The 112,714-nt window shown below is 45.0% G+C and overlaps 5 protein-coding genes across 8 annotated transcripts; 3 read left to right on the top strand and 2 right to left on the bottom strand.

Moving 5' to 3' along the window:
* The first annotated feature begins 16,622 nt into the window (after positions 1–16,622).
* On the top strand, positions 16,623–18,889 carry LOC117345754 (zinc finger SWIM domain-containing protein 1-like). The gene is made up of 2 exons (XM_033914857.1): positions 16,623–16,901; positions 17,688–18,889. The coding sequence occupies exon 2, from the start codon at positions 17,920–17,922 to the stop codon at positions 18,748–18,750; it is 831 nt and encodes a 276-aa protein (XP_033770748.1). The 5' UTR covers positions 16,623–16,901; positions 17,688–17,919; the 3' UTR covers positions 18,751–18,889.
* Positions 18,751–19,546, top strand: LOC117368872 (zinc finger SWIM domain-containing protein 1-like; the record flags this gene model as incomplete). The annotated part of the gene is made up of 1 exon (XM_033962617.1): positions 18,751–19,546. A coding segment is annotated over one exon (666 nt), but the record flags the coding sequence as incomplete, so codon positions are not given.
* Positions 19,547–19,977: 431 nt separating this feature from the next.
* LOC117345721 (neuralized-like protein 2) lies at positions 19,978–50,646 on the bottom strand. Of its 3 annotated transcripts, XM_033914794.1 has the most exons (3): positions 49,649–49,783; positions 32,894–33,614; positions 30,678–31,024 (listed from the first exon to the last, which is right to left on the bottom strand). In XM_033914794.1, exons 2-3 carry the CDS (start codon positions 33,582–33,584, stop codon positions 30,909–30,911), a joined length of 807 nt encoding a protein of 268 aa, XP_033770685.1. In that variant the 5' UTR covers positions 33,585–33,614; positions 49,649–49,783; the 3' UTR covers positions 30,678–30,908. The 3 variants fall into 3 exon arrangements, with proteins under 3 accessions (XP_033770686.1, XP_033770685.1, XP_033770684.1); XM_033914795.1 differs by lacking the exons at positions 30,678–31,024; positions 32,894–33,614 and adding an exon at positions 19,978–24,150 and having other exon boundaries at positions 49,649–49,816; XM_033914793.1 differs by lacking the exons at positions 30,678–31,024; positions 32,894–33,614 and adding an exon at positions 43,820–46,933 and having other exon boundaries at positions 49,649–50,646.
* Positions 50,647–50,779: 133 nt separating this feature from the next.
* ACOT8 (acyl-CoA thioesterase 8) lies at positions 50,780–73,313 on the top strand. Its single transcript, XM_033914796.1, has 6 exons — positions 50,780–50,947; positions 56,395–56,531; positions 60,124–60,349; positions 60,535–60,692; positions 68,582–68,773; positions 72,737–73,313. The coding sequence occupies exons 1-6, from the start codon at positions 50,811–50,813 to the stop codon at positions 72,853–72,855; spliced, it is 969 nt and encodes a 322-aa protein (XP_033770687.1). The 5' UTR covers positions 50,780–50,810; the 3' UTR covers positions 72,856–73,313.
* Positions 73,314–80,018: 6,705 nt separating this feature from the next.
* SNX21 (sorting nexin family member 21) lies at positions 80,019–92,276 on the bottom strand. Of its 2 annotated transcripts, none has more exons than XM_033914602.1 (4): positions 92,179–92,276; positions 86,023–86,285; positions 83,410–83,561; positions 80,019–81,538 (listed from the first exon to the last, which is right to left on the bottom strand). In XM_033914602.1, the coding sequence occupies exons 2-4, from the start codon at positions 86,273–86,275 to the stop codon at positions 80,864–80,866; spliced, it is 1,080 nt and encodes a 359-aa protein (XP_033770493.1). In that variant the 5' UTR covers positions 86,276–86,285; positions 92,179–92,276; the 3' UTR covers positions 80,019–80,863. The 2 variants fall into 2 exon arrangements, with proteins under 2 accessions (XP_033770493.1, XP_033770492.1); XM_033914601.1 differs by having other exon boundaries at positions 92,137–92,261.
* Between the last annotated feature and the right edge of the window lie 20,438 nt (positions 92,277–112,714).

Below are 112,714 nucleotides of genomic sequence, written 5' to 3'. Positions count from 1 at the left end.
CTATTTCTCCCTGGACAGGGATCTTACAGCCACACAAGAAGGTGCCTCCCGAGCTGAAGGTAACAGAAAAACCATATGCTATTATAATAATAATAAAGATCTGTTACCTGAGACGTAGAGGAGGAGGGATGTTGATGCCTCGCAATGCCGCTTGCAGGACCGTAGAACCCAGTGATGCATCTGCGCCGGATTCCACATCAAGGCAGTAGTGTTTGGCAAAGGTATGAATCCTGGACCAGGTGGCCGCTCGACAGATCTCTTGGAGAGGAGCGAGGCGAAGGTTAGCCCAGGTGGTAGCCATAGCTCGGAGGTCATGAGCCGTGACATGCGGAGGGATCTCCTGAAGAGCAGGACTAGAGGCGGAGGCGTAACAGTACGCAAAGAGCTGGGTAATCCAAGAGGACAATGTCAACTTCGAAACTGGTCTAGGAGAGGAAGATGGACGGATGGAGAGGAACAACTGAGACGGGCGCTGAGGAGTCTCAGTTCTGTCCAAATAGATGCGGAGAGCTCTGGCACAGTCCAGTGTGTGGAGTCGTTCGGCCTCCGGCGAAGGGTGAGGGGGTGGATGAAAAGTAGGCAGCACAATGGATTGGTTCAAATGGAAGGCCGAGACCACCTTGGGCAGGAATTTAGGATGAGTGCGTAACAGCACTTTGTCATGAAGAAATTGGGTATAGGGACTATAGGATACCAAGGCATGGAGTACTCCAATGCGGCGAGCCGAGGGAATAGCTACCAGGAATAGAGTCTTCCAGGTAAGAAATTTGAGTGGTATAACAGAGAGAGGTTCAAATGGGGGAGCCATGAGAGCCTGCAGCACGAGGTTGAGATCCCAGACCGGCACAGGAGGTCGGAGGGGAGGATGCAGACGAAGAAGTCCTTTGAAGAAGCGCTTGACCACAGGATGGCGTACCAGAGAGACCGCGTCCACGGGGTCATGGTACACTGAGATGGCCACCAGATGAAGGCGAATGGAGTTGTAGGGTAATCCACAGACCTGCAAAGAGGTAAGGTAGCGGAGGACCTGAGCCAAGGGCGAGGTGCTGGGGTGAACACGACGGGTGGAGCACCAGCGCTGGAAATGGGTCCACTTGGCGGAGTAGGAGCGTTGAGTCAGTAGGCTGAGGAGGATGAAATGGAAGCCCGTGAGAGAGGGGATCCACGTGAAACCACCATTGCAAGTCCTGAAGCACTTGGGGCGTTAATTGTAGATGCGTGGAAAGAGGCTGAAGGAACTGGTTCCAATGGGTTTTGAGAAACCATTGGATAGGTCTCATCTTTAGGCGAGCAAACTGCAGCACTTGCACTGTGGCCGCCATGTGTCCTAGCAAGGTGAGAACGTCCCTGGCTGTGACCCAGAGCCCTGGGTACCAGGGGGACATCAGCTGTTGGATGACTTGTGCTCGCAGTGACGGGAGGAAAACCATAGCCTGCTGAGTCTGAAAAGTTGCCCCGATGAATTGCAGCGATTGAGATGGGAGGAGATGGGACTTTGGAAATTTGAGGAGAAATCCCAACTGTAGAAGGAGGTTTATGGTTTGGCTCAAAGCGTGGCGGGTGAGGCAGGGCGTCATAGCCGAAATGAGCCAGTCGTCCAGGTAGGGGAAGATGGACAGGCCCTGTTTGCGCAGATGCGCTACTATGGGGATGACACATTTGGAAAAGACCCTTGGTGCTGACGAGAGGCCAAAAGGGAGAACCGTGTATTGGTAGTGAAGGTTCTGAAACACAAAACGGAGATACTGTCTGTGAGAGGGATGTATGGGAATATGCAGATAGGCATCCTGAAGGTCGATGGACATGAGCCAAGCGTCGACTTGGAGCAGAGGAGCAATGGCGGAGATCGAGAGCATGCGAAACCTTTTCTTTAATATGAATTTGTTCAGATTCCGTAGGTCCAAAATCGGGTGAACGCCCCCCGTCTTCTTCGGAATGAGGAAGTATCGGGAATAAAACCCCTGGCCCCACTGTTGTTCGGGAACCGGCTCTACGGCCCGAATGTCCAGCAACCGAGATAACTCCTGTTGCAAAGGAAGCAGGTGAGATGGTTGAAGTGGCAGGTGGGAAGGGGGGCACCAAGGAGGAGGAGCCAGGAAGCGAAGGCGGTAACCATGTTGAATGATGCGCAAGACCCAGGTGTCTGTGGTTATATCTTGCCAGGTCTGGAGAAAAAACCTCAACCGACCTCCCACCGGAACAGCGGGAAGGGGAGGGTTGTCAAAAAGAGGGTTGGGGCTTCTGGCCCGCAGGTTGAGCGGGTTAGGAGAGCGACGGTCTCGTGGGGCTCTGTTGGAGGATTGCTGTCGATAGGGCCGAAACTGCTTTTGCGGATATGGAGCAAACTGTCTGGCAGAAGAAAACGACTTCCTGGGATTGAAGGTAGCTGCTTCTTAAAGGGTTGTTTGGAGTGATGCGCGGTATCCTTCTCCAGAGCATCCAGTGTGGTGCAATCCTCTTTAAGCCCCTCAATAAGATCCTTAACCTTGTCGCCAAACAAGCTGTCTCCGAGACAAGGAGCATCCGCCACCTTTGCATGGATGTCCACCCCCAGTTTAGAGCATTGCAACCATGCCAGCCTGCGGGTGGAAATGCCTGTAGCCGCTCCCCTCATGGTGGTATCAAAGGCATCGTCAGCTGCCCGGATAAGGTTCTTGGAGCATTCTTTGAAGTTGGAGAAGATGGCATTAAAAGCCTCCTGCGTGGGCACTGGTAAGGTCTCGACCAGTTTTCTCATATCCTCCATATTAGAATAGAGGTATTGGGTGTAGAAGAACTGATAGATGGCAATTCGCCCAGACAGCATGGAGTTTTGGAATGCTCGTTTACCCATGGAGTCCATGATGCGCATCTCGCGGACTGGTGGAGTAGATGCAAAGTCTTTGGAGGATTTGGATTTCCGCAAGGCAGAGCGGACAACCAGGGATTGGTGAGGGAGTTGGGTTTTGCCAAACCCCGCCACATCCTGAACCTTGTATTTATGTTCCAAACTGCGTTTTGTGACCCGGGACGAGTAGGGAGGTGTTCCAGATTGCTTTCTGAGAATCAGCCAGAGTAGCATGAAGGGGCAAAGAGACCACTTCTTTAGGGATATGAAGATACTTAAGGACCTGAAGTCTGTGTTCCCGGGGGTCCGGCTGGGCCGTGGTGGACAATTGTAAAGAAGACGCCATCTTGGATAGGAAGCGTGGGTAGGAGGTGTTTTCCGGGGGTGATGCCCTATCCCGCTCAGATGGAGTGTCTTCATGAGCCAGAGAAGAGAGCAGGGGGTCCGTCTGCGGATCAGGCGAGGGAGAGCGCGAGGAGGAAGCATAGTAGGATTCCAGCTCTGCCGCCATAGAAGAGGTAGTTGTTGAAAGAGCTGGAACTGCTGGAAAAGTTGAAAGAGTGAGAGAGCTGGGGAGGAAGCACATCCTGGGCTGGAGCAGTAGCAGCAGACAAGGCAGGAGGAGAGCCCGAGGAGGAGGAACTGGAGGAAATAAGGTGCTTATATTTCCTCTTCAGTTTCCTGGGTGGGCTGGCTGAAGCAGAGTGCCTATGCCAGTCTGGGGAGGCAGAACGCTGTGCTGCAGGCTCTTTGCGAGAAGGAGCTCGGTGCCAAGTGCGGGACCAAGAGTGAGCGATCCGGCCGGGATTGGTCAGTGGGAGCAGCCACTGAGCCAATAGGCAGCGGGGGAGCAAGAGAGCCAATAGGCAGCGTCCCTGCGTGTGACGTCATCGGGCTCGACGTGACACACGCAGGAGACGTCGGTGCCTGAGCTGGTTTGCGAAGTACCAGCTTCGGCACCGTGGGAGGCGGTCCCTGCGGCTCCGATGCCCCTTGCTGGCAGGCGGAGGGGAGAGCGGAGGCCGTGTTAGGGAGTTCAAATTCCTTTGGTTTAAGCGCTCGAATTTTGAGCGAGCGCTTGTTTAACTTCGCGCAGTGAGCGCAGGAAGACGTCTGGTGGAGGGGACCCAGGCAACGGATACAGGAGGCGTGCGGGTCAGTCGCCGACATCTTCAAGGCGCACGTGGAGCAGCGTTTGAAACCAGGTTTGGTTTTTTCAGACATGCTAAACTAGAGCGCTGCTAGATCAAAATCGTGAAGAGAAATGTTGGAAAATTAAAAGTTGAAGCGATAAGAAAAACGGCTGACACCGTTAAGACTACCGAGTCGGATAGATCGCGGAAACTTTTAAAACTGTTTGTCGGTTAGGGGCGTGCTTATATAGGGGCCAGGTGGGATACTTTCGGGCGGGAGGGCTGGCACATGCGCAAAGCTCTTTAGCTTTGCAGCTTTTAGACTGCCGGGTCGGCTCCGTCACGGGGACGTCACCTTCTTGTGTGGCTGTAAGATCCCTGTCCAGGGAGAACTTTATTTTCTCCTGTTGAGGTTTCTCTTCAGTGAGACTGCCATTCTGTTTCTCCTGTTGAGATTTTCTCTTCAGTGAGCTGGCAGTGCTATTTCTCCTGTGAGATTTTTCTCTTCAGTGAGACAGGGGTGTCCGGCTGAACGGTGCCGGCTTTAGAGGTTACACTTGGGCCCCCCCTTGTCCCTGCCTCACCCTCCCTCCATTGCTAGAGGGTCTGACTGGGTCTCAATTTTTTTCTTCTTTCCCTTCTCTGTAAAAAAAAAAAAAAAAAAAGAGACCACAGTAGTTACATTCTGCCATGCTTTTGCTGCAAACTGGCTTCAACTGGCCCTAACAACTAGCTTGTGAGTATGTCTGCCTTTTACGGTTGTTTGAACTTCAGGTTCTGTTTGGGAGTCTTAGTACTGTGGGTTCGGTCATCATACATTTAAGGTATGGATATTTTATTGAGGCTAAGTTTTATGACTAGAAATCTGTGGAGGGAGCCGGGACTTCCCGCCCTTTGCATGCACGTGCTTTGTTTCCTTGTTGGTTACAGCGCAGCAGTAGCGATGCGATTTCATGCTCGTACTTGTTCTCATTGTTGGGTTTCAGTGCAGCAGTAGTCCTGTTTATTCTGAGGCTCTCTTTCATCAGTGTTTGTCATGGCCATGTGCAGCTGATTGTGCAGGTGCCGGTTTCTAGCAGCGCGCATGAGATGGGATATGTTTTTTCCGGCGCTGTGGGCCGTTCTTCTGGTTATTCCCCGAGTCTGATTTTCTTTCTATGCAAGCCGCGGCAGGGTAAATTTTGCGGGGCTCGAGTCCGACTGTTTCTAGGAGCGTTGATGCAGCGGCCACGTGTCAGCGAGAATCAGGCGTGCGCATGGGTCTCCGGCGATGGCGGGAGAGCTGCAGCGTTCCGGTAGTTTGTTTCCAGCTGACTTTGGTCAGGGTATGCCGGGGCTTCTCTCCTTTCCGGTTCAGACAAGTTGTATGTGTGTTAACCAGCTTTGGGACAAGCTTGGGCAGCTTTATATGTCTATGTCTGTGTTCCTGCTGTACTCCCTTGAAGGCAGCTGCTTGTTTAATCGGACTCGGGTTAGCACTCAAGGGGTTTACCAGAGAGACTCTGACCTGTGCTAGGTCACCCAGTCTCGGTTTGTCTCCAGACTGGGGCGACATACCGCAACTCACGGCACAGTGAGATCAGCCGTAAAATAGTGCCCTGTATTTCTTACGCTACAGCAGTCGCTTTTGTTCCGGTGGTTTCCGGTATCTCAGGGTACCAATTATTTGGTATGCTCCTCCTGCATCATTCTGTATGATTTGGTGGCTCAGCGTGATTTCTCTTTTCAAGGCATGCCTCGGTCTTTGCTGGACTATCTCATGACCACCGACCATCCCGGGCTGTCGGGTTGGGGGGCTCCGTGGCTTCCATCCTCAGCTCCTGGAGTCTGGTCTTCAGAGGCGACTCAGTACTTGTTCATTCTTCTGCTCTTGAGCAGGGTCAGTCTACCTTTCTGGAGCTTCAGATCATTCTTCCGGATTGCCGCTGAGGGTCCTTTTGGTCAGTTTTAGGATGGGGTATTTCTCTACTGCTTGGGCAGTAAGTGTTGTACTCATTGGCAGGTGAAGTTGTTCTGCTTCAATGGGTGGACTCTCATCTTCGTCTTCTGTTGGCAGATCCTTTTATGGATCAGGATAAGAGTTTGGATAGACTTTCTCTCCGCGGAATCTGAGCATGGCCCATTACTTGTATGTTACAGTGTACAGCGCTGTGTACGCTCTGGAAAGTGTGCATGTTAGTAATAGTGTAATCTTCTGCATCCTGGATATTGAGATTTGTGGCTCAAGCGTTCTAGCTCTTTTTATGGAAGTGAGATCTGCTTGACCTAGACCTCATGGCCTCGTCTCTCAATTCTAAGCTTCCTAGCTTCTTCGGCGGGCCCAGGGAGTGGGAGTTAGAGGGGGTAGCTGCATGGTTCCTTTCTCGCTTCTGCCTTCTCTTTTTCAGTGTTTTCCCCTGGCTGATGATGGCTTGGATTTGCCACCTCGAGCTTGCTTTCCGGGCACAGTATTTGTAGAATCTCTGGATTGGCGGCGCCATCCTTACTTTGCGGATTTGATGAGTCTTTCGACAGCCGGACTAAGAAGTTTCCTGGTATCTCCGGCTTTGCTCGCCTAGGGTCCGTTCAACATGGATATTTGTACTACTTTAGTATTACGACCTAGTTTTTTGAAAAATCTTGGCTGACGTGTAAGGATTATGCGAAGCAGGTTGTTTTTTCTCTTATCCAGGTGCTCCGGACGTCTTCTCCTGTGGCTTCTGCTTCCTTTTGGAGGTTTTTCCTTTCTTGGGTGCTTCTTAACGTTTGAACCACTCCAGAGTTCCTTTTTGGCACAGGTATATTGCCGAGGGCTTAGCGTTCAATTCCCTTCAGCTTCTAGTGCCATTCTTAGCTTGTTACAAGGGCTAGGTATATTGCTCTTCGCTTACTTCTCAGCTTCATGTAGTTCAGGTCCTAAACAGAGTGCGGTATATTCATGCGCCTCTTAGAAAGCCCGGTTTGGAGTACAATCTTCACGTACTTTTTCTCAGTATACCGAAGGCTTCATTTCATCCTTGTCTTTTGGGACTCTAAAGGGCTGTGCCGTTGAACATGGGGTTTCTTGTGGCCATGGTTTCAGCTCTGCAGTTTTCTATGTTGCAGGCCTTGTTCAACGGGGATTCCTATTTCTGATTTCCGAAATATGGGGTATCAGTTCGGATGGTACCATTATTTCTTTCTAGGGGGGGTGTCATCCTTTCTTTTATGTCATGCTAGCTTTTCCTTCCTTCTTCCTGGGAGGAGAAATTGGGAGCAGTGCTTTTATTCACTGCATTTTTTGATATGTACGTAGCGTTCTCTGTGAGCTCGGTTTCTAATGATTTTTAGTTGTTTATATCTCCTTTTTGCATTCTTCAAGGGAAGCCTCTAATGTTTGGTGGCGTCCGAAGCCTCCATCACTCAATGGGTCCAGGAGGACATTCTTTATGCTTGCTTGCTGGCAGGGAAGTGGTTGGCGAAAGAACTTCATGACCATTCCGCTGGAGCGATGGCTACTTCTTGGACTCGGCCCAGAGGTTTTTTCCTTGGAGGAGATTTGTCTCGCGGCTAATTGTCTTCCAAGCGTGCTTTCTCTCCCCATTTCTGCTTGGATGTGGGGGCGCATGCGGTAGGGGCGTTTTGTGCTTCGGTTGTTGTGGGGACGGCGTTTGCTTCCCACCCAGATTGAGGATTGCTTTGCTACATCCCATTGGTCTCTGGATTCATCTGCTGCTGTTGCTAGGGAAGGAAAAATTATGTTCTTACCTGTTAATTTTCTTTCCCTTAGACGCAGCAGATGAATCCAGAGCCCCACCCTTTCTGGATATTGTCTCTCGGTTTTTTCTTTTGCAACTTTCGCAGTTTGTTATTATGGCAGGTTGTTTTCAGTATTATTGCATTTTGAAATTTGTTATGGGGAAGAAGTTTTTTACATGCTATGCCTATTGCTGGTTATGTGTGCTTGGGCAAGGAGCTATACTGATGAGACAGGAGGAGTACCAGCCAATAGGACCACCTGTTAATCAGTTTCTCTATCTCCGCCTGCTGGTAGATGTGAGCTATCCCCATTGGTCTCTGGATTCATCTGCTGTGTCTAAGGGAAAGAAAATTAACAGGTAAGAACATAATTTTTCCTTAAGAGCGCCACTGGAAAGGGGTGGAATTACTGTTTTCACTCCTTCTCTTAGGGCACACAATGCCCTGTCCCATTCCCTGAAGCAACCACTTCTGCTGGAGTAGAAGTTCTCAAAATGTATTACCTTTGACAGTACCTATAAATATATACAATACTTTCACTGTTTGGTGCAGTGTAGCCTTTGGTCTGTTCAGGCTGTTTCACCAGTGACTACCAAGGCACACTATGGACTAGATTCAGTAAGTGGCGCCCAAAGTTGGGTTCTTTCCCCTAAAATATGAGCTGTGAGCACTTTCTAGTGGTGCTTCAAGTTGGGTGCCATTTATAGAATAGCATGAAACACCAGGATCTGCACCCAAGGATTTATACCAATGAAACCTGGTGTAAATCTTGTGCAAGATAGGCACAAATCCCCCAATTCTATTTTAAAGCACACATTTTTATTGAATACCCTTGACCCACACCCCTTTGGAGTTACTAGCTATAAGATTTGCAGACAGATCCTTAAAGAACAGAAGTTAGCAATATGTGCAGGCAAATCCAAATTGTTAAAGCCCGATTAGTACCAATTGCCTTGCTAGCCAATTTAGTTATAAAATTGGTATTCTGAAATTATGCGTATTTATAGAATTCCCCTGTAAATGGTTTATAACAAAATTTATGCAGCTGCTTGCAAAAGAGAGGTGAGTGGGTCAAGAGTCAGGATGTAAGCAGCTTGAAAAGGAGGAAATGATACAAAAATGGGTATAAGTATATGGCAGCAGTGAGTGGGAATTAAGAATTTAAAGCAGTTTCAAAAAAGTGGGCTTTTGAATACTGCTAGAGACGGAGCATGACATATTGATTCAGGCAGCCTGTGCCAGGCATATGGCAAGAAAGAAGGGACGGATTCTGGAGTTGGCAGTGGAGGAGAAAGGTACAGATAAGAGGGACTTACTTGAACGGAGTTCACAGGGAGGAGGAGAGATATGGGGGGAGGGCTACAGAGTGAATGCACTTGTAATTCAGTAAGAGGAGTTTGAACTGTATTGGATGGGGAGCCAATGAAGTGACTTGAGGAGAGGGGTAATGAGGGAATAGCAGCTCTCATGGGATACAAGTCGTGCAGTAGCATTTTGAACGGATTGAAGGAGTGAGAGACAGATGCGCAGAAGGCCAGAGAAGTATGTGGCAGTAATCTTCAGCATGAGGTGATGAGACCATGGATAAGGTTTTCATAGTGTGTTCAAAGAGGAGAGGTTGGATTTTGGTAATGTTATAGAGGAGGAAGTGACAGGTTTTAGCAGTTTGTTTGATCTGAGCAGAGAAAAAGAGAGAGGAGTCACCCTGAGGTTACGAGCTGATGAGACAGGGAGGAGGAGAGTGTTCACAGAAATAGAGAACGGTGAGAGGGGGGAGGGCAAGTTTAGATGGAAAGATAAGTTCAGTTTTAGCCATATTCAGTTTTAGATGGAAAGATAAGTTCAGTTTTAGCCATATTCAGTTTGAGATGGCAGTGAGACATCTAAGCGGCAATGTCAGATAGACAGGCTAAGATTTGAGTATGAATTCCTGTATAGATATCTTTTGTGGAGAAGTAGATCTGGGAGTCATTGGCATGGAGGTGATATTGAAAACCATGGGAGGAGGAGGAGGAAGTGTCTTCACACCACTGAATGGCTGCTTGAGTTAAGAGCTCCGTTGGGGCCGAGAAGTTAATCGTGCTAATTAGCCTTTCCAGTTGAACATTTGCTGAGCTGTGGTGCATTTTTATCCCTCCAATAATGGCAGCGAAAAAGAAACTTGATAAATATCACTTTCCTGCAGGGGAGATGGATCGGACAGACGGAGCAGGAGGTGGGATGTCGACGAGTAAGGATAAAATGGTGTCAGTGCTTTCGGAATCCAAGGACATTGAGACCTATGCCAAATCCCTGGGAGACAAAACTACACAGGAGGAAAATAACTTCAAAAGTCAAACAGCGTGAAAAAATTCAAGAAAATAAACAAAAACCACGCTAGTATAATTGCTGTAACTTCTTAAAAGTCCTCTTGGAGCTCCATATTCCTTATACTTTAATCAGTGAATAGATTGTGCTCAGAGACATGGAGGAAAAAGGGGACGGAAAGTCCCCAAAAAACCTCACCACCCAATCATTGCAAAACTTCCACCTTAACACGCTTTTATATGTGCATGACTTGAAAGATTGTATTATTAAAAAAGCACTTATCTTTTGTGTATAGTTCTTTGGCCTCGATGTGCCACGTTTCAAAATTTCTTTAGGAAGCCAAATGGTAACAGTGAAAGACTCTTAAGTCTTCCAGAATGGGTGTCAGTCTCTGGTCTAGCTTGCAATTCATCTTTCAGTAAACTTGGGTGGTGAAGTTTTTTGGGGACTTTCATCCCCTTTTTCCTCCATGTCTCTGAGCACAATCTATTCACTGATTAAAGTATAAGGAATATGGAGCTCCAAGAGGACTTTTAAGAAATTCCTGGGAGAGGCAGAAATTACCCTGCAGATCATGCGGCTTTTGTTTCGAGATCTTAAAGTGGAGATGGTCGGGGTCCGCAAAGATTAGAAAGCGACCATGGCCGAAATTCGCTCAGAGGTGGTCGAGCTGGGCGGTGGCCAAGGAGGAACATGTGTCGGGGCTCACCCAGGATTTAACAGCAATTCATGCGGCTATGGACTTGACTGATTCTACGGTGCAAGCGTTACAAAATCAGGTGGAAGATTTGGAGAATCGTTCATGCCACTGTATTCTACATTTTAAAGGAGTGCCTGAAGGAGAGGAATATTAAGACTGTGTCACTGGTGCGGGACATGTGTAGCTTTATTATTGGAGTCGGGGAGTTCCCCACTGGAACGGATTGTAATAGTTCGGGCTTACCAAAGCCTGGGGCCAGCACGGAGCGCCGGGCCCAAGGATATTATAGCCTGTTTTGCGGATTTTACTTTCAAAGAAACAGTGTTGCAAGCTGCACAACGCAAACAGGACTTCAAGGGAATATTCCAAGACTTGGCTTGGGCCACCTTGCAGAAGCGCCGTAATTTCAAAGAGGTGACACACTTGCTCCGTGCGGAGGGCCAAAGATACAGATGGCTCTTCCCTTTTGGAGTTTGGATAACGATCAATGGTAAAGCTAGTAAGGTCCAAGAAGTTGAGGAGGTCTGGGCAGCACTGAAGGAACTGGGTTGCAAGAATGTACCTGAAACGACAGTACCAGCGTCCAAGATGGTGGAGAAGAGATCCACAGGACTCTGGACCACAGTGACCCATTCAGTACCAAACAGATGTGATCTAATACCTGATCTGCTCTGCTTGAGGGTCCTTGGTTCCTCTATCTTGCTGGTGGTGCTGGATGTGGCCACTTTGGACTAGTGCCTGGCGACAAGCCTGGTGGAGAGTTTTCTCATAACCAGTTGTTCACTGTGTTTTATGTTTTCTACCCTGTTTTAGCAATGCTGTCTGTTGGGGGGACTGGGTTATATGGTTGGTAAAAGATTGAGGTTGGTTGTGTTGGGAGGGGGAGGGTTGGGAGGGGACGGGAAGGCAGACAGTTGGGGCTTTGGTTACCTTTTGGGGGGGATTTCACTTCATTCTGGCTGACTGGAGGGTGGGCCAGTCAGGGACTGCTTGGAGAGGTATGGGGGGGTAGTCAGGATCTGGAGGGTTGGTGGAGGATTCAGCGGGGGAGGGGGGTATGACAGGGAGAAGACAACTTTGGATAGGATCATGGAATGTCAATGGCTTAAATAATTTGGGGAAGAGGAGTATTTTATAGAGAATTGTGGAGGATGCGCTGGAATATTTTTCTCCTACAAGAGACCCATTTGAGGCCGAGAGATGAGTCTGTTGCGCTCATCTCATTTTGATAGTGTTTGGGCTCACCAGGCTACAGGGCCTCAGAGAGTTGGGGGGGGGTTGGCTATTTTGCTAAGTAAAGGTTTTGGTTGGGGTGGGGTAGACCAGGTCTATAAGGATGCTGAGGGGAGATGTTTGGCCATTCAAAGTCACCTTAAAGGGACCCTATTCACATTTATCAATGTGCATGGCCCTAATTTTTCACAAGCAGCCTTTTACTCTTAAGCTTTCTGATGGTTTAGGTAGTTTTATTAAAGGGGCTATTTTTCCAGGAGGGATTTTAATGTGTGTCCTGATTTGGTGTTGGATCATTCTAGAGGGGGGCAACATGCAGTGGGGGGGGGGGGGGGCGGGGGAGAGACACAGTAAAGCTTTTTTGCAGCTGATGCATATGCTGGGGTTGGTGGATTGTTGGAGACTTCTCCATGGTACACTGAAAAAATTATAAGCATTATTCCCATGCTACACAATCATACACTAGAATCAATGGTATATGGGCCCAAAGGAATTTATGGGGTGGGATTCAGAGGGCGGATATAGGAGTGAAGCAAATCTCTGATCATGCTCCGGTATGGATACATTGTTCTGGGTTCCGGGTATATACAGGTAACTGATTTTGGTGCCTTAATGAATCCCTCTTGGGGGACACAAAAATTCTAAAAGAGGTGTAGGATACTATCACTTTGTACCTTCAAGACAATGATACCGGAGAATTTGGGGATGGGGTTCTCTGGGATGCATTAAATGCAGTACTACGGGGAGTTTTTGTTAAATGGGGAGCCTGCAAGAAACGGGATAGGGCACAACGCTTCCTTGGGTTAAGGGAATGCATTTTGACCCTGGAGTGCCAACATAAACTAGCTCTGACCCCATCATTGTATGAGCTTTTGAAGCAAGCACGGCTTGACCTTCACCAGTTGCATTTGGAAGACATGGAATTTTGTAAGGCTCAATTAAAACAAGCTTTGTTTGAGAGCGGCAACAGGTCCAGTGCTATGCTAGCCCGTTGCTTGAGGGCTAGGAGGGTACATAATATGGTGCGGGGAGTGCAGAATGGAGCAGGATAAAGGGATTAGGGGAGCCTTTGTGGACTTCTTTTCACAATTGTATCAGGGGGATCCCCAGGGTTCTTTGGGGGAAGTGGAGGCCTTTCTAGATAAATTGGCTTTTACCCAAACTTTCACAGCCCAAGAGTGAGGATTTGGTAAGCCCTGTTATAGTGGGGGAGGTAGAGAGTGTGGTTAAGGAATTGAAGCGGGGCAAGTCCCCTGGGTTGGATGGACTCTTAATGTTTTTTTATAAACGGTTTGGTGAACAAATATGCCCGCTGTTAGTGCATGTTTGCAATGGGGTACAGGAGGGGAGGCCCTTAACTCAATCTATGGGGGAGGCTGCTATATAGTTATTAAAATCAGGTAAGGATCCTGAACAGTGTGGTGCCTACCGACCCATCTCGTTGCTAAATTTGGATGTAAAGATTCTTGCGAAGGTATTGGCTTTGAGATTGGGTCAGGTGCTTCCAGAGCTTTTCAACATCGATCAGTCCGTTTTTATTCACCGATGTCAAGTGGGAGATAGCATACGGCATACGCTTCATTTGATGTGGGGTGCTCAGAACTTTCAAAGCACAATGGTGTTATCCATTGATGCGGAGATAGCTTTTGCCAAAGTTCGGTGGGAGTTTTTATGGTCAGTGCTGGACTTGATGGGGCTAGGTGGAGGGGTTTAGGCAGTGGATTAGTTGTTTTTATATGGGGCCGCGTGCATGTCTTCAAATTAATGGGTACTATACAGATTTTTTTTCTCTTATCAATTACGGTACCCGACAGGTGTCCTTTGTCGCTGCTTCTTTTTGCTCTTTATCTGGAACCCTTAGCATGCTGTATTAGGTACCATAAGGATATTAGGGGACTGCATATGGGTGGACAGGAGCACAAGCTTTCTCTGTTTGCAGATGACATTCTTTTATATGTCCAAGATCATAGAAACATAGAATATGACGGCAGAAAAGAGCCATCGGCCCAACAACTCTGTCCACTCTAAGAACCCTCCCCCTAAGCACTTCCTCGAAGTGAACCCACATGCTTATCCCATTTTTTCTTAAAATCGAGCACGTTGCTGGCCTCAATTACCTGAAGTGGAAGATTATTCCAACGATCAACCACCCTTTCGGTGAAGAAATACTTCCTAGTGTCACCATGAAATCTTCCACCCTTGATTTTTAACGGATGCCCTCTTGTTGATGTAGGTCCTGTAAGGAAAAAGATATCTTCTTCCACCTCAATACGGCCAGTAACATATTTGAACGTCTCTATCAGTTCTTTCCCAGTGCTTATGGAGGTGTTTCAGGCGTTTCATCAGTTCTTGGGGTTTACCATCAATATGGCTAAGTATGAATTCTTGGGGGTCTATATAGAGGATAAAGATGAGCAGAAGTTGGTAGATGCCTTTCCATTTTGGAGAGCACGGGACTGTATTCGGTACTTGGGAATACAATTTTCGAGAGATTTGTCTCCGGTTATATGAGCATAATTATGCATGGATTGTGTGACTAGAGCAGACTTATAGCAATGGCGAAGATTATGGCTCTCTTGGTGGGGACGCATTGCTGTGATTAAAATGAATATCTTACCACGGTTGTTATTTTTATTCCAAACTCTTCCTGTAGCGGTTCTCCGGGGGGTGCTGAAGGTTTTATATTAGAGAATGACACGGGGAAAAAATTTGTTCCCGTCCCCGCGACCACTGTCTCTGCAGCATCCATACAAGCCTCAGTACTGCAATATTCCTTCCTTATAAATCAAAGTTCTGGCTGCTGAACTAGAGAAAGAGATGTTCAGCTGGCAGGGCTTTGTTTATAAATTTTGATCAACACAACTAATATACTACTTTATCCTAAAGCAAAAAAAAAAAAAAAAAGGAAATAGAATTTTTTTACCTTTGTTGTCTGGTTTCTGCTTTCCTCATCTTCATTTAATTCCTTCCATCCACTGTCTGTCTTTTCTCAGTGTCTTCCATTTGCTCTGTTACTGTGCCTCTCCTTTCACCCCCCCCCCCAAATTAGTCTGGCACCCATCTTTTTCCCTCCCCTCATAGTCTGGCATCTGGCTTCTTACCTTCCAGTGTCTTCTTCCCACTCTCTGTTCCCCATTTCCCTTCAGTTTCTTCTCCCCACTTTGTCATCCCCATTTCCCTCCAGCGTCTTCTGCCCACTCTGCCTTCCCCATGTTTTCCCTTCAGCGTCTTCTCCCCACCACCACCCTTCCCTCTCGCCACCTCACTGCCCTTCAGCACCCCTTGCGCGGCCCAAGAATCTCCCTCCCTCCCCCTTACCTTCGTGGCGCATTGCAGCGTTAGTAAAGTAACTTGCTGAAAGCTGGCCAAGCCTTCCTGCAGTCGTGTGTGTGGGCGGAAGCTTTTCTGACGCAACCAAGCTGTCCCTAACCTACATTGGTACTATCTGGCTGCACAGCTTCCCTTGGTATTAGACTAGGTAATAGTGGAGTTTAAGCCGGGAGTCCAAATTGAACTGTTTTGTTTGTTGAAGCATTGGATGTGAGCCTCCTATTTGGAGGTAGAACGGTTACGGGAGTGTCTAATCCTTTTTTTTGGACATTTAGTGCACACTTGGGGGAAAATGCGTAATAGTGATCAGCGCTGCCGGGGGATGTCTACTTTAGTACCTATTCGGGGGGGAGCCGCAGTACTTGGTAGGGCAGGCACGGGGAGCTTTTCGTAAGTGGGAGAAGATGGGATATTTTACTTTTCGGGATGTGCTTAGAGGCGTGGCAATTCCTACTTTGAATTGGTGACTAGAGATGTGGGGTTTAAGGATGACTTTTTTGTGTATATGCAGCTACGCCATTTTATGATTTCAGTTGGGTGTGGAAGGGAGCAATTTCAGGAAGTGGAACACTTGGAAAATCTCTGGGGATTGCCTCGTCCTATTTCGGTCCTCTTATCAGTATTTGCAGGGGCAGACTGTAGTTCACTTTCCCTTTAGGCAACACTGGGAATCTGACTTGCAGGTGAGGTTTATACCTACTGAATGGCTCAGGATTTGTGCAGAGGTACAGAAGGCATCCCATTGCGTAGTCCAGGAAAATGCTTATAAAATTTTAACAAGATGGTATTTGACACCAGAGCGGGTGCATCTCATGTATCCTCAGTTTCCTAATGTATGCTGGAGGTGTGGGGGGAGTTCAGGATTGTTTTGTCATATATGGTGGGATTGCCCGATAATTAAGGTCTTTTGGCTTGCAGTGACGACAGTTCTGATTCAGTGGGTTCAGGACCCAGTTCAGATCTTGCCCCAAGCCTGTTTGTTAGGTACCCATAATCCTAGGAGTTGACCCTGATAGACTAAACTGGTGCATATGGGACTTGCGGATGCTAGTGTCTTATTTCACAGTATTGGAAACGCTCCATTGCTCCTACTGTGGAGGAATGGCTACTTAAGTGCAGCAAGTTGGCCCAGATGTAATGTATGGCAGCTAAACATTTGGGTTTTTATGAACAACAAGAGCATACTGGGCATAAAATATTTCAGTGCCTTTGAAAATTCTGTGGGTGGGGGGGAGGGGATATCTGGTGGGCCCTCTGAAGAAACCACAGAGGGTTCATCCTAAGGGGTCTTTGTATGTGGTGGGTTGGGGGGCAGGTTTGGTTGGAAGTTATGTGGGTCTGTAAAGGGTGTAGGGGTGGGCGGTTGCCTTGGAGGTTTTGTTATGGTTTAACTGGGGATGTCAGGAGGAGCTTTTATGTATATGTTTTGCATTCTATGTTTTTCTGTACACTCTGAGGTGCTTGTGGGGAGAGACTGCACTTGTTCTTCTTATTGTAGGGTGTTCCAGTTGAATTGTATCTATGATTGTTATTATCAAAACAAAAATTTCTAAAACATTTATTTAGAAAAAAAGAGAAAACCATGGGAGGAGATCAGTGTATCGAGAACAGGTATATATGGAGAAGAGGAGAGAGCCCAGGACGGAGGATTGAGGTATGCTGATAGGCAGTGGGATGGAAGTGGAGGAGGATCCACCATAACATGCACTGAAAATATGATGGGAGAGAGTAGAAGAAAACCTGGAAAGAACAGAACCCTGAAATCCCAGTGAGGACAGCGTGTTGAGAACAAGGTGGTGGTCAACAGTGTTGAAGGAAGCAACAGATCGAGAAGGATGAGGATGAGTAGAGACCATTGGACTTGTCCAGGAACAGGTCGTTAGACACTTTAGCAGGGTTAAAGCCTGATTTAAAGCAGGTCAAGAATATTATGAGAAGACAGTAACTCCAGGCAACAGTGGTGAACAGCTCTTTCAAGTAGTTTGGATAGGAAGGGGAGGCACAACGGTGCCTGTCAAAAACAGACCCTTAACTCAAAAAGTCACCCATGATCTGTCCCTAACCATGTCCACTTTTAACTATCTGCTTTGGATTAGGTACCTACTTTTATAGAATTGCGTTTTTCAAATTAGGTGCCTTTCAGTTAAGTCCAATTAATGGCAATTATGAGATTTAATTGTCAATTATTGATGACAATTAAACCTGTGAATTAGGCGCTGAAGGTACCTAAGCAAACTTTATAGAAATTTGGGGTTGAGTGTGTGTCGGGATAATGCTGTTACCCTCAGTTATAGTGGGAATGTTGAAGTTCATTCTGAATGTGTGCTAGTCCACTAAGCCATCTGTTTTCTTGGCTACTTATTAACATCAAGGCTATTTTATATGATGAAGAACTTGTCTAAGTGATCTGTGAATACAAATATTTCTTTTTGTCCAACAGGTTGAGCACCTTACCTGGGCTGTGTCAAATTAATGGAAATAAGTGACTGAGCATTTTCCCTACTGGGGAGATTTGGAGCCAGCATTCATCAAAGGATACAAATCCAACAGAAATTTTCCCTGTTGAGGTTCTCAGTTAAGAAATGTGCATTATGCTAAAATACCACTAGCAAGTTCTAATTGAAAACATTTTGGAGGAAATCTGAAATCCAATATCCAAATTCCAATTAACCATGGCTGGGGTGTCCATGCTGAATTTGTTAGGCTTTGACAGTGGGACGCTGGTTGCTTACCAGTTGGACAACACTTCTAAACTGGATTCCCTGAGTTTTGAAACCAAATTCATGCAAACAGTTTTTCTTAATTTTTCACGTGTTATACTAGTTCATAGAACACGCATCGCGAAAGGGAGAACCCTGTATGCTTTTCTAGCAGACAACCCTGGTTTAAGAGCAAATGGGGAAATAGAAAAAGTGGTTCATTTTGCTATTCCCAAAGATGAATCCAAAGAGAGCTTGGCTCGGATGTATAAGACGTTCAAAGATTTCAACCCAAACTGGGCCAATATCAAGACTTTTTTGGTTGAGCCATACTTCCCTGGTAGTCCAACCCTTTCCGAAGCATTTCCTTCTGCTGAGATTGTTCTGTCTGTCTTTCACATATGTAAGTTTTTTCAGCAAAAAATCTATCAGTTGTCTCTGAACAACCAAACAGAGAGGTTATTACTTAATGCCTTAAAAAACACGATGTGCTCAGCAACGGAAAGCAATCTAAATAAGATGCATGTGATCCTGAAAGAGTTTGTAAAACCAGATTTGCTCCCACAGCTGAATTCTCATTGGCTATTAGCTGATCACATCTGGGCTTTGCACAGATGGAGGAGTTGGGCAGAATGTATCCAGTATTTTCATGGCCTAGAAGTAATTTCTCGGGACTTCAGCCAGTTGTTCACTACAGGCGTGTCTTTGGAAACTAGCATCAGCTCTTTGGCAAAGCATGTTCATCAATGCACATATGGTAAAAAGCCCCCGGAGACCAAAGAGGTCATTGGCTTCACTAGTTAATTGGAAAATTGTCATATTGATAACGGTGATGGGTTGGCACATAAAGGTGTGAATCCTGTGAGCGATTCCTATCCTTCATCTTCCGCAGGCCTTGTTCATTCCCAAGGAAATGAGCCACACCATACTCAAGAAAACACCAATGAAACTGAAGACCAAGTCCAACTCTCCATAGTTCGTATCTGCACACCAGCAGCAGCCAAACTCTGTCTGCAGGAATTTGCAGTTGCTCAGAAGTCTGTACAGCTAGCGGGTACCAACAATGACAAGATCAACATTCAGCTTCTAGAAGACTGTCAAGTAGTAGATAGGAAAAATCTAAAAAGGTGCACTTGCCACTTCAATCAGGCATTTCAGCTCCCCTGCCGGCACATTCTTGCTGTTCTTAACTCTGACAGGAAGGTGGTGCAGAGTGAAATGATTCATGAGCAGTGGTATAAGAGGAATAATAGTTCAGATGACAACAAACCTCTCACTGATGGTCTACTAGAAATCTTGAAAAGCTCATATTCTGCCTCCCAAGACAAATCCCTGACCATCATGTCTCTAAAACAAGAGATCACACGGTTACTTGTAGAGTGTAACAGTGAAGAGTTTGAACGAAGGTACAACACACTTCGGGAACTAGCTGACAACTGGATTGGACCTTATGTTCAAGTAAAATTATAACCAAGACAATTCAGTTCATGTTTTGCAAACCTCAGCAAGATAATGTAGGATGCTAAATGTATAGGAAAAAACATTTTAAGTCAATTTCCTGACTTGTAGGCTTATTTAATAAAAGTAATTGCTATCCTCACTGAATTTGCCTAGACAAGTAATAGCTAAGTACTCCATTTTTTTCTATGTTTAGGGTGAAAATCATGATTTGTTATGTGAAAATATACCGTATATACTCAAATATAAGTTGAGGTATCCTTTTTCCCTTAGAAAAAGAGGAAAAAAGGTTGACTCAATTATAAGCCGGGGGGGGGGGGAGGTGGTGCTAATATTCATGTGCCTTGCCAGGATCTGCACCCCTGCACCCAGTCCCCCTCATTACCTGGCCTGCCAGGCTCTCCACCTTGTCCCTCCTCCCTCTCTGCTGGGCTCTGCACCCTGTCCCACCTTTCTCCCGATGTCCTGCAGGCCTCCACTAAGTCTGCCGTATGACCTGGTGGTCCAGTGGTAGAACGGGACAGGAGAGATCCCTCCTGTCCCGGCCAACTGACAATTTTTTTTACCTGCCTCCTCACATGTACCTTTTTGAAGCCCTGGTGGTCTAGCAGTATACCGGGCAGAGCGAGCTTTCTGCATTCCTCCCTGAATGGCTGGCTCGAGTTCTCACGGCCCAGCTTTGTACCCGACATGAGTTGAGCTTTTTGCGCTCCTGCCCGGCCTGAGCCTTTCCCTGAATGACTGCTGCCAGTTCTCACGAGTCCCGTGAGAACTGGTGGCAGCCCTTAAGCGAGCGGCTCAGCGCCCATTTTTTAGATGGTAAGGGCTCACACACTAATCCTTCTCTAATCTGCATGGTAATGTAGCTGCTCTGATTATCACAGAAATTAGTGCATGCAGATTTGGCACTTACTGTAGAATACATGAGTGCATTCCACAGTACACTATTTTAAGCAGCATTAGAGCCTAATGCAGCTTAGTCAAAGGGCCCTATAGATAGCTTGGTACCTCAGCCCTTGTAGTGACAGATTCAGTGCTGTTCATCTTAGTCTCACTGAGAGCTTTAGCATGTTTTAAGTGGGGAAAAAAAGACAGCAGATAAGATTTTGATGTTAAAGTGGAAAGTTTCTCTTTGTCTGCGCGCTTCACATATTTTAAGGACTAATCCCTCATATACATTCTTTTGCAGAAAAGATGTTTTCAAGTATTCAAAACTTTTTCATTATTGTGGATAGAACGGTGTGAACTGGTTCCTTACCCCTAAATCTGAAAATACTGGAAGTGGTTCTTAAACCTGTCTTGGGGAACCCCCAACCAGTCGGGTTTACAAGATATCTAAAGAATATGCATAAGGCAGATTTGCATGCCTGTCACCTCTGTTATATGCACATCTGCCTCATGTATATTCATTAGGGATATCTTGAAAATCCGACTGGCTAGGGGTCCCCCAGGATAGGTTTAAGAAACACTGTTCTAATTAATTGAATTTCTATGGTACATAATTACCGAGTGATTGTCATTTTCTTTCACTGCTTATCTGCCATGCTGTCCTGAATTTGTAGGATGCACTAGCTTTAACTGGTGCTTTTGTGTATGTTAATTTGCAGTATTAAATGTTCACTGGCAATTAGAAGTTTACAAAGTAGTGCTTTTTTTGTGCTGTGTATGGAATGGAATTCTGGACAGTGTATTTACATTAGGAGTGTATTAATCTGACCTAGCTACAACCCCTTGAAACCTTAGCCGAATATGTTTCTGGTAGTGAGTTCAGAAACTACTTTTCATTTTTAGACCCTCCTTTTCAAGTTGCTGACGTCCTGTCTTTTGGCCCACCCACATCTGTTTTGCCAGCAGCTGCATTAAATTTTGCAAGATTCACGTGTTATTTTAAGTGGTACACAAAATTGCTTGCTGTCTTGAAATGTATACGTAACTAAATTGGCTAGCAAGCCACTTAGTGCTAATTGGGCTTTAACAATCAATTTGCAACATCTTGCTAAGTGCTGTTCTTTAGGGATCTGTCTGCAAATCTTATAGCTCATAACTCAAAAAGGGTGTTGCCATGGGAGGGACATGGGTAGGTCAAGGGCATTCAATAAAGATGTGTGCAGTAAAATAAAATTGGGGGAATTGTGCTTAACTTGCAAAACAAGATTTACACCAGGTGTAAATCCTTGTGACTAAAGTTAGGCACAGATCCTGGTGCTTCGTGCTATTCTATAAATGGCGCCCAACTCGAAGCACCCCTAGAAAGAGCTCATGGGGGGGAACCCAACTTTGGGTACCATTTACTGAATCTAGTCCATAGTGTGCCTTGGTAGTCACTGGTGAAACAGCCTGAGCAGACCAAAGGCTACACTGCACCAAAAAGTGAAAGTACATATTTATAGATTATGTCAAAGGTAATACAGCAGTGGTTGCTTCAGTGCATGGGACGGCATTGTGTGCCCTGTCTAACAGAAGGAGTGAAAACGGTTATTTTACCCCTTTCCAGTGGCACTCTTTAGTTAATGGTTATTCCAGTGCAATAGATGACATTCTAGACAGATGGGTTGTGTCTCCATGGCCGCATGGCATCTGCAGAGGGAATCCAGAACCTGAAAATAATCCCATGCCGAAGAAGCCTGCTGTTCCAGAAGGGAAGAAATCTAGGCACACAGTTTCTGTCTGCGTGCTTCTGGAAGATAGACGCAGCCATGCCGAAGAGAATGCCCAGATATTACAGCGACTGCGTGGGTGTTGGATTGCTCTTTCTGTTGTTCACAATCCAGCCTAGGTCTTCCAGCACTTGGATTACTTGATTCAGCCTGTAGCCGTGTCGAAGAGAACTCCCAGATATTACAGGCCTGTTCAGCCAGTCCAAATAAGAGTGTACCTGCAGACCCATTTTCCATAAGTAAGCTGCCATGACTGCCACTACCTTGGTGAAGGTACGGGAAGTCGCTGCCAGCCTAAAGGGCAGAGCAGGGAACAGGTAATGATTTTCCAAAACATAAAACCGCAAATATTTGCAGTGGGCCGGAAATATCAGAATGTACGATTAAGCTTCCATGAGATCCAGAGGCGAGGAACTCTCTGGGGCCACCACTGCAATGACCAATCACACTGTCTCCCTGCGAAAGTGTGGAACCTTGAGACCTGCAGTCACGTGCTGAAGATCCAGAATAGGCCTCCAATCTTCGGAGCCTCTCTTTGGCATGATAAAGGATATACTGTAGTATAGATAGGTGAGACATTTTAGACTCCCCACCCTGTCCTTCCTGCACCTGCCTCCTGTCTCAGTCTGTTTATGCTTCTCCAAGCTGTTTCTTGGATGCCTGTCCGCTCTTGGGGGCTGGGAAGAATACTGTATATGTTACCTTCTTCTGCGGGAGTAGTTTCTGAGCTCCTTTGAGGCCCTTGTTAGCTGTTTGCAGTTGATGTTCTAATGCTACTTCTTGAGCAGAACAGTTATTGCTGAACTTGGTATCTCTATGTTTATTTACTGGCTCTCAGTGCTTGGGTAATACTGTAAATGAATCTAAGAAGCCCAGTGAAGTACAGCAGAGGCACAGAGAAAAAATAGAGAGGATTTCTTCTGCAGATGGCACATGGCCATGGGAACACAACCCTTCTGTCTAGAATGTCTCACCTATCTACTGGAAAAGAGCTTACCAGGGTAAGTGCATAATCTTTTTTTTTTGCCATTATGAGATAGGGGTGGCAGTTCAAGTTGAATTGTATGCCATGAAAGGCAGTTCAGCTTGATCAACTTACCAAGCTATTTGGCTTATTTAGATAAGAATAACTAGAAATATTATTGAATTTACAATACTGTCTACTAAAACTGTACTTAAAATTTAGAATTGACATTAAAAACAGAATCTGTCTGAAAATTTGTAGATGACTTTTTTTTGTATTTTTACAAAAAATTGTTTGACATGTATAGTGGAAGTTTTTATATATGAGAACAGGAGCTCTTCATGTATTCCTGCTATGTAGAGGGCAGGTGTCCTTCTCTGAGCAAACTTTCTGATCTTCTTTTATTGACTTCAGAACCTGTTGCTAACTCTGGATTTTCCATCATGAATAGCTGGGCAGCCATGATCATGTCCTCCTCCTTCACCCCTGGCACCGGCACAGTTGGGATGCCAGCAATCAACATGGCCAAAGCAAGCGTGCAGATATTTGGAGCTGTGTGCCTTATGGGTGCTTCTGTTCCTCCCTTATTAATCTCTGTTGGAATAAGAAAACTGGCTGTTTGAGGTAGCCCCCAAACAAACAGTGGAAAATCACCCCCGGGGTTGTCCAGGTCTCCACTGTAAGGGTTTGTTATCTGGTGGGTTAGAACATTTTTGGAAGAAGCACTATGATAAAGGCCAGTGGTCAGACTGACTGCCTTGACATTGGTGTGGTCAGAGTGGTGATCCCATACAGGGACTTCACATTGGTTACTATGGGCGAACTCCTGGGAATACCTTGCAATGTGATCATCTCTTCTGGAATCCCAGCTTGACCCGATGCACCCCCAACCTCTTTGAAAATGGTCATTGACTGGATGCTGGTGATCATTACCCCCTGGCAGTCTTGTGTTCTTTTCATATTGCAAGGTCAAAGCTCCTATTGGCAGAGGAGTCACAGACAGCTGTGGTCTGTGTGTCCTTGATAAGAAGCTCTGCAAGTAAATACCAGGTGTGGATATCTCCCCAGACTGGTAGCCTGTTACTGTTTTGTTTGATGCATCCTTGGTTTGATTGCTTGGATTTCCTGGGAAGACAAAATGAAATTTTAACTAATACAGGAGTGCAATGTGGATGTATGGAAAAGATGCTTTGTATTTAGTCTCATGTTCTTAAGTTAGGAATGACTAATACTAGTCCTAGATATTTAGGAACAGGATTGGTGTTTTAGGCTATTCATAAGAAACTATTGAGAAAACTGAGAATAGTGCAAAATACGGCTGTCTGCCTGATATTTGGGCTGAGGAAAAATGATCACGTCGGTCCCTATTATCGATTATTACACTGGTTGCCAGTAGAAGCACGAGTAATATTTAAGTTCTCTTGTAGCTGTTTTAAATTGGTCTGGGGACTGACCCCTAACCTGTTACCTCATTTTGTGCTATTAAACCCTACCAGGATAACTAGGAACTGCAATTTATTTACCTACCCCAGGATCATTGGCTGTAAATATAAGTCCAAGCAAACAGACAACAATCCTGGTTGGGCAATTACATCAACGGAACCATGCAATCTTACAGCGCATTTTGAAAAGGAATTAAGACTGCACTATTTGACAAATTCATTTCTTAACTGAAGTCTCATAACAATACTTTTAATCTGCCTGTACTTTAGATAACATGTTGTACTTCTATCCTCAATACTTTGTACTTTGCTGATTGACCAGTTTCTCTTCTGTGTAAACCACCTAGAAGTCATTTGATTGTTGGCGGTCTAGAAGAATAAAATTATTATAATAATGGAATATTTCAGTAAGTTAACCTGCACACTTGGTTAGTCTTTCAAGCAGTCTGACACTTAAGAAATAAAGATGGCTATCTCCATAATTGATTTAAAAGACATTATTGTAAAGGGGACTGAAATTCTGACAGCTTTTTAAAATACTAAGATCAGTTTGTGTAAAGTGTGTCTGTTTTAATTGATGATTTCATGCACATTTTTATAGTGGGTAAATTTATTCAAAAGATTTGCCTGGCTTTTTTGGGAGTCTAGATAATTCTCTCCCTTCTCTTGCCTAGATGAGTGGGTATAAACAGTACAAGTATTTTATGCTCCTATATACTGTAGACAGAATTTAGTCATGAAAAGGGCTGGAGTTATTCCCAGCATATATTATGCACTCGATATTAATATATTTACATCCTCATTTTTTTTAAAAGATGTAGAATTTGGAATTGAGAGAAACAGGACAGGTTGTGCCAAGTTTCACTAGTATTTTAGAACAGATTCTGCTGATTTAGGGGTTGCTCTAAAGTACAGGAGCAATGAACATTATAGGCCAAGTATATGTGGCATAATATCTAGTTAGAAATAAGTGGGTTGAAAACCAGCATCTAATTTTGTGCCAGCACTAACACATGTATGTTGTAGAATAGCAACATACGTATTTATCTTAGCCAGTTTAGAAAATATAAATGTTTAAGGGAACAGCCTTCCCTAATCCCTTCAGTGGAGTGGGGTTCTGTTGGTGCAGTTTTCCAAAACTTAAATGTGCTCAGTAGCTCCTGATGTTGATCTTGTAGGACAGTGGCATTTATTCTGCTTCTGAAATGGGGAATAAACATCTCTTCTAGACATGTCCTATTCCTAGTCAAAAATATATGCCCGGACCATCTCCCCCCCTCCCCCCCATGATGTTTGTATCACTTGGGTTTTTGACATTCAGATCCTGCCTTTGTAAAATAGGAGCTTTAAAAGTTTATCTTGCAAAAGCATTTAAGTACCATTTTATGCATAATTTGAATGTGAATAACCTTCAACAGTGACTGCCTTAGTATTGGGTTAGATTAATGTATCTGTACAAGTCAGGTCTCTGTGCAAGGCTATACTGGAATTAGGAAAATGTTATGAGGAGGAGACTTGGCTGTACAAGTTCCACTGACTATTTGAATAATGTTATGCTGGCTTACTGAATGTCAGCCTTAGTATGTGTTCTGTAGAATACTTGGGTTTTTTTTGTGGTTTTTCTTAAAGGATAAGCATATAATCTCTCTTTCTTGAACAAAGAATTCCACAGTGTTACATACTGTAAAAAAAACCACTGTAATTCTGATTGAGCCCCTTTCGCTAGTCAGGCCCAGCACTGGGTTGGCAGGCATGAGGAAGAAAGCAGTGGCACCTTGAATCATATTGCTCTTTCCCACCCAAGGTCTAGCTGACACTGTGCCACATGGTTCAAAATACTAGGTAGGCTCCAGGCGACAAGCGGACACAGCCTGAAACAACATTCCTGTCTTCCAGATTTGTCAGATCAGCAGCTGTAAGAAAGGAATGGGCTAAGGAAGAGGTTTCGCTTTGGAAGATCAGCTGCAGCTAGAGAAATGTGAAGAATGAGAAGAAATGTGACAAAGGAGGGGGGAGAGGTATAAAAATGGTGGTTCCATTTAGGTTGCTGTGCTTCTTACCTTGACTGGAACTTGGAAAACTTGAAGACTGCTCTTTAATTATGGGATGAGACATCAGCCCTGTGATGATCGCTAATCAGAAACTAGCTGGTGTGATGTGTCATCCACAGTGTGGAACTAGCAAAATCATTGCTTCTAGAACCTGCATGCATCACTCTTTTGTAATGTCAGTAACATCAGAACCTTTACAGGCATCACATTTTGCCACAAGCATCTTCTGCCAGTTCATGCTTAACAGTTCTATAAACTTTAATTTTCCGTTGCGTGTTGACAAGGGTGATTGATTTGGGCACACAATTGGACAGTAACATACTAAATGATGGCAGATAAAGACCCGAATGGTCCATCCAGTCTGCCCAACTGTACACACTATAAATTAATGATTCAATTTAATTTGTCCTTTTTCTTAAATATTTCTGGGCCAGAAATCCAGAACTCTGCCTGGTACTGTGCTTAGGTTCCAGCTACAGCTCACTATGGCCCATCTAAACCATCCCAGCCATCGAAGCCCTCCCTAGCCCAATCTCAACTGAATGGTCATTTACGGGACACAGACCGTGCAAATCTGCCCTGTACTGGCCTTAGTTCTTCCGTATATACCATTATTTTCTGATTAGAGATCCTGTGTGTTCATCCCACACTTTTTTGAACTCTATCTTCCTCTCCACCACATCCCTCAGGAGCGCATTCCAGGCATCAACCACCTTCTCCTTAAAGAAGAATTTCCTAACATTACTCTTGAGTCTACCACCCCTCAACTTCACATTATGCCCTCTGGTTCTATCATTTTCCTTTCTCTGGAAAAGATTTTGTTAATACCTTTCAAGTATTTGAACGTCTAAATCATATCTCCCCTGTCCTTCCTTTCCTCTAGGAAATACATATTCAGGGCTTCCATTCTCTCCTCATATGTATGTTGGTGCAAACCTCCTACCATTTTCATTGCCTTTCTCAAGTATTCTTATGTCCTTTGCCTAGATAAAGTCTCCAAAATTGAACATAATACTCCAAGTGGGGCCTCACCTATACAGAGACATCACCACCTTCTTTCTTCTACTAGTTATGCATCTCGATACAGCCTAGCATCCTTCTGACAATAGCCACCACCTTGTCACACTTTCTTTGCTTTTAGATCTTCAGACACTATCACCCCAAGGTCTCTCTCCCCATCCGTGCATATCAGCCTCTCACCTCCTAGCACATAAGGCTCCTTCTGATTTCTAATCCCCAAATTCATTACTCTACACTTCTTTGCATTGAAGTTTAGCTGTCAGATATTAGACCATTCCTTTTGTAGATCCTTTTTCATGTTTTTTACTCCTTGGAGTCTACTTTGTTACAAATCTTGATATCATCTGCAGTGTCGCTAATAGATATATTGAACAGGATTGGCCTAAGCACCAATCCTTGAGGGACTCCACTACTCACTTTTCCTTCCTCCGAGCGATTTCCATTAACCACCACCCTCTGGTATCTATCCGTCAACCAGTTACTAATTCAGTTCACCACTTTGGGTCCTAACTTCAGCCCATCAATTTTATTCAAGAGTCTCCTATGAGGAACCATGTCAAATGGCTTTGCTGAAATCTAAGTAAATTATATCTAGCATGTATCCATGATCCAATCAAAAAATTCAATCGGATTCATTTGGCACAATTTACCTTTAGTAAAACCATGTTGCTTTGGATCCTGTAACTCATTCGATTTTAGGAATTTCACTATCCTTTCTTTCAGCAACGCTTCCTTTATTTTTCTAATAACTGAAGTGAGGTTTACTGGTCTGTAGTTTCCTGCTTCATCTCTGTGATCACTTTTGTGAATAGGGACCACATCCGTTCTTCTCCAATCCCCAAGGACCACTCCTGTCTCCAAAGATTTGTTCAACAAATCTTTTAATAGGACCTGCTGGAACCTGTCTGAGCTCCCTCAATATCCTGGGATGGATCCTGTCCAGTCCCATTGCTTTGACCACCTTAAAATTTTCAAGTTGTTCGTAAACACTTTTTCTATGAACTGCATGGCATCTGCTTCATTCTTTGCCAGACAATCTTGGTCCTCCCTAGGATTTTTTTCTGTGAATATAGAACAGAAGTATTTGTTTAGCATGTTTGCTTTTTCCTTATCACATATCGGTTCATAGCATCTTTTAGTCTCGCAATTTCATTTTTCATCTTCTTCCTTTCACTAATATATCAGAAAAAAATTTTGCTTCCTTTTTTTACCTTTTTAGCCATTTGATCTTCTGCTTGGCTTCTTTCAGTTTCACCTGGTAGTCCTTGAGTTTTTTTTTTAATATTTCACGAACGCCTTTATTTTCGCTGCCACTAGTTTGGAGAACTGTATCAGTTTCCTTTTTCTCTTGTTTTTATTTATTTTCTTCACAAAGGTGAGTAGCCATTTTTATTGCCCCTTTCAGCTTAGGCCAGATGTTCTCAACACACAGTGCGCATACCGAGGAAGTTGCATCACTGGAGGTGGGACAGCCTAGCAAAGGCCCTGAGGCTGCCTGATGGAACCGTGGCTAAACTAACGCTAGCGGCAGCTGTGTGGGGAAGTTAAAAGCACACAGTGATCTGCCACTAAGGAGAGGAGAGGTACTGTTGGACAGGGAGAAGGGGTACTGCTGGATCTGGGGAGAGGTGCTACTGGAGCTGGCAGAAGGAATACTGCTGGACTTGAAGGAGAAGGGGAGGGAAAGGATAGGTGCTGCACGCTGGAGGGGAAGATGATGCATGGGGAGAGAGCCTATTGTGTGGGGTTGAGAGAAGGAAGGAAGGAAAATTGATGCAGGAAGAGCTTTGGGTGGATATCTTCATGAAAAGGCGGTTAATAAAAATTAAGTTCTGAGCAAGTATGGCCTTTTGTACACAGCACTCTCCTCAGCACTAGAGAATGACATGAGGACAAAATTTTCTCTGTCCCTGCAGGAACTCATTTTCCTGTGAGTTCTTTTCATGCCCCTGACCTATTCCCTAAAGCTCCGTACTCATTGCACAAGCCTCAAACACTTTAAAATCATAAGTGTTTGAGGCTTGTGTGGTTAAGGCAGAGCTTACAGGAATGGGGTAGAGACAGGGACAGCGACAAAACTAATGGGGATGGGGAAATTGAGTTCCTACAGGGACAAATGTGTCCCCGTGTCATTCTCTACTCAGCACCTCTGTTTTGTGTATGGGGCAACCATTTCCTGTGAGCGATCTGCATGGGACAGGAGCGTGGGAAGATTGCTCCTGCCCCGAAAACCCGCTAGACCACCAGGTGAGGCTTAAGGGGGGGCTTAAAGTGCTTAAAATAGTTGGGGGGGGAAGCGGGAGTTAGGAGCAGAACCATCCTGAATATTATTCGCGGGCTGGCTCTGCCCCTAACCACCACAAATACTGAGGGGGAAGTGTAATATAGAAACAAATCTTTTCCAGAGAAGAAAAAAATGATAAAGCTAGAGGGCATAATTTGAGGTTACAGGGAGGAAGACTTAGGAACAATGTTAGGAAATTCTTCTTCGTGGAGAGGGTGGTAGATGCCTGAAATGCCCTCCCGAGGGAAGTGGAGAAGAAAATGGTGATGGAATTCAAAAAAGCGTGGGATAGAAATAGAGGATCTCCTAATTAGAAAATGATGGATGTAAATTAAAGAACTAAGGCCGGTACTGGACAGACCTGTACAGTCTGTGTCCCATATGTGGTGATTCAGTGTAGGATGGGCATCGATGTAAACTCCACTAATATGGGACATGAGGATGTTACTGGCCAGACTTTACGGTAGATATCCTGCAAACAACGGGATGGTTGGATAGGCTGCAGTGAGTGGACAGCAACTTCAACATTTGGAACCTAGGATATTACCAGACGTAACAAAGAGACAAGTTAATCAAATCATGTATTTTTTTAAATGAATATCACTTATGGGCAGACTGGATGGACTGTTAGGTCTTTTTATCTGCCGTCATTTACTACATTACTATGTAAAAACAGCCCTGCATTTGCTAGGAATGCATTAAGAAGATGCAGCGAGATCATTATGCGAGAGATGTTTAAACTCCATTTACCTGCTATGAAATGTGATGTCATTACAGATGGGGAAATAATGTGGCTTTCAGTCACCAATTATTACAATAAAACAGTTTTTTCTTGTGTGCAATGATTTGTAACTATTGAAATGGAAAAACATGTCCCTTTTAATACTACAGTGATGGCTGTAAAATTCCTTATTTTTGGTCTCAAAATGTGTTCTTAATCGACCCTCCAAATGTGGGCGCATACATTTGCTTTTACAGGTAAGAGAAGACGTGGAGCTGTAAGGAGAGCTTCTGTCCCATTGCTTTTCTAGTTCCAGTTCTATCTTGAGGTGTGTTTCTGAGGGATTATGTCCCTTTTAACCTTGTTCATTCATACTTGCAGAAGGTTTTCAGCATCTGAGGCAGGTCGAGCCAGTCGATAGCCAGCCGGTGGATAACATGCTTTTGAATAACCATTCGACATAGAGTTTGTAAGGAAGAGACTGAAATAAAGAGAGAGCTATAATGTGGTATGTGTCACATAGGATAAAAGCTTATGTAGATAAATCTTGCACTGTAATTATGTCAAATTTATCCTGCAAACTATATAATATGTGTGTTAACCTGTAACATGTCCTGAGCTCTTTGGGGAGAATGGGATAGAAAATGAATTAAATAAAATGTGATCTGGTTCATTCAGGTAACTGATAAGAACAGCCCTACTGGGTCAGACCAATGGTCCATCAAGCCCAGTAGCCCATTCTCACGGTGGCCAATCCAGGTCACTGGTACCTGGCCAAAACCCAAGGAGTAGCAACATTCCATCCAGAATCCTAAAGAATAGCAAGATTCCGGAATCCCAAAGAGTAACAAAAGATTCTGGAACCCCAAGGAGTAGCAACATTCCATGCTACCGATCCAGGGTAAGCAGTGGCTTCCCCTGTGTCTTTCTCAATAACAGACTATGGACTTTTCCTCCAGGAACTTGTCCAAACCTTTCTTAAAACCAGCTATGCTATCCACTCTGACAACACACAAGCAAATAAATCATTTTCTCATTAGGGTGGCCCGGGTCAGAGGTATTTATTCAGTATGATCACAGCTAGCATTTAATGCAGGGTAGGGCAATATCGGTCCTTAAAGGCCACCACTGCGTCAGGTTTTCAGGATTTCCACACTGAAGAGGCATGAGCTCTATTTGTGTGCAATAGAAGCCAGTACATGCAAACAGACTTCATGCTTAGTCATTGGGGAAATCCTGAAAACCAGACTGGGTTGGCATCCTTGAGGACCAAGGTTACCCACCCCTATTTTAACGGAAAAAGCAAAGGCTGGTCTCGCATGCAAGGACTAACGCTGAATGCACAAATTGTAGCAGGACTTGCTTGTCCACGCCTACCCTACTATAACTGAAATTATTTTCACGTATCTACAAGAGGTTCCTGGATAGAATTCTTTCATTCCAAGCTGGTAAACTGAATGACTGCTTTAAGTGAAACTGGTTTGAAAGCTTTTTCCTACCAATTCTTTAGAAGAACAGTAAAGATCATCTCTTTGAACTTCATAATTATGTTGCTGTATTTCTATTGCTGCTTGTAACTTTGCTGTCTCTTATTGAACCTCTTAGAACTGTTTATGGTATTGCGGTATATAAAAATAAAGTTATTTCTGTGCAACTTTCTTTTGTTAGTTCCCTTATTTTCTGTTATTTAAGATGGTTATTTGTGTTGACATTGTAGCATACTCTGCCATACCTTGTCGTCTTATTTGCCTATTTTTACTGTTGTAATTGCCTCTTACCATGGTTGATTTCCTGCCAGGTACTTATGCCCTGGATTGGTATGGTGGTTTTTATGATGATGGAAGTGAACCTGCAGTTACGATTCCTCCCAACAGTGTAAATATTGTCACTTCCCTACCAAACCCTTACACTTGTCCAATGGGAGCCTTTTCCTTGCAGTTCCCCTTCCCAACAACCCCCCTGCCTCCACCCCCACCTCAGAACATGCATGAACCACAAAAGTGTGCGTCTAGAAAAACAAGATGTGGGTTTGCTACAAGGGCTGTAATGGCTGAGTTTATACAGAGAATACCACAGTAATTGTTAACAGCAGTATCTCAGCTAGGATTGAAGGGGAAAATAACTCAGTACATGCATAATACCAACATCTTATTTGAGGAGGTGGGACACTGTGCACTAAACTATTACTCAAGGACATGTTATTTACCAAAAGCCATCCCTTCTATGCACTACGATTTCTTGTGATTAGTGTACGTATGACTGCTAACATGCCTTTGGAATGGTTGGTGTGAAAGGTAGGGAAGGAAAAAAGTGAAGAGAAACATTAAGGGGAAGAAGCAAAAATACATACAGCCATACTCCACTTGGATAACACGAACACTCTTGGTTGAGGCGAAGACATCTATTACTGCATAGAGCGGCCTGTGGATTGGAATCCCCCGGGCGCTTGGTCCCATGTCCTCTCCATTGATGATGATGTGCATGTCCCCAGTCCCATTTGATTGTGGAGTGTACAGTACTCCAATTCGGCTCCTTCGTGCTGTTGGAGGCAGGATGTTGGACTTATATAGGTCATCGAGGATGTGGCTGTATCTGCAGGGTCTGCTCCGTGCTACTAGTTTGTCTCTCGGTATCCTGATCTGTTCAATCTGCAGATAAGGGTCAGATAGAAATTCTTGGCTTTGGACCAGGCCAGAATCGGTGGCTTCACCTTCTGGGATGACTCGATTGTGATGCTTGGTTATGGCAAAAACCCAGCTGTCTCCAATATTAACCAGATCGGGGAGAGAGTATTCAGGCACTACCTCGAAGCTGCTCGGGTTGTGAGCTGTCAGTCCGACTCTTAGGTGTCCACACCAACCTAGTTCTTTCTCCTCAATTTCCACCAAAAAGATCTGTCCAAGCTGCAGGGGCTCATGGCTGAAACACAGGCCATTAGCAAAACTCTCCACTCTGGTAGCTTGCATCCCGGAAGGGTCAATTTTGATATTTGTGCCATGGACCTGATGGAACTGTGTGTATGGACAGCAGAGTGCAGACATCTTCAGTAAACACCAGACAGCCCACCGTTACTATTTATAAAAAAAAAGACCTCATTATCTCAGCACTTGATCCTCTGACAGCTGGTGAGGGAGAGCGCAGTTATGTTTGTGAACACCATGTAGGGATGCAAGGTCCCATTGACACTACACAGGGTCCTAGTGCTACTGGGGCTATGTGTCAAAAGGAACAAAAAAGATTTTATTGATCATCTTACCAGAAAAAAAGTTGGTCAGTCATTATAGCAGGAGTATACCTTATGCTCCATTTAGTTTATACTCCACCTAACCAATGTGAATTTATGGAGATACTCAAGCATTTTTTCCTTGTCGGCTCACAATCTATCTAATGTACCAGGGGCAATGGGGGGATTGGTTGGTTTGCCCAGGGTCATGAGGAGCAGTGTGGTTTGAAGCCACAACCTCATGGTGCTAGTGACTGTTGCTTTACCACTGCATCACACTCTTCCCCTATTCATATAGAAGTTTTATCTAGTATGAGAGACCTAACTATATTTTCTCTTTTAGCACAGGTTCTGTTAACTGCCATTCATTCTGACTAGAGATGTGCATTAGAAAATGACACAGGAACAAATTTTTCCCTGTGCCGTCCCCGTGAGTTTTGTCACCGTCCTTGTCCCTGCCCCATTCCTGCAAGCTCTGCCTTAACTGCACAAGCCTCAAACACTTATGATTTTAAAGTGTTTGAGGGTTGTGCAGATGAGGAAGGAGCAGGGACAGGAAAAGAACTCGCTGGGATGGGATGTGAAAATTAGTTCCCTCAGGGATGGAGAAAAATTTGTCCCCATGTTATTCTCTAATGTGCATTCATTTGGAAATGATCTGGGAAAAGTCAGTGACACTTCTCATGCTATTTTAAATCCAAAACAGAAAGAAACTCGATTCTGTATTTTCCCCCTGTGTCACCAATAGGGCAAATTACATGACTCAAATTAACAAACCTGCCCCCCACCCCCATTTTAGTCCTCTCAATTTCCAGGAAATCCTACTGGGCGTTATTCAAGAAATCCCCTACCTAGGAGCAGCCCTGGGCTTTTTTCTAGGCTCCTTCAGGAGTAACTACATCCCTGCCTTATAGCCAGTATCAGCAACCATGTGAAACAAAGCCCTGGAGGAGTAGCCTAATGGTCAGTGCAGTGACCAGAGAACCTAGGGAAGTGGGCTTAATTCTCACTACAGCTCCTTGCTAGAGTTGGCCAGCAGTAAAGAATTCCATACTTTAGTGGCTTGGTAGGTAAATGACAAAGTACAGTAGTAAAACCTTGGTTTACGAGCAGACTGTGTTCCGAAAACATGCTTGTAATCCAAAACACTCGTATATCAAAGCAAATTTCCCCATAAGAAATAATGGAAACTCAGACGATTCGTTCAACCCAAAAACTTTAATGCAAAAAACAATATGTAATGTAATTTATTTCTTATATACCGCTAAACTCCGTTAGGATTCTAAGCGGTTTACAGAAAAATAGACAATATTCTTTTTATTTTTGGTGCATTAAAATTATAAGTAAAATAGGTACTTAGAAATTCTCTTACTGTCCCGAAGGCTCACAATCTAACTAAAGTACCTGGAAAAATGACAATTAGTAGAGTAATGAAGAAATAAAATAGAGAATAGATGAGAAAAATAAGAAAATAAACATTCTAATAAGACTACAATGATCTAAAGGACTTTGAAAGGTTGAAAAAAGAGGGGAGATAAGAATAGATGCAGAGGGAGAACCGTTGAAGCAATAGAATTCTGGGGAAATTTAAATGAAATTTGAATGATAAAATAAAACAAAATAAGTGGTAAAACAATAAGTGAGATTAAAAAATATATCATAAACTAAAAAGAATTGAAAATAAAATCAAAACAGTCAAAACTGAAGTCCAGCTTGAACGGGCCCCCGAGCCAACCGTTGGTCCGATTGCCGGACTGCAGCCCTCCTCCATCGGCTCTCCCCTGCTGGAATGGGGGAGGAGCGAAGACAGTACTCGTATTGCAAGACTTCACTTATTTAGAACAGTCACTACACTCCTGCCATGTCAAAGAGAGAACCATTGGCTCAGTTGTGATGTGTGTATACTGTATGTATTTGTATTGCAAGACATTGCTTGAATATCAAGTTATAATTTTTTGCTTGTCTTGCAAAACACTTGCAATCGAAGGTTTAACTGTATTTCTTTTTAAAGTACCTTCTTAAATGATGGCAAATTAAGAACTCTTTGTCCTCTTAAACTGATTCCCTCTGCCGCACCGATAACCCAGATAGCAACTGGCCCGATTGACTGCTTTACTGTCCCACACTCAGGCTCTGGTGCAACTACCTCGCTGATGGGGGGAGGGGAGCACATAAACAGTTGAGGTTGACATCATATTTCTCCCAGAGTCCTTCATCAATTCTGGCAATGCAGACTCAACAATGGGATGGATCCTCTTCTTACTGAAGGGGTTGCCAAGGACCCAGGAGTGGGGACTGCTTGGTCTGAAACACTGCCAGCTGTTTTTCCATCTCGGGGTGTATTACCATCTGCTACTAGTGGTAAAAAGCGGTATATAAATAAACCATTCTGATGTCTTTCCCCTTTCCCAATGTGTTATTTACTTTAATTGTTTATTTTTGGAACTCAATTGTATTTCTTCTCTAAACTCACCTTATGTTTGACCTTGTATGTATTTAATGAATTTTATTATGTTTAACAATAGTTTTTGTTAGTCATGTCTGTTTCCCTCTATTCTGTAATTTTTAACAGTACATCGCTTAGAATTTGAAATAGGCGATTAATCAAATCTTATAATAAACTTGGAAAGTTCAGGAAGCTATAGTGGACTAATAAGGGAAAGGGATTATATACATATGCTATTATTTTCCGAGTCAGAAATGTTTCCTTAGTGCATGAGAATGTTTTCTTGGAAGTTGATGTTGAATAATATAGGTAAATTATCTTAACCACTTTTTATAATGACAGCATCTAATTATTGTTAACTCATGCCTTTCCAATAGTAGTTTTAAAGTGAACTACAGCTAATGTGGAAAACAATTCCATGTCCTTCTTTAGTGTCTATCTCAACCTCAGTCCTTCTATACCAGCATCCTTCAATGCAAGGCTTGAGGGTCAGTGGCTGAGCCCATTCATACTCTGATTCTTATGTGAGCCAAGTATAGGATAATGAACCCATTGTGATATCACTGATGAGGCTGGCTCTTAGGCATTGGTGGAATGAGGCATTATGACATCACAATATCTGTTCTGGATACCAGAGACTGTCATTCTTTAGTGTCTATCTCAACCTCAGTCCTTCTACATCAGCATGATTCAACAGAAGACAAGGGTCAGTGGCTGTGCCCATTCATACTCTTGATTCTTCCCTCTCTTCTTAAAGAATGATATGGAGATGGTTTCCCAATGGGTATGGTAATGAATTTTGTCACCACTACAGTAAGGGGGGGGGTTCATAATAATTAAAAAAAATAAAAATAAAAATCAGCCTATGTCGGTACTTGGACAATCAAAAAGGCAGGTTGTCCAAGTACCGATAATTAAAACTGATTTTAGATGTATCTAAAACCAGCTTAGGCCTTTCATTGCCTCTGTATGCCCAGAGTGAAAAGGGGCATTTTTGGAGGAGTGGCTAGGGCGGGATGTGGGCCGACATAGAGTTAGTTGTCCGGCAGCCATAGTCAAAAACGTTTGACAGGTTGCCAGATGGAACTTATATGTTTTGACTTAGATGAAGTCAAAACAGGTATAAGTTCTGATTGGGCAGCTGCCGCGATCAGCTCAGCGGTCCAGGCAACCCATCCCACTGTACCCGTAATTATCATGGCAGGAGAGATTCCCAATCTCTTCTGCCTCCGACCCCCCCCCCCCCCACACACACACGCATACACGATCACGCTCTTCATCGGCAGGAGGGATGCCCAATTTCTGTTTCTAAATGGTCAAAGTTTATCGCGCCTTGATAAAATTCCTTCATTTGAAGGGAAAATCACCTGCTGACATTAAATCCGAGTTAGACGCAGTGTATGTTGATGTGTCTCATTCATTTTCAACGGTGAAAGTGTGGGTTGCTGAGTTTACACATGGCCAGACAAGCATTGTTGATGAATAATGCTCCGGATGTCTAGAAACAGCAACAACCAATGAAATTATTGATGAAGTTTACTGAATCATGATGGAAGATCACAAACTGACCCTAAATAAATAAGATAGCAGAGGTTTCTGGCATGGCATCAGAATGTGTATTGTAGGGGTGTTTCCGTATTTGCACCTGAAGGTTAGGCCTCTATGACCTCATCAAAGCCTGAACCATTGTCTACAAGAAATCATGGTCTGCAAGACATCTTTCTGCTGCAAGAAATCTGTCCAGCATGAATTGCAAGAAGAAACATCTTTACTGTTTCTGCCTGATGCATTATGGGTATGTACCAGAATGTTATTCTACTCAAGGACATCCATCTGTGCCTTCATAATGGGACTGTGTGATTCTGGGGGAAGTTATCCTGTTCTTATCTGTCTAACGGCCCTGGGTCTACCATATGGTACTTTACCAGATACCATACCAGATACCATATATATGATACTTTACACAGAAAGGCTATTCATCCAAGTTCTGTTTCTGGATTGGTCCGAGGAAGTCATCTGATGAGATCCAAGTGAGAAGGTGCTAATTAATTAATCTGTGTTGGGATGCGAGAAAGCTCACATCTTCCCACAGGTGTTCTGCACGCGACCTTTTCTTTTAATAATTAGACCTGTAAAGTTACCTCGTGTGACTCTCTGCCTCAGAGAGAGAGATTCGGACTTTAAACAGCTCTGAATTCAGCACTAAAAGGAAACTTGCCTTACCCAGGACTGACTAATACGTGTGCCTGTTACAAGGAATTTCTTGCATCTCCTGAAGCCAACAAGAAAGTTTTCCATTTCACCTAATTTGCGCCGGAGGGCTAATCACAGGGTGAGAATACGGAATTTACTCTCTTAGCAGCTGGGTTAGATAAGGATCCAATTGTGATAGAGGACAAGGTTTGTAAAGTTACCTGTGTGATACTGTAATCATTTGCTAATCAGGGATTATTATTATTATAAGGAATTGTGTAGTGTGTGTGTAACAATTAGTTTACTTAGTTTCTAACAAGTGTATTGTGATAATTATGCACTGAGTTTCATTTGTGTAATCAGATATTTTGTGAACAATATTTAGATATTGCAGCTGGCTTGTGAATTACATTTTTCTATTTTCATAATAAAAATATTTCTCATTAGCTTGGGTCTTGTGTCGTGTAAACAGGCAATAAAGCAGAACCTGGATCAGCGTTTATGGTTTTCCCTAGACAACACTAACAGACACGTAATTTGTTTATGTAACTGATTAGTAGATACCATAAATCTTGCTACAGTATGCACCATCCTACATGAATATTTAAGCATGAATAAGTTGAGTGCGCAATGGGTACCCCCGTTTGCTAACTGTTGACCAAAAACAAGGCTGATTGGACATTTCAAAAATATGTTTTGAGCATTTTAAGTGCAATGAGAATAACTGTTTGCAGTGTTTTATGACTATGGATGAGGCTTTGGGTTCATTATTATATTCCTGAGACAAAACAATAATCCAAATAATGAATTACAAGAGATAAACCAACTATGAAGAAAGTAAAAACTATTTTTTGCTGTTTTCATAGATGGACCATTTGTGTTTCCATCAGCCCTGCTGTCGTGTGCTTCATGCACTGTTGAATACAAGAGAGAACAAACTCATCAAGTAAATTTAATTACCAGACCTCAAACACCCAGGGCACTACTTCATTAGTTTTTTGTGTCCTTGCTGGGGTGACATGTTCCATCATTGGTGATGGTAACGTGACGGGTGCAAATTGATTTTTAAATTATTTTTATCAGGCTCTATAAAAATATATAAAGTGCTTATAGTGCTGTAAAGGGAAGGCATAAAGATAAGTGCCTTCCCTTTACAGCACTATATATATTTTTATAGAGCCTGATAAAAATAATTTAAAAGTCAATTTGCACACGTCACGTTACCAAGACCAATGATGAACACGTCACCCCAGCAAGGGCATGAAAAACTAATGAAGTAATGCCTTGGATGTTTGAGGTCTGGTACCTACCGTAAGCCCTTTCAAACTGTGGTAAGCACGTACCAGTACTTACCACAGCTTAATAAAAAAGGACTCCTTTGTACTTCATGAACTTTTTTTAAGTAGTAAACTTCTGCACCTGTCACACTCACCCTTTTATTTTCAACCTGTTGAAAAAATGAGCAAATAAACAGTAAAATGTATTTAACTTTGTACAATGAAGAACTTGTGTCAGAGTTTATTTGAAACAAATTATCACCACGCGTTGCACATAGCTCGGAGCACTTTTGCAGGGAATTCAAAGAAATGACACGTCACTCTCTGGTTTTGCTATCTTGTCTCTTTTATTTAAAAAAAGTACATGGGACAAGGCCCTACTGTTAATAAGACAAAAACTTTCCTAAGATGTCTGCCTTCTCATGACCTGTGTGTGTGTGTGTGGGGGGGGGGGGGGGGGGGGGGAGGGGGTTGAGCTTTGCTGACAAAACCAAAGAATGGGATTTTGTAACAGTTATTATTTACCTCTAACAAATGAAGTGTCTAGGTTGACCCAAGTGTGTCAGCCAGATTTGAAGTTGCTTACTAAATAATTATAGTGGACAGTGTGTCACATATTTCATCCAGCCATTTGTCTCCTCTTACTCTGTAATGAAAATAAGTTGGATGTCTTATCGTCACAACATTTAAATTTGCAGTGTATTGCAAAAGTCTTCATACCCTTGTACATTTTTCACACCTGCTTAGAATGGGTAGGTTGCAGTGCTGCTAAATTAACATCAAAGCTTCACTCCTTGTATGCTTTCCTCGGTGCTCTAATCTCCCATGGCTACCAGTTATCACCTCTATGCTGACGACTCACAGGTCTACCTTGTGACACCTGAAATTTCCACAGGAATCCAGGCCCAAGCCTCAGCCTACCTGAAATTGCTACCCAATGTCTCACTGCCATCTAAATCAAACATGGTCACGACCGAACTCCTTAGCTTTCCTCCTAAACCTACCTCTATTTCAGGGATCTCAAAGTCCCTCCTTGAGGGCCGCAATCCAGTTGGGTTTTCAGGATTTCCCCAATGAATATGCATGAGATCTATGTGCATGCACTGCTTTCAATGCATATTCATTGGGGAAATCCTGAAAACCCGACTGGATTGCAGCCCTCAAGGAGGGACTTTGAGATCCCTGTACCCCCCCCCCCCCCCACCCCCGTGGACTTTTTCCGAGGGAATGCTCCTTCTAAGGCTGGAACTGGCGCATGCAATCATTTTCTCACGGGAGCCACAAGTGGTGAAAGCCAAGAAGTCTCCAGAGTTGCAAGTGAGCCATTGCTCACATGCCCCACTTTCTGGATTCGGCTTAGAGCAGGGGTGTCAATCCAGTTGGGTTTTCAGGATTTCCCCAATGAATACGCATGAGATCTATGTGCATGCACTGCTTTCAATGCATATTCATTGGGGAAATCCTGAAAACCCGACTGGAATGCGGCCCTCGAGGAGGGACTTTGAGACCCCTGCTCTATTTCTATACATAAGGCTCTCATCCTCCCTACCTCGTCAGCTCGCAGCCTTGAGGTCATCTTTAGCATCTCTTTCCTTCACATATCCAAAACCTGTTTCTTTCTCTAAAATCATACCTTTCCTTTCTGCTAAGAGCCTTATCCACACTCTCGCAGGTCTTCTGTTTAACCAGCTGTCTCCCCTTCAATCTATTCAGAATTCAGCTGTATGCCTCCTATTCTGCCAGTCTCATTAAGCTCACATCACCCCTCTGCTCAAGTCACTTCATTGGCTCCCTGTCCATTTCCACATACAGTTCAAACTCCTCTTATTGACCTTCTAGCGCAGTGTATTGCAAACTATTGTGCCTCCTAAGATTTCAGGTGTGCCGTGACACTGGGGAGAAAGAGCAGCGCCGGCACATCCTCTCAGGCCCTCTTCCCTGCTGGCACCCCCCACTGGCGGCTCAGGGCCCATTTGGAGGGCCTTTGCATCGACTTTGCACAATGTCCACGCACTTCCGGATGCCTCGAGCCGCAGCTACTATGTCTAGTGTGCCCTGGCTCAGCAAAGTTTGCAGTGCACTGTTCTAGTGTATTCACTCTGCAGCTCCTCGGTGTCTCTCCACTGTCCCTGCACCCTTCTCCTCTACGGCCAACTCTCAACTCCATCCTTTCTACTCTGCTGCACCGTTATGCTTGGAACCAACTTCCCGACTCTATACGTCAGGCTCCACCTCTGGCAGTCTTCAAATCCAGACTCAAAAGCCCACTTTTTTGGAATCTGCTTTCAAATCCTAACTCCAATTCACTTGCAAAGCACCCATATTTGTTTATCATTTCCTTCTCTCTACCTTTTCATTCCCTACCTGAGCTGCATGTAAGCATTCACCCTTTTTGTCCTATTTATCATAATTAGATTGTAAGATCTTTCGAACAGGGACCGTCTCTTGTGTGTGTGCATCTGGTAGCACCATAGTAGTGGTAGGTCCACTGTGCTTAGTTTTTGTACGTACCTTTTACCTCTCTCTCTCTGAAAGCAAGTCTAAGGATTTCATTGCCTGCATGAGGCTAGTATGCATTAAGATGAGAAAGATTGGGAAACACTGCAAGAGAGCAGCGGTTCTGAAACCAGTCAGTCAGGTTTTCTGGATACCCACAAAAAATGTGCACGAGATAAATTTGCAGAATGGAGGTAATTCAAGCAAATCTATCTTACACGTATTTATTGTAGATATCTAAATACCAGACAGGCTTGGTGTAGGGCCCAACTAATCCCACAATTTTTGGTTTTTACCGAAACCAAATCTGCAACAGAAATAGGCCGCTCTGTTTTGGCAGAAACCAAAACTGTCCTTCCACCCCACCTAAGAAGCCCTGGTGGTTTACTGGTCTCTCCAGCTGCAGGAATGAACACCACTCATTCCTGCCCTATGTGCTGCTCCAATGAAAATGGCTTTCAAGACTACTACAGGAGTCCCAGTAGTGCACAAAGCAGTGGAGTTGGATCCTGTCCCCTGAAGAGGCCACTAAACCACCAGAGCTTCCTAAGGTAAAGCCAGCAAAGGTGGTGTACCTGTGTAGGTCAGGGGTGAGTTTCAGGAGAAAATGCACAGGCAATTCTGGCTGGACCTTGAACCTGGAGCTCTGGCTTGCTGTATCCCAAAGCATTGGTTTGCTAACCTCTGGACTACAGGAATAATTGGAGAGTTAGAGGTTCTCCTTGGCTTAGAGAATGACACAGGTACAAATTTTCCCTGTCCCCAAGAGCTCTGTCCCTGTCCCATTCCTGCAAGCTTGGTCCTCATTTGCATAAGCCTCAAATGCTTTAAAATTATGTGTTTGAGGTTTAGGCAGTTAAGGCAGAGCTTGCAGGAATGGGGCAAGGACTAGGACAGAATTGAGATTCCGTGGGGCCAGGGACAAATTTGTCTGTGCGTCATTCTCTAGAACTTCTCCCTCCTGCCCCTATATCTCTTTAAATACCATATTTCCCCACATATAGGCCTCCCCCATGTATAGGCCGCAAAAAAAATGCCTATATGAGTTTTAAAACTAGTAGATAAGCCACCCCATTGTATTAGCTGTGGCTTATCTACCAGTAACTGGGGCAGTCTATGCAGTTTTAAAAAAATCATGCCCCCCCCCCCACCTTACCTCCCTCGCTAGACGGCCTGAATTGCTACCGCCTCGAATCATGGCCAGCGGTGCAGGGCAGGAGAGATCTTTTTGATCTCCATCCTGGCCCTGCGCTGCTTCCTGTGTGCTTTGCCGTCAGCTCTCACAGGACTTGCGAGTCTCACGAGAACTAAACTGATGGTGTTGGCACACAGGAAACAGCATGGGGCTGGGATGGAGATAGAAAAGATCTCTGCTGCCCTGCACCGCTGGACGCGATTCAGGCCATCCAGCAAGGGAAGTAAAGTGGTGGGGGAGGGGGGATAATTTTTTTAAGTTGTATAGGCCACCCCAGTTTTGCAAGCCGCACACACTGGGCTGGATTATAAAACCCATATAAAGGCCGTGGCCTATATATGGGGAAATATGGTATATACTTTTCCAAGGGTTTACGTTCATTGATAAGGACACAGAATTATTTTAAAGGAAGTTCCAGGATCAAACAAAATGAATTTACTTTAATTAAAGACAAAAGTCAATTTATTTGAAAATAAAAGTTCTAACTAAACCATGTTTGATCAACATCCACTGAAGCAAACAGAAGAGCAGCAGTTGTGACCTCCTGTGTCAGCTCACTCCTGTTTTCTGTAAATTAAAGTCACTTTGTACAAAAATCAGTAAATACAAAAAACAAATTTCATTTCCTAAGACCAAAAATTAAGTTCAAGTCAAGGATAATCAGTAGCGAAGACACTTGGATAACAGATTGTAGAGGTGGAAGGATATATATACCTATTTCACCCCCAATGAGCTGAGAATGATTTGGAATCTCTCTAGCAACCTTTCTCCAAGTATCGCCACCAAAAACGTACCATTAGACTATATTGCTTAGAAAATTCTTAAGACTTGGGAGACAGAACAAGGTATATAAGTAACAGAAGCCCTAGTGTGCGCCAACAGATTTAATGTGCACTGAATGCTAAGAAGCCCACAGAAATAAATGGGTGCCTGCTAATTTGTTAGCATACTTTAGTAAAGAGCCCAAAGATTACACCACAGAACCTTGCTCATTGCTGCAATTTGACTGGCATCTCTACGATCTGGATAAAAATTAGAGAGAGGCATGTAGCCACTGCTGGACTGATCCTTTTAATACTTTGGGTTTCACTGGAACCCATCAGAACACACAGCTACGTAAGGAAGGGGGAGGTCAGAGAACATCTTATGCACAAGGGAAGTTAAGCAGCAGGAAGAGATAACTTGTCCATTGGGGATATGATAAAAGGTTTCTGTTCTTTCGATTCTCAAGTTCCATCTATTTTGTTCTCAGGTGAAGTGAAACCCAACAAGGTTCTCTGCCATAGCCACATTGTTTCTTAACATTTAATATGTTGTTAAAGACTGCTTGTGGTCACCAATTATAGGACTATCACCTATAATACAGATAAATCATAGTGTCCAAGTGTTATTTCTATATTTACAGGGTTTCAGATTCTTTCAAGAGTCAAAAAGATTGAAGAGAAGCCATCTTGAATCTGTTCTACAGTTCACTGTTCCTGGCCAACCTATTAAGATAATTTGATAAGCCAATTTCATCCTAAGATTACCAAATTATAGCCCCATTAAGCTTCAGGCTGCAGCTTTGCTGCTCTCTTACCAACACTTCAGTAGTTAAGTTTCAGCTTTGAAGCATCTGTGAATTGAGAACTAATACGTCCGAGGTAACACCCATTTCCATGTCAGACTCCTGCTTCATCCAAAGGAATGGCAAGTCGCCAATATTCTGTACGACCTGACAAGCCTCGGATTTTTCAGTTCTCTCTGAAGGTTTATTCCATATATCTACAATCATCTGGAGAGTAGAGCACCTTTCTACAAGTTCAGGTCCCTCACACTGCTTCAACAGATTAGCCAGCTCTGTGCTCAAGTTCTTAATTTTGGTGTATCTCTCGTCAGTTGAGCTTTGATGTTCTGTAGAGTATCGCAACCGATCCAAGAAAGCTTCCTCCTTCAAGCGCTGATGGGACTTCAGCTGCCAACACTGATTTACCATGGCAGCTTCCACTGGCCTCTTATTGGCATGCAGCACACTTAAGATATGGCGGCAAGGTAATCGATAGCAACTATAGAAGCTGCAGCTACAGTTTTGACAATTACTGCTAACTTGCTGTGTTTCTTCTAGAAGCTGCACACCGATATTAGTTTTCTGGATATTAATGAGCTGAGTAGATTTCTTTACCACCTCCCATTCATTTTTGCACATTTGGTATCCCAGCTCTGTACAGATAATTTGTAGAGCATTCAGCATGAGATCCGTATGATTCACCTTTAAAGCAGCTTGTGTAAACGGTAATATTGGGCGGGGCACTGAAAGGGAACGGAACGGTGTGGATTTACTAGTGCTGGCCTTACTACTTCTCAGAGAGCTCCTGGGGTTTTCTTTTAAAACACTCGAAAAGCCCCTGTATAGATTCTCCAAACTGTTGCTGTTAAAACAGTCAGCGTTTTCAACAAAGTGTAAAATGCTGGCTTCCAGAGATGTCTGCCTGCTGAAAATGCTCAAAATCTTGTGCGTGATCAACTCCAAACTGTCAATGTAGGTACTGCAGGAATGGAGACCTTTCTTTACATGCATATACCAGAGCATCTCGCAGGAGAACCAGTTGGCTTGCAAGTAATCGTAAAACTCTGGCTCGAACACCGGCTTCAACATTTTAGCGAGGGCCAACAAGTTTACAGTAGAGGTAGAAAACACCACAGCTCTCAGTGCCACGGCCAGACTTTCTCTAAAGGCTGAAGCCTCCTTGCTTTTCCTTTCAATCAGACGGACCATGTGATATACAGATAGTAAGACCTGTGCGGAAGGGAAAGCTTCTTTCAGCGCTTCACTATGGACAAAGGATGTATCTATGAAAACTACTTTTACCTTTGGCCACTCATAGTTGAATTCACAGAAGACATTCAGCATTTTTGTCACGTTCTCCACAGTGTCCTCTTTCAGGACGGCAAAGTGCACCACTTTTCCAACTCGTTCTTTGCTCTCAACAAGAAAGGCATAGAGCACGTGCCCATATTCACTCTGTACACGGTGCAGCAGCAAACTCTCTGGGAACTTGATAAACAGGCCACGCATTTTGCTGGTCTGGAAATTGAGCCTGTTCAGGTCCTGGCTGCAGCCAGCACTAATGGAAGCCATCGAGCCTGTGTCCACCCTCAGAAAGTTCTTCATCACCTCTGCCACCCGAATCAAGGCATTCCCAGCGGTGCCCATCTTTGGCATTTCCAACGCTGTGCTTGCTTCTGTCAAAAGAACGGAAGCTGTCACAGAGGGTTGCGTTTCTGCAGTCACCAACTTCTCACAAGTATTTTCAGAAATAAGTGGATTCGAATTCTCTCTCAATCGCTTTGATTGGGGGATAGCAGGAGATTTATTTATAGCTGTCCTAGCTGAAGAGATCTGGACCAAAGAGTTTCCTGAATCTGTATGTACATGATTACTATTTTGTTCACTTATCACCAGCCGATCCAATTCCTCATTATACTGTAAAATAAAGTAAGCCGGGCAGGTACTTGACAGTAACTTTCTCTTCTTATTTGGACCCTGACCTTCCATACATTCATATCTCACCTGCATAAACCTGAAAAGAAAAGCAGCCATTGTAAACATTATTAAGAACTCTCCCCCTAAATTTTCCGTTACCCATCCTGTAATACTTCTCCAAGTGCTAAGCTGCTTTTTAAACAGCAGGTGATAATAGATATTAATTCTGTAATCAGCATCTCCAACAACAAGAAAAAACAATACCCACTGAGGCACAACAGTTAGATAAAATCAATCTAACTTGTGCTGTTAGAAGCAGGGCTCCATATTAACAGAAAAATAAATCTAGAACCCTGGATGGTCACTAGTTTAATTCTTAGAAATAAACTTGGTCGACCTTTCCCATAGCTACCTATGAGACTCTGCTTACCCCACAGCATTAGAATAATAATGATACCTAATGTCTGTTCTGTATCTATTTACACGGAGCAAATAAGCAGCATGACAAGCACCCTACTCTGGTTTCCATCCTTTGCTTCCTCGGGTTCTGCATAATGCCCTGGCATTCTGAAGCTATTTAAGGACGCAGCTCCATTTACTAAAATACTAAGCAAATATTCAACAGCAAAGCCCTAGGACAGGGGTGTCCAATGTCAGTCCTCAAGGGCCGCAATCCAGTCGGGTTTTCAGGATTTCCCCAATGAATATGCATGAGATCTATTAGCATACAATGAAAGCAGTGCATGCAAATAGACCTCATGTATATTCATTGGGGAAATCCTGAAAATCCGACTGGACTGCGGCCCTCGAGGACCGACTGGACACCCCTGTCCTAGAACATTACACATTCTGAGAACACCTCAGTTCTGTGCAAGCTTCATGGATAGCCTTAGGCTGCTAAAAGCAAATACAGTGTTTTAACAGGCATGCTGTCTTAATTGTATGTTGAAACAATTTTTTTTGCATAAGCTAAGTAAAATCAAATCTGCCTTCCAATGAGCATCTCTTCTGTTGCTAGAGATACTGATTATCATCAATTTTTCTAGCTGTATATACAAATTCAACTCTGCATTGCTAGGATAGAAATGAAGGCAGTGGCCAATCGGATGCTTTTATTACCACTGGTGCCCTTCCCACGTCCAACAATCACACACACACAGGAACACAACATCAGCATGAACAGACTTTGGTTTTATCTCCTATGATCAGAGAAGTTCAAGTGTACATAGCAACTTTCTGAAATCACCATTTATACAAAATCATCTATTTATAATTTGAAATCATCCATCTCGTATATGGATGCAGTCTACTCATTTATGCTACTATGTACATGTGGAGAAGTTTCTCAAAAGAAGGGTCATAATATACGTATTTAGATTTTTGGTAGGAGTCCTTTATGGGAGACACCTCAGAAAATTACAAATTCATGAGATGGGAAGCAGCATGTTATTGTGAGAAATAGAACAAGAAATAACTATAATATAAGAGAGTGTATATACTAATATATTATTTATCAAACAGTTGTATGGTGTTAATTATTGCAGAATGTAATATAGAGAGAGACAGTGAGATAAAGGTACTAGCACATAATTTAGGAATAGATAACACACATACACAAACTCATTGATACATTAATTGGTGAACGTAGGGTAGTGTCAGGACCAGGGACGTGAAGATTTAATATTATACAGGCATTTAGATATATTTTGCCAGAATATGTTAGGGCTAACTTGCTGAAAAGTGTTGACTTATATGGCGATTCATTGGTTAGGGGATTAAGGTAATCAGAGGTAATGAACTTGCATATGCTTAGTGGATTGCAAAGATAGGATGCATCTGTGTTCTTAAGAAGTTGAATAGCATAAAATATGTTTTCTTTGCTTTTTAACATTATACTAGAACATGAAAAAGGAAGAACCATGGATAACACTGGCAGTTGAACTATGAGTCAGCAGATGGTCCCGGATGGTCTCGGGACTCAAGGATCTCCCATACGAAGAACGGCTTGACAAATTGCAGCTTTACTCGCTCGAGGAGTGCAGAGAGAGGGGGGGACATGATCGAGACGTTCAAGTATCTTACGGGCCGCATCGAGGCGGAGGAAGATATCTTCTTTTTCAAGGGCCCCACGACAACAAGAGGGCATCCGTGGAAAATCAGGGGCGGGAAACTACGAGGTGACACCAGGAAATTCTTTTTCACTGAAAGGGTGGTTGATCGCTGGAATAGTCTTCCACTGCAGGTGATTGAGGCCAGCAGCGTGCCTGATTTTAAGGCCAAATGGGATCGGCACATGGGATCTATTCACAGGGCAAAGGTAGGGAAGGGACATTAAGGTGGGCAGACTGGATGGGCCGTGGCCCTTATCTGTCGTCTATTTCTATGTTTCTAAAGGAGGAGGTGAGGGTCTGCAGAACAAAGATAGGGGAGTTGAGCATCTGGACTTCGGGACTATTGAAAGGGGCGGAGGGGGAGGGTGCTTGCTGACCCAAGTCTTGTTCCATGTAAAGAAAACTGTTAACAAAAGTGCAGGTCCTTAGCACATGGGGTACTTGGTTTGAGGGGTAGGTTGTGAGCCACTTTTGTCTTCCCCAATGGGGATCCAAACTGTCTTGGAATCAATTATGGAATACCAAAATGGGAAGTAGGCCCTTCCTTCAAATACCCTCATATGTGAAGAGACATTCCCATATTATGCTTACAATGTATATTTTCACATACACACACACGAGCTATTCATATACAGATACACATATCCTCTCAAGCAGACGCACAAAGATCTAACCCCCAAGGCATATAGATAAGGCCTTACGTGATATCATCACGAATGTTGGTTCCATGTTTCCGGTTGTAGAATCGGACAGACGTGCAATTTTTCAAGCTATATTGATAGTTGGTTTCCTTCTTGAATAAGTTAAAGCTCTCCTTGAAATCTTCATAATTCCGGAAACAGCTGCCAGCTTCCATGGCTGCCCAATATCCAACGGTGAACAAGGCCTGAGGGAAACTAGAAACAGAAGGGTGTGCAACAAATTCATCCAGACCTTAAAAGATGCGGGATATGGTTAGGATGTCAAGAACTCCATCTCTACCACCATTTTTATCAAAGTAGGTTGGAAACTCAACTTTTCCTCCACAGTCAGCTCTTGAACCCTTTCTTAACATGGCTGCCCTGTAAAGTTCAATAGAGATTCAGGTCTCTCTCTTGATTTTAGAGCTTTCTCCAGCCTTGGTGCAACCTCTTCTTCAGGGCCAGGTTACCTCTATCTGGCAGATTTTCTCTTCTCTTCCAGTTACTTCTCCCCACCACAAAGTATACCACTTCAACACTACAAAGTTCTTTTTAAAACGATATTTCATGTTACAGACTAAAACTCACCCAAAACTACATAGCTACCTAAACACCCATCTTCTTCTAGCCAGCAAGAACCTTCTCAGGCTCAGTCAACGGCAACTTATGTCAACCGGAGAAACAGCCCACTGCACCAAAAGGCCAATCACAGGCAGCAGAGAGAGAGTGGCACGCGCAACCGCCAATCGCTGGCGACTCGGAGACTCTTGTTGACTCGTGATTGACCGGAGGCTTGACCTATCACCATCTACCTTCCGCCTCCTCGCTCAGCGCAGGCTTTAAAGGGATGACGGGAGACATTTTCCAAGAACCAATCGGCGAGGAAAACGAAAGACTGGCAGCTGAGCCCTCCAGTCCGCTCCCGCGAGCGTGAACCATCGCAGGCCATGGCAAGAATGAACCTCAACCAAGCTTTTGCTTAACCTGAAATTAAGCAGCAGTTCAGGTGAGAGGATTTACTGGTGTCACTGCTCGAATGAGTTCTACTTTCCTAGCACTAACCGTCTGCAAGGGATTCATTTTTTGGTGGAGGGTGGGGCAATGGCTTCCATCCACGACTTCCGGTGCAAGGACCGATGAGCACGTGATTAAATTGCCTCCGCCCCGCCCCCTTTTAGCTAAGATGGCGAGTTCCATACAGGCCGAGGCCGAGCCTCAAACCGCCCTCGAGGCCGAGTCGACGTTGCCTTCCCCAGACCTTCGCAGCGTGCTCGTGACCAGCGTCCTGAACCTGGAGCCGCTGGACACTGACCTGTTCAGGTACCGAGGGTGGGGAGGGAAAGGCTGAAACAAGGGCGTTTAGGAAAGCGCGCCCTCGGGGGGGGGGGGGGGGGGGAGAAAAGGATGCGTTCTTAAGACCACGCCCACAAGGTTGGCGTATGGGGCGGGGTTTAAAGATGCAATCGAGGGAAGGGGCGGAGCCTCCACGTTGTCTTTTAACTACTTCTTACCCCTCTCTTTTACTAAGGCCTTTAGCGCGCGGGCCGATGAGCTTTGTGTAAAAGGCGGCCTTAATTCCCTTTTTCCCTACTTCCCACATCCTCTGTCTAGTTCGATCAAAGCTGTAATTCTGATAAATAGTTGTAAATCTGCTTGTCTATGCAGATCCTAATCTAACTGATGTAAACCGCCTAGAACTCGCTGGGTATGGCGGTATATAAGAATAAAATTATTATTATTATTAAAATTATTATTAATTGACGGGATTAATTTTGACCTTTTCCTTGCAAGTTGTTTTAACGCTGGAGTCGCCCCTCCCTTCTTGTTTTGGGATTTTTAAAAAATTCAATGTTCTATACTGTTCTCCCAAGGGAGCTCAGAACAGTTTATAGTAAACCCCCACGAATTTGCGGTTCGCGAATCGCAGGCTTAGTCATTTGCGGTGTTTTCCAACCGCCACTGCCTTGTACTAAAGTCATGGTTACACCAGTCAGGAGCTGCTTTGACACGTTATCTGGCCTGACTTTAGTAACAGGAAAAGGTGGTCGGAGCATACCGCGAGTGATTTTCTGCATCCGCCGGCGCCCCAACTGCCCTCTCCTGCCTTTTGACAGGCGAAAAACTGTATTTGCAGTTTTTTTTAAATTCGCGCAGGTTCCTAGAACGGAACCCCTGTGAATTTGGGGGGAGTACTGTATATGAATTTTTATTCAGGTACTCGAGCATTGTCCCCTGTCTGTCCCTGTGGGCTCACTATCTATCTAATGTACCTGGCAGTGGCGTAGTGAGGATGAGAGGCACCCGGGGCGGTGGTGCCCCTTCCCTGCCACACGTGTGCACCCTTTCCCCGTACCTCTTTAACTTTCCCAGCGTGAGCAGCATCACCAACTTGCTGTCGGCTCGCCCTCTGATGTCACTTCCTGGGTGTGCGACCCGAAAGTGATGTCAGAGGGAGAGCCAACGCAAGCAGCACGGAGTTTCTGCTCATGCTGGCAAAGAGCTAGAGGTACGGTAGGGTGAGGAGTGGAAAGGAGCAGGGTGTGGGGGGGGGGGGCGGAGAGGAGGATAGGTGCCGGTGCCCCCACCAAGCCAGCGCCTGGAGCAGACCACCCCCTTACTACGCCACTTGTACCTGGGGTAATGGGATTATACCCCCACCCCTTTTTACAAAGCCATGTTTTTATCGCCGGCTGCAGCAGTATTAGCTCCGACGCTCATAGAAATTCTGTGGTTGTCGGAGCTAATACCGCTGCGGCTGGTGATTAAAAAAAAAATCCAAACTCGGCTTTGTAAAAGGGGGGAAGGGGTGACTTCCCCAGGGTCACAAAGAGCAGTGTGAGTTTGAACCCACAACCAAAGGGTGTAGCTTTAACTTCCCCATTTTAGTCATGATAACCTTTTTAAGTGAAGTCAGACACCCCTTAGTCTGATTTAATGCACATATTCAAATTTTAGCTAAAGTTCTTCATTGTATGCAGTTCTCTGTCGTGCATATTCATCGTGGTTGTCCTGAAAACATGACTGGCTAAATATAGAGGAACAGGGGAGATAGGATACAAACCTTATAGTTGAAGTTGGTCTGTTTTTTTTAAAGATATCCACAATGAACATCCATGAGATATATTTGCATATAATGGAGGCAGACTGGCATGGACTTCCCCAAGGACTGGGTTGAGAAACCCTGGTTGAAAGGTATAAATGCACAGTAAAAGAGAACTTTCCAAAGGAAATAGGAGACATGATAAGCCGACCTGTAGAAAGAGTTTTTAATCTCCAAAAGCTAATCAAAAAATATATTTAGTCCAATAAAAAAGTATCACCTTAGATTCCTTTACTATGTTTTATTTTGATATATTAATTTTTAAAGTGGAATAACATGACAACCACACTACATTTAAGTACCTCACGGGACTGTGTCGAAGTGGAAGATGATATTTTCTTTCTCAAGGGACCCTTGGCCACAAAAGGGCACCCGCTCAAACTCAGGGGCGGAAAATTTCATGGCGACACCAGAAAGTATTTCTTCACAGAGAGAGTGGTTGATCATTGGAACAAGCTTCCAGTGCAGGTGATCGAGGCAGACAGCGTGCCAGACTTTAAGAATAAATGGGATACCCATGTGGGATCCCTACAAGGGTCAAGATAAGGAAATTGGGTCATTAGGGCATAGACAGGGGGTGGGTAAGCAGAGTGGGCAGACTTGATGGGCTGTAGCCCTTTTCTGCCGTCATCTTCTATGTTTCTATGTTACCTTAACCCTAAATGAAGGCACAGGGGAGAGAATCAGTTACAATGATGGAGACTTCAGTAGTTGGAACCCAAGCACAGTACCGGGTAGAGCTTTGGATTCTTGCCCAGAAATAGCTAAGAAGAAAAAAGTTTAAATTGAATCAAGTTGGGCAGACTGGATGGACCATTCGGGTCTTTATCTGCCTTCATCTACTATGTTACTATGTATGCAACCCTACCCTACCTACTTTACTGGGCAAAGTAGATTGGCTGTCTCAATCTTTGTTTGCTGTCGTCTACTATATTCAGTAAATTAGAAAATAGTCCACATTCCAGACATATTGTGCTTACAGATTTTCAGGGAGCTTGGCCTCAATCCTGAAAACTGTTGACCTGAGGCACGGGGACATGTAGTCTTAAGTGCCACACCTTCAACAGTCTGCACCCAATGTCAACAGCCAGGCAAAACAAGCTAATAATTATACAGCCGACTGTGCCTGGCGATGATAATACAGTAATTGGGCTAGAATTGACTTGTAGTGGAACAGGGTGAACTGGTTTTGATGGGATGAAAATACCAAGATCTGACAGAAACCGAAACTTCTCCAGTTCTGGCCTGGCTCAAGTTCCTACTCAGAAATGGCTCAGATCTGATTCTGAGCTGAGCAGCTTGTTTGTATGAAACCCCCACAGGATACTGTGAACTGCAGCATGAGGGGTAACAGTTTTAACAGGCTGTACAATACATTGTTATCGGCACCACTTGACTTTACTTGGTCATTTTTTTCCATTGAGAATATTATCTCCACTGCGCCATGACCTGAGCTTCAATCCCTCACTGGAATTTCTGTCAGGTGGCCTCTGGCTAGCATAGTCATCCAGGGCCACTGAAAGATCAGAAGCCAGGCTCAGGGCAAACAATGTTGAGGGACTGGTCCCGCTGGCAGCTGCACCTCTCCTCTGCCATGTCAGGAAGTCACATAATAGGATTTCTGGTCAGGTGCAGATAGCATGTGAGAGCTATTGCCACCGCTGCCAGTGACCCTTTCAGAGAGAGGCTTGTTAAGGAAAAGGACATGCAGAGCCCAGGCATTTTTATGGTGGAGGCAGGCCTGAGGGAATCTTGCCTCCCCCTCTCAGCAGCCCTGCTTCCATCCATCCACTTTAGTTGGTAAATGAGTACCCGGCGTAGCTGACAGTTAAGATGGCGGGAAAGGTAATGGCAAAACCCTACTAATTTACTGAGAAACCATTACGCAGGTGATGGCCCCCCATAAGCTATCTGCAAAGTGGTACTTGCGTACAGGTACCTGCCATTACTTTTATCCCTATTCTTACTGCTTACCTGAAGTGAATGCTATCCGAAGCTATACTTTATCCTGCAAAAGTTCAGAAACCAGGGAGGAGCTCTTGAGTATGAGAAGCATGTTATGATGCATCATGGAGGAAGGAGTGGTGTAGTGGTTAAGAGCTACAGCACCCTGAGTTTGTGGGTTCGAATCGCACACGGCTCCTTGTGACCCTGGGCAAGTCACTCTATTGCCCCAGGTATGTTAGATTGTGAACCTGTCGGGACAGATAAGGAAAAAAATCTTGAGTATCTGATTGTAAACCGCTTAGATAACTTTAATAGGTGGTATATAAATACCTAAAATAGGAGAAAAATGGTGTCGTAGCCATCGCAGTCACTTTTAAAGGTAATGAAAAGACTAACTTAATGCATTTTGAGGGGAGTTCCATAAATAACACTCAGAATTCAGCACTGAAAAAAATCAGTGCTAAGTGTAGTTCTATAAAGGCCACACATCCTTTATAGAACCACAGTTTCGAGTTGCACCGGTTCCTGCACCAGATTTGTGCAGGGGTGTGTGTGGCGCAGTGGTTAGAGGCAGCCTCCACACCCTGAGGTTGTGGGTTCAAATCCCAAGCTGCTCCTTGTGGCCCTAGGCAAGTCACTTAATCCCCCCAGGTACATTTAGATAGAGTGTGAGCTCACCAGGACAGATAGGGAAAAATGCTTGAGTACCTGAATGTAAACCACGTGAGGCTGTAAGTGGTATATAAATAACCGCTCTGAACAGTTTGTGGTACTGCGGTATATAAAATAAAGTTATTATTATTATTATTATAAATGCTAAAAATAAATACCTGGTGTATATGCTGGTGTCCAAGTTAGGCTGCATTCCGCGACAAAAAGTGTAACATTTTGGAATGCCCATGCCCAGTGTTTTTAGCAAGGGTGGGAGGCACCCAGGGCGGTGGTGCGCTCCCTCCGCACCCCCATGCCACACTCGTGCCCTCCCCACACCTGGACCTCTTTATGTAATGTAATGTAATGTAATTTATTTCTTATATACCGCTACATCCGTTAGGTTCTAAGCGGTTTACAGAAAATATACATTAAGATTAAAATAAGAAAGGTACTTGAAAAATTCCCTTACTGTCCCGAAGGCTCACAATCTAACTATCTTTGCCAGCATGAGCAGCATCTTCAGCTTGCTTTCTCACACTGGCATTGGCTTTCCCTCTGATGTCACTTCCTGGCCCCACGCCCCAAAGAGATTTCAGAGGGAGCCAGGCCGGCGTGAGCAGCAGGCTAGTGTAGTCACTCGCGCTGGTGAAGGTTTTAAAGGGGGCGGGGATTGGAGGGCGCGAGCGTTGCATGGGGGTGGAGGGGTGCTGGCGGTTCGCCCCTCCCTTACTAAGCCACTGCACATGCCCCTTTGGGTTTATATGCAGGTACCTCCTCTCTCCCTAGTGGGCTGACAATCTAAAGGGAATTTTTGGTTTTGTACCTGGGTTAATGAAGGGTTAAGTGACTCACCCAGGATCACAAGGTTGAATCCAGTTTCCCAGAATCACAGACTGCTGCACTAACCATTAGGCTACTCCTTCACCACTAAACAGGGTCAGGGCAGGAAAAACATCAAGAGCCTTATTTAGAAGGGGGGGGAATAAAGCGTTTTGGTTACAGAAATAGATATCAATTATCTGAAGCCAGGCATCTTGTTTACTGTTCCCCCCCCCCTTCCCCACAGAGGCACGCATCACTGGTTTCCTGCTTCTCAGAGGCTCTTTGGGGGACAAATCGTGGGTCAGGCCCTGGTTGCTGCTGCAAAGTCAGTCGGTGAAGATTTCCAGGCCCACTCCCTACACTGCTACTTTGTCCGAGCAGGTAAGCTTGACAGAAGGAACAATGTACAGCTGTCCTTTTCTGTTTACCCATTTCATTCTCCAGTATTGTGTTAGTCTTTGCTTAAGATGTAGTTCCAACATTCCCATTCTATGATGCATGCAACGTTGGTTAAGAAGAAGCCGATTGTCAAGTTACCTGCTGCTAGAGGACTTTGATCCGTGCAACTTCTAGTGCAGATATTTTTTTTTAACAACAGTTGTTTTGCTCAGCTGGATTTTTCTTGCTTCATTTTTCATTCTCAACCTTTCCTAGGTAGCACCAAAGGATCCTTGCCACCCAGGGACTTTGAAGAGTTACCTCCTCTGGGGCATATGCTCATCATTATTTGTCTGGTGAGGGCAGCCATTCTCGGGCCTCAGTGCACCACCTCCATGGTGTGCCCAGCGGCTGCCAGCCCCAAAAGCTGGTACTCCAGATCCTCATCCTCTGCATTACAGTATTGTTTGGTGCATTTACTGCAGCTTTGTAAAAGGGGACCTATGAACATAAGAACATAAGAAATGGCTTCGCCGGATCAGACTCTAGGTCCATCCAGTCCGGCGACCTGCACCCGCGGAGGCCAAGCCAGGTGTTCCCTGCTGAGAAACCTTGTTTACTCGTATCCCCCCAATGTGATTTGCAAGAAGGTGTGCATCCAACTTGCTCTTGAATCCCAGAATGCTGGTCTCCATCACGACCTCCTCAGGGAGAGCGTTCCAAGCGTCCACCACTCGTTGTGCGAAACAGAACTTCCTAATATTTGTCCTGGGCCTGGTGCCCCTCAGTTTCAGTCCATAACCTCTTGTCCGAGTCACATTTGACAATGTGAGTAATGATGTTTCTTGCTCTATTTTGTCAAATCCTTTTAGTATTTTAAAAGTCTCTATCATGTCTCCTCGCAGTCTTCTCTTCTCGAGGGTGAACAATCCCAGTTTTATCTTCATGGGCTGACTAGATGGACTGTACAAGTCTACATCTGCTGTCATCTACTATATGTAACCTGAGTCACGCAGTTCAACCCTTATCCAAGTTCTATTTCATATTTTCACATATGCTCAAAGAAAATATACTTTTAACTGAATAGTTTTTTTGGCTCATTGGATGCTCGTTTGACACCTATTCCGAAAGATCTACTTGGAATAGATAGAAACATAGAAATAGACGGCAGATAAGGGCCACGGCCCATCAAGTCTGCCCACTCCAGTGACCCTCCCTATCTATCTTTGCGGAGAGATCCCACATGTCTATCCCATCTGGCCTTAAAATCTGGCACACTGCTGGCCTCAATAACCTGAAGTGGAAGACTATTCCAGCGAACAACCACCCTTTCAGTGAAGAAGAACTTCCTAGTGTCACCGTGCAGTTTCCCGCCCCTGATTTTCCACGGATGCCCCCTTGTTGCCGCGGGACCCTTGAAGAAGAAGATGTCTTCTTCCACCTCGATGCGGCCCGTGAGATACTTGAATGTCTCGATCATATCTCCCCTCTCTCGACGTTCCTCGAGTGAGTAGAGCTGCAATTTCCCTAACCGCTCCTCGTACGGGAGCTCCATTAAATTACAGGCAGTCCCCCGGGTTAAGAATGAGTTACGTTTTTAAAGCTGTTCTTAAGTTGGATTTGTATGTAACTGTCCCTACCGGTGTTCCCTCTAAGGTACAGCATTCACAACCACACACTGTTCTTAATGTGGCCATTAGTCACTCCTGAATCTGCTGCAGGAAAAGTGTAGGAGTCTATGCCACTGGAAATACTGCTCAGTGAAATCAAATGAAGCCGCAACCGCGTTCTTAAGTACGAGTCGTACTCAAGTCGGGCATCTGTAACTCAGGGACAGTCTGTATAGGCCTCTAGCAGCTATTACATTCTTTACAAACATTGATGCTCGTCAACTATCTGCCTGTTTAGACAACCATAATATTCTTTCCCCTACATTATCTACGTTCAGTGAAAGCTTTAGCACTCAGACGCTATTAAGGATTTTGCTCACAGAAATTCACATGCAGTTAGCTTATTGTACCTTGACTACAATTCGATTGATCTTGATGTATTAATCTGTTTATTCGATTCTATTGGCATTTCAGGAAGAGTAGTTGACTGGTTTAGGATTATTAGGATTTTATATACCGCCTATCAAGGTTATCTAAGCTTAGGAGGTGTATTAATATAGTGTATTTAGCTGCTATAGTAAACCTAGTTATATGTGCATATAAGTAGGGCAAATGATTTGGTATAAACATGTGCATATAAGTAGGATGATCAACATGCCAGTAACATAAGTAGTATAATTGATTATGGCATAATCATGCCTGCAGGATGGACCATTGGTCTGACCCAGCAGCGGCAATGCTTATGTTCTTATGCCAGTACTACTAACTCTGAATTGCAACACATCACAGAGCTCCGTGTATTTCAGTGTAGAGCCTATAAGAACATAAGATTTGCCGCTGCTGGGTCAGACCAGTGGTCCATCATGCCCAGTAGTCTGCTCACGTGGCGGCCCTTAGATCAAAGACCAGTGCCCTATCTGAGTCTAGCCTTACCTGCGTATGTTCTGTTCCAGCAGGAACTTATCCAACCTTTTCTTGAATCCCTGGAAGGTGCTTTCCCCTATAACAGCCTCTAGAAGAGCATTCCAGATTTCTACCACTCTCTGGGTGAAGAAGAACTTCCTTACATTTGTACGGAATCTAGTCCCTTTTAACTTTAGCAAGTGCCCTCTCGTTCTCTTCACCTTGGAGAGGGTGAACAATCTCTCTCTACTAAGTCAATTCCCTTCAATATCTTGAATGTTTTGATCATGTCTCCTCTGTCTCCTCTTTTCAAGGGAGAAGAGGCCCAGTTTTTCTAGCCTCTCGTTGTACGGCAACTTCTTCAGCCCCTTAACCATTTTTGCCGCTCTTCTCTGGACCATTTCGAGTAGTACTATGTCCTTTTTCATGTACAGCAACCAGTGTTGGATGCAAGTGGGGGCGTACCAATGGCATGATAACCCTTTCAGATCTGTTTGATTCCCCTTCTTAATCATTCCTAGCAAAAGCTCTTTGTAACTCTGTATTGCAACACCTCTATAGACGCTCATGTAAACCGCTCTGAATTGACTCCCCAGTCATTAGTAGTGGTATAGAAGCTCGCAATAAGGGGCTCATAATCTAAAGTGAAATACGTCCAAAAACCGCTCAAGTTGGTACTTGGATGACCGAAAACACAGGTCATCCAAGTGCCGAAAATCAAAATGGATTTTTGGACTTTTTAGGCCTCAGAATACCGCTGTGCACCCAGATCTCAAAGGGGCGTTTTTTTGGAGCAGTAGTTAGGACGGGATGTGGACCGACCTAGACTTGGTTGTCCTGTTGCGATAATCGAAGGTTTGAGACTTCCTGGATGGAACTTATACATTGTGACTTAGGCGATCTAAAAACAGGTCTAAGTACCCAAAAGGTATCAAAAATGACTAGATAACCACTGCAGAGACCAGGTAAAGACTTCCCCCACACGCTCCCCCTATATTCACTTACCCCATTTGCTGTACTATAATTAGGGTACAGAAGTTTGTCTTTATGGCTGCCTTACATAACATTTCCTCCTTTTCCAGGTGATCCAAAAATTCCAGTCCTTTATCAAGTGGATCGAACCCGCAATGGAAACAGTTTCTCAGTTCGCTCTGTGAAGGCCATTCAGAATGGACAGCCCATCCTCATCTTCCAGGCTTCCTTCCAGAAGTCTCAGGCGAGCCCCTTGAATCACCAGTTCCCAATGCCTTCGGTGCCACCACCAGAGCAACTCCTCACCCGTGAGCAACTTATTGAGAAATATTTACGGTGAGAGGGCTAGAAGTGCCTGCGATCTCCCATCTCTTCCCCATCTTTTATAATCAATAGCTGCTGTAACCAGCCTCTCTAATGGGTTGTGATTTGAGAACGGGGAGGGGTGGGGGGACACATAGACTACAAAAAAAAAATGAAAAGGAAAGAAATAACTTTGTATTTTTTATTTATTTTCCAAGGGACACCAATTTAGTGGAAGAGTACCGTCGGGGACTCACCAGAATGCTTGCTCAGGAAGTTCCAATTGAGATCAAACCGGTTAACCCCCCGGATATGTTTCACCGTGAGCCCCAAGATCCCAAACAACTCTTCTGGGTCCGAGCACGAGGTTACATTGGTAAATTCTTTTGTATACATGCTGATTTTTTTTTTTTTATAGTCTTCCAACTGCCAGCCTGTGAACAGTTACAGGGTAAAGTCAGGGTGGCAGTTCATTGTTTTAATTTGGCTGAAACCAGATGGGCACTTTAGCAGGTTAACTTCTTTGGAAAGTCAACAAATATTCATGCATTTTTACAACTGATAGAATTTGTACAGGGTTTTTTTTTTTTTTTTAAATTTAAAACTATTTTCATCTCTTATAAGTATTAACTACATGACTTTTTTTTTTTTCCCAAGAAAGATTTGTTCTTTAGCATCCCTCCAGTCTGGCACAGAACGGATGGGTTTTGAGGATTCCCTTTCCACTACAGCGGCTGCTGCTTGCGGTTCCGATTTAGCAGGCCTCGCTGCCGCTTCTGCATTCAGGACAGTCTTTTGGCAGGCCTTCCTTCGTTTTTGGCAGGAAGTGCTGCCATTTTGCCTGTGGTCTCAGGTGACTTTCCTTCTGTTTTTAGAGAGACAGGAACAGGTCCCATCTCTGACTTTTTTTGCCTCTGCAGTGAGTTCTGTGGTGCCACCGGGGGCAAGGCTTATTTATAGGCGGCTGGGAATCCTGCTTTGTCTTCGGAGGGGTTTTTGCCTTCTCCCGAGCACAGAAGTGGCAACGAGGCCTGACTGGAGTCTGCCACTAAATCAGAACTGCAAGCAGTAGCAGCCGCAGTAGCAGAAAAGGAATCCCCAGCACCCATCTGTTCTGTGCCAGTCTGGAGGGACTTAAAGAGAGAAAATTAGCAGGTAAGATCTTAATTTCCCCTTCTTTAGCACTCTCCAGACCAGTAGAGGTTAACTTTACGAATGGGTATATATCTAATCATGACCAGCAGGTGGAGACTGAAAACAAAACTTTGGGACAGTATATCCTAGCCCCTCCTCTCTATTTCCCTCAGTCTTCTTTCAGTCTCCAGCAGGTGTTGAGTGATCTGTACCCATCTCCCTTGGTAGGGCTGTTGGAATTTGTTTAAGGGGTTTATTGTCCCTGTTTTTAGCCGGACGGAGCTTGGACGGACTCTGTTTGGGGGTTCGTCCGACCTCGGGGGTGTCAAACCCGGCGGGTCACGAGCGGGGTCCCTCCCCCCACTTCCTCCACCTCCCCACATTTTTTTAGAGGAGCCTCAGCAATAAGCCTTGCCCCCTAAATCAAGCAAGACTATTGCTTTGAGAGCCTGTGGAGTCTGTTCTGTAAAAAAAAAAAAAAAAAAAAAAAAATCCTGAGGTAGTGCTGGTCTGGAGGGTTGTATCCCTTTAAGAAAACTGTATTTTACTGTATTTTTTCAACTAACCGGCACTTTTTTACAGCTAGGTCGCGTATGGAGCAATGAGCACTTCTAAAGGGAAAAAGTGCTCATTGTGCTCCAGACGCGAGGCACTCGCGGCCGGCCTGTGCAAGCGGTGTTCAGGCCGGTGCGGTGGAGGAGCTCCGTCGGCAGCGGCTGCAGGCGCCCAGAGCTCCCCGCCGATGGTGCCTCGCGAGTCGGCAGGGAACGGAGGAGAAGCCCGGTCTTCTCCGTCCGCCCACGGAGGGATTCCCCGAGCCGCCGACGGTCGGGTTTTTGAGGATTCCCTCTCAGCTGATATTTTGACAGCTGATGCCGGCTTGCCTGTTTTAGCGGCTGAGACTTTTCAGGTCTCTCAGCCGCTGCAGGCTGTGGAGGGAGCTGTTTTGGCGGGAAAGACGCCATCTTCTCTGTCTGGCCCCTCCATTTTGTCTTCCACCTCAGGTGACCTTCCCCCTGTTTTGACTATGCAGGGGCAAGGTTCTGCTGGGTCCCCTGCTGTGGCAGGGAGTCCCTTGGGACCCTCGGGGGGGTTTTCTCCTGAATTTTTCTTTTCTTTATGCAGAGCCTATTTTCAGGCGGCTGGGGGTCCCGGTTGCGCCCAGGGGGTCTCGGGGGGTGGTTTTTCCTCCGCGCTTCCTGCGGCTTTGCCTCTTTCGTCTGGCGTGACGTCCCCTCCGCCGCCTCCCTTGTCCAAGCGTCCGCGGGTGTCGTGGGACGAGAATTTGTGGTCGGAGGAACGGGTCGGTCTGGAGGAGGACCTGGACCCTTCTGAGGAATTCCAGGACTCTCTGGAGGGGACGGAAGCTGGCGGCGGGTTGTCGGATTTCCCGTTCTCCAGTGACGAGGCGTCTGTGGTGCGTCTTTTTCAGAAAGATGAGTTGCCTGACCTTATTCAACAGGTTTCTTCGGTTTTGCGTTTTGAGGACGCGCCGCCGGAGACTCCGCGTGTGGGGGACCCCCTGTTGCGGGGGATCCGTACCGTTTCCCGCTCTTTTCCTATGCATCAGGATATTCGGGATATTATCCTGGAGCAGTGGAAAACGCCGGAGACGCCGTTTCGGCTGGCGCGCAGCATGGCTCGCCTGTATCCCATTCCTGAAGGGGATCGGGCTACGTTAGCTTCGCCGGTCGTGGATGCGGTGGTCTCGGCAATTTCCAAGCGGCATACCGTGCCTGTTGAGGGCGGTTCTGCCTTGCGAGATCCTGAGGAGCGCAAATTGGAGGGCCTCCTTAAGCAAAATTTTCAGGTCTCTGGTTTTGGGGTCCAGGCGGCTATTTGTGGGGGACTGGTCGCTCGCGCCGTGTTTCGGTGGGCGGAGCGGGTCTTGGATCGAGAGTCTGACGACTGGTCTCTGGTGGATCAGGAGGTTGCGAAGATTGAGATGGCGGCCTCATTCCTCTCGGATGCTCTCTATGACTTGGTGCGGATCTCGGCTAAGTCTATGGCTTTTGGCGTGGCCGCAAGGCGTGTGTTGTGGCTGCGCGCTTGGGCGGCGGATGCTGCGTCCAAAGCTAAGCTTACTAAATTTCCCTTTCGGGGGTCGTTTTTGTTTGGAGAGGATTTGGATAAGTTGATTCAGACTCTGTCGGACTCGAAAGTTCCCCGTCTGCCGGAGGACCGTGCCCGCCCGGCGTCTCGGGGGGGTGCGGCCCGGGGGCGTTTGCGGGATTTTCGCAAGTATCGCCCTGGGCGTGGGGCTGCTTCTTTCCAGTCTCCGGGATTTTCCCGGGGTCGGTTCTTCCAGCGTATGCAGCCCTTTCGGGGGGCCCGTCGGGGGGCAGGGAATCCCTCCGCCGGTTCCCCCGCTTCCCGTCCTGCACAATGACGCCTTGCCGGCGCCCCCTTTGGTTCCGGTGGGGGCCCGGCTGCGCGAATTTTTCCCCAAATGGGCCGAGATCACGTCCGATCAGTGGGTCCTGGAGGTGGTGCGGGACGGTTATGCCCTGGAGTTCGCCCGCTCTCTACCGGATTTTTTCCTCGCTTCTCCATGTCAGACTCCGGGGAAGACGCAGGCTTTTCGCCAGACCCTTCAGCGCTTGCTAGATCTCAGGGCAGTTGTTCCGGTGCCCCCTCCGGAGTGGGGCACGGGCAGGTACTCCATTTACTTTGTGGTGCCCAAGAAGGAGGGGACTTTTCGGCCCATCCTCGATTTGAAAGGGGTCAACAGGGCTCTCAAGATTCCCTCTTTCCGTATGGAAACTCTGCGGTCGGTCATTCTGGCGGTTCAGCCGGGGGAGTTTCTCACTTCTCTCGATCTGACGGAGGCCTACTTGCATGTTCCCATTCGGGCCTCTCATCAGCGTTTCCTGCGCTTTGCGATCTTGGGTCGGCACTTTCAGTTCTGTGCGCTTCCCTTTGGGCTGGCCACGGCTCCTCGGACGTTCACCAAGGTGATGGTGGTCGTCGCGGCAGCCTTGCGGTCGGAGGGCATCCTGGTACACCCCTACCTGGACGACTGGTTAATTCGGGCAAAGTCGTTGCAGGAAAGCTCCCGGGTTACTGCTCGGGTGGTGGAGTTTCTCCGGTCGCTGGGCTGGGTGGTCAACCTTTCCAAGAGTCGGTTGGTCCCGGCTCAGCGTCTGGAGTACCTAGGGGTGCTGTTCGACACCTCCTTGGGGAAGGTCTTCCTCCCAGAGGGCCGGGTGAGCAAATTGCAATCTCAGATTCGCCTGCTTTTGGCGTCCCGGTGTCCTCGGGCGCGAGATTTCCTCCAGGTCTTGGGGTCGATGGCGGCGTCCCTGGACGTGGTGAGGTGGGCGCGGGCCCACATGCGTCCTCTCCAGTATGCTCTGCTCCGGAGGTGGTCTCCCCAGAGGCACGGGATGGATGTTCCGGTTCCCCTGCGAGGCTTGGCGCGCTGCAGTCTGCGTTGGTGGCTCCAGACCCCTCACCTAGTTCAGGGGGTGGGTCTGGATCTCCCGCAGTGGACGGTGCTCCTGACGGATGCGAGTCTCCTGGGTTGGGGGGCTCAGTGTTTGGGTCACTCAGCCCAGGGCACCTGGTCCGCGGAGGAGGCCGCCTGGTCGATCAACGTGTTGGAGACCAGAGCGGTCCGTCTGGCGCTGTTGGCTTTCCACTCCCTGTTGCGGGGCAAGTCGGTCAGAGTGCTGTCGGACAATGCCACGGCGGTGGCTTATGTCAATCGTCAGGGGGGCACCAAGAGCACTCAGGTGGCGCAGGAGGCGGCTCTGCTCATGGTTTGGGCGGAATCCCATCTGCTGGACCTCTCGGCCTCTCACATAGCCGGAGTAGAAAATGTTCAGGCAGACTTCCTCAGTCGTCACTTCCTAGATCCAGGAGAGTGGTGTCTCGGCGCCGAGGCGTTTCAGTTGATAGTGCAGGCTTGGGGGCAGCCCCTGATGGACCTGATGGCCACGGGTGGCAACGCCAAAGTGCCCCGCTTCTTCAGTCGTCGCAGGGACGGTCTGGCCGAGGGTCTGGATGCTCTGGTCCAGCAGTGGCCAACGGAGGGGCTGTTGTATGTATTCCCTCCTTGGCCGCTGGTGGGCAGAGTGCTTCTTCGCATTGTTTACCATCCGGGTTTGGTGGTGCTGGTGGCGCCGGATTGGCCTCGCCGTCCGTGGTATGCGGATCTGGTGAGGCACCTGGTAGCGGGTCCTCTTCCTCTGCCTCTCTCGGACGACCTGCTGATGCAGGGTCCCATTCCCATGTTCGACCCGTCTCCCTTCTGTCTTACGGCGTGGCTCTTGAAAGGGGTCGCCTTAGCAAGAAGGGATATTCCGACAAGGTGATCTCTACACTGTTGGGGTCCCGGAGGCTTTCTACCTCTCGGGCTTATGTGCGGGTTTGGCGTCTCTTTGAGGAATGGTGTCGGGCGCGGGGAGTGACCTCTTTTCGCGCTTCTCTGCCTAACATTCTGGAGTTCTTGCAGGACGGTCTGGATAGAGGCCTGGCTTGGTCTTCTCTCCGGGTTCATCTTGCGGCCCTGTCGGCTTTTCGAGGGTTGGTGTCAGGTCAGCGTTTATCGGCTCTTCCTGATGTGATTAGGTTTTTGCGGGCGGCCAAGTTGCTTAGGCCTCCCCTACGGCCCTCGGTTCCCTCTTGGGATCTTAATCTGGTGCTTTCTGTATTGGTGCGTCCGCCTTTCGAGCCGTTGGACGACTGTTCTTTGAAGGACCTTACTTTGAAGGCGGTCTTTTTGGTGGCCATTACTTCTGCTAGGCGTGTTTCTGAGCTGCAGGCTTTCTCTTGTAGGACTCCCTTCTTGGAGTTTTCTAGGGAGCGGGTCGTCTTGCGGCCTGTTCCTTCCTTTCTGCCTAAGGTTGTTTCTCCTTTTCATGTCAATCAATCGGTGGTTCTCCCGGTCTTGGGTGGTCGGGAGGGCTCTTCTGAGCAACGGCAGCTGCGCAAGTTGGATGTCGGTCGGGTCCTTCGCTCTTATGTGCAGCGGACCCAGGAATTCCGGAAGTCCGATCGTCTCTTTGTCCTCCTGGCGGGTCCTCGTCGGGGAGCTGGCGCTTCTAAGGCTACTATTGCGCGCTGGATCAAGGAGACGATTGCTTCCGCTTATCTTCTGAAACAGCAGCCTGTTCCGGAGTTTCTCAAGGCTCATTCCACTCGGGGTCAGGCGGCTTCTTGGGCTGAGTCGTCGCTCGTGCCTCCTGTGGATATTTGTAAGGCTGCGGTTTGGTCCTCCTTGCATTCCTTTGTTCGTCATTATCGGGTTGATGTGCAGGCGCGTCGGGACGCGGTGTTCGGTGAGCGTGTACTAGTATCGGCCCTTCGGGGGTCCCGCCCGTGAGAGGGACTGCTTTGGTACGTCCCATTCGTAAAGTTAACCTCTACTGGTCTGGAGAGTGCTAAAGAAGGAGAAATTAGGTTCTTACCTGCTAATTTACTTTCTTTTAGCTTCTCCAGACCAGTAGAGGTCCCCACCCTGTCTGTTGTTGTTGTTGTTGGGGCTGTTGCGCGGGCAGTTTTTGGTTTTTTGCTGCGGGTTCTAGTATTTTTCTAGGGCCGGGGAGAATTGAAGAACAGCGGCTGTGGCTCGGCTGGCTTAGCTGGCGAGCTGTGGGGACATTCTTCCTTCGGGAATTTCTCCTCTGCATTTTCCAACAGCATTTTGGGTTTTGTTATTTGTTACTCCTTTCGGAGTATTGTTTTTTCTCTCTGTTGTTTTCCAGTTCTTGGTTCTGCTTGGCTATTCGGCAGACTGAGGGAAATAGAGAGGAGGGGCTAGGATATACTGTCCCAAAGTTTTGTTTTCAGTCTCCACCTGCTGGTCATGATTAGATATATACCCATTCGTAAAGTTAACCTCTACTGGTCTGGAGAAGCTAAAAGAAAGTAAATTAGCAGGTAAGAACCTAATTTCTCCTTTCTGTAGGCACAGACTTTAAAGATTTTTTTTTCTTATAAATAAAACCTATAGACTGCCTACAAGACTGTTTTATTTTACCTTGCAATAAAATAATTAACCCCCCTTTTACAAACCATAAGTTCAGTTTTTAGCGCTGGCCGCGGTGGTAACAGCTCTGACGCTCATAGGAATTCTGTGAGCATTGGAGCTGTTTCTGCCGAGGCTGGCGCTAAAAACCGTGCTGCAGTTATTTAAAATGGGGGGAGGGGGTAAAAATGAAGCCTTACTTAGTGCTATTAGGAAGCTGAGGGTTGATTGCCATCCTGTCTAGAACGACCAGAGACCTGCGAGATCCCAACAACTCGGGAGCAATGTTAGGAAATTCTTTTTCATGGAGAAGGGGTGGTAGATGCCTGGAATGCCCTCCTGAGGGAAGTGGTGGAGAGGAAAACGGTGATGTAATTCAAAAAAAGTGTGGGATAAACATAGAGGATCTCTAATTAGAAAACAAAGGATGTAAATTGAAGAGCTAAGGCTGGTCCTGGACTGACTTGCACAGTCTGTGTCCCATATGTGGTGATTTGGTGTAGGATGGGCTGGGGAGGGCATCGATGGGAACTTCACTAACTTGGAACATGAGGATGTCACTGGCCAGACTTTACGGTAAATATCCTGCACACAACGGGATGGTTGGATAGGCTGGAGTGAGCTTGGACGGTAACTTCAGCATTTGGAACCTAGGACAATATCGGATTTTACAGTCTATGGCCCAGAAATATCAAAGAAGAGATAAGTTAATCCAATCATGTATTTTTTAATGAGTATAACTTATGGGCAGACTGGATGGACCGTTCAGGTCTTTATCTGCCGTCATTTACTATGTTACCTGGCAGAAACCCAAAGAGTAGCAACATTCCAGAGCTGAGATTGTGATGTCATAATGCCTCATTCCACCAATGCGCAAGAGCCATCCTCAGCAGTGATGTCGTAATGGCTTGATTAGATGGCAACTTCAGCATTTGGAACCTAGGACAATACCAGGTGGACTTTACAGTCTACGGCCCAGAAATATCAAAGAAGAGACAAGTTAATCCAATCATGTATTTTTTAATGGGTATAACTTATGGGCAGACTGCATGGACCGTTCAGGTCTTTATCTGCCATCATTTACTATGTTACTATGACTTGCCTCCTCCCCACAAACAGAAAAGAAGAGAAAAATGTTCTGTTATTTGTTTTTTTTTCAGGTCCGTGTGACATGAAGTTACACTGCTGTGTTGCTGCCTATATCTCAGATTATTCCTTCCTGAGGACGGCCCTGCTGCCACACCTCAAATATTCCATCAGCTTCATGGCCTCCCTCGATCATTCTATGTGGTTTCATGCACCGTTCCGCTCTGACGACTGGATGTTGTACGAGTGTGAAAGCCCCTGGGCAGGTGAGAGTTTCATTGAAGGTGGGTTGTGTAGGGCATCCACAGTGGCAATTTTGTTGCAATGGACTAGAAAAGCTAGCAATGGACTTGGAGTGTGGCCATTCCTGCTTGGGATTAAGAAACTTGTCTACCACGTTTCCCCGAAAATAAGACCTATCCTGAAAATAAACCCTAGTTAAGATCGACCCCTGAAAGCCCCCCCTCCCCCCCCGAATGTCCCTAACACTCCCCGACTCCATCCCTGACACTAGTGCTGCCTGATTCGATGAAAAAAATTGGACTCGTCAATTCAGCGACCCCACCCCAGTGAGACCTGACATACCTCCATTCCAAAGTCTCCAAAAACGGCAGCGGCAGCAGCATTCTGAATGGGCTGCTTCATGGCCTTCCTTGCCAAGACCTTCCCTCTGCCGCTTCATCGATGACACAAAGGAAGACAGGGAAATAGAGGAGAGGAGGAAGATACAGCTGTAGCTTAGTAAGGGGGTAACGGCAGGAGCAGACTGCCTGACCTGGGTGCCATTTTTCCTACTACGCCACTGTGTAACATGTCCCTAAGTTTGATCACTTACTACTGTAGTCAATCAGCATTGTTTTCTGATTTCATTCCATATTGAATTCACAGCATCCTCATGGTGGCACTCCTGCAGCCATAGTGACCTGGATCAGGGGTGGGCAACTCCGGTCCTCGAGGGCTGGAATCCAGTCAGGTTTTCAGGATTTCCCCCAATGAATATGCATTGAAAGCAGTGCATGCAAATAGATCTCATGCATATTCATTGGGGAAATCCTGAAAACCTGACTGGATTCCAGCCCTGGAGGACCGGAGTTGCCTACCCCTGACCTAGATGGTCTATTCAGTTCTAGCCTGATCTCTTTTGACTGTCCCTCCCCTCTTTGTTTGTGTCATGCATATTCATTGGGGAAATCTTGAAAACCCAACTGGATTCCAGCCCTGGAGGACCGGAGTTGCCTACCCCTGACCTAGATGGTCTATTCAGTTCTAGCCTGATCTCTTTTGACTGTCCCTCCCCTCTTTGTTTGTGTCATGCATATTCATTGGGGAAATCTTGAAAACCCAACTGGATTCCAGCCCTGGAGGACCGGAGTTGCCTACCCCTGACCTAGATGGTCTATTCAGTTCTAGCCTGATCTCTTTTGACTGTCCCTCCCCTCTTTGTTTGTGTCATGCATATTCATTGGGGAAATCTTGAAAACCCAACTGGATTCCAGCCCTGGAGGACCGGAGTTGCCTAACCCTGACCTAGATGGTCTATTCAGTTCTAGCCTGATCTCTTTTGACTGTCCCTCCCCTCTTTGTTTGTGTCATGCATATTCATTGGGGAAATCTTGAAAACCCAACTGGATTCCAGCCCTTGAGGACCGAAGTTGCCTAACCCTGACCTAGATGGTCTATTCCAGTGATTCCCAACCCTGTCCTGGAGGAACACCAGGCCAATCGGGTTTTCAGGCTAGCCCTAATGAATATGCATGAGAGAGATTTGCATATGATGGAAGGGATAGGCATGCAAATTTGCTTCATGCATATTCATTAGGGCTAGCCTGAAAACCCAATTGGCCTGGTGTTCCTCCAGGACAGGGTTGGGAACCACTGGTCTATTCAGTTCTAGCCTGATCTCTTTTGACTGTCCCTCCCCTCTTTGTTTGTGTCATGCATATTCATTGGGGAAATCTTGAAAACCCAACTGGATTCCAGCCCTTGAGGACCGGAGTTGCCCATCCCTGGTCTAGCTCCTTTGGAACTTAGGGGTCTCCAATTAATTTTCTTTATGGAGATGTGATGAGATAGCATCCTGGCAGTGAGCCCAGTAGCTGCTTTCTCTTACAGATTTATTTTACTTCATTTTTTGTCTGCCTCAGTGTTTCTACTTTCCTTCCTGCTTTCTCCCTGTTCTCATTTCCAATTCAGGAACATGTTAAGACATATCTCTTCTCTCTGTAATCCTCAAGATCTATATTTACATTTAGTTTAAGATTCTCATTGTAGCTAAAGTCTATATATCTAGGAATCTTATTTGTAAACGGCAATGAATCCTTGTTGAAATTTTGTGAGGTATAAGAAATTGATGGTATGGTAAAGTGGTGTGGTAGCCATGGGTTCCCCCTCCCCACACACTTTTAAAGGTAATAAATAAGAACATAAGAATTGCCGCTCCTGGGTCAGACCAGTGGTCCATCCTGCCCAGCAGTCCGCTCACGCGGCGGCCCCCCAGGTCAAAGACCAGTGTTCTAAATGAGTCCAGCCTCACCTGTGTATGTCCCAGTTTAGCAGGAACTTGTCCAGCTTAGTCTTGAAACCCTGGAAGGTGTTTTCCCCTACAACAGACTCCAGAAGAGCGTTCCAGTTCTCTACCACTCTCTGGGTGAAGAAGAACTTCCTTATGTTTGTACGGAATCTATCCTCTTTTAACTTTAGAGAGTGTTCAAGTTCAAGTTCACTTTATTTTTGATGAATCGCCTAATTAAAACATTCTAAGCGATGTACATTTAAAAACAGATTATAAGAGAACATTCAGTCATATTAGTAAAACATTAAAAAAAACAATAAAACACGTATTTGTTAAATAATTAAATAATACATTAAAAACAAACATGAAAAAGGGAGGAAAGGGGGGAAAAGTTACATATTTTCTAATGGTGTAGGAAAAAAACATATATTAGGAAAAAACATAAAATAGGGATGAGAAAAAAAAAGAGAAAAATTATTCATTAAAAGCATCATTAAATAAAAAAGTTTTTTAAGAGTTTTTTAAAAGAGATAATATCTCTATCCTTTCTAATAAAAAGAGGCAGAGTGTTCCAGAGTTGGGGAGCTAAAACAGAGAACATATCGTTTCTCCTTGTTCCCACAATTTTGAGTGAAGGGACCAAAAGTAACTCTTGTTGTGATGAGCGAAGAGTTCGATTAGAATGATAAGGGATAATCATTCTAGATATACCTTGGAGAGGGTGAATAGTCTGTCTTTATCTACTAAGTCTATTCCCTTCAGTATTTTGAATGTTTCAATCATGTCTCCTCTCGGTCTCCTCTTTTCAAGGGAGAAAAGGCCCAGTTTCTCTAATCTCTCACTGTACGGCAACTCCTCCAGCCCCTTAACCATTTTAGTCGCCCTTCTCTGGACCCTTTCGAGTAGAAATAAAACACAGAAAAGAAATAATACAATACCTCTTTTTTATTGGACTAAATATATTATTTGATTAGCTTTCGAAGACAATACCTTCTTCCAATCAGAAATGATAACCAGAACACTGCATCAATGATTTATGGTGAGAATACTACAAGGAAGTTTTAAGACAATTTAGGAGCGTAAGATCTTTGAAGTCAAAATGATGAAATATTTTGATGCCCAGCAGCCAGGACTTAACAGCGATCTTGGTTTTCTATTCCATTGTAAACCATAAAATTACACTGCTTTATCATCCTCTTTACCATCCACCCAGCTCTCCTTGTTTCTCACCCCATCATCTTCCCGTGACACTGTCATTGGAATGCTTTTATGCTTCATTTATATATTCTGATATTTGTCAACATTTGCTCATTTCTGATCTGAAGAAGACAGTATTGCCTTTGAAAGCTAATCAAAAATGTATATATTTTATTTCTATTTATTACCTTTTTTTGTAAATTTATTTGATGTACATTTTTCAATAGGCAGTAAGTCTTTTAATAAAGTTAAATTGTCTCTTAATGGGTAACAAGGCACAGAATTTTAGCTGCATCAAGGGAGGGGAATTTTCAGGCAGCTGAATAACGCAGGTAAAATGCTTTGAAACTTGCTCTCCTGTAACCAAAACCTTTGCCGTGGAAGTATATGTATTTTTGCAGTAGTGGAAGAATTCCTGGGTGTAACTGTCTGTCGGATTTGCTCCGGTAGCCACTGGGGTGGTGAGGTGAACACTTTCTGGAATGAAAGACTTGAGTTTGTCACTGTTTCTGTTTTGCAGGTGACTGCCGAGGGCTGGTGTGTGGACACCTCTGGCGCAAGGATGGAGTCCTTGCTGTCAGCTGTGCACAGGAGGGGGTGTTGAGAGTGAAGGAGAAACAGCTTGAAAGCAAAATTTAGTCAGAACGGGTGGTGCTGGTCTCTTTGAAGCTTTGCCCAGTGCAATATATGGGACCAGCTTCTCACCTACACAAAAGCACTTTAATTGCTTCTTATAAAATTAGCAGAGGCTTTGCTACACATAAGAGTCTATTTTGTTAACCTTCAGTATTTTCTGTCTTAAGAAAAAAGACAATGTAAAATCTTACAGTAATATATTGAAACAAATGTGTAAATGAAATAATGACAGCTGGAGGCTTTAGCCAAAAGATAAAAGTTCCAGGAGAAAACCATCCAACCAAATCCTGTGGGGGTGTTTTTTTGTTTTGTTTTGTTTTTTTGACAGTAAGGATTAAAGTGAGGAAAAGGGTCCACTTTTAGTCTGGTATCTGCACACTTTAAAATACATAGAACATTAAGGGTCCTTTACTAAAGTGTGCTATATTTTGCACTTAGAGCACCTTAACATCAAATAAACACGCAAAGGTTATGTGGTAATTGATAGAGCGTGCCCACCATGTCCTTATGGATTACCACACTAAAATTGGCACTAGCCCATATCAACCTGCTTCTTCTTAGTGTGCCTACTGAGGAGATGCTAATTGAAACATAGAAACATGATGGCAGATAAAGCTAAATGGCTTATCCAGTCTGCCCATCCGCAGTAACCCTTATCTCGTTCTCTCTTTAAGAGATTCCATGTGCCTATCCCAGACTTTATTGAATTCAGACAGTCTTTGTCTCCATCACCTCTACTGGGAGACTGTTCCCTCCATCTACCACCCTTTCTGTAAAAAAATATTTTCTTAGATTACTCCTGATCCTATCACCTCTTAACTTCATCCTATGCCCTCTCATTCCAAAAGTGATGGTTAGCATGCAGCAGTGAAGTGCACTAAGGGGAGAATTCATTATGATGTGCTAAGACAGACATTATCTTCTTATGGCTGTCTTGGCATTTAGCGTGTGCTAAATTGGTTAGGGTTCATAGACAATTGAGCGCAAGATGGAGGCGCGCGCCGAAGAAAATTTCAGTTTTTAGGGGCTCCGACGGGGGGGGGGGTTTGTTGGGGAGTCCCCCCAGTTTACTTAATAGAGATCGCGCCGGCGTTGTGGGGGTTTTGGGGGGTTGTAACCCACATTTTACTGTAAACTTAACTTTTTCCCTAAAAACAGGGAAAAAGTGAAGTTTTCAGTAAAATGTGGGGGGTTACAACCCCCCAAACCCCCCACAACGCAGCGTGATCTCTATTAAGTAAAGTGGGGGGGTTCCCCCCCACACCCCCCCCCCCGTCGGAGCCTTAAAAACAGTAATTTTCTGCGGCGCGCACCTTTGTCCCGGCGTGCTTTTGACCTGACACCATTGGTTAGTGCTCCTTGATGAATTCCCCCCTCAGTGTAGTATGCAGGCCATGTCCTGATGCCTTGCCCTTCTAGGAACAGTTGGTGTATTTGTGCAGAAGTAGTTAACATGTGCTAATTGGTATATTGACTGCTTAGCACACTTTAGTCAAAAAAACAAAACCATTGATCCTTTTCTAGGAGTTAAGTAATTGTTGAGTAATCTTAACTTGCCAAACATGTACGAAGACGAAAACTTAAATCTCTTTCAGCTCTCAATTTTAAGAGGCTTGATTCTGACATTCCAGCACTTGAATATACAGTAAAACCTTAACTGCCTAGAACGTTTTGGGTGTTGACGGTATAGAAAATAAAGTTGTTATTGTTATTATTATTATTGTTTGCGAGCATAATTTGTTCCGGAAGCATGCTTGTAATCCAAAGCACTTGTATATATCAAAGCGAATTTCCCCCTAGGAAATAATGGAAGCTCAGACGATTCGTTCCACCACCCAAAATCTTTAATGCAAAACACTGTACTGTTCTGCGATGCTTGTGTTGCGTTCAGTGCAGTGCAGTGCTTACTTGTACGTGGCATATCGATGTGCTTGTTTTGCAAGACAATGCTCATTGATCAAGTTAAAATTTTATAAAACGTTTTGCTCATCTTGCAAAACACTCGCACGCAAAGTTACTCGCAATCCAAAGTTTGTTCAGGAAATGTATATTAAAGCATATACTAGTTATCACCATTCACAAGGTATATATTCCATTCAGAGGTTAAAAGCATCTTTCAACAAAAAAGTTTTTAATTTATTTTTAAAACGGCTAATGTCTTTTTCGTCTCTTATGTATTGAGGTAGGGAGTTCCAGACCTGGGGGGGCCACTATTGAAAACATATCATGACGTCTAGTGCCAATAACTTTTAAGGAAGGGACTGCGAGTAGTCCTTGGGCTATAGGACCTGGACTAACTTGCAAATCTCAGTGGTTTACAGTATAAAATCAAGATTCAAGTAGGAAGGGAACTACAAGAATGTCAGAAAAGCAAGTTGCATGGACCAGGGTTTCTCATGCAGTTCTCAAGAGCCAAAGACATATTGATTTTGCAAGGTAAGCAAGCAACCTGTACTAAATATAGATATGTAAGTACATCTGATCAACAGTCGTAGCTGACCTAAAAATGCAATGTTTTCTTACTGAGATCTCTTGGTACTGGTTTGAACGTCTTATGAACCTTACAGCAGTACTCAAACTGAGGTGAACACAGTAAGGTATTTTGCCCTAAACTAGCAATTTCTTCCTCTTTCTAAGGCAGGGTGTCAAAGTCCTTCCTGGAGGGCCGCAATCCATTACATTACATTAGAGACTTCTATTCCGCCTGTACCTTGCAGTTCTAAGTGGATTACAATTGAAGATTGCTGGACATTTCCAGGAAGTTGCAAATTTTAAGGAAAGATAAGAACATAAGAAGTTGCCTCCACTGGGTCAGACCAGAGGTCCATCGCGCCCAGCGGTCCGCTCCCGCGGCGGCCCATCAGGTCTATGACTTGTGAAGTAGTTCCTGACCATTTTTATAACCTACCTTTACTTCTATCTGTACCCCTCAATCCCCTTAACCTACATACATAGAGATGCTAGAATAAGAGATAGGGTTAGATACATAATGGAAGCTAAGAGGGTAAATTTAAGGAAGGGGGGACATTTGAGGAAACTTGTAGGGAGGGAGGAGATTAGGGTTGGTTATATGGTGGGGTATGCAGGGAGGGGGATGTTATGGAGGAGGGGGATAAGCAGACAAGATAGTTTCTTTGAAAAACAGAGTTTTGATTTCTTTTTGAAAAGATTTAAGGTCACATGTGGTTGTCAACAGAATAGAGATGGAGGGGTCTAGTTTTGCCGCCTGCGTTGCTAGCAGGTCATCATACATCTTCTTGGTTGAATGCCCTTGAGTGGTGGGTAGAAGAATGGGATCTGTGTTCTCCTGTGCTTTCCTGGTATGCTAATAGATCTCAGTCCTGAAAACCCGAATGGATTGCGGCCCTCGAGGAGGGACTTTGACACCCCTGTTCTAAGGGCTTCTGGCTCAGTCGGAACCTGTGAGGAGATCTAATCTAATCTAATCTAAACCTTAAGTTTATATACCGCATCATCTCCATGAGAATGGAGCTCGACACGGTTTACAAGAACTTAAAATAGTGGGTAGAAAAGAAGAAAAAGGATTACATGAACTTATGTGTAGAAGGGGGGAGAGAAAGGGGGGAAGGATAGAGCTACAATTTGCTGAAAAGCCAGGTTTTCAGTTGTTTGCGGAATAACTGAAGGGAGCTCAGGTTCCGCAGCGGGGTGGTAAGGTCGTTCCAAAGACCTGTGATTTTGAAGAGAAGGGATTTTCCCAGTTTGCCTGAATAGTGGATGCCGCGTGGAGAGGGGAAGGCTAGTTTAAGCCTTTGGGCAGTTCTGGAGGAGTCGGGACTGGAGGAGTTGAAAGACAGTGGGATAAGAGGAGGCAGGATTCCGTGAATGATCTTGAAAGCCAGGCAGGAACATTTGAAATGGATTCTGGAGATTGGGAGCCAGTTAAGTTTGGCAAGGATGGGGAGGCATGGTCAGACTTGCGTTTTGAGAAGATCAGTTTGGCTGCAGTATTCTGGATTAGCTGGAGTCTTAGAATACTTTTTTTTGATAGATTTAAGTAGATGGCGTTGCAGTAATCTAGTTTGGAGAGGATGATGGATTGGACAAGGATGGCAAAGTGTTGTTGGCTGAAGTAGGATCTAGCTTTCCTCAGCATGTGAAGGCTGAAAAAGCATGATTTTGCCAAGGAGTCGAGGTGGTCATTGAGAGAGAGAGAGGAATCGATAGTGATATCAAGGACCTTGCATGAGAACTCGAGCTGTAGTGTATCGCCTGTGGGTAGTGTGAAAAGTGTGGGCAGGTGTTCGAATTTTGGGCCGAGCCAGAGTAGTTTTCTTTTAGATTCGTTTAGTTTCATCTGTACCGAGAGGGACCAGGCACGGAGTCTCATTATGCAAGCTGTAATGTTTTCGTGGAGGTTGGTGAGGTTCTGGTCAGTCTCAAGGAGGACAAGGATGTCATCTGCATAAGTGTACATTGTTTCCAGGGGGGATAGTTGAAAGAGTTTCAGGGAGGACATGTAGATGTTAAAGAGAATAGGGGAAAGGGGTGATCCTTGAGGGACACCGCAAGATGGAGTCCAAGGAGTGGACATGGTGCCATTTGTGTTGACGGTGTAGGAACGGGAGCGTAAGAAGTTTGAGAACCACATTAGGACGGTGGAGTCGATTCCAATCTCGGAAAGTTGGTAAAGTAGTATGTCGTGATGGACGACATCAAAAGCAGCGGAAAGATCGAATTGTAGTAGGACAGCGAATTTGTTACGTGAGTGTAGTTGTTGTACCTTTGAAATTAGGGAAACTAGGAGGGATTCAGTGCTAAAGCAGGGTCTGAAGCCATGTTGGTAGGGGTGAAGAATGGAGAATCTCTCGAGATAGGAGGAGAGCTGGGTAGCAACTATGGTTTCTAGAAGTTTGGTAAGTAGAGGGATATTTGCTATGGGACGGTAGTTTGATGGTAGGGAGGGGTCGAGATCGGCTTTTTTCAGAATAGGTGACAAGGCAATGTGGCCCATTTTTGTGGAGAACAAGCCTGATAGTAGAGCAGAGTTAATGAGTCTCGTAAGGGAGGAGATGGCCTGTGCAGGAATGTTTTCATAAAGGTGGGATGGGAAAGGATCTAAGATGCATTTGCAGGATTTCAGTCTGAGGCAGAGTTTAGAGATCTGGGGTTCAGATATGGGTTCAAATGTCGTCCAGGATCTATCCGCTGGGATAGGGTTTGAGTCATTGGGAGGAAGAGCATTGTAAGAGACTGCTGAGGGGAAAGAGCTCCTTATGGTGGAAATCTTTTCATTGAAAAATTTGGCTAAGTCATTTGCGGAAGGAGGGGAGAGGGGAGAGGTGGAGTCATTTTTTGAGGTTAAGTTTCGCCAGATGTAGAACAGAGTACTATTTTGATTTTTTGATCTGGTGATTTTATCTCCATAGAAATTCTTTCTTGCTTTTTTTAGTATTGTGTTATAGCACTTGATGTTGTCTCGCCAGGATTGTTTGTCTGAGGGGGATTTCGATTTTTTTCCATTTCCGTTCCAGGGCTCGACAATTCTGTTTTAGTTCCCTGTGATATGGAAGGTACCAGGGGGCTTTGTGGGAGTGGGAGATAGATTTTGTAGATAAAGGGGCCAGAGCGTGGTAGGTAGTCCCGGAAAGGGTAACCCAATTATGCCAGTTGGGACTCTGGGTCTGTGTGTTTAGGAGAAGGGGGAAGTTGGTTAAGAAATTGGGTCCAGAACAATTCGCTCGTGATTTTTTTGCGGTAGGTGATAGATTTTGTGGGCCGGGGTGGAGTACCTAGATGAGACATGAAGATGGGGAGGCAGAAAGATCCTGTGGCCATGAGCGTTCATTTACAGCGGAGGGATTTTTCTACTATTTTATACCCCCACCTTAAATCATGGCTGCTAACCCAAGTGCCCAGGCTCTGAGGGGGTGTCCAGCATACCCCCTGCAAATTCTATATAATAAAGTTCTCTGATGTGTGTTACTTGCATTACCTACCATAGCCTGACTGCAGTGCACAGTCTGTCCCAAACTGCTAAGCAATTAATAGCTAGACTTTTATAACACCGGTTAACATGCACTAGGCTGAGCGAGTGCTTTCAGTTATCATACCTCAATAAATATGTTCCAGAGTTGAATCATGCACCAGGGCCTTAAATCTAGCTGCCAGGTATTGCCCGGTTTCCTTTCTTCCATCTGGGGCTATGTATGCTGGCCTCTCGGGCATCTCCAGCCCTGGCTGAACTCCTAAATCAGGAATCAAATCCAGCGCCCTGCAGCTGGCAGTACACAGAAAGGTCTAGAGCAGTGGTCTCAAACTCGGGGGCCACATGAGGCCTGCCAGGTACTATTTTGGAGCCCTCGGTATTATAAAGAATGATTCTTTATGGAAAACTTGTGCCTTTTAAGTGTCCAGCGGTCGTGTCTTGTGGTCGCGTTCTGGAATGTTGCCCGCCTCACTGCTGTAACCTCACGCAAGCGCTTTCCTGCGTCTGTACGTGATTGTCCTCTCCACTCCACCTCACAATCGCGTACAGACGCAGGAAAGCACTTGCGTGAGGTTACAGCAGCGAGGCGGGCAATGTTCCAGAACGTAAGGTAACCATTGGAGGCAGTGCAGCTTGTGCGTGTGTCCGGTGCTGGAGGAGGTGAGAGCCGAAGGCGGTTGCGGATGCGACCGCCAGACACTTAAGGCACAGGTTTTCCATAAAGAATCATTCTTTATAATACCGAGGGCCACAAAATAGTTGGTCCAAAATCTTGTCTCTTGCAGTTGATCCTTTGATAGTTTTTCACTTTCTGCGTGTTGCACTGCTTTTAGCTGTGTATAGCTGAAATTATCAGAAGCAATTAAGGAAAGATTTATAAATTATAGTTTATAAATATTTCCTTAATTGCTTCTGAAAATTTCAGATAATCCACATTTTGGATTTGTAGGCACTCACCTCATGCAAAGTTGTCATTTCTTTAATTAGACATTAACTATTTTTTCTGCGGCCCTCCAAGTACCTACAAATCCAAAATGTGGCCCTGCAAAGGGTTTGAGTTGGAGACCGCTGGCCTAGTTGGCAAAGGATGATATAGTGAGTCACATAAAGCACTATTGAGCAATCTAAAAATTCACCCATTCTGGTATTTCTCATTCTTATCCCCTCCGTTTGAGAGTGATGTAACCTATGAAAGCACAATTCCATCTGCAGCAGCTAGGCTCATTATTTTATTAATCTCATTTCATAAGAAAACAAAGAGGCAATCTACTCCCTAGTTCTCTGAATCTTCTCCTTTTTCCCTACATCATCTCTCAGATCTTGGCAAAGAGACAATTCTGCACTTCATTTAAAAGCTCTACAGAATATTCCCATGATAAAACTATCCTTTGGTAAGATAAAAATATAAATACTTTTAACAACTGTTGCACATAAAATCAGTTAAGGGTAAAAAGGAAGGCAGCTTATACACTACATAAGTGATCATAAAAAGGAACAGACCCTACTATTGGAAAATGTCTCTTCTGTTCTTCATACAATATTTCTCAGCTACCGGCAGGAAGACGGCTCCACTACCTAAACTCAAGTGCCAAATCTGTATCTGGTGCATGACTCCGACTACTTGCATTCAGAGGAAATGTAATTTTATGGGCATCTCAGCCCGACGGCCTTGCTCTTCCCAGGCAGTTTTTCTTGGCATTCGATTGCTCACCTCCAGGGAAGGGGGAAGATGTACTCTGTCAAGAATCGAATTGAGCAATCGATGTCAACACCAAGGAGTGTATTTCTTGCGACTATAGCAGAGTTACCAGACTGCACTGTAGTTTGTACAAAAAGGCGGGGAGGAGCCATCACATCACGGTGCGGGCGAGCACTGGAAAGGCGGCTGCACAGCAGGCAGGTAGTGTGTGTTAAGTGAAACGTAGCAGCAAACACCCAGCAAATTAAAAATAAAATTCCCTTTGCAAAGGTCCTGGGATACCAGGTTTGCCTGTAGCAGGGAAAAAAAATATTCACTGGCTGCAGTCAAAGCATAAAGTGCCTTCAGGAGACAGGACAAGCTCAGGTGAAAGTTTCTTTGATCAAGCACTCTTTCAGAGAAGGGAACTGCTGGACGTCAACTCTGGCCTCCTGGAGACTTTGAAGGCGAGCCTCAGAGTGGCGCTTGTCCTTCCCCACTTTCCAGGACAGGTGGATGTGGGCTTGGAGAAACGGTATCAGTAAAGGGTGCGAGTCCTGCGTTTCCAGCAGCCGGACGGCCTGGTCGCAGTAAAGCTGCGCCTCTTCCAACTTGTCCAGCTCCTGGTGACAAACTATTAAGCCTGCCAGCGCCAAGAGAGCGTGCTTCCCACTGCTGCCGGGGTGCAGCTTCGTCTGCAACAGCCAGGCGTTGTGCCACATGGCAAGGGCATCCTGGTAGAGCCCAGTGCACATCAGCTGCCGTGCCCCCTGCAGATCCTGCAGATAGAAAAATTCCAGGAATTCCTGGCACCGCCGGATCTTGGGGAAGGAGTACACGTGGGACAGGAACTGCTCAAAGGCTCGGCTGCGTTTGGCGATTGTGTCGGCTGTGAAGTTCCTGTGCAGTTTCTTGCGTGGGAAGGAAATATCATGCATGTCACAGCGAAAAAGCCTCCGGAGGTGCCGGTTCAGCTTCTCGAAGTCTGAATAACGGCGGGAAATGATCCCTGGGGTCTTGTCGAACTGGCCGGATTTTATCAGGTAGATAGTATATAACTGTGGGGACAGAAAGATTCATAATGAAGAAATTAGTAAAGCAGGCAGTGCAATGTAGCAATGTTCTACTGCCTACTAGCAGAGCTGCTAAAGAATGACATGGGGACAAATTTTTCCCCGTCCCCATGGGAACTCAGTTTCCCATCCTGGAGAGTTCTTTTCCTGCCCCTTCCCCATTTCTGTAAGCTCTGTCCTCATCTGCACATGCCTCAAACCCTTGAAAATCATAAGTAGCAGCATTCTAGAGCTCAGACTGTGATGTCATAATGCCTCATCCCACCAATGCCTAAGCTCCGTCCTCATCTCATAAGTAGCAACATTCTAGAGCTCAGATTGTGATGTCATAATGCCTCATCCCACCAATGCCTAAGCTCCGTCCTCATCTGCACAAGCCTCAAACGCTTTAACATCCTAAGTAACAGCATTCTAGAGCTCAGACTGTGATGTCATGATGCCTCATTCCACCAATGCCTAAGCTCCGTCCTCATCTCATAAGTAGCAACATTCTAGAGCTCAGATTGTGATGTCATAATGCCTCATTCCACCAATGCCTAAGCTCCGTCCTCATCTGCACAAGCCTCAAACACTTGAAAATCATAGTGTTCAAGGCTTGTACAGTTAAGGCCGAGCTTATAGGAATGGGACAGGGACGGGAAAATATCTGTTCCCGTGTCATTCTCTGCTATACCACAAGTCAGTGCTGTAAGTCAGGTAGGGAAGGGGACCGGAAGAGTTGGCAGAAAGATGGCTGGGATGATGAGGGGAGAGGAAGTGATGTGCGCAAAAGGTCAGAGGTGAAAGGAAGGTAAATAAAGATCAGCTGATACAGAAATAATTGCTTTATTCTTACAGCTGTTATAAGACGAAGCCATAAAAGCACGAGCAACGATTGTAATACATTTAGAGGGGCAGTAATGTTTATTGTAGCAAACATGCTACAGACACTGGTGGCAAATTATAGTACCCCTGTGGTGTGGTAAGGGGGGGACGGGGGTGGACTGCACTGGGTGCCGACTTGGTGGGGGCACCACCAGTTCTCCCTCTCCCCCGTGCCTTTCATACCTCTTTAAATCTTCGCTAGAATGAGCAACTTCTCCAGCCTGCTGCAGGAAGTGACATCAGAGGGAAAGCCAACGCCGGCGCGAGCAGCAGGCCAGAGAAACTGCTTGCGCTGGAGAAGATTTAAAGAGGTACGGGGAGGGGGGGGACGTCATCATCCCAGGTGCCTCCTACCCTACTGTGATCCCGATGCAAAGATTTTTTTTTATTTACCCTTTTACAAGTTCATATTTTTCTTTTGAACTGGGTCAGTATCTTTTGTTGGCTCTCCGGCCCAAATTTATACAAGCTACAGTTAAACAGTCTCTCCAGTGGGCCGAGGCAGTGTCCTGACCCTGGTGGAGAGAATGAGCGCTGTGGCTTAAAAGGAGAACTATTCGGAAATAACTTTGAAATGTTACCTTCAGGAGAAAGTTCCTCTATGAAGCAGCAAAAGGTGAAAAGAGAAAAAAAAGGGACAGAATATTGAGGTCTGACTCTCCAGAAGTACCACGTGTATTGCAGACTTTAGTTTATGAAGCTTAATCCATATGTAAATATGATAGAGGCATTACAAACATTCTCGGTCTCGATTACCTTCCCTTTCCTAGCATCCTGTTTGCTTTTATAGCTGCTGCCGCTGCACACCCAAACAGCAGTGGGACTCCCCGGGACAGATATAGCAGATCTTGCAATATGATTATCCTAAGCGTGCTACCCAAACGGGATCAGATTTGGAAATCCTAAATGAATGGCACTGGAAGCAAACAAGGGGTGGTGGTTCCTGCTTCGGCTATTCGCGGTACTAGAAGGCGGGTTGCAGGGAAACTTACCACGTACTTGGAAGAGCCATCTCGAACCACATTGGCACTGGTCACCTCAAAGAGGAGTCTTTCAGGGACGGTACGCGTCTGCGACCTCCTCCAGAACTCCTGAAGCTGCCTTGTTAGCAAGGGCCTGTCATGTTTCCCCAGTGGACTCGGCTCTAAGGGTTGAAGCACACACGTCAGGTCGGGAACAGCGTCGTTTATGCCTTTTACACTGGGTTAGCAAAAATGCAGAAACAAATAGGCAGCACTCAACCAGAAGCGGAGGTTCCCCACAAAAGGGGTGCAGCTTCCATCCCAGTAAGAAATGCCCGGAAAACAGGGGTATCAAACTGCAATCCTGGAAGTCATCAAACCAGTCTGATGTATCTGAGATATATTTGTATACAATGGGGAGGGTGGGGGTGGGGGGGATGGAGTGCATGCAAATCTCTCATGAATATTCATTAACCTAAAGCCTAAGCTTGGGGTTTTTCAGTTAGTTAAATAGCTGCCTATTGGATAACTCAAATTCTTAAATCCAGCTATTAAATACAAACAAGTATTATCTGAATCAATTCAATTTTAATCTTATCTCCCACAATTCATTTCATTACAGTACAACTAGAGGAAAGGAGAGACAGGGGAGATATGATTCAGACGTTCAAATACTTAAAGGGTATTAACGTAGAACAAAATCTTTTCCAGAGAAAGGAAAATGGTAAAACCAGAGGACATAATTTGAGGTTGAGGGGTGGTAGATTCAGGGGCAATGTTAGGAAATTCTACTTTACGGAGAGGGTGGTGGATGCCTGGAATGCGCTCCCGAGAGAGGTGGTGGAGAGTAAAACTGTGACTGAGTTCAAAGAAGCGTGGGATGAACACAGAAGATTTAGAATCAGAAAATAATATTAAATATTGAACTAGGCCAGTTACTGGGCAGACTTGCACGGTCTGTGTCTGTATATGGCCGTTTGGTGGAGGATGGGCTGGGGAGGGCTTCAATGGCTGGGAGGGTGTAGATGGGCTGGAGTAAGTCTTAACAGAGATTTTGGCAGTTGGAACTCAAGCACAGTACCGGGTAAAGCTTTGGATTCTCGCCCAGAAATAGCTAAGAAGAAAAAAAAAAAAAAAAAAAAAAAAATTTAAATTGAATCAGGTTGGGCAGACTGGATGGACCATTCGGGTCTTTATCTGCCGTCATCTACTATGTTACTATGTTATGTTTTAACTTATCAATACTTAATTTATTAATAAATATCAGAATAATTTAGTCAGTGAACCTAATCCCCGTCAACTCACACTCACTTCCCAACTTTCACACACACACTAGTCATTGTGATTAATTTTATCCAAAACTGGATCTTAGTTCATTAGTCCATGATCATCTAGTCAGAGAGGCTTCAAACTGAGAGTTGCACATGAGAATCACAGTTTCTTAAACACAACCAACAGGCCTCTTTGTCCTCATGGTGGTCCTGTTCTTCAATTCATAAAGCATTCAGCTCAACATAAGACTGTTTTGCCACCTGGCGTCTTCAGGAACTGTGTTTGCAAGGCTCACTAACATCACAACTTCACCAGTAAGCATGACTCGAGCAGGGACCCAGGGTTCGGCACAAGCCGGGATCAGCTCACAAGCAGGAAACACACCGTCTACCAGGAAATCATTAGGGATATCCTGAAACCTGACTGCTTTGTGGTCCTCCAGAATTGCAGTTTGATACCCATACCGTAGAACAGAGAATGACACGGGGATAAATTTTTCCACTTCCCTGCGAGTTTTGTCGTTTTTCCTGTCCCTGCCCATTCTTGTAAGATCTAAGCACAAGTCTCGAATATTTATGATTTCAAAGTGTTTGAGGCTTGTGCAGATGAGGACGGAGCTTAGGCATTGGTGGAATGAGGCATTATGACATCACAATCTGAGCTCTAGAATGTTGCTACTTAGGATTTTCAAGAGTTTGAGGCTTGTGCAGATGAGGACGGAGCTTAGGCATTGGTGGAATGAGGCATTATGACATCACAATCTGAGCTCTAGAATGTTGCTGCTTATGATTTTCAAGTGTTTGAGGCTTGTGCAGATGAGGACGGAGCTTAGGCATTGGTGAATAAGGAATTATGACATCACAATCTGAGCTCTAGAATGTTATTACTTAGGATTTTCAAGAGTTTGAGGCTTGTGCAGATGAGGACGGAGCTTAGGCATTGGTGGAATGAGGCATTATGACATCACAATCTGAGCTATAGAATGTTGCTGCATATGATTTTAAAGTGTTTGAGGCTTGTGCAGATGAGGACGGAGCTTAGGCATTGGTGAATAAGGAATTATGACATCACAATCTGAGCTCTAGAATGTTATTACTTATGATTTTAAAGTGTTTGGGGCTTGTGAAGATGAGGACGGAGCTTGCAGGAATGGGGCAGGGGCAGGAAAAGAAGTTACCAGGACGGGACGGGAAAAAATTTGTCCCCGTATCATTCTCTACTGTAGAAGAAAGGAGGGCTCTGTAGGATTGGGAGAGGAGCTGTTGTAATCCACCTAAGCCAAGTGGTATAGCAAATCTCAAAACTATGAACTCCCTTTTCTCAGAACAGAGATGCAGATGGTCCACAAGAAACCTCCCAAAGAGAACTTACCTGTTTCCTCATTGCTGGACTCTTCACACCTTTCCTCCAGACTCTCGTAGGCTGCGTCCTCCTCTTCATCCCCATCGCTGGTGAAAGTGAGCATCCCTCTGAGGTGCGTCGAAAGCCCATCCGTATCATCTACCAGTTCTGAAGTCTCTGGAAATTCCTCTGTCACAACCGCATCCCGTTCTTCTGACCCCTTTTCTCCCATTTCCTTTTTAACAATAGTATGCCTAATCCGATGCAAAATCTTTGAAGCCATCGAGACGAGCCTATGGGGGGAAAACGCAATGCGTCACGATGATGATTTAAAATAATGTTGCTAAGGAGGAACGTCACACTCTGACTCGAATAACCAGCTTCAGACTGCAGTTTTTCACCTCACCCAGCCCCATCCACCTCTAGAATTTCAGAAACATCAGCACATTTCAGTAACCGGCATTAAGGAGGGATATTTTCACTTAGCACAGGGCAGGCAGTCTGTGAGAGTAAGTAGGTCAAATACCACTCCTACTCAGTAGGCCATTATTGAGATGGCTTGGGGATATCCAATGCTTATTCTTAGGATAAGCAGCATAAAATCTCTTTTACTACTTGGGATCTATCTAAGTACTCCTGGGACCTGGGTTGACCACTGTTGGAAACTAGGCTTGGTGGACTGTATGTTCTCGTATTGCAAGACCTTGCTTGTATATCAGGTTAAAATTTAATAATACATTGTGCTTATCTTGCAAAACACTTGCAAACCAAGTTACTTGCAATCCAAGGTTTTACTGTACAACATACACTCACTCAAACTCTCCTGCATCCTCCACTACAAACATACTCCATTTCGCTCACATAAATGCATCGTCCTCTAATTAAATCTTCACGAGTATTTTTTAAATATCACAAAAATACTGTATTTTTGTTCACATAAACTACACTGACAACTGCGTCATCAACAGTTTCTTAAAAGTATCCCCGTTCTGGGGGAGAGGAGCCGTCGGTAGACAGCGGTGGGGAGGTTGCAGGAGCCCAGAATTCCATTCCTGGAGCAGGAGCCGTACCCAAGACGGCTGGTATCTCCCTCCTTGGACCGTTGGTGAAACCACAGGCTGTTACCCTGGACTCTATTTGGTCTGCGATTGAGAATCTTCACCTGGTATGTTCTAACTTTGTTACTATAACTCAGAATTCTACTTCCAGGATAAGCTCCTTAGAGACTATTACCCAGCAACACCAAGTGGACTTAAAAAACTTAGAAAAAGTAACAACAGAGACGAAGAACTTAATTACCAAACAAACAACAGATAAAATGATGATTTTGAGAAAGATTGAAAACTTGGAAAACCAGCAGAAGAATTTGAACTTGAGGATTCTTAATTTTCCGGTTGCCAAGTTTATGTCACCTCAAGAACTGTTTAAGAACTTTATGTTGAATGCTTTAAATGTACCTGAAGCAAGTCTTCCCCCGATACAAAGAATTTATTACTTAAAACAAGTGCAGAAAGAAAAAGCTTTAGTAGATGAAAATGCTCAATTAGATGTTTCCGCTATTCTGCAGTCTTCTGATATTGAAATTCTGGGAAGAGCAACTTTATTGGTCTCGTTGGTATTTCTTCAAGATAAAGAGATGTTGCTGAAATTATATTTCAATTTAAAGCAGATTTCCTATTTGGGGGAAAGGGTATACATATTTCCTGATGTTTCAAGGTGGACGCAATCTAGGAGGAAAGAATTTCTGTTATATAGATCAAAGGTGATTGCTTTGGGGGCAAGTTTTCAGTTGCGATTTCCTTGTAAGTGCTTTGTCTCCTATCAGGGGAGTAAATATATTTTCTTTGAACCTGCCCAATTAGGTTTTTTCCTTGAAGGTAAAGGAATCTCTACGCAGCCCGAATGATACAGGTTAATTCTGCGGTATTACTATTTTGGATAGGATAAGAACTAGCTGCTCTATTTCTTAATATCTTTATTTCTTTGTATATTCCCCCTTTCCCGAGGGGTTTTTATTTTCATCTTGTCTCCGTCTCCCAGGTTGTGGACTGTATTAGTTGATTTATTATGGATGTTTAAATTTCAGTTCTTAGTTTGTATTACGACTAAGAGAGTATTATATTTTCTGTATTTCCTTTAAACATCTTGTATTTTAGGATGTATTAAAATGATAAATAAATAATTTAAAAAAAAAAAAAAGTATCCCTGGGCTTACATAATTGTCACTGACCTGTCAATGAGTTCCAAAATTTCACCCCTACTATTGAAAACAGAATTCCCGACCCTGGTATGTATCACTTTTCTCTCAGCAATGACAAATCTCATATCCTGTGCAGATCTTAATTCCCTTCTTGGGCAATACAACTCCAACAAATCTCAAAAACAACCCAGGGCTGTATAATGTAAAACCTGATGTACAATCGAGAGCACTTTATATTGTTATTATTAACCTTTCAGTCCTATGTCATACAGATAAGTGGCGTCAGGTCAAAAGCGTGCCGGGACAAAGGTGCGTGCGCCGCTCAAAATTACTGTTTTTAGGGCTCCGGGGGGGCGTGGGGGGAACCCCCCCCCACACTTTACTTAATAGACATTGCGCCATGTTGTGGGGGCGTTGTGGGGGGTGTGGGGGGTTGTAACCCCCCACATTTTACTGAAAACTTCACTTTTTCCCTGTTTTTAGGGAAAAAGTTAAGTTTACAGTAAAATGTGGAGGGTTACAACCCCCCAAACCCCCCATAACGCCAGCGCGATGTCCATTAAGTAAAGTGGGGGGGTGCCCCAACAAAACCCCCCGTCGGAGCCCCTAAAAACAGTAATTTTGAGCGGCGCGTGCCTCTGCACTGTGCTCAATTGTCTGGGCGCGCCTTTGTCTTTCGCGCCGTTGTCTATGAACCCAGATAAGTTGCCAAAGGCTCTGAAACACTACAGTGCGCCCACCCTCTTTTCACATAAATCTGTTAAACTGGTAGCACTCCACTTGATGAATAATTTCCAACTTTCTTTTACTTAAAATTATATACTATCCATACAATTCTCACTTAATATTTCAAGTAACAAATGCATCTATTATAAAAATTTATTATCCTTCTAATTTCAATGTCTTCAGGACCTCAGTGACACCACTCACTGCTCAAAATCTCTCATAACGGTTTAGCTTCATGTGCCTTATCGTCAAAGGCCCACAGCTAGGCACAGGATTAGCCCACATCTAAACTGCACTCCCGTTCTTTTTAAATATCATAAATATCTTATAATCTCACCACTTTTTAATATGTATAAATATTTTGATACTTTTAGTGCTTAAAATAAAGCAACATAAAAGATAAGTTGGATTTGCTTTATTTTAAGCAATAAAAACATCGAAATATTGAGAGATCTGCATATAATGGAGGTGCCAAGCATGCAAATCTGTGCCATGCTTATTCATTAGGGGTATCCTGAAAACCCGACTGGCCTGGAGAATAGGAGGGACAGATACGATTCAGACATTCAAATACTTGAAAGGTATTGATGTAGAACAAAATCTTTTCCAGAGACAGGAAAATGGTAAAACCAGAGGGCATCATTTGAGGTTGAGGGGTGGTAGACTCAAGATGTTAGGAAATTCTTTTTTACGGAGAGGGAGTTGATGCATGGAATGTGCTCCTGAGGGAAGTGGTGGAGAGGAAAACGGTGACAGAGTTCAAAAAAGCGTGGGCTGAACTCAGAGGACTTCTAATCAGAAAATAATGGGTATATATTGAAGGAAACAAGGCCAGTATTGGGCAGACTTGCACGGTCTGTGTCCCATATATGGCCATTCAGTTGAAGACAGGCTGGGGAGGGCTTCGATGGCTGGGATGGATTAGATGGGATGGAGTGAGCTTTGACAGAGATTCCAGTAGACAGAACCTAAGCCGGGGTGGGCAACGAGGGCCGCAATCCAGTCGGGTTTTTAGGATTTCCCCAATGAATATGCACGATATCTATTTGCATGCACTGCCTCCCACTGTATGCAAATGGATCTCACGCATATTCATTGGGGGAAATCCTAAAAACCCGACTGGATTGCGGCCCTCGCTGCCCACCCGACCTAAGCACACTACCGAGCAGAGCTCTGGGTTTCTGGCCCAGAAATATCTAAGAAAAAGGACCATTTAAATTAAATTAGTTTATAGAGCGTGTACGGTTGGGCAGACTGGATGGACATTCGGGTCTTTATCTGCCGTCATTTACTATGTTACTCCTTTTCGGACCTTGCCTTAAAATATCGTGCATTCAGACCTCTGTGCACTTCTCTGCATCTGCTTAGAATTCTTAATACCTTCATCACCATGGATTTAAATAAGCGTGCCATGACAATCTACTGTAGTCTTTGCACACACACACAAAAAAAATCATTTTGAATTGCGCACAGCCTAATGAACTTACCCCTTGAGCTTATGGTTTCTTGCATTACAGTTGTGTGTTAATGTTTAGCACATGCCTTATTAAAGAATGAGCAACGTCACAATTTTGCTCCTTCATAGATTATGCAAATCAGCTCTAGCCAAACATGCGATAACGTGAGGCCATGTACTGGGTTCATACACAGGACTTGTGTCTGGGTGGTGCGGCTGCCAAAATTTCTCCCTGCCCATTGTGTCTTCTACAGTGGCAACAATGCAGGAGGTGGGGTAGGGGTACTGGCGAGCATGTTGTGCATGGCATGGCGATTCCAGCTCATATGCACATAAACCTGGCTATTTCACCCGCACACAAAATGGCCTCTGGAGTCAAATGTGCAGGTTTGCTGTAATTCTATCCTACATATGAAATTTTTTAAACCAGTATTTACATACAAAAGGTTTGCCAGCTAGGGCTGCAGGTGCCCGTGAAAGTTTTTGTGCACACATCGCATGTTCTAAAGAAAAAAAAACAACCCAAAAAGAGTTGGGGGATCCTTATGCTCATAGCAGAGGACAGTGAAACCCTGGCCCAGCCTTTTGTTTTGTTTTTGTTTTTTTTAATTTAATTTTCTATACCGTTCTCCCAGGGGAGCTCAGAACGGTTTACATGCATTTATTCAGGTTCTCAAGCATTTTTCCCTGTCTGTCCCGGTGGGCTCACAATCTACCTAATGTACCTGGGGGCAATGGGGGGATTAAGTGACTTGCCCAGGGTCACAAGGAGCAGCGGGGATTTGAACCCACAACCCCAGGGTGCCGAGGCTGGAGCTTTAACCACTACGCTAGTGGTTATAAGGAAGTGACATAAGGAAGTATTTCTTCACAGAAAGGGTTGTAGATCACTGGAACAAGCTTCCAGAGCAGGTGATCAAGGCCACCAGCGTTATTGACTTTAAGAATAAATGGGATGCCCTAGTAGGATCCTTACGAGGGTCGAGTTAACCCTTTCAGGGCCATAAGGCTCGTAGGCCAATTTTTGTGGTTTTGACGACATTTTTATGGTAAAAAGGGCTTGCAGATGCCAAAAAATTGATTTTTTTTGTGAAATATCATTATTTTTTTTTTTTAAATCAAACTTCTGGCTTATGGACAGTGTGGCAAGTGAATCTTCTCGTCAATCTGGCAACGACGCTAATGAATGAATGTCGGAACCAGTTTGTTTACATAAAGGCAGTATCATATGGAATCCGTACATATCAAATTTAGAACTGTAGACTATCCCAATCAAAATTTATAGGATTTTAAAGTTATGGGACAAATATGTCCCTTGGTCCTGAAAGGGTTAAGGAACTAGGTCATTAGTACTCAGACTTAATGGGGTGGGTCAGTAGAGTGGGCAGACTTGATGGGCTATAGCCCTTTTCTGCCGTCATCTTTCTATGTTTCTACGCCACACTCTCTTCTGTGCAAACAGCTTTGTGCACGGTCAGCTCATGCCTTTTACACCGTGGTGCAAAAAGCCTGGCACAATTTACTGCATCAGCCCCTAGAACCTCCCCATCCCTGAAATGCCCTGTTTAGATTGTAAGCTCTCCGGAGCAGGGACTGTCTAGTGCATGTTCAAATGTACAGCGCTGCTAAACGCCTTTCAGCGCCATAGAAATAATAAATAGTAGGCGTAGCCCCTCGAGGCCTTCTTGGCATTTTTAGGGGGGGGATCTGGTTTCCCCCCCCCAAAAACACCTCCCAGGTGATTCCATTCTCCTCGTCCTACCTTCGAAGCTCTTCCAGGCGCTCGAACACGGCAGCTACTCACCTGGGTCGCCCGAGCTTTCCTTCTCGGGCGCCCCGCCCTCCTCTGACGTCACGTCAACGCCGCGCCCCGCCGGAAACAGGAATTTGCATCAGAGGGGGCGGGTCGCGAGCGTGGGAATGACGTGACGTCGGAGGGGGGGCGGGGCGCCGGAGAAGGAACGTTTGTTTACGGACTACATTGTTTGCCAGGAAAAGAGAAAAGTGTGAGGGGCGGGGCTTCGAGAGGGAGGGGCGGGGTTCTTGAAAGGCTTCTCCCCGCCCCCTCCCTGCAGGCTCTGTCCTCCCCCACCCCCACTTGCACAAGCGTCCAACACTTTTATGCCATTAAAGTCTTAAAAAAATCAAAACCAGAGCCTTCCATTTCAGTCTGCTTTTGGTGCAACCTTCCCAAAGGTTCAGTTGCCTCTGTTTTTACATCATCTGGGCAGACATGGGTGTAGAAGAGAACTAAATTGTGTAGCATAGGGGTGTCAAAGTCCCTCATCGAGGGCCACAATCCAGTCGGGTTTTCAGGATTTCCCCAATGAATATGCATGCGATCTATTTGCATGCACTGTTTTCAATGTAAGCTAATAGATCTCATGCATATTCATTGGGGAAATCCTGAAAACCCGACTGGATTGCCCCTCGAGGAGGGACTTTAACACGTGTAGCAAGAGTAAGGGATAGGCACACTTCCCTGTCCTCCCACCAAACGCCCCCCTGTACCACCGAGAACCCTATGCAGATACATTGCTGGGAGTTTGATGCACAAAAGTCTCCTACCAATTCACAAAAGGGACCCCCCCCCCCATTTCCAGTTGATAAAATTAGTGTCTCAGTAGTGCAGTGATTCCCAACCCTGTCCTGGAGGAACACCAGGCCAATCGGGTTTTCAGGCTAGCCCTAATGAATATGTATGAGAGAGATTTGCATAGGATGGAAGTGATAGGCATGCAAATTTGCTTCATGCATATTCATTAGGGCTAGCCTGAAAACCCAATTGGCCTGGTGTTCCTCCAGGACAGGGTTGGGAACCACTGCAGTAGTGTGTGTGCGCACACAACACAGGCACAACAGCATTTAACCCTCCCCCCCTCCCCATAGCCCTGGTGGCAGGGGAGGCCCAAAAATCCTGGTGGTCTAGTGCAGTGGTTCCCAACCCTGTCCTGGAGGACCACCAGCCAGTCAGGTTTTCAGGATAGCCCTAATGAATATGCAAGGAGCAGATTTGCATGCCTGTCACCTCCATTATACGCAAATCTCTTCCATGCATATTCATTAGGGTTATCTCAAAAACCCGACTGGCTGACAGGGTTGGGAACCACTGGGCTGGAGGGAGGGGGTAGAGTCAGATCCTCCCAGGTCGAGGACCCTGCATTCCCAACGCCACTTCCTATTCTTTTTGTTGAAAATCAGGCAGGAGGGATGCCTTTTCAAAATGCTGGCCCTTTCCCCTTCCGGTCATCCTGGAATGCACTGGGAGGGGCCTAAGGCTCTGATTGGCTCAGATGCCTAAGGTTCTTCCCCTTAGGACCCTCCCAGTGCATCCCAGGACAGACGGAAAAATGCTTCAGTACCTGAATAAAATTCATGTAAAACGTTCTGAGCTCCTCTGGGAAAACATAAGAACATAAGAATAGCCTTACTGGGTCAGTCCAATCCAGGTCATTAGTACCTGGCCAAAACCATGCCATTAGTACCTGGCAATATTCCATGCTACCGATCCAGGGCAAGCAGTGGCTTCCCCCTTGTCTTTCTCAATAACAGACTATGGACTTTTCCTCTAGGAACTTGTCCAAACCTTTCTTAAAACCAGCTACGCTATCCGCTCTTACCACATCCTCTGGCAACGTGTTCCAGAGCTTAACTATTCTCTGAGTGAAAAAAAATCTCCTCCAATTGGTTTAAAAAGTATTTCCAGGTAACTTCATCGAGTGTCCCCTAGTCTTTGTCATTTTTGACGGAGCGAAAAATCGATCTACTTGTACCCGTTCTACTCCACTCAGAATTTTGTAGACTTCAATCCTATCTCCCCTCAGTCGTTTGTTTTCCAAGCTGAAGAGCCCTAACCGTTTTAGTCTTTCCTCATATGAGAGGAGTTCCATCCCCTTTACCATCTTGGTCGCTCTTCTTTGAACCTTTTCTAGTGCCACTATATCTTTCTTGAGATAAGGAGACTAGAATTGAACGTAATACTCCAGATGAGGTCGCACCATGGAGCGATACAGGGGCATTATGACATTCTTAGTCTTGTTAACCATTCCTTTTTTAATAATTCCCAGCATCCGGTTTGCTTTTTTGGGCGACGACGCACATTGGGTGGAAGGTTTCATTGTATTGTCTACAATGATACCCAGATCCTTTTCTTGGGCGCTAACCCCCAAGGTGGACCCTAACATCCGGTAAGTATGATTCGGGTTATTCTTCCCAATATGCATCACTTTGCATTTGTCCACATTAAATTTCATCTGCCACTTGGACGCCCAGTCTTCCAATTTCCTAAGGTCCGCCTGCAATTTTTCACAATCCACATGCGTTTTAACAACTTTGAACAGTTTAGTGTCATCTGCAAGCTTAATCACCTCACTCGTCATTCCAATTTCCAGATCATTTATAAATAAATACTTCATTAGCAGAGGGCCAAGCCAGGCAGTTTTTCTACTGTTGTAGCTGCTATTGTACTGGTAAAGAAAAACAGACTATCAACCTCCACCTGCTTGAAACCAGTCTGACCTGTCTCTGATGAGCCAGAGTTCCACCTTTCCATGCCTTCTGTCTCTTGTGCTGGTCTTCCATCTACTCGGTGAGAGGACGGAGGAAGGCAGTGAGAGTAATAAGAGAATTAATTCTTACAGAGACAAACAGCGCTCGACTATATTTCAGGACTAAGATGACTCAACTTCTCTTTTCAGTATCAATCTTAAGTTAAATGGGAACATGCTATGTTTATCAGAGTTACAAGCAACTCTTGCATTGCCACATTTAAGGTGTGAATGTGAACAACTCAGGATAGGACATGTTTTTATAGTAAATCATTTTTATGAACTTTTCATAACAACATTCAATGTAACAAAATATGATCCACTGTATAACAGATGTTATCAGTGGCGCAGCAAAGATGAAAGGCGCCTGGAGCAGTGGTTCCCCTTCCTGCCCCCAACTGCCACGTGCATGCCGTTTCCCTTCCCCCGTGCCTGTAACATTCCTGTCGCGAACAGCAACCCCCAACCTGCGGTTGTGCCAGCGTTGGCTCTTCCTCTGACATCACTTCCTAGACACGGATCCAGGAAGTGACATCAGAGGAACAGCCAACGCTGGGGCGACAGCAGGTTGGGAGTTGCTGCTCGCGCCAGGAACATTACAGAGGTACGGGGGAAGGGAATTGGCGTTCACATGCAGCGGGGGAGGGGGGCAAGGAAGGAGGATGGATGCTTACGCCCTCACCAAGATGGCGCCCGGGGTGGACCGCCCCTCTACAACGCCACTGCATGTTATATTTATCAGTTCTAAACCAATACCGTTGAATAGTTTTATAAGGAACGTCTTTCTCCATCAATTATTTTTGCAACTCAAGGAATCCTCTGAGATGGGAAAGAAAAATGAGTTAAGAAACCTACAATCTACAATCCCAAGGGGGTTTAAAAAAGTATTTTGCAATCTAGGTTTCAGAGAGTCCAAGAATAGGGCCCGAAGTAAACCTGTTAATTCTCTTTTCTCCTTTCCCCTGGAGTGCTATTCTCTCTTTTCAAAGCAAATAGTTGGACACATCTTTAAATTAAGAGACTGGTCATAACACAAAGTGAACCTGCTTATTCGAAAGAAATAAAAATTAAAATAGTTTAGGATAAAAGAAAAGGTATCTAGGAGTAAAATAAAAAAAGAAGTGATGGCCATCCTGGCAGCTCACTATCTTGTTGAAAGATCCCTGCTGGATGCTCCAATTGAGTTTTCCATTCCTCAGACCAGCTAAGAGAGGAGATGCTGTGGAGGCAGTGTTCAGAGTTTTTGGGGTGAAGGGAGTCATTTCTCAAGGGTGAAACCAACTGGCTGAATTCAGGGCCCATGATTACAGAGTTCAAAAAGGAGCACTGGTGCCTGGCAGGATGATAAAATAGGGCCAAAATCCAAGAGACTCCTAATGGAGGTGGTGGAGACAAAACTGTGTCTGAATTGAAGAAAGCAAGTGGGATCTCTTAGGGAGAGGAGGAGATAGTGGATGTTGCGGATGGGCGGACTGGATCGGTCATTTGGCATGTCCGGGGCAGGAGGGCTTGGGCTCCCTCTTGCCCCGATGTTGTGTGTGGGGGGGGTGATGTATCGTGGCAGGAGAGATGCCTCATCTCCCCTACCGCGATGCCATCACTCCTCTATCCGAACTGCCATGACCCGCGGCAGGAGAGATAGGGCATCTCTCCTGCCGTGGGTCGCGGCAGTTCGGGTAGAGGAGTGATGGCATCGCGGTAGGGGAGATGAGGCATCTCTCCTGCCGTGATCATTGCTGTAGGGGGTAGGCAGGTTGCTGGGGCCGCTGAGCTGATTGCAGCAGCCACCATCAGCTCAGCGGCCCTGTTTTCGGCACTTAGACCTGTTTTGACTTCGTCTAAGTCAAAACGTATAAGTGCCGACTAGGCAACCTGCCTAAGGTTTTGGTTATACCTGCTGCACGCCTAGGTGTAGGTCGGCCCACCTCCCGCCCACCACCCGCCCTTTCCCCTCCTCTAAACACGCCTCTTTTCTCTCTGTGCGTTTAGTGGCAGGGGAAAAGCCTAAGCTGGTTTTAGATACGTCTAAAACCAGCTTTGATTATGGGTACTTGGACGATCAGGCTTTTTGATCGTCCAAGTAGCCATTTAGGACAATTTTTAGACTTTTTTTTTTTTTTATTATGAACCCCATAGCTTATAACAATAATGCTCTAGGTCAAGACCTCACAATGCAGGTGTAAAGAATCTTAGCCAATAGGGAGAGGAGGAGATAGTTGATGCTGTGGATGGGCCATTTGGCTTTTATCTGCCATCATTGCCAACCATTGTAGTTCTACCCCCCCTCCTTTTCCCCTTGTTTCCGTTCATTTGTTGTTCAAAGTTGTCCTGTCCGTATTTTTATAACTCTCTTGCTTTCCACTAATTTTATTAAGTACACTGCTTAGAAATTTTTATAAGCGTATGTATCAAATTTTAAATGTTTCTGTGTTAAGGATAATACTGTAGTTCCAAGAATCTAGCCCTGTTTCCAATTGCATTGTGAGTGCTAAGGAGCAGGAGGAAGTGACAGTACTGAGATCTTGATTCAATATTTTAAGCACAATTGCTTTGAACATGAATCTAGGACGAGTGTGTCCACCAGAGGGCATAAGAGCCTCACACAGGCTGTTATCTTGTCTCCTATACACCTGTGGCTCAGCTGCCTTTCATTGACTTTCTTGTGGATTTGCAACAGATTGTATGCAAGGCTGCTAGAACAGGATTTTATTGATACATATCCAAATGAAATAATGCATTCCTCTCTTCATTTCAGTGGGCTCTAAGATATACCTCAATTTCCCTACACCTGCAGTATGTTCCAAAGTTAGCCACCCTATTTGGAGGCTAGTCACTTTTTCCATTCTTGCACAATTGTGGGTAGTGGTGCATAAGTTCATTTTCTAGAGGTGCTTTAACCTATTTACTGATGCATTGCAGTGATGACGGTCTGTTGGGGGGGGGGGGTGGATTTTCTGCTACTAGGGGCCAGATATTCAAACTAAGGTGCTCCCTGCATTGTGGCAGCTCTGACATAGCTCACTATCAATAAGAAGTAATAATTTCAAAATACATTTCTCCCTCCGTAGTTGCGGTTTCAGCATTCATAGTTTATCGTATTTACATTGTCTGTTTCCCTTCAACTATTGTAATTTTATATTTTATACTTTGTACATCGCTTAGAATGTTAATAAGCAATTAATCAAATATTTACTAAACTTGGAAACTTGGAAAAAACTTGAAGCTAAGGGGGGACAAGTCTAGGACAAATATCAGAAAGTTCTGCTTCACGCAACGAGTGGTGGACACCTGGAACGCTCTCCCAGAGGAGGTTATTGCAGAATCCACCGTTCTAGGATTTAATAGCAAACTAGATGCACATCTCCTTACGAGAGGCATAGAGGGATATGGGTGACTAAAATTACGCCAAGTATACACCTGGCTGGGCCTCGGCGTGTGCGGTTCTTATGTTATGTTATAGCTTGCTGGTTCCTCCCCCAAATTACATCAGCATGCATAGAGAAATCGCTGATTCCAAGTGTTTGTTGAGAAAATCGCCGATTCCCGGCACTTTCTTCACCATGTTTTGCCTCTCCTTCAGGAACAGGCCAAGTCTCCCACCATGTTATTCGTGGTTTCACCATATTCACGATGGTTTTTTAATAGAAAACATTGAATAACATATGAAAAAGTTATTTGCGGTTTTTCTGTATCCGCGGGTCTGTTAATCCCCTATCACAGCGAATGCGGAGGGAGAAGTGTAGCATCTCCCTCTCCCTCCCTCAACACTTGGCCAGCAGCATCCCCTCTCTGTCCCCATGTCCTACCCAGCATTCTTCTCCTTCTTCCCCCCCCCTCTCTCTCTCTCTCTGGCCTGTCTAACCTCCTTCTCTTTCTATCCATCCCCTACTCAATAGCATTGCTTGCTCGTTCTTTTTATCCACTATCCAGCATCCTCCTCCTCTTCTCCAAGCAGTTTTGCCCATTTCCATATTAAACTTATTTATTCATTCAATTTTCTATACCGTTCTCCTAGGGAGCTCAGAACATTTCCATGAATTTATTCAGGTAGTGAAGCATTTTTCCCTGTCTGTCCCAGTGGACTTACAATGTACCTGGGAAAATGGGGGGGGGGGCGTGGGGGGATTAAGTAGCTTGCTCAGGGTCACAAGGAACAGCATGGGTTTGAACCCACATCCTCAGGATGTTCAGGCAGTAGCTTTAACCACTGCACCATTCTAGAAATCAATATCTAATGAAAGTGAGCCAAGAAAAGGACAATCCAGTCATTGTGACATCACTGCTGAGGTTGGCTCTTAGGCATTGGTGGAATGAGGCATTATGATGTCACAATAACAGCTCTGGTTATCAGAGGCTGAAACTTTTCACACTATTTATGTATTCAATTTTCTGTACTGTTCTCCCAGAGGGGCTCAGAATAGTTTGCATGAATTATGCTTGTATACCGCAGGTACGTCTGAGTTCTCTGCGGTTTACAGAGTAAAGATACTGGACATTCACAGTGAATTACAATCCTTTAGTTACAAAATTTATCAAACAAGTATGTTTTAAAGAATTTTCTAAATGCCAGATAGGTGTTGGAACTTAATATACAATTACCAAGATGTTTATCCCATATACTGGCCTGATAAGATAGAATTCTGCTAAAGAATCATTTGTAAAACATATCCCTTAATAGATGGAAAGTCAAATATCTGTGAACACCGTACAGAGCGTTTGTTTTGGTTTTTTTTTTTAATTAACAAATTCAAAGTGATAAGAAAATAAGTAGGACGTAAGGAAGTTCTTCTTCACTCAGAGAGTGGTAGAAAACTGGAACGCTCTTCCGGAGTCTGTCGTAGGGGAAAACACCCTCCAGGGATTCAAGACGAAGTCAGACAAGTTCCTGCTGAACAAGGACGTACGCTGGTAGGGCTAGTCTCAGTTAGGGCGCTGGTCTTTGACCAGAGGGCCGTCGCAGGAGCGGACCGCTGGGCACGATGGACCACTGGTGTGACCCAGCAGCGGCATTTCTTATGTTCTTATGACCATGTAAAGACTTAAAACATATACAACCAAACTTAAACATCTCTTTAATTTCTTAACCCTCCCCTCCCTCCACGCTCATTTGGAAAATGTCCTGTTCTATTTTGGCACACATAGGTAGGCAATCACATGCTCTCTTTCCATACACCTGTAATCACATTATATTCCTAAACATCTCTGGGGACTCCTTCCTCCCCCAGAAAGAAGCCCGCAAGGCATTATCTGTTCTATTGTCATGGAATCACCAGGGTCTGAATATAGTAACAGAGTAACACAGGAACAGAGCGATTGATGGCAAAATGACCCGTTCAACTCTTTCTCCACAATAAACTGATCCTTAGAGCTGTTAATCACTAGCTTTTAACTCTGTTAAGTTCACTGTTTCTGTACCATCTTTTAATCATTGTAAACCGCATAGAACTTCACGGTCCTGCGGTATATAAACTGTTATTATTATTATTATTGTAAAGGCCAGCACGGCCCATAGGAGAACGTTCTGGACATCATAGCTGTAATCGTCTATTCTTAACTTTTCCATCCACGAAGGGTGTAAAATATAAGCAGCACATCAAAAAAAGCTTCAAAAATCTTATTACCATGCAGTACAGATACGGAACTCACTTCCTGTAGAAATCCATGTAATAACGTCCAAATTTCCAAGTTTATTAAGAATTTGATATTACATTACATTAGAGATTTCTATTCCGCTATTGCCTTGCGGTTCAAGGCGGATTACAAAAGAACTACAAAAAAGGTATTGCATGAAGAAGATATCTGGTAATTTCTAGAGGAGATACAGAGTAGATGAGCTTGCTTTGGGGAATTGGGAAGGTATTATATATTATTTTATATATTATACTAGTCTTTAAGCCCGTTACATTAACGGGTGCTAGAGACTCCTCTTCCTGTATAAAGTTGGGTTTTTTTTTTTTTTTTCATTTTAGGCTTCCTCCTCCTCTCTTTCCCCTTCCCGTCCCACCTTTCGCTTTTTCAACCCCCTTGCATTTCCCTTTGCACGGTCTCCCTCGTGCTGTGATCTTGCTTCATCCGCTCCTTCTCCTGCGCGGGCCACCGGAGCAGAGAGGACGGGGCGGAGGGGGCTGCCGGCCGGGGCCGACGGACAGGAGCTAGGCGGCTGGAAGAGTAGCAGCAGCCGCTGCCGATCGTAGCCTCCGTCCCGCCTTCTCCTACCTGGATTTGCTTTTTTTCCTTACAGTTTTCTTCACCGATCCTTTTGTTTCTTGCATTGCATCGGGAAGGTGGAGAGCGGCCTGCAAAGGTTCGCTACAGTGGCTGGCGAACCTCAGCAGGCCGCTTTGAAGAGGACCGGCAGCGGGAGGGAGGAGTCGCTGGCACACGCGCCTCCAGCTGGCGCAGGCGCCGTGAGGACTGGCACAGAAGCACACCTCACGCCACCAGGACTCACGGACTTTCGACAGCGCATGCGCGCTCTAGGGTTTTATTATTATAGATATACAACCTTATCATATATTTCAAGCAAATGCAGATAGTTAGCCAAAAAACAGCTAACATAAAAGGAATCCAAGACAAATAATAACAAGACTCGACAAACAGGTACAAAAGGAAATATCATTTTTAAAGAAAGGGAAGAGAACAGGAAAAAACAAGGGGGCAGAGTAACACCATGTAAGTCCAATAGAAATGAACTAAGAAAAGTTAAAAAAAAAAATCCTTAAAACACAGTTAAATTTGGAAAGCATTTTTAAAAAGAAATGGCTTAAGAGAAGACTTGAATTTCTCCAGGGTTGTCGTGTCTCTTAATGAATTTGAGGATGAGTTCCAAAGAGTGGGAACAACCACGGAAAAGATAGTATTTCTCTTAATATTTATATGTCTTAATGATGGAATGGCTAATAAGTTTTGATCGGAGGTTCGAAGGGTGTTTGGTGAAGTGGATGGTATCAAAAGTCTATTGATAAACTCTGGCTGCCCTGTTTTTCTAGTTTTAAAAATCAGCAGAAGTCTTTTATAAGTAACTCAATCATTAATAGGGAGCCAACGAGTTTTAATTAGGAGAGGAGTTATGTGGTCAAATTTCTTGGCCTTAAAAATGATTTTAATGGCAGTATTCAAATTTTTAAATTAAGGGACTGGTCATAATACAAAGTGAACTTGTTTATTCAAAAGAAGTAAAAATTAAAATAGTTTAGGATAAAAGAAAAGGTATCTAGGAGTAAAATTAGTATGACAAGTGAGGCTTCAGATGTTGTGGGCAATGCAGTGGGCTGTGGAGAAAGGGACCCAGGCCCACATCCCACTCTAACTACCACATTTGTGGTGGAAAGTGTGAGCCCCCCAAAACCTATTGGACCTTCATATAGGTGCCACCTGTAGGCATAGGGACTATTGTTGTGGTGTACAGTTGGGTCCAATAGGTTTTTGGTGAGGTTTGGAGGACTCATCATACAATATAAGGGGTGTTATGGTGAGATGTGTACCTGGGACCTTTTATTTGTTCACTGCAGTTTCCCCTGAGGTGCCCCACTGCTCTGCTGGGATGTGTGGCTAATCTACTATAAATGCTGCCCCTCTCCAACCAGTGGCGTAACAAGGGTGAGTGACGTCCGAGGTGGTGGTGCCCCTCTCTCACCCGCGTGCCCCACCTTACCCGTACCTTTTTAACTTCGGTGAGAGCAGCCACCAACTTACTGCCCACCGGAAGGAGCTGGAAGGAGAGATGGGGGAAGGGGGTTTGGTTGAGAACTCAAGGCGAATCTTATGAATTCTGCCATCATTTGAGGGAAAGTGAAGGGGGGATTGGAGGGGGAGGGACTTTGAGTAGTTGAGCGTGCCAAAGAGACGGCGAGCTAAGAGAGTTAATTAAAAGGGCGTAGTATTCTTCTTTGGCAAGCGAGAGAACTGTAAATGTGAAAGGCTAGAGGCACTTTTAGGATTTGTTTTAGGTGGGATCAGCATAGGAGCAGTCCACAATGCTGTCAGTAAGGAATTTTGTGGAGCATTGAAGCTGGTGAAAAGTCAGCTGAATCCCCCAAAGGAGGTATCTAACCTTGTTGGCTGCTCTGACCCTCTAAACTCTCCGTGGGTCGTAATTGCCCTAATTTTCCTGGTGAAAATGCATCATTGTTATCACATTTCTAAATGCTTTCAAGCCCGGGAATTATGTATAATTAATGACTGGTTAAAGCAGCACAGAAAAGGCACCTCCAGTGCACGTATCTGTGGAGCAGAATCCTGCGGGCGCGTCAGTCGGGGAATGGGGAAAAGGAATTCAGCAGAAATCACCTGCACATATTTCTCCATGGACAGTGGTCTTACTAGCTGCACCCGGGGTGACTCCCACGCCCGTGGAAGGTAACAGTGAACTCTAAATAAAATCAAATGCATAAAAAATAGAAACTGTCACCTGACGAGGAGAATGTGGAGAGTTGTCACATCACAAGAATGAATGTAGTACTGCCGACCCAAAACTGGAATCTGTTGCGGATGCTTGCTAGGCCAGGGATAGGCAGTTCCGGTCCTCGAGAGCCACAGGCAGGCCAGGTTTTCAGGATATACACAATAAATATGCATGAGAAAGATCTGCATCTCAAGGAGGCGGTGCATGCAAATCCATCTCATACATATTCATTGAGGATATCCTGAAAACCTGACCTGCCTGTGGCTTAGGATCTCCACAATAAATATGCATGAGATAGATTTGCATCTCAAGGAGGCAGTGCATGCAAATCCATCTCATACATATTCATTGGGGATATCCTGAAAACCCGACCTGCCTGTGGCTCTCGAGGACCGGAACTGCCTACTCCAGGTCTAGGCAGCAATGTTTTGAAAATGTGTGCGCTGCACATATGTTCCATAAAGATGCTTTCTGCAGATTCGCTGTTGTTGCCATAACACGTTCACAATGAGCAGTGATGTGACGCGGATGACTGTCTGTCTGTTTTTCTAAGTTCATAACAAAATATATAAACCACATATTTATATATTATATACACATCAGACCAAAGTGAAACAGCCTGCGGAGTCAAACCATACACAAAAGAAGCATGTCCAGTTCATTCTACCAGAGTGGCTAATCTACTACAAATGCTGCCCCTCTCCTACCAGTGGCATAGCAAGGGTGAGCGACGTCCGAGGCCATGGTGCCCCTCTCTCACCCGTGTGCCCCACCTTACCCCTACTGGCCTGGAATGAGGAACACAAATTTTCACCATCTGTTGATGTTTTATAAGACTATATTTCTCCCGCCATAATCACAGGGGTTAGGGGCAAAGCCGGCCCATGAATATGGAAAAATTGTGAATAACTTTAGGGTCGACTCTGAACCACCCCTGCTTCCCTCCTGCCACCTGGACCTGTCCATTGTACTTTCTTTTTAAAGCCTGGTAGTCTAGCGGTGAAGCTGGGCAAGAGCGATCTTCCTACGCCCCAGCCCCGTGCAGAGCCGGGAACAAAAATGGCTGCTGTGAGTTCCCGTGAGATCATGGGAACTCATGGCAGTCATTTTTGTTCCCAGTTCTGTACAGGGCACCAGGTTTTAAAAAGCAAGTAAGTGGAAAGAGGTCCGGGAGCTGGATCAGCTATTTTGAATTTTCAGCTTTATTGGTCCAGTCATTACTGTTGAGTCTCCTTGACTATTGCAATATTGCTTATTTATGAATTACTAAGAAGGAATTATTGTGATTATCATTGATCCAGAACTAGAAGTCTGCACGGGGGTCCTGCGAGAATCCCACCCTAACCCACGGGACTCCCACGGGGACCCCTCTCTGGCCCACAGGACTCCCATGGGGACCCCCCTCTAGCCAACGGGACTCCCACGGGGATGGAAGGCTTTGGAAGCAGGGTTCGTCCATATAATATAATGGACACGTCAACTTTAGTAAAAGAGGGGGTTTATAAGTTAATTACCTGAACAGAAAACAAAAAAAGGGTGCCACCAAAGAGATTCCACAAGGAAAACAGCAGCGCAAGCACAAAAGAAACTGTGGAATTGATGATCCTGTCAGAAGTAATTGCTGCTTTTTATGGGGACGGGCGAGGATGGAGGTAATTCCTTGCGGGGATGGGTGGGGACGGAGAGGATCCTGACGGGGATGGGTGGGGATGCAGAGGAACCTGGTGGGGACGGAGAGGATCCTGTCGGGGACCGGTGGGGACGGAGAGGATCCTGATGGGGACGGGTGGGAACGGAGAGGATCCTGATGGGGACGGGTGGGGACGGAGAGGATCCTGGCGGGGACGGGTGGGAACGGAGAGGATCCTGGCGGGGACGGGTGGGATTTCTGTCCCTGTGCAACTCTCTATCCAGAACACAGCAGTTAGATTGATTTAAGGATTGAAGAAATACGATTATTTTATTGCGAATTGCATTGGTTGCCTGTGGAAGCTCGGGTATTGTTCAAGGTGGGCTGTTTTTGTTACTTATCTGGCTAATAGTTTTTCCATAGCTACGCACAAATGCAGTAGAAAAACTCATGCTCTGTTCAATTTCCCGTCTGTAAAAGGTTGTAAAAGCAGGAAATTCCTAAATCACTCTGTAGCATCTCAGGCAGCTTCTCATGAAAAAGAATTTCGATCATTGTTGCTCACAGCTGTTTCTTACAGACATTTTAGAAAACAGCTAAAAACCTATCTTTTCTCCAAACACCAGACTAGCTGACTCATTCAAATAGACGATTGTGTTTAATGTTTATAATCTTTTGTAAACCGCGTAGAACTTTTTGGTAACGCGGTCTACAAGTATAATGTTATGTTTTGGTTGATCCGGACTTTGGCTGTGGCCATCTCTGCCTTACATAGAAACATAGAAAGATGACAGCAGATAAGGGCTACAGCCCATCAAGTCTGCCCATACCATTGACCCCCTTTGATGTCTACTGGCCCCCTTAACTCTACTGACCTGCTCTATTAAGTCTATATCCTAGCGACCCTATTCATTGGTATGACCCTCGCAGTGATCCCACATAGGTATCCCATTTATTCTTGAAGTCTGGGATACTGCGGGCCTCGATCACCTGTACTGGAAGCTTGTTCCAATGCTCTATCACTCGTTCCGTGAAGAAGTACTTCCTGATGTCTCCACGAAACTGTTTGCTCTGGTGTTTCCATCGTAAAGGTTCCCTTTTGGCTTTTTCTTCAGCGGGCCAAGATTAACCAATAAAACTCTCCCAGCAAAAGGCACAGAGCAGACGTCGAATGTTTCACGTTGCAACTTAACATACAAACTCTGGTGTTAAATCAGCAAAAGCAAAACAATTTCCCTCTACTACCAGACACTGTGCAATGTAAGGAGAGAACCTCAAGCTTCTCATATACTAGCTCCAGGTTAAGAGCTCAAACTTCACCAACCCAGTCTATGAAAAGTCAGCACTGCAAATGTTTACTAAACACAAGGGGTGAAGAGTTTCAAGTTTATTGATTTTTAATATCCCGATCATAAAACAAATATCTGACCGGTTAACAATAAAAAATTTTAAAATAGGAGAGTAAAAACTAGATATTGGTGTATTAGAAGAGTTAGAGAAAACATATTAGACATACTCTAACAAACATGACTGTGAGGATAGATGGGAAGGAGGGAAAAGTTACATAATATTAGAAGAAATGAGATAGAGGGAAGGGATAGGACATGAAGGATAAGGGTACATGGTGTAAATGATATGCGCTGAAATAAAAGAGAGCTGTTAGGGAAAAAGATGAGCATATAAATAGATAAAGAAAAAAAAATTAGGATTTGTCAAAGGCATCCTGAAATAGAAAAGTTTTAAGATTAGTTTTAAATTTAGGTAAGTGAATTTCGTTCCGGAGAGATTGAGGGAGAGAATTCCATAGTGTGGGGGGGCTGTTATAGCAAAATTAGTTTTCCTTGTATAGTAGGATTCTTTTAAGGAAGGAATGAAAAGAAGTTTTTGGTCAGTAGATCGTAAGGAACGGGGAGAACTTTGAGGTGTTAATAATTTGTCGAGAAATAAAGGCAAGTGTGAAAGTTTGATTTTAAAAGAGAGCAGTATGATTTTATAAATTATACGGTGTGTGACTGGAAGCCAGTGAGCCTCTTTGAGAAGCGGGGTAACGTGTTCGAACTTACCTATTTTGTAAATGAGTTTGATAGCGGTATTTTGTACGAGTTGCAGACGACGAAGTTCTTTTTGGGGGAAGTCCATTTAATAGTGAATTGCAGTAATCCAAGTGAGAGAGAACTAATGAGTGAATAAGGATTTCAATCGAGCCGGTATTTAGAATAGAACTGAGTGACCTGATGATACGTAATTTAATTTAAAGAGCTCTTTTCCAGGTAGAAAAGACGGATCACTACAGATTAATATACAGAACCTTATCCCTGTTACATAAGGAAAACACAGGCTAAACACTTAGCAAAAAAAAATAAAAAAAAAATACAGTCAGTCCCTAAGTTAAGAACGGGTTCCGTTTTTTAAACCGTTCTTAAGTTGAATTTGTTTGTAACTCGGATCCTAGTATTCTTCCCTCCTTCTCCACCTCCTTGAGGCCCCTCTTGCATCCCTTTCCATCCATCCCACTGTTCCCTCTCCACCACCACATCCAACATTACTCCCTCTCATCTCTCTCTTCCCCATGCATCTCTACCTCACTCCTCTCCCACCACCATGTCCAATAATTCTCTCTCCCTCCCTAGTCCCAACAATTCTCCTCTTTCTTCCTCTCCCCATGTGCACCATCTCTCTTTCCCTCTCACTCAGTCACCCAATTTTCCCTTTCTATTCCCTCCCCCACCTCAGCATCTCTTTCCCTCACTCCCTCCATTCTTCCATCCTATGGCTCATGCTCCCCTCCCTCCCTCCCTCCATTCTGTGGCCCAAGTTCATATCCCCACCCTCCTTCCTTCCATCATTTGTACGAAGTTTGTGCTCCCTCCCTCCTGAGTCCCAACACGCTCCTCTCCCTCCCGGGTCCCAACGTGCCCCTCTCTCTCTCTCCCTTCATTCTGTGCCTCAAGTACATACCTTCCTCCAGTGGGTGTTTACCTTCTGGCTGGCTCCCTCCTCCTTCCTGCCACAGTCGTTTCTCTGCACAAAGCCGCGGGCGGTGGCTCCTACGCATCCTGCAGCTGAGCCAGAAGCCTTCCCTCTGATGTCAGAGGAAGCCCCTCCCACGTCAGAGGGAAGGCTTCTGGCTCAGCCGCAGGACGCCTATAGTAGTAAATCTGCCCCTTTGTTTGATTGGGGGGGGGATTGAACATTTTATTTACAAAGCTTTCAGTAAGGGGCAGTCAGAGCAGAGGAGAAGGAATCCTAGTTATACTCTGAAGGGGTGTTGCAGCTGTTGATTTGGAAGATGAGGAGGAGGAAGAGGAGGAGAAATAGGTGCAGGTGACAGACAATGGCAGCTGGAACGAGCTCCAGTAGATATTAATAGACATTCCTAAGAAAGTGGTAGAGAAAGGAGCCTCCTGCTCCTTTCTAAATAAGGAAGCAGATGAATGTACGAAGGCTGTCCAAGCCTAAGGGCTTTTCTTCCTCATTCTCTAAAGAGGCTGGGACCAAACAGCTGCAGGATTGATAATGGGAGCTGTAGGGTTTAAAGGGCTTGACTACCTTGATCTTTTGGGACAACGTGGTCTTGAATGAAACGCATAGAAGGAGTTGGCTGTGCCCACAGTCTGCTCCAAAATAGCAGGGTGAACTCAGAGGCCACGGATGCCGAGGGAAGGATGCAACACGCTAATTATATAATGACAAAGTTTCCTACAACCAGTACCTGAATGACCAACTCATTTCTGACCTTGCTAGAAGTACAGCAGGTAAAGAAAGAAGAAATTTGCCTCTAAATACACAAATGCAAACACACAAAACAAGGCAAAAGAGATGTCGTAAATCAACCCAACAGTTACTTTATTAATACAAAACTAACCGCGGGTACCCGCCATCGTCTCATTCTCTAATTTGTATTTGGCCGAATAGTGATTTAGTTCCAAATACAAATTATCTGGGGGCTCAGAGGAGTAGGAAGGGTGAGCGGTGCCCGGGGTGGCGGTGTCCCTCTCCCCCGCCACACATGCGCCCCCCTTCCCTGCACCTTGTAAATTTCTCCAGCGTGAGCAGCATGCCCACAATGGTGTCAGCTCGTCTTTTGACATCACTTCCTAGGTGCGGGTCCCAGAAGTGACATCAGAGAGTGTGCCGATGCCGGCACGGGCAGCAACCTTGCGCCGAGGAAGTAAAAAATAAGCAGGGGAAGGCAAGGGCGTGCGTGTGCGGCGAGGAGTGGGGGGTGCCCCACCCTTTGGAAGACCGCTCCCGGGGTGGATCGCCCCCCCTCCCCGCACCCGCCTTCCTACGCCACTGCCGGGGCTCTACTGTACTAAATTCACCAGTTCCACATTGCATCTTTTATTATTTGTTATGTTAAAGCTCAATGTCCATTATTTTAATTCAGTATTCGTAGTTGGCCAAATAATATTTTTTATTATTCATATTTGGCCAAATCCATCTCATACATATTCATTGGGGATATCCTGAAAACCTGGCCTGCCTCTGGCTCTTGAGGACTGGAATTGCCTACCCCTGAACTAGAGCAGTGTTCTTCAACCACTGGTCCATGGACCAGTGCCGGTCCACAGAAATTTCCTGCCGGTCCACAGGGCCAGCACGTGCATCAAGCCCAAAACAGTGTTCTTCAACCGCCGGTCCACGGTGCGATCGATGCGGCGTTATCTTCGAGCCAGCTCCCTCTTCCTCACTGATTCAGTGCACAAAGCCACGGGCAGTGGCTCCTACGGGCATCCTGCGCCTGAACCGGAAGCCTTCTCTCTGACGTTGCAACATCAGAGGGAAGGCTTCCAGATGAGGCACGGGACATGCAAGGTGCAATTAGTACTATTATGGGGGCGGGGTCTGGGGTGGAGATTGGGTAGAGATGGGCGGGGTCTGGCCCACAACTTAACCCAGTGTTCTTCAACCGCTGGTCCATGGACCGATGCCGGTCCCCAGAATAATTCTTATATTTCTGCCAGTCCATAAGTGTAAAAAGGTTGAAAAACACTGAGCTAGAGCATGGAATGCTGCTACTATTTGGAATTCCGGAATCTTGCTACTCTTTGAGATTTTGCAGGGTTCCGGAATGTTGCTACTATTTGGCCAGGTACTGTGACTTGGATTGGTCACTGATGGAAAAAAGAGACTGGGCTAGACCCAGAGGTAGGCAATTCTGGTCCTCGAGAGCCACAGGCAAGTCAGGTTTTCAGGATATCTGCGTTGAATATGTACGAGATGGATTTGCATGCACCGCCTCCTTGAGATGCAAATCTTATCTCGTGCATATTTATTGTGCAAATCCTGAAAACCTGGCCTGCCTGTGGTTCTCAAGGACCGGACTTGCCTACCCCTGATCTAGTGTAATAAACTGGAAACTGGAAAGGTGGTTAAGAAATCCCAATAAATACATAATAAATAAATGTCTAACATTAAATGCAACATTTACATCATGTCAAAGACTGTTATAAATGCACCTAAATACTGTGGTTGAAAGCAGCAGTTAGGATCTGCGTACTGATGGCCTGATTTTGGTGCTAAGGCCACAAAATGATCGTCGGCCTGACCTGTTTGTGTTCAGTGGTTTTTACCATTATTTCTTCTCGGCTATTTTTTGCTCCCACCTGCTAACTTTAAACTTGTGCAAAAGTTTTTTGCCTATGATGCTTTGGTGGAAGAGTGTGGGTCCACCTCTCCGTTTGTCTGAGGCTTTTCTTTCGCTTAAGTAATAAGCTAGCTTTCTTGGCTTGGGTGGTGCTTTTGTTTTGGAGTGATACTTTTGAATCTTTGTCCTAAATACTGTCAGTCATCCATAAAATGCTCCTCCTACGGTAACACCCCCTTTCCAGTTCACGCCTATGTGCAGTGACTTAAATGCAAATTGGGGTTATTTAGGGACTGATTCTGGAAATGGTGCTGTAAGAAGGGCGGCGGTAGGAACCCTGCTGCTACCTAATTTAATTGTTTTAATTGTTTATTTATTTAAAGACTTTCTATTCCACCTATCAACTAGGCGGATTACAAAGTAAACATACATAAAATGAAAAACCTACCAAAAATACAAATTCAAAATAAAAACATTCTAAAATACAAACTCAAAAAAAAAAAAAAAAAATGCAACAAATAAAAATGATCCTAGAAAATAATTACATCAAAGCAGTAGTTCCTTATTCATAAAAGGCTTTTACAAATAAGTGAGATTTTTGGAATGATCCGAAGTTAGAACATAATCTTAATGGTCCATTCAGCACATTCCAGAATTTTGGGCCAGCTGCTGAAATTGCTGACATCCAGCTCTTTTTATAAGGTATTTCCTGGACACAGTCAAGTGACAGTTTCATTGGCGTTGGTGAACGCAACCTGCGACTTGGAGCATATTTTTTCAAGGCCTGAATTGGCGCAGTAATTGACCCATTAAAATCTGATTTCAAAGATGTAGGCGCCCGCAGGAGCCTACAGAAAGGGCACCTGAATCGTGTCTATGGAGGGGCCTAGCAGCGCCTAAACTCAAAGTAGGCGTGGTTTGGGCTGAAAACGACTGCAGACAGCGCTAGACGCAATTCCCTGTCAAGCATAAGCACCGGCAATGCAGGCCTCCAAACCTTGGCCTACGTCACCGGTGCTTATGTTTTGACGGTAACTGTGATTCTGTTAACAGCCCCTATGCGGGATTGACACGCGGCCTGTGCCATTGTTATAGGCCTCAGCCCCACCACTCCACCGCTGTACTGTCTCTTGACTGCGGAGAGAATTATGTGGCACTTCATCATTGGCTGCTCAATGGTCCGACCAATGATCCTCTGGGGGGCGGGTTTAGGTATGTTGTAACAAGGGTATTTAAAAGCTGGGGGCCGAACGCCGCCGCCATCTTTCTCTGGATACTTTTTGAATCAGATGACACGCACGACCTCGGTAAGCGTTACACACGTATAGTGTTAAGTTATTGTGAATGCACACTTTTAATAGGAGGGCCGGATAGGATAAAATAACGCTAATGGTTCTCTTTTACTGATTTTTCATAGGGAGACCCTTGACACAGCGCCCGTTGGTGCGAAACGTGTTGTGTTAAACTCCTAGTCGTTGGTTGATAACAGCTTTATAAACAAGCTAAGTACACCTATTACATTTAAGCTGAAAAATGGAGAATACTTTTAAACAATAGTTAAATTGCACGATAACATTTATTATGGGGTTATGAGCAGCCAATGATGAAGTGCCACATAATTCTCTCCGCAGTCAAGAGATAGTACAGCGGTGGAGTGGTGGGGCTGAGGCATACTCATACTTACTAAAAAAGATTGATTTCTATATCTACCGGTGTCCTGCGCTATTATATGAGGTACTGGTATTGGGCCCCGGTAAAACAAACAGTTATTAAAATAGCCATACTTTTTTTGACGGCCATTTTTATAGGCGGCAGCCGATGTAGGCGCTGTTTACAGAATCCGGCCCTTAAGGGTGACTATTGGCACTTAAAGGCAATTAGCACTCGGCTAAACAATTAAATTCGGTGTTATTCTACACTTGCCTGCCCCATTTTGTGCCTGAATAGAAAACTGTGTGTCCGTGTTTATAGAATTCGGGTGGAAGTGTCTTTTGTTGAACATGTTACGAATGAATTGGCATGTGGCCTGCTGCATCTGGAGTTGGAAAGGAACAGGCTGCTGGCATCCATAGGAGGAGCCTGAGAAAATTTGGTTTGATGTGTAACCGATACCGTGCTAAATCCCAGAGGCATCGTGATCTGAGCAGAGCACCAGGCCCTGAGGGTCTG

Source organism: Geotrypetes seraphini, chromosome 11 (genome assembly GCF_902459505.1).
Source record: "Geotrypetes seraphini chromosome 11, aGeoSer1.1, whole genome shotgun sequence".
Taxonomy (NCBI): Eukaryota; Metazoa; Chordata; class Amphibia; order Gymnophiona; family Dermophiidae; genus Geotrypetes; species Geotrypetes seraphini.
The sequence above is the reverse complement of the archived record's forward strand: the minus strand, read 5'-3'. Positions and strand labels throughout refer to the sequence as shown.

Coding starts and splice junctions, on each gene's coding strand:
- LOC117345754 (XM_033914857.1), top strand. CDS start 17,920: ATGGCTGGGGTGTCCATGCTGAATTTGTTAGGCTTTGACAGTGGGACG.
- LOC117345721 (XM_033914793.1), bottom strand. CDS start 49,803: ATGGAAGCTGGCAGCTGTTTCCGGAATTATGAAGATTTCAAGGAGAGC. Junction 46,934..49,648: donor AACATTCGTGATGATATCAC/GTAAGGCCTTAT, acceptor TTTTCTTTTCAG/GTTTATGCAGGTGAGATATG.
- SNX21 (XM_033914602.1), bottom strand. CDS start 86,275: ATGGCTTCAAAGATTTTGCATCGGATTAGGCATACTATTGTTAAAAAG. Junction 83,562..86,022: donor GTCCAGCAATGAGGAAACAG/GTAAGTTCTCTT, acceptor TTCAACCCTTAG/AGCCGAGTCCACTGGGGAAA. Junction 81,539..83,409: donor ATGGCTCTTCCAAGTACGTG/GTAAGTTTCCCT, acceptor CTGTCCCCACAG/TTATATACTATCTACCTGAT.
- ACOT8 (XM_033914796.1), top strand. CDS start 50,811: ATGGCGAGTTCCATACAGGCCGAGGCCGAGCCTCAAACCGCCCTCGAG. Junction 56,532..60,123: donor CTGCTACTTTGTCCGAGCAG/GTAAGCTTGACA, acceptor CTCCTTTTCCAG/GTGATCCAAAAATTCCAGTC. Junction 60,350..60,534: donor CTTATTGAGAAATATTTACG/GTGAGAGGGCTA, acceptor TTATTTTCCAAG/GGACACCAATTTAGTGGAAG.